Source organism: Centroberyx affinis, unplaced genomic scaffold (assembly GCF_046629955.1).
Source record: "Centroberyx affinis isolate AG114_WGS23_722 - 3 ecotype Tasmania unplaced genomic scaffold, CSIRO-AGI_Caff_v1 ptg000061l_1, whole genome shotgun sequence".
In the NCBI taxonomy this organism is placed as follows: Eukaryota; Metazoa; Chordata; class Actinopteri; order Beryciformes; family Berycidae; genus Centroberyx; species Centroberyx affinis.
In genome coordinates, this window is record NW_027278772.1 from 104,082 (window position 1) to 206,139 (window position 102,058).

A 102,058-nucleotide genomic window follows, 5' to 3' on the forward strand; every position below is an offset into this window, starting at 1 on the left:
CCCATTCCTCTTGTTGCATGAGGCTTCTTGTACTACGGATGATGTCATCTTTGACCGTGGAAGGGAGGAGGGGACCTGGGTGACTCCAGCGGCTGCAGCAGCGCCGTCAAGTTACCCAGAGGCAGCCAGAACACGACCGGACATAGGGGGATCTGATTTCAAAATAAAAGCGTGAACTTTGTCACATGGAAAACAGAAGACTAATCACGTATACAGCAACATAAAATCATATCAGATAACTGCTATGGATTGTGAGGCCCTTTTTTAAGATAGCAGACGTTATGTAGTTATGTGAGCCTCTGAGAATTTTTGGCAGCCTTACATATACAGTATATATTTTAAAGGCCTGATTGTGTGGGTTTCCTCCCACAGTCCAAAGACACGCAGGTCAGGTGGATTGGAGAGTCTAAATTGCCCATAGGTGTGAATGGGAGTGTGGTGGGAGTGTGAGTGTTTGTCTGTCTGTCCAAAGTCTGCCCAAGGTGTTTCCCTGTCCTCTGCCCAATGCATGCTGGGATAGGCTCCAGTGAACCTGAATAGGAATATGCGGGTAAAGAAAATGAATGAAAAATAAAATAATCATTATTATGACTATCATTATTATTATTGTTATAATAATTATTATTATTTTTAGTAGTAGTAGCAGTATAGACATTTGACAATAAATGAATAGACTTGGCAACACATATTCGCCAATAGAGGTTTTATTTTGAAAGTTGTAACCGGACGTGCTGTTGTTAACTCCGGCTAGCTTGACGCCGCTCTCGGTGGGAGGATCCTGTTCGCCTGCCCCGTTTCTCAGCACCCTCTCTGTAAAATTAGCGAATACTGCAGCAAGAAGTGAGTGTGTGTGTCACGATCAAGAGGAAAAAGCAAGTGGGGACTAAAATCTATAGGATCGACTCAGCTGGCTGGCGATAGGTAACTATGGAGCGAAGGTTTATTCTTAAAGTGCTGCGCGCTGTAGTTGCGCCAAATATCCTCTTTTTCTGACATACATAAATAGTCTAATTATAGCCTACTTACTTCGGTGGAAGAACTAGGTGGTGGCTTGTGCCCGCACTTAAACATGCGCCTTCTTTCTGCGTAGGTAATAGTTAAATCCTTGACGGTGTCTTGGTTATAATGTATACAGTGTGACTGTAGTTGGCAGGGTGTGTTTCCGTACAACTGTTGATACATTGTTGGTAGTTTGAAAGTGAAGCAGATCCTGTGGTATGTACAGTCTGTCCAACTGCCGCGACCTCATTAAACAGCAACTCCGCATGGCAAATCTCCCAATGTGTCACCTCGGATCCTCTGACTGCTCAATTTCCTCATTATCAGGGAAGAGGGCGTTGTTTGAACTGCCATTATCAATTTTCTCTGTGTTGACCGTGACAACAAAATATGTGGAGGATAAAATTGGGAAAACATGGGTTAAGTTAATTAGGGCAAAGTAAATGCCCCAGTTTACACAGCAGATGGTTTAATTATCTTGATGAAGACAAAGAAGCACTGCTGACTTAGGGCTGTTAATGTGGTTTGTAAAGGAAGGAAAATATATAGCTCACATATAGAATGTGTTTAGAAATATTGTAAAAATTGTCATGCGAAATATACATGTTGTCAGCAGCGCATGGGAAGAAAATGTATCTCCAGTGTCCAAAGTATATTTGGAATGAATATGATCTACATGTACAAATACACACTTTGGCTAGTTTTTCTCTATTTGGTAAGACGTCTAAACACATTCTGAAGTGCATGTGAAGTGTGTTTTTGCAGTGCAGAGCAGCTGGACCCGGTTACCTCTGCTCTCCAGGAGGGAGCACAGGGAGAGAGTCTGGTGGATCCTTCATCCAGCCAGTCTGCCATGTTGGACTGCTTCATGACCCGAGTTACTGAGCAGGAGTGACAGTCTTGCGAGTCATGAGGCGCCTATTCTTTCTCTCCCAGCCTCCTCCTCAGCCTCCATCTCTCCATGAGAGGCTGGCCAGTGTCTGGCATGCCTTCAGGGTCATCATGTCCCGGGCTGCGGCCAGCTGACTGACTCCTGTCTTGCCCTACTTTCTCTCAATAGGCTTTAACAGCGTGAGGAGCTGCAAGTGTCTGCCTTTTGGCGTGTTCGTGAATGTAGGCTGCTTGAAGGAAGCCATGAAGGTGACCAGGCTGTGGGCTATTAGGTTTAAAATGGCCAGTGGATGTGGCAATTCGACAGGCTCTAGTAAAGAACCATGAATATAGAGCAAAGCAAAATAGAGCTGCTTTGAAATACACTGTAATGTAATTAGCATTTCTGTTTAGCACCAATGATACCGTAACCTGCAGACATTAACATAAAACAATCTTTTCATGTTGAGCTTTTTTGACCTTTTGTACCTTCACTTTTTGTACTTCTACTTTATATTCACGGAATGACAATTTCAAACTTTTTTGTATCATAGCTCCTTTTACTTCCGCATGGGCTGAGTTTGACATTGATAATTTCCATGGGTGTACCATTAAACCCATGACTCAGTTAAAGTAAAGTGCCGGTGTGTTTGTAACATATGCCCAAAGAATGTGAGAGGCTGACTTGATCCGCAGTGTATATTTCTGCTATTGTGTAAGAGCAGGCAGCTTAGTGCTTACATGTCGCTTTTATGCCTCTTTGCATTTCAGTATTACACTGTTCATAGCACTTGAGTCCAGGGCTTATAGGCCTGCACTGAGTAAGGTTAAATTTTGTCTATAGCTGCACTGAAATGGAAAGGTATTCAAGACATGATGATTTGAACACCCCAAAGCTGTCTTGTAATGTAACTTTTTTTATTTGTACATCAAATATCTTATCCCCAAAGTGGTCTGTTGCTCGTGTTTGAGGCATGCTTCACAGTCAGATACCTTGATAAGCTGTTTCATGCTCTGGCTGACGTGTTACGGCGGTGCAGACGACCTGTGTCACAGACTGTCTGCTCTGCCTCAGCCACGGCTTCTGCAGCTTGTGAACTTTGGCCTATTTGTCAGATTGACTCATTAGAGGTGCCTTCAGCTGCCCCTATTTAATGCTTTTGGTTCTTTCAAAAAAAAAAAAAAAAACCAGCTTCTTTAACTCCTGAGATCTGGTCTGGTAAATTAACAAAGATGTGGTCAGGAACACAAAAACACCAAGAAAAAAGAAACAAAACAGTAATTTCCCATTAGAAATTAATGGGAACCCCAAAACAATCACCATATTAAAAGTTGTTTTTATTCTCTGGTAATGTAAGTTGTGTTCTGAGTTATACCACAGAGATCCAGGCTAGATCTCTGGATAAATGTTTTATCTGTTGCAGTGGCAGACTGTCAAAATCCAGCCTTGTTCTATTGTTGTTCTCTTAGTTATGAAACATGTATCTGCAACTAGAGTGTGACTGAGCTGCTTCATACTTCTGTACAATAGAAACACAGAAAATAACCTTTCAATATTGTTATCAGCCGACCTGCAACTCCTGGGCTTCTGAATGTAGTGAATAGCAAAAGAAGGGGGGAAAACGCAAAGTGCAACTCTAGGAAGCCTATTGGGAGAACTGAACGATTATATTTGGATTCATGTCCTGTATTATGTTTTGTTTGCAGAGCCACAGAACAAAAGGTCATCGTCTCAGAACAAAAGGCCTATCTTTTCTTGAAGATGTTGTCTCACGTGTGTGTGGCTTGTTGTTGATCTTATACCTATATATACTGTATGTGTATATATATGTTATGAGGGTTGAAAGGCAGCCATGTCCCCTCGGTCAGGGTCACACTCTGGTCTGCACTAACGCTGCTCAGCTTGTTGCATAACGCCTCTGGCCCCTAAGCCTCAGGAAACCTCTTGAGAGAGAGCGAGGTAGTGTGTTCATTAACCCGGGCCAGGGAGGCTCGCTCAGATAGTTGTAGGAAGTAGTGGTGCTTTGCTTTCCTATGCATTTTAATGGCTACTCTCCTCCATGCCATGTTGGTTTTGGATCCCTGGGTTTTTCCGCCGTTTTAGATAATGCTTTCCAGTGTCTGATAGTATTCACGTAACTCGTATAGCATGATGGGAGTCAGTGATGCGGTCTTTTTCATCGCTTAGCGGCTTGCCGCACAGTGAACTCACAGTGTGACGGTGAAATATGTAAGAATTGAGAAGGCTATGTTTAGATGTGGTTCACTCGCAATCTAAAAATGGTTTGGATGGGAATCTTAAGGAGACCAGGGGAGAAGAATGTAAACCCTTAGTGTGTTTTTCCCTCTGCGTATGTCTATTGACACCCGGCCAGTCGGCTGGAGAGAACTGACTCTGGCTCTACCGATGGATAATGAGAGACCGAATGATGATGTTCTTGGAAATGAAAAAAAGGTTGTGACAGAATTCTGAAAGGTCTTTGATTTCACCTAGAAAATTCATGTTTTTTTATGTCTAATTGAATATGACATGGTCCTGCCCTTGGGGATATTAGGCTATTCCAAGTTATTACTATGGTTAAATGAATAGAAAACAGAATATTACTCAAATATATCACAGTATCAAATCACATCACAAAATATTTGTTCCCCTACTTATTTAATTACTTGCAGTGATGAAACAATAAATGCATGCTGTTATTGCAATGATTATAACCTAATTAGGCTTACATAATTCTTATAATTTTGACCATATCAGACTGCAGTTAGCTGGGTTTTATTCTTTGCTTTAGTTGTGTCTATGTATCGTTGAAGCTTTAACCTGCAGGTAAGAGTTCCCACTATCTCAGTTATGACTGATCCTCAGTCAACACCAATGTGAATAAAGGCTTTTGAATATACTCTAGCATATCTGCCTGCACAGCTGGATAGATGAATACAGTAACAGTTACATGTGAATGAAAACATCTACACCCTGAACTGAGAGCTGTTTATATAGAGCCAGCAGAATGATGTTGAACTATTTCTGCTTTTGTCCCAGCTTTAATGGGGACAGTTATCTCCTGGCGACACCTTCGCTTTCATTCAATGGAGTTAGGGTCAGAAGTTAATCAGTTGATATGTTGCTGATAAGCGGCGGCCATTCAAATATTTTGATTAAATCGGATGAGCTCAGGCTTTGATATGAATGTGGAGAAGGGGAGTGTTGGTCTCACAGGCCAAACAATGACATATCAATAACAATAACAATTCAATAACAATCTGAAACATTTTCCACAATTATTACTGTCGTTAGTATCCATTAATTCCTAGATTGAGGGCATCTGTCATCGCTAGCCTGAGTATCCGGCATGGTTTGTGACTATATGGGACATTTTCATGCATAATTTCCTCTTGCCAGTGTGTCAAGATGTTCCTGAATAGGCCCCAGATATTACTGGCCACCCAGGACAAGTTATCATTGTTCAGTGCAAAAAGAGAAATGGTGTGTGTGTGTGTGTGTGTGTGTGTGTGTGTGTGTGTGTGTGTGTGTGTGTGTGTGTGTGTGTGTGTGTGTGTGTGTGTGTGTGTGTGTGTGTGTGTGTGTGTGTGTGTGTGTGTGTGTGTGTGTGTGTGTGTGTGTGTGTGTGTGTGTGTGTGTGTGTGTGTGTGTGTGTGTGTGTGTGTGTGTGTGTGTGTTGCGTCGCCTTTGGCAGCCCTCTCCTGGTCCAGGCTCCGCTGAGGCCTGTCCAAACAGAACTGCAGCCAAAAGCTCCTCCCAGGCTTCACAGAACAGGAAGTGGCTTGTTTTGTTTCACAGGGTGAGCCTCTGGGCCTCGGTGCTGCTGTCTCCCACTTGTTTGGCTTTGGACCCATCATCCAGTTCAGCCTGTCTCTTGTCCAGTTTGCCATCTCTTGAAAACAAACACTACTGCACAGTTCCTGTGGAACTGGTGTTCTTTCCAGCATCATTCTGAATACCCATTTCAAACCCATTTTGGCTAATTTTTGCTTATTTTTAATGCATTGGTCCCACTGTGCAGTCCAACCTAAAGATACGCACAGGGAAGATATACTTTTGGGGGAGAGCTATCAGCCTTGAAAAATATTGAAATCATAAACTAATGTAAAAAATGCAGATTGGTGCAGTTAGAATAAGGTGTGGGTCTATCAATTTTAGGAAGGAAAACATCTTCTGATTCAACTCACTGTCCTACCCATTGAACTGATATTTTGTAAATGATGAATATAAAATGAAAAGCAGATTGAATATTCAAATTTAAACATTTTGTACTTTGTTGATTAATATCTCATATAAATCATAGCTCATTATTTTGCAACTGGGTTTTCTTATTTAGAAGCATTATTGCAATATTTCCAAAATTAGATTCCTTCTGAAACTTAAATGGATGATCAATTGTGATGGTTGATTTATATTCATCTGCTTCATCTTTCAGGGGATTAGCTTACTTATTGGTTTTGAATACGTATTATAAAAGCACAAAGAGTGAGTGCACTTCCAGTGTTTGCTGCAGCAGTCTAAATTCAAACTGACATCTTTGACGCCTCCAGTCCTTGCGAAACCTGTGTAGTTGTAACAAAGTCTCTGTTGAAAGAACACAGCACCAAAAGGAATGGACTTTTTGGCAAGAAGCGGAAAATATGATCAATCCATGACCAGAATTTCCATAGGAGGGAGAAAGAAGCCAAGATGTTGAATGAAACCCTCAAACAAGCCGAGCGCACCCAAAATTCCCAGTATGCCCACAAGGTATGCGAAGTCTCAATATCCATGCAAGTCAGACTGGGCAGTAACTCAATATTATTATTTATCGTCTTACCAAGAATCATATCTAGATTAAATAATCATATTGAATTATTGTGATACATAACTCAATTGTCTAACGATAAAAAGAAAATACTAAAATCTCTCAAATTGAGATCTGAAACAAATTAAGGAATATAATTTTAAATTTACAGTTTTGTCATACTCACCATGCAATGCGATGAATATCAATTTGTTATGATTATTGTGATATTCATTTTGTTCATATCGCCCAGTCGTACATGGATCTGAAACAAGCCCTCTGCGATGGGCCTAGGTGGGTCTGTTATGGTACCAAACCAACAATAGGTTGACAGTTTGGTTCAATCTGTATTTGTGATAATTTTCGAATGGCCTGATGCTACTGTAGTATTGAGTTTTGTGCACAATCTACAAAAAGGCTCAGTGTTGCTATGCATCCGAGCAGAGGTGGGAAGCGGGTGTGGGGGCAGGCTCGACTCCAAAAGTTTTGCCCGGAGCACAGAAAGATGAATTTCCCCTGATAAGTGGGTGCCCTCGTGAAGAAGATTGCTGTCAAGACTGTCTGGCAGAAAGTGGATGAGGTGGGGAGCCAAATGACTATATGCACAGCTGCTCCCAGGCAGCAGGGCTCCGGCTCATCCATCAGCCGCTCTGCTAACTCATCCCCACGCAGCCCGCATGAGCTCTAGCTACAACCTGAATTCCCCTCCAGGGTTATTTGGAGAAGTGTTTGTTGGTTCGGTTCATGTAGCCGTTATAATGGCGGATTATAGTTTTGAGCAGAGGAAACCAGCAAAGCTTCAACCTTTCAGACCTAGAGCGTAGTTGTTAAAGTCGTGAACGATTGTTGATGAGAAGGCATCCATATTTGTCTGCTTGGATTTTGTTTGCTGGGGGAAATGCTTGTGTGGTATGTGCTGTTGCATCTTATACATATTACAGCATACACACATCTGTGCTTGCACACACACACACACACACACAAACACACACAAACACACACACACACAGCCCAACCCCCTTTGTCATCGGTCACCTGGGTGGTAATGCACCTCGCAGTACTGATTTTGTTATTAAGCCCCATTGCTGATATCTTGCTTGTTCCTTTAATTCATAAACAATAATTTTAGAGTAATGATATCTTATAGCCTTCTATCTAAATAGGACTGAAGAGAACAGAGATGGCATCTTGAGAGATCAAAAGCAGAATAGTGTTTTGTCTACTTCAGGACACCACCAACTACTTCACCAGCTGTTCTTATTTCCCGGACGCTTTTCCCTTCCGCACACATCGCAGAGGGAAACAAGCAGGGTGGAGCCGGAGAGAACGGCCTGATAGCACATTCCTCCATGTCCCAGCTTGTCTTCACCCCCCCCCTCTCTCTCTCCCTCACCCTACTATCTTCCTCCTCCGTTCCCTGTGTAGCTTTGTAATCTAGATTTGCCACTGGGGATTCAAGGTCTGCTACTGCAGCTGCCTCTCTCTCTCTCTCCCCTCTTGCAGATCAGAGATCCCCTCCTTTAGGTGCGATGTGATGCGGTGCTGTCAGTCAGAGATGTCAAATGTTTGCTTTCAGGTCGTGAGCAGAGAGAGCCCCAGAGTTTCTGTGTTACACTGTGTACTTGCTTCATCTTATGTCTCTGTGATCTCTACAAATCGATTTGGTGTCTAAAATACAGAATGCACAACCAGATGACAAAATACAACCGTGTTGCTGAGGAAAGCCTCCGTAACAACAAAAAAAGTTTGTCTTTTGCCTCTTGGCCTCCTTTGGTTCTGCTAATGATTTTGGCACTTTGGCAGTCTGTTTGAATGTCTGTATTTAAAAAAACCCATGTTAAGTCCTCTTCTTGTTTCCCAACAGAAATGGCAGCCATTCGGAAGAAGCTGGTGATTGTTGGGGATGGAGCATGCGGGAAAACCTGTCTTCTTATTGTGTTCAGTAAAGACCAGTTCCCCGAAGTCTACGTGCCTACGGTGTTCGAGAATTACATCGCAGATATCGAGGTTGACGGAAAACAGGTTTGTACACTCATGGGGAAATAAAAGCAGCATGTGCAATGCAAAAGTGATGCAATGTGTCTTAATGCAAATGGAAACTCGTTAAGTTTGTGCCGTAAGCCAACAGTGTTTTTAAAGTAATAAAAAACCCTGAACTGTACCACTAGAATTCGTAAAGAGGTCTATTTCTTTGAAACGTCCCATAGAAGACCTGTGCGTATGTGTGTGTGAAGTTTTTGTTTTGGAGTGTGTGACGTCTGCCTAGGATCTGAGTCATGGGGAGTTGGTCAGTGAGCGCCCGAGTCTGAGCAGCAGATGGCTTGTTATGTCAAAGGGCTTTGTTCTCTTGTGCTGACCGCCGCTGCAGGATCGCCACTTGGCAAAACAGGAAATGACTCTACTTCCCAGCTTCCTGTTCAGACGGGGAACAGCGATGTCTACTGGCAATCCCCCTGTCTCCCCTCAGGACCCTCCTCCTGTCCGATAAACGCCTCTCATTTCCTGTCCTGGTCCAGCTGGGGGGAAAGGGGGGGGTTAACTGTTGTGTTCTGGACAGGAAATATAAACTTAGGGATCCATGCCTGGATGGGGATGATTTCGGTGGAGATAAGAGTGTCAGCTCCTTCCCTCCATCTCTCTGGGGGACTGCAGCCCCATAAGAATTACCCCATTATAGAACCAGCTGGATTAGATTTGTGCTGTCTCTGCACAGCCCCCAAATTTGAATTATTTTCCCCCCTGAGGGAAAATAGCATTCTCTTTCTCTCACCTTCAGTGGATTGGGCAGACTCTAAAAATAGTGTTGTTTTTTTTCCCCGCTCACTTTTCCTCCCCAATGTCTGTAGCTTACAGTAAGTCCAGTGGGAACGCAACTGCTCTCATTGCTCACGCCAACAATACAGAGCCGCTTCCCACCCACTGCCTCTGCAAACCTCTATTTTGGGACCGTTGACTAATGCTCATGCTCTGTGGGTATACCATGATCTATTGTCATTCATATAAAGTTCCCTTCCTTCACACTTTGGAAAAGTTTTCCGCCTGAATAGTGAGTCAGCTAAAGAGCGGAAGTGACTGCAGCCTGGGAGTTAATGCTGCCGTAGGGACAGAAGGTATCTGGTTTGATGCTCACTAATCTGCCGATTTCCCTAATTGAATTAATCAGTGGTGTGATTGGATGAGGACAGTCTCCATGTTCATTTGCAGAACACTGACAACATAAAAGAGACTTATGATGATTGGTTCAGAGCTGCAGTGGTAACGAGAAGAGGAAGTGGATATTTTATCTTTTCTCTGCCCTGCTTTTGTACCCTGCACTCATAAGACTTACTGTATTCTTACTGTATTGTACATAAGACCTACTTGATAAAACGTACATATCACAAGTAGTTGTATAGCACTTAAAGACATTTCAGGACACAAAGCATGTGTGGCGAGAGACATTCAACACCATACACACACATTAGATTAGATTGCCCCGAGGTGAAGTTATCTTAATGTTATCTGGAAGGTAGAAGGAAGCACAGGCTCATTCACGTTGCCAATTACATTACTGCTCTCTGGAAATATGGAAATATGTATGTCTTTGTTTTGCTTCCTGGTTTCAGTGAGCTGGTGTCTATAGAATCAGCCTTCAGGGAAAAATGGGGAAAATCCAAACAGCAGTGGCATTACAATGACTGTAAAATACAATATGTGCTTCTGCAACACCCAGGCACGGCTCCCAGCCCTTACTGTGTGGGAATAGAAACTTTATTGTTATTAACGGTCTAGTGACCTGAGAAATGTCGACTTGTTTACTCACCAGGGACAGTGGGCAATATTACATCAACTCCCCAGAGTTAGCAAACTGCTAAATTTCATCTGTAGTCTAGACAGGTTCAAATGACAAAATTACAGATTTACAACAAAATGGAAACGTTCAATTTAGGATATGAATCGAATATGAATGAATGAATAGAATAATAGAAAAATCTGTTTGTTTACAGCAGTGGCTCTCAACCCTGGGGGTGGGGACCGCCCCAGGGGGTCACAAGATAATTTTGTGGGGTTGCAAGATTATTTATGGGATAGGAAAAAAAGCATATTTCTACTATATTTCTACTATATTATATTCTGATTTTTCTCCGGTGAAATACTGAATAGCTTTCAGCTTCTAGGCCTCCTCTGATAATGAATCAAATGAAACAACCTGAAAAGGGAAAATCTGTCTTTGGTCGAACTCTGCCGGAGTCCGGAGCCAAAAAGGTTGAGCACCACTGGTTTACAGCAGCAGGGACCTGTCTGCCTTTATATTGGTCCCTCTATATATTTGTGTACTTTCTGTGCTACTTCTTACATAAGAGTTTTAACCCCCAGTTTTTCTTTTGGTCTGTCCCAGGTGGAGCTGGCGCTGTGGGATACTGCAGGCCAAGAGGACTATGACAGGCTGAGGCCTCTCTCCTACCCCGACACAGATGTCATCCTCATGTGTTTCTCCATCGACAGCCCTGACAGTTTAGGTAAGGGACGATTTGTTAAACCTTTATTTTACCACATAAGTCACATAACACATTGAGATTAAACATTTCTTATTCAAGGCAGACCTGGCCAAGACGGCAGCAGCACAGAACGTTACAGGCAGACATGGCAGCACATAATCATTCAATATGACAAATATAACAAAGTATAAAATATGTGACACTCCCTTAAAGTAATCTTTTGCAACCATATTTATCTTTGAAGAATCAGGGCAGTTCATGTCAACTAAGCAAGCTGTTTGTTTGTTAAATGCCTTAATGGACTTGATGGGAAGTAGGATTAGTGCAGCTAAAAACATCTTTGCCTCGGGCTGAGCAATCCATCATGAGAAGCTCTGCGCAGTGACTCTACCCTCCCTGTCCCCTTTTTTTACTGCCTCTGGAGTACTTCAGCTCATTTTTGTCTCTCTCCGGACAGAAAATATCCCTGAGAAGTGGACGCCTGAGGTGAAACACTTCTGTCCCAATGTTCCAATCATCCTGGTGGGGAACAAGAAGGACCTGAGGAACGACGAGCACACGCGGAGAGAGCTGGCCAAGATGAAGCAGGTACTAAAGCCTCAGCAGGCCTTGAACTCAGTCCAGCCGGCATTGTGGTGCTGTGGATTTGGGTGTACAGGTATAAATGGACACCTTCCCAAACCTGAATCACTAAAGGCCGATATTTCAGTCCAGTTGAATTGTTGTTTCAATGTGTGTAAGGTCTAGACATTTACTGAATTTGGATAAAAGCCAAAAGGAATGGTCGTCTTCAGTTGAATTATGTGTGTCTCCCTCTCAGCCTTCATTATTGTCTCAGTAATGAGCAAACATATAATTTGGATAAGCTGCAACCTGTGTAACCAAATACAAAAGCCTAATACAGCGTACTGGTTACTTAAAACAATACATACTGCTCCTCCCACATTATTGTTAGCTGTTAATTTTTTTCATACAGCGTGAGAATACATTTATTAGTGACATACTGAGTTCATCGTAGTTATCATTAATGCAACTTTGGAATCAATAGATATAGACAATGAAAAAGAAAGAGGGAGGGGCTTAAATGAAATCACCAATCAATAGGATACTTACTCCCAACAATAAAGACAGTCAATAGACAATAAAAAAAACAGCCAATTAAGAAAAGAACACAAAACTGTCCTGTGTCCGACAAGCCGACTCTGTTGATCCCACAACTTTGGGATCAACAGATTTAAACGATTAAACATCTTAGTGTGATAGAGATATAGATTACCAAAATAAAGCCAATCAGGAAAGTGGGAGGGGCTTAAATGCCATCACCTATCGATAGGAAACTCTCTCCCAAGTCTGACAAGTCTGACAAATCACTCATGTCAGCCAGCACATTTTTTTTGGGGACTGACAGATCAACCTATACTAGCTGCTGGTTATGGCTAAAAGAATTTAGATATATGTATGTATATGTATAGAGTATTGGACTGCCCACTCCGTTTTTAAAAGATTTTTTTTCCCTGTCTGTGTCACTCGTCACTAGTCAGTGGACTTCCTCCGGGGAGCAAGCGGTGACAGCGCTGACAGAGAGGCTGTAACTGGCCTTTCTGTCACAGAATGACAGTAACATGTTGGTCTGTCTGTCTCACAGAGTGACACAACGTGCCTCTGTCACCCATTCTCTGTCTGTCTCCAGGTCCAGCTGGTCATGATAATAGGAATATGTTGACAAAGCTCTCTGACTCTTTCAGGGACCGCTGTCAGCTTTTCCTTTCTCTAGAGATCAGGAACTGTTTGACAAAGAGTAGCACAAAGTCATCAGTTCAAGTGTTATGGATTTACATGGTCAAACAGACATTGTTCTCCCAACATGTACAAGCTATAATGTGGTTGGCTGATATGTTGAAGCAATGTACTTCAGGCTGTAAAGTCCAAATCACAATCCGTATTTGACAGCTCCCTTCTAGGACCCACTCTAATCTACTTGGACAGTCATAAAGTGGTATAATATGATCGTGGTATAATATTTTATCAAACTACATTGGTTTGATTGCACTATATGTGTTTGTGTAGGAGCCAGTGAAGCCAGAGGAGGGCCGGGACATGGCAAACCGGATCAGTGCCTTCGGCTACTTGGAGTGCTCCGCCAAGACCAAGGACGGCGTGCGGGAGGTGTTTGAGATGGCCACCAGGGCGGCGCTGCAGGTCCGCAAGCGCAAGAAGAGGAGCGGCTGCCTGCTATTCTGAGCGCCGCACGCAACCGGGCCAGTGCAGACACCGCAAAACCAACTGACCAACAGGAAAAAAAAACAAAAATACACGCAAAGGACTGACCTTTACCAAATGGCATCTTTTGTACTGTATCTCACATTTCACGATAAGAGGCAGGCGGACAAACGAAGAAAAAAAAAAGCAGTGCTAAAACATACATAAAACAGGAAAAGGACTTTGTCTATATTACAACATTGGTTAGAAATTCATGTTTTAAGCTTGTGTTGATTTGTTTATTTTCCTTAAATGGCACAATCTGTCTTTACGTGTATTTTTTTTCCTACTTTCTTGTATTTGTCATTTAAGGAGGCCGTGATAGATGCACATATTTGTATGCAATATTGTTCTCCACAAGCTTGGGCTCCACAAGCAGCATCCCTCCTAGCTTGTATACACAGTCTTCTTGATTAGGGTCTTGTCCAAACTGTCCCGTTGATAGCGGTTTTATTCGTCATCATAGCAGTCGTGGTAAGAGGATGAAACTTCCTGGAGATTTGTTTTGGCCATAAGAGCTAGTGCCTTTTTTTTTTTTTAATCCTGTACACCTTGTACACACACCATCATGTACTTCTCATGTTTGTCAGATTGCTAACGTCACAGCTGAGGGCCTCTCCATTGTACTGTAGCTCATTTTACACAGTGTTGTCGTTGTGAAACTTGAGCATAGCCATAACTAAGGCTTTCAGTGCTGTTGACATCTCGTCAGCCCACAACAAACGGTTGCTTGTCTCATTTCGGTCTGTAAGAAACATCGGCATTCCCCTGACAGTACTCAATGTTCAGTCCGCTCACATTAAGGATAAGATCTGTTAGCTAGCTGCTTCTGTAATGTGATATATTTTTAAAAAAGGGTTAATCTTCCCATTCTATATGTGATCTGATTATTGACATACATCCCTCATAACTGTCCATAATCTGTGCAGTGGACCCAGACGGGGGTATCAGAACTGGCCAGTCGAGACACAAGCCCGTATGGCTGAACTATGCACAATGGCTGTTAGGACCAACAGGGAGATGACACAGCTGAAACAGAAACCACACGAAGGCCAAGGCCTGGCGAAACCTCCCTTGTTTGTTTACTGTGGGTGAGTGAGTTCACTTCATCCTCTGCTAGAATGAGAATGCCAGCGCGCTCGTCACACCCGCCATGACCTGCTGGGAGTCGGTTTGTTGGACGGGTTAGTCCAGTCTCAGAAATCTTGTCTTGTTAGAACTGCTGGATTTAGATGTTTCCTGTCAGGCGACATTCTTTGAGGCATGTTTGCGAGGAGCTAAGTTGTTTGCGAGGAGTTTGTTTTCCCCCAGTGCCTTCTCTGTTCTGGCAACCTGTGTGCCTTTGGAGTTCCCTCCCGGAGCAGACAGACCAGCTGCTTTATGCCAACCAGATAACCAACCAGATGATGTGGTCAAGACTGACCTCTGACATGTTTCACAAAGCTCAATTCTATCTGTGTTCTTTGAATGCCTGGGAGAAATAGACTTGATAAAGCAAGAGACGTGGTTTGTTTTCCCAAGTTTCTGTCCTCACTACATACATATTGAAGTTTTACCCAGAAATATAGTCTCGTCTTTAGCATCTTGGCAGTTTGGCTAGGTTATGCCACTGTACATTTTCAGTAAAGAATCATGGGAAAAATGACAAAACTCAAAACATTAAATGTTTTCTTAGCATCAAACATCTGGCCGCAGCCAAAAAGATCCTCTTTGAAGTTGTAGAGTTTTGTATTGCTGCCAAAATGTCATGGGTGCGCTATAACTGTAAGAGTATATTTTTCCCATCCATACAGTGGTAAGATGGGGATGAGGCTTCTTATGATATCCAGACATTCCTGTTCTTTATCTTGATCTATTTCCCTCCTTGGCACAAAACATTTGAGATTTTAGGTCTCATGTCAAAGGGGCTGTAGATCTTTAAGGCTGATGACTTCTGAACTGAATTGTACCATAGTCGTTTTTGGAGACACGCCACAGCGTCACTAAAACCTCTCCATCGGTCCTCGTTTTTGCTCATGTGTCCTCTCAGAATACTCCATTGTGAACTTGACCTGAAAATATAATGGCTTGAAATACAATGCTTGAAAGGCCCAGCGACTGTCCTCAGGCACAGACTCTTCACAGCATTCCTTTTCTCTGCCTCTGTTGCTCATCTCCCCATTGCATGTCGTCGTCGGTCCAAAGGAGGGTGGATGTTCAGATGTCCGTTGAAAACAGTATCTTAAGTGTTGCATGCGACCTCCTTGTATTCCATCATGCCAGCAAAGGAATACCGGCTGCCTGCTGGCTAAGTCGGTGCATTGTTTTGGTTCTTCATTCAGTATATAGTAGTGTCATCTGTAATGCAACTTTATACCCTCTACTGGCCAAGCAGATATGCTTTAACAGAATAATCCAGTGGAGAAGCTAGTATTTAAACACGCAGAGACTTTGTGTAACAAAACCTAGGTGTATTTTCCACAGCTCAGATTAGGTGTTCGTGTGGAACAGGAGATGTTTTTTTTGTTTTTTGGGACATAGTTTGCAATCACAGATACAAGCACCAGATTAATGCTGTTACCTCAAATAATCTTTATAGGGTGGATACTATGTTTTAACTCTGGACTGTGTGGATTAATGTCAACAACAAGCACACTAAGAAGGCAAGAATAAACAGATTATCCTTATCAATGAAAACATGTGGGCCTTCTGTTACCTGTTACATAGTTGTGTCATGTGGCATGATGTTCAAGGGTCTTGCCAAGCTGAATGCCAGGGACTTCTAGGGAACTAGAGGGCATTTAACCATATGATAGTTGAGTAACCTTCACAGCTTGTAGCACAGCTTAACAATGAAATCATTCCCTTAGAGCAGCAGAAGGTCTAGTGCTGAACATATCACTAAGAGCATGTATACTGCTGTTGTGTGTATGCAAATAATGTTGCGCTAAATCAACAATTGTCCTTATGATGTCAATGTATGCATGAGTAAACCATGGGTCTTTACACTACAGCGTGCACACACTAAATACACACGCACTGACACACACATATACACTACTTTGGGAACCGCTTCTGCTCAGTGTTGTGTAACTTTTCTCTCTCTTTCTCTGGAAGTATTTGAAATTATAAAGGATCCAGATTTATATAAAAGCTCATTGTAATAATGCTTTGTAAACAAAAAGTGTTGTAGTGAATGTTTGATTTTAAGTGAACATGAACATTGTTAATAAACTATTTTTGAGACAAGACTGACTTGCTTCCTTGGTCGATTCTTCCAGAAAATGATGCCATCGAATACGCTTTACTGTATATGTAAAGGTGATGATTAATTAAAGAGGAAGCCTAGTAAAGACAATGTGCAATACAATATGGTTCAAAACTCCAAAAGTGTTTATTTCTTTCTCTTTAAACAACCATTTGATTTGGCAAGGCAGTAAATGAGTGAGAAAAGAGACTATCCAACTTGTAAAGTGCAAAGAGTAGTAAGACATGTGGTGATGAATTCCTGAGAAATAGATGGGCTGCCGTTCATTTCCTTAAACTTTAACATATCTTATCCAATGCATCATAGGTGAATTGCTGGTTCGCTGTAAGCAGGAGTATTATTTCAAAAGAGACACTGAAGAGACAAAGCTATAAACCCAATAACAGAAGATTCACCGCTTCCTTTCGGCATTGTCATCGAAAACAGAGCACTGTTTATTGCGCAGATCTATGCAAATTATTCCTGAAAAAAGTTCATAATAGAATGTATTTTTAAATAATTGGTGCCAGTGTTGTCTTCCAAGTGCAATGACAGAATAAATGAAATACTGAGGCTTGCTGTTTATCTTTACGGATCTAATTATAATCCCTTAAGTTCGTAGCTACAAGCAGTTCCTTGTCCAGTGTTAGTTGTCTAAATGAGGCTGACTGTGTGTTACTGCTCACTTCTCCACTCTGGGTGCACACACTGCTGGAGGGCACTCTCCTCTGCCTGAGGACCTGCGACAAATACAGAAAGTTTAGTTTCTCACACAAGCACTGAATTTCATGACTACTTTGTGCATGTGATGTGGGCATGAATGAGTGTTTTGTTCAGATGCACACGTCACTATCAGTTTCAGCGATGTTACGGCTATACTAACTTTCAGAATCCACGTCGATCTTCAGGGATACCAATCTTGACACAATATCATCTTCGCCTTCTGCATCGGTAAAGTCAAACCCAGTGTACCCCTTCTCCTTCACACAGTAGCTGATGAACCTGCAAATGGAAAAGCACAAACTGATCAAATCACAAGTTTCAATACTAGCGATTTCACACAACAGCAGAGTCAGAAATTAACTTGACCTCAGGGCAAAAATGCCCTTGAAACTAGATAAAATGCCCGTGAAATTAAAATGGCAAAAAATGCCTGTGATAATTGCTTTTTTGCTTTTCACCTTGTTCACATTTTTTTAATTGAGTTATCACATATTCCTGCATGAATGGGAGGGGAAGTCTAAGGGAGTGAAGGGGAGTCTATGACCGGGGTTTCTTTCCAGTGTATTCAAGGAAAATGGAGCGGTTTTTGATCAGAAAACAACCGAGCACGCAGCCTAAAGCAATAGAAACTATTGGCACCACGCAACCAGCAGCAGAAAAAAACATGCTAATCTCACACAAACTAGGCCAACAAAAAAGTCAACAAGAACCAATATCATAAAAATCTCAATAATTGAGGGGTGGAAGATGGACTGGTTGGGGACAGAGAGAGGGGATAACGGCACCATCTCCTTCTGAAAGGCCCGCTGCGAGTTTCCAGCAGTGGGGAAACAAGTTCAAACAAATCTTAGTCATGCAAAATGAGTGTTAATTTGCCAATATGCAATGTAAATTTCATAGTATAGGGGACAAAAAATGGCAGCTGAAACGAAAAAAGCAAATTTCTTACTCACTGCTCAACAGTGGCCCTGTGTGTTTCAGAAGGAACGTGAAAGAACAAATTTGTGGTGTCTATGTACGCCCTGCTGTCTCCTAACGCTGCATTTGTTTATATAAAGAACTATACTTTTCTGAAACCTCTCCCCTTGCTGTAGCCTGCTTTCTCTTACTTCTCCCAGGTGGGGTCCTTGTTGAGGATTACAGGGTTTCCCACTACAATCAACAGGGACTTGGCTCTGGTGATGGCCACGTTGAATCTCTGTAGAGTAGATACACAGGCACAGAAAGGAAAGGGGGGTAAAAATAAATTAAGTCAACAAGCAGATTTAAAGGTAAACATATTAAACTTAGTCCTGGTTTTAATATCCATATATATAGTATGTCCACAGCACTCACACCTATGAATTCTGATCAGGCAGAGGGAAGGACTGTGACAGACCTTTTCATTTGACAGGAAGCCGATGTTGAAGTCTTGGTCCATCTTGACGTAGCTGGTGCTGCTGCGGACAGTAGAGACCATGATGACCTTCCTCTCTTGTCCCTGAAACTCCTCCACAGAACCCACCTGACACCGCAAAGAGAACATCTTTTAAATAAATAAACTTCAGTTCAATCAGTTCAGGAAGGACGTTTCCTCAACATTTCAAAAAATAGAAAACATGATGATCTAAAGGCATGATCTATAATTAAATACAACTGAATAGATTATCTCTACCCTCAACATTTAAACGACTCTCTGCAGAAAAGACTTTAAATGAACATCCCTGTATTTTGTTCAGGGCACCTCACAAGATCAATTGATAAATGAAGTAACGTTATTACAACAGCATTCTACTAACCTTGAGCTCTTTGATATCATTCCACCGATTCTGTGCCGAGACTGACTTGAGGGCTTTCTGGATTTTCTCAACCTGTTTGAAAAGTAAGCACGTTAACTGGTGACTAGTTAAAGTTCACTCTCCTACAAACTTGCTTCTCTCAGAGTATCTACAACAAATATAATTCACGTCTTGCGAGCTCACTTGTTTCCGATAGGGGGCGATTATGCCGATGTCTTTTGCGGAGAGTTTGGGAAGGCCCTTCTTTCCTTGGGTTTGCATCAGCTTGGTGAGGTAGTCAACCAGAACCTCAATCTCCGACACATTGAAGAAGGAAGGACTGTTGGCCTCTCTCTCATCCTTCCCCATCACCCCATGGAAGATCACTGGGAAGCCCTGTAGCAGACCGACAGAGACATTAGTGAGGCAGTTGTTTAGATGTTACTCGGTCTCCATTTAGCAAAAATATGAATAGCCAATTTAAGTGTAACTAATATAAGTAGAGATGAGATGATAGGCTTATCTCACGATACAATTCGATATGCGATACGGGGTTCATGATTCGATACGATGTAATGAATAAAAGTTGAATGACAATAAAGTCTGACAACTCTTTCTAGCAATGGCATTGGCCTGCTAGAATGTAAACAACAATTAAAAAATGTCATTACATTACATTACATTTTTGTATTGCGATATATTGAATTTCAATACATCGTCCCATCCCTAAATATAAGCCTATTAAGCCCCATTCACATCTAGAACGATAAATGTAAAGATAACTACAACTAGAAAAAGATTCAAATCGTTCTAAGTACATAGAATGCCTGAGTTCCCACTACAAAGAAAGAAGGGGGCGGAGAATCCGGTAGCTCACTGCAGTGATGCTTCGTTTAGAAATCAGAATCAGAATCAGAAATACTTTATTGATCCCAGAGGGGAAATTGGGTTACATTGCAGTTGCTCACATTGTAGAAGAGAATATATATAAGCATAGAGAAATTATAAGAAAATAGAAATAACAAAGTAAGAAATATGTAAAATATGTGCATTACACTACGATATATAACAATGATAATAATAATAATAATAATATTATTATCATTTACTTATTATCGTTTACTGAGGAACTGATCACAGATATCGTTGTAGTGTGAATACTTTTAAATTATAGTTTATAGTTATCTTATAGTTATCTTCATAGTTATTGTCTAGATGCGAACGGGCCTTTACACATTTATTTTTATCCATAGAACAATTTGCTGCTTATTAGGATAATATAGGCCTTGAGATAATTACAGAGAGCATAAGAAATTCTTTTGGATGGGGAGAGGCAATCACCGGTGGAAAAAAAAAAAAAAAAGAGGAGGAGGATGAAAAAATTCCTTGCCATCATACCTTTTTGGGGAGATGTTCCCAGTTGCAGTAAGCCTCGCGGTCCCACTGGTCCGCAAACACCTGCAGTTCATTCTCATAAAACAGCTCATTGGGGATTTTCAGAATGGCAGGATGGGACCTGAGGGAAGAAGGGCAGAAAGAAGAAAGCTGATGAGCTTTAATCAAAGCAACAGCATGACAAACAAGCAACTCTGGACAGCACAATGGAAGAGAAAACAGAAAGATGCACCTGTAGTTTCGCAGGAGTTTGGTAACAAAGCGGTTGTCAAAATGCCCAGAGTCTGTGCTCTTCTGATACAAAGGGTTCTCTCTCATCAGCCTCTCCAGCAGAGAAAGCCCTGGAGACACAAGTGTCACAAGGTTCCAATAAAATCATTTAATGGTGTAGTTAGGAACAGAATAAAACAGAACAGCAGAAGCAATCGTTGTTTCATCCTACAGGTGGGAAATCCCTTCATCACTGCGACACCACAAGTGATACAACACGACTTGCATAATGTGGAATAGCAAACATTAAGAATAGAAGAGAAAACATTAAGAGTAGAATAAAGCAGTCTCCCTGGTCTCACCGAGTCCGTACTGCAGGGCAAGAGGGGATCGAAGAATCGGCCCCAGCTGCTGGGGATCCCCTGCCAACACCAACTGACCTTTCTCTGGATGGAGCAGACCTGTGAAAAACAAGCAAACATGTTGTCCCCCATAACTGATGCAGGCCCAGGCACCCCCTGGGCCAATCAGTCCCAAGATGCATTATCTCTCCAAGTTTCATAAAAATCGGCCTGGTGGTGTAACAGTTTTTGACCTTTAATTATAGCGTCCCCATCAGGTGAATCAGTGTAATTTTTTTAACATCAAAATGCATCATTCATCCACGTTATGGTCAAACTGGTCCAGACCATATCACATGTGAGACAAACATTTTGACCATTAATTAAAGCACTCCAAAAAGTGTATTTTTTCATATATTGGAACACAGTCTGAAGATGAATCATCCCTCAAAGTTTTGTCAAAATTAGACCAGCGGTGCCTGAGATATTACCTGGGATATCATTCTGGGCAGGCGGACAGACAGATGTAAGATCCATGTAAGATCCAAAACATATAAAAACCAGCAGTAATGTTTATTTTGCCTTTTAATGAACCACTATCTGTAAAATATGCATCTCTTTATAGCTTCTCAAAAAATGAGGAATGAGATGTCAGATCTTATACAGAGTCTGCCATCCAAGTTTCACCAAAACTACAGACCTGGTATGTTGGATGAATCAAATATTCAACACTCACCTGCAACAGCGATGACACACTCAGGCTCCACTGCCTGGCCGCCTTCGTCCACAAACACATGGGTGAAGTGGCCGGATGGGATGCCTCCAGACACAAGCCTAAAAACAGAAACAGACAGCAGTAATGCAACTGTAGTATTAAGTGTAATATACAGCAATAAAGAAAAAAAAAACATGATGCAAAACACTGAAGAAGGATGAATCATGCAGAAAGACACAAGCGTCTTTCACAAGAAGATTTATATGCAATAATCAGCCTCACCTGCCAGCCGTGACCATAGTAGTAATTATGACCTTGTATTGCATCAAAATCTCTTTCTGAGGAAACACAAAGCTGTCCTGGCTCTCATCCCAGTTACAATATTTCTGAAATAGTCAAAAGATAACACAGCGAGTGAGAAAAAGTGTCAATTATTCTAACTGTCTGAATTTATTCCAACTGTCTGGTTGGAATAAATTGAACAAACTTTTTAATATCTGATAATAGCATTTGAATTTGAGAAATGTCTTTGTCTCTCCTCTCTCAAACTTTCTTTTATGACGTCAACACATTGTATGCTCTGGGACAGTTTTTTAGGACAGGGTTTTATGACAATGACTATGTTTACATCCACAGAGAATTACTTTCTTTACCCGGTTACTCAAGTAACCCAGTTTTGGGTCACACGACACATGTAAACTTCATAACTCATGTAGAACAACCCAGTGAGCTCATGCTCCGATTATGAGAAACCCAGTTAAGATGCCAGGCTTTACTCGCTTGGGTTACTGTGGCATGTAAACATCTTACTCCTTTCACTTTTGGTTTTCTCTGTCTGCATAAACTCACACAAGGTTATGGGTATATTTTGATATCAACAACAAAATGGTGGCTAGCTGTATGTACTTTTACTATTGAGAGCATCATTTCCTTCCCTTCTATCAGAAATAAACTACAATTTCTCAGTCCAAAAAACAAACAAAAAAAAGGTACATGCTACAGGTGGACAGGAATATTCTGATAACAGGCAACAGGGAGACACAATTTCAGGTGATCAAAGGTCCATATAAACAATTTAACACAAATAAGACCTTAACCGGAGAATGGCCAATAGCCAGGTTACTCCGTGAATGTAAACGTAGCTATTGGTGCTCACCAGTAGGTGCTTGGGAACAGTGTTGGGGTCTCGGCTGCTGGCGTACACACGGTAAACCCGGTGAGGATCCATGTGTACGATCAGTCTCTCACACAGCAGGTCACATGCGCTGTTTGAGGGGGCACAGGCAAGGATGCAGGCTGACGGCTCTGTCCTGTTGATCTGACAATGCAAGTAAAATTTTATTCGTTATCCATACTCATTAACAAATAAATGGTGTGCTTGACAATGTTTTTCATTAACAAGGGCATTGTAAAGATGCTTTTCAAGCCATGTTGCTCTGTTCAAAATGACCTCAGTAACATCCCCTTGCAAATACATAATCCTCTTGAAAAAGGACTCTCAGGACTTTCAGGTTCATTCTGATCGGTCCATTTTCCATTCATGCTTCCAAATTTCATTTAAAAAACATAATGGTTGTTATGGATAGCAACTTGTGCTTCTTGGTGTGAAGAGGAAGCAGTATTGAAATCATGCAGAATAAAACACATAGGCTGATTATTGACTTTGTTCAGTCCAATTATGGGCTGAATCTGAATGGCCAGTCATGGTCTGTTTTCAAGCACAAACCTATGAGCTCATTTTACAGGGCCATTACAGCCCATGATTCATTTCCAGCACAATGATGTTTGAAAATTGCATGGGTCATCTAGTTTTGAAAGAAGGAATGCCAACAAAATGGAAGCTATTTTATGCAATCATTTTAGTAGCCTAGTATTTAATATGTTTATATGTATTTTTACTGTTTGGCTGCCTTTCCATTCATCAATGACCAGCTTCCTCTTGCAAACCCCACAAATGAAATGTACGCACTTAGGGTTAACCTCCACCAATGAAGAAAGTCACAATGCATACTAACCATACTCATACATCTTCTGAGGATTTGTGACTATATTACGTTTCACAGGGGTCTGAGACAATGTGCAGACTGACTAATAACTCTCTGCTGACCAGAAACTTGTTCGTTTTGACCAAGTGTGGACTCATACTAAATACCTGATTCATCGCTTCAACCAGAGTAATGGTTTTTCCAGTTCCAGGAGGCCCAAATACAAGATAAGGAGCAGGCTTGGATGATCCAGCTACGATGCGCTGGATAGCAGCATGTTGCTCTGGGTTGCTTTCCAGCTGGCGGTTAAACATCCTGTGGAGCAACATGAGAATGGATTTGTCACACCTTTCGCACTGGAGGAAAGACACAAATTAGGTCCTCGCACGGCATTACTGCTCCACAACATTACAGATAGACAAACCACCTATTCGGGTGAGGCTAATCAACTGGCAAATGGAGCAAAATATTTAAAATGTTTACATGAAAGCCTTGCATTTTTATCTTCTGTATAAGTGGTTGAGTTAAAAGTATAGGGAATGGGGAAAGAAACTGTGTATTTTACATTCATGTCTAAGCAAACAATAGTGAACTTTGCCTGGCATGTGTTGCAAGAACCTAGTATTTGCATTTGTAACCAACATAATCCCTCATATTTTACCATATATATATATATATATATATAATTGAGGCAAGCTTATGGCATTCTACCAAAGAACAGTGACACCTTCTGTCTGTACGATATGGTGGGCGGGCGCCCAGAGTTGGCTCAGCAAAGGCAGTCAGGTGAAGACTGCTGAGCACAGACACTGACCATGAGGAGTTCATATGTTCAATACACCAATCATATTAGATGTCGTAAGTCTGGTAGCCTTAAGCTGATCAGTACTAATCTTTGGTGGTGTGGTTAGTTTGTGTGTTTGTGTAGAAGATGCTGCATGTATGTACTGCGTATGTATGTGCAAGTGTGTATCTGTGTGTGCATGAATGCAAGTGCAAATGGAGGCACCAGACCTGAGTTTAGACAGGGAGACGCTGGTTTTCGCTGAACCCGAAGGGAACAGCACATCCCCGAGCTCATGTTTCACTGCCAGTTCCAATGCACGATGCTGCATCTTCAAGGGGAAGCGGTTTATGGTGAACTCCACATCAAACTTCATGTTACTGATAAAAAGCTGCACCAACCTGACAGAGAAAAATAGGGAGAGGGAGAGAGAGAGAGGAGAGAGAGAGAGAGAGAGAGAGAGAGAGAGAGAGAGAGAGAGAGAGAGAGAGAGAGATTGGGGTCAAGACCTTTATCAATCATCTGACATTTATACCAAGTACTGAGCAGTCCACCTCTTACCTCTTTGAGAAGCCCAGCTTCACCCTATCCAGTTCTACTCTGTGAACATAACCTGTGTACACAGTGATCGGCTGGACCTTGTCTTCAGACTTGGACACCTTCAGACAATCTCCTCGAAGTACAGAAGGCCTGTTCTCAGCAACACCAGGAACCTGTTGGACAACATCAACTTCGGTCTATCAGCAACCATTTAGAGGACAACTGCAATATGCAGAAACAATACAACTTGTTGGTCTTTCCCTTTGTCCTTCTTTAAATTATGCTTTATAATTGTATGTAACTTTGTTATTTTCTTCCTTTTTTTTCTTTTTCTTCTCTTTTAAATAGAAGCCTAACTTGGGACAGAGTTGGAAACTGGCAATAGCTGTTATCTCTGTATGCAGAACATGCATCAACTTGTTTATAACCAGCTGAAGCAGCACAATGCTAATTTGCATTGTCCCCATCAAATAAATAAATAAAACTTCATAGTCAAATGAAAGAAACATGGCAATTTCCGTTGGATTACCCATCATGGACTCACGAGACACCAGGTTTTGGTTGCTGTTAGTTACACACACAGTGGGTCAGTAGGTGGGGTAATGTATTCTAATGGGGATTTCCTCACACTAAGAATGAGTAGCTTTCTGTTGCCTTGGTCTTGGGTCATGGTTTGGTCGCGGAGGTCATACTTCCTGATGTCCACCTCCATCTGTATCTCTTCCAGGTGCAGCAGGAGGTGAAATTGGTGAGCGTAGTTCTTCATTTTCAGGGGACAGTTGAGGAGGCTCCTGGAAAGACAGAACATTATAATTTTCGGAGGGATTAAGCAGAGAAAATACTTAATCATCATACTATGGTTTCGTCTCTGACTAGGTTATGGTTGATAGAGAAGAGAAGCCAAGAGAAGTCATATTTTTTTCCTTACAAAACTGTCCATAAAAATGATTTAAAAAATAAATAAATAAATAAAAATAAAAATTGTAATTAATTAAGTTATTCTCTCACTTCACTGATGCAAGTTTCTGTCTGGCGATTGGAGAGAGGTACTCAGAGTCCTCGAGTCTTCCTTTAGCCAGTTCCTTTAGGTAAACAGGGTATTTGTAGTCTCCTAATTTCACAGTCAATTTAAGATGTTGGACAACAGAACTGTAGGGAGGAACAAAGAAAAAAAAAACATTTAATGATTGTAATCAGAATGATTGAAACACAATTTCAGTAACATTTATGGGACCATATATCATTAATTTCGATTACAAATGAATTCCTGACTATTGGTGAGCCACAACTGCTTTAACCAGTTCCCTAATCCATGCTGCTCCAAATAAAATACTGCACTGCATTCTGTTTCTAGACAGTAAAAATGAATTATGCTGCCATCCTGAAATCAGACTTAGTGACCGGTGCACTGCATTCATCCGCTATACTCTGTACACCTTGATTTTTTACACTCTGGGTGAGGCAGCAAATATTTTAATGCTTCTTTAATGACCAGGGCAAGAAACTGCATTTCTCATTTGAAAAAGAACACCTGGTATACAAAGCGTAGCAACTTTTTAATCAAAATTACCTCTCCGGAGGCACTCCCTCCACTATCACGGTGCTGACAGGCTTGTATGTGGCCACCTGATATGGCTTGTAGGGAGCCGAGGGCCCCAGCTCCACAGCCAGCGGGGTCCTGGCTGCGGCTTCCATCTCCCTCACAATGCAGAAGGGCTTGGAGCCTGGAAGCTCCGGGCAGAACTCAAAGTACATTGTGGCGGGGAAGTGTCCATAGTGGTTCAGGCTGTACTGGACCACGACTTCATAGCTTTCGCCTGTGGAAGAAAAGTCCAGGGTGAAAAAAAGAGGGTGCGGAAGGGGATATGACCACTCAACACTAGGGATGGGACGATATGCTTATCTCACGATTTGATACGCGATATGGGGTTCACGATTCGATACAACCGCAATGCGATGTAATAAATAGAAGTTCAATAACAACAAAGTACGACTGTGCAGAATTATGTTTATTTCGGAGCCACGAGTCTTTCTAGCAACGGCATTGGCTTGCTAGAATGTAAACAACAATTTAAAAATGTCATCATTACAAAGTGTAAATAATATAATTTTGATGGAGAGCTTGTGAAATTGTGATGGGCAAGCCGTCTCATTTGTGATTACTACAGCAGAGTAAAATTGAGCTGATTTCACGATTCATTTTTCTGCCCCACGATACATATTGTCACATTTTTGTATTGCGATATATTGAATTTCAATATATCGTCCCATCCCTACTCATTACATGTGTTTGTTTGTGTTTTTCCAGGGGGGGAGAGGAGCAACGCTGCTTCTCTCACCAGGACAGAGGAAGAGTGGGCAGGCCCTGGTCACTCTCCTTTCATCCAGCAGGGTGAAACATCGAATCCTGTGCAGGGCAGTGTAGTATGTGAAGTGGACGCAGTTTGCCCCGTTGTTCAGGATGTGGAACCTGACGAGGAACAGCTCCCTCAGACGAGCCACAGTGAACTGAACCTTCCCACTGGCCGCCTCTGGGTCTGAAGTGATCTCAATGCCGCCCTTGTCAGCTGTCAGCTCTTTCCTGTGAGAGGGAGAAGTGATAAAGCTATAAAACTCTTATATTTATTGCAATGACTATGACACAGACCCACTATGTCCAACTTCCTTGTATTAGTGTGTCACATGCTTGTACCATATGACACAGAAAAACTTAGCAAGTCATTTTCTTCCCTGTTTCAAGATTTAGCATCCTACAATCAATTTTTAGTATCCTACAATCAAGAATTCAAACTGGATCCAATGTGAATCCCCCCCACAACTGGTCATCATAGATCTGACTAATTGTAAGATAATGACAGTTGTTTCTAGAAAATACCTGAAAAAAGTTAAAGTGCATTGAAGACGAGAGGAACTATCTCACTCCACTGTCGACATTTCTCACTTGATGTAAGAAAAATAAGACTTAAGGACTACACAAGGCTAAATGAAGGATGTTTGTTGCAACAGACCAATGCCCCCATATCCTGTAGGATCTACTCAAAAAAACACTCACCTGTTCACCTTTAGTCTGCGAAGGATTTCTTTAGCTAGCTTTTTCTTAGGGGTCAGCACAGGGGTCGAGGGGACAGAGGAGGGTTCAGGCTTCTCAGCCATTTTCTGAGAATCACGCGGCCGTCTCCACTGGTCACCGTAGTATACTCGAACCTGCAACCCGGACACAAATGATGCAGTTCATTTTGATGCACACATTAGAAATGACGTTTTCTGTTTTGTTCATTTGTGTTCTTAAACTCCACTGTTAAATGAAATATATCCAGTCTGATTTCTCCACAGCAGAAGCCAGCAGCTGATATTGTGGCTCATCACAAAAGTGTCAGAGCAATTATAGAGCTCAGTTTACCTGAGGTTTGACATTTATGTAGATTTTCCCCTGTCTCATGGAGGCTTTGTTGAATTTCAGGAGGGCATAGATAACATTGGAAAAGTTAGGGTCTTTTATTCCTTCTCTGTGAAACAAATACAAGAGAGAGAGGGAGGAGAGAGAGAGAGAGAGAGAGAGAGAGAGAGAGAGAGAGAGAGAGAGAGAGAGAGAGAGAGAGAGAGAGAGAGAGAGAGATGTATTATTCATAGCCTAATCTGAACTGCATGTGCAACACGTAGCCCATTGCAGCCTACCTGCCCTTAAATTCAGAGTTGTAAATGTCACGAAGTTCCTTCCTGTTAGTGTTGGATATTCTCTCTCCCAGGAATTCAATGAAGTCCAGTCCAGATTCAAGCGAGTCCATAAGCGACGGCATGTTTACGTGTTACAGGTCTCTAACATTGACGATCGACTGACTGAACTGAGGGCGTTCATGGGCCAGGCCAGCCCATTAAACACATTCCCTGGTGTGTTAATGGACGGTGTTTCCGATCTACTGGTGATTTGACTTATCTGGTGATTTGCGCGTTCATGAAGCAGATGTCGCTCACCGCTGTTGTAGGCGTGGTGTGCGAGGACCCATGTCGGCAAACCAGGAAATACTAATTCAGCTGACTTCGTCACTGCCTCGTCATCATATTATTTTGTATGTGTTTTTCGTAAATATTTCGCACAAACAAACTTCCCAGTCATTTCAAAACAAAATTTTTTGATCAGTAAAAATCACACGATAAGTGACCCTCGTCAATTCGTTACATAAGCGAGAAGAAGTCTTATACCGTCCGGTTACCAACCGGCGCCACCCAGGGTGCGTTTGCCGCAGGTGAGCAAAAAAACTTCAGTCAGAGCAAAAACTTAACGAATAACAGCTTTACCACGACTGCATATGGGCTACGTACACACTGCAGAATTCGGTACAAGTGGCAACCGAATTTATGAATGAGAGTGAATTTGCATGTACGGTACACACTGGAGCAGAGCGGAGTAAAATTGTGTCAAACTGGTGTGTATTAATACAGCCGTGGTATGTACGGGTAACAAGGATCACGCCCACTCCGATCTCGCGATGGTTGTTAATAATGTCTGTAACCATAGTAACGTTTACTTCAGTCCAATATGGCGGCTACCATTGCCTGTATTTTTTAGTTTAGTTTACTTGACACAAACTTGGTAACACCAGCAACCAGAGGCGTCAGTGTATCCATAAGGGCCGGGCCAAGACCGTAGAACTGGTAGGAACAACCGCAATGTGGAGGAAACAGACTGGATAGGAAATTTGAGAATGTCTCTCAGCACTTACCTCCGTCTCTTTCAAATTAATTGTGATAATGTTGTGTTGTGTTGTGTTACGTCACGTAACAACCAGTTGTCCAGTCCGGTTCTGGTACACACTACTCGGACTAACCGAATCCGCATTCACATTTGGTTGTCAGTACATTTCCAGGTAGTGAGTTCGGTTGTAGACTGCGGTTGTCACTCTCCTAACCGAACTGTGTGTGTGAACGTAACAAGCATTGCAATGAGGAGTGACAACCGTCTTTAGTTGCGGCAATTTTGTCTTTAATAGCATAGGCCCAAGGTTTCATTTTCCCTCCTGGCCTTATGAAGACTCCACAGATATCCTCTAACATGGTCCTTGTCGATACACTCATTACATATTCCCTGAAACAAGTAGAAAAAGTATTTTCCACTTCCTTTCACAGAATATAATTCAGTTACCAAAGCTACAACATGGTTTAATTGAGCTGATAAAAATCACCTTTGATAACTTTGATGCTGACTTGATCATCAGAGCTTAAATTGAATGGTATTAAAGCCTGCAGCAATAAACATGTTTCACTCAAGGAAAAAGATTAGCCTACCCTATTAGTCCTATTGGAAGTATTTTATCCCCCATATAGATGGTCTTGTAATCCGAATAAGTTTTAAGTGCATTTCCAAATTGTACAAATCTACCCCCGTAACTCTATGTTCTCCAAATCTACAGTATATGTCTATTGTGAAAATATTAATGAAGACCTATGTTATAGTTACTTTGAATTTGAACTCATTGCTGCTTTTTGGAAAAAGAAAAACTCAGTATGCACTTCTTTAGCTTTTTAAATGTAACTCATGATTATACTTTGAAAGACACTGGTTGTGGTTATGAAAATAAATCAGTTGAAATGTGTATACATTTTATTATACTCCTAGCTACTCTACATTTCTAAAGAAGATATCAAAACCAAAGGTATGCTATTCCTATCTGATCTTGAATTTATTGCAATCATTAAGAATGACTGAAAACACAAATAACTTGTCTCTTTTGAAATACTATGATGCACTGCTCCCTGTAGTGTTTTAATTAATTTCTTGCAATTGTATTTGTATATAATTGTGTACCATCTAAACTTGAATGCATTTTCTTCTTTATTAGTTCTTGTTGGCCTTATCCTATATATTTTTTAAATTGTGTTTCCCTTCCTTTTTTTCTTCTATTTGTTTTCTTCTGTGTTTTATATCCTTCCTTGATATGTTGGAAGTCTTATCACAAAAAATGTACATTTATTCTGTACTGATACGTTTTTAGTTAAAAAAGCAAGGTCTATCCTGATATGGCATGTGGAATCATAACATACCTAAGCCGATTTGACATTTACAAGTATATTTGTGCATATACTGATTGGATTACTTTCAATGGAACTGACATTTTGTGACCTTGGAACTATAAGCTTCCATCATACCAGCTTGCAAAACTGTTATGTACTTTGTTTCAATATGTAAACCCAAAAGTAGCCTATATATTTTGTAAAATAACACCACACAAGCATAAAGAAACATTCAAAGAGCACGAATACGCGGATAAAAGTCAGATATAACCTTTATAATTCCCAGCTCTCGATATGAACTAAATGTTGACACAAAAACTCCAGAGCGCACACAGAGAAATGGCAGAATAAGGTATATTATTCATTGACATAGTTGGTTATGGACATTGTTGGACACAAAAAATGTATAACCAATACAGGTGAAATATTATACAAATGCACAATATTCAGTTGCATCCCTATGTGTGCTTCATTAAAAAGCCATTTTTTCCAATTGGTTTTCCTCAAGTTAGTCTGCATGGTACAGCTGAATTCTCTATTTTGATAATATGTCACTGCAAAGCATAACACATTTGCAAAACAAATCAATGCAGCCACCCAACAACATACACATTTGGCACCCAGGCTCTTTTAAAACCAAACTCCACACATGATGTAAAACACCAATGATCACAATAGTTAAAAGATAATATTTGGTGCAACTTTTTATTCCTTTTGAATAATAAATGTCTGTACTTACATTTTGTATAAAAAATATAGCAAAAGCTAAAGGCAAACAGCAGGCAGGGGGATACCTATACTTTTCAAGTCCAGGGGGTGTAGAGAGGGCGTATCGACTCACCACAGTAACTCTCTACGACAGAGAGAAACAAACCAACTGTAACTCCCAATTCAAGGAGGAGGAAGGCAAAATCTAGTCAGTGAATGGGAAAAGAGAGGACATTTATGCTTTTTCAGTCCTGCTGGCTTACATCCCTGCAGCCGGAGTGACACATACACATAAAGAGGGAATCTCTCAACTCAATTAGAAGCCAAATAATTTAGTGCTGTCAAGTCTCCTTCCAGTCAGATAAGATATCAAGTTGCATATTTGCCCATTTTGATAAAAAAAGAAACAAAAAAACAATTGATTCAATGGAAGCTCTTGAAGGGTACGAGAGTCATGTTTTATAGAGAGAGTAAAATATTTGCTACATGAAAGTCATGGGGGTTGAGGGAGGGGGGGCATTTCAAGCATTGAGGGGTCAGAACAGTGTGTGTATATAAAATGTGTGTGTCTGTGAGAATGTGTATGGCAGGGAATGACCCAAACTTTCACAGTGTCACTAAAGGCATTATTTGTTTAAAATAATATGTTTGCAAATGAGCTACAGTTACACTGCTCAAAGTCCTTTTTAAATGAAGGCATCACCTCTTAGTGCTCAACGGAAGCAGTCATTCCCTGGCAAGAAAAAAAAAAAAAAAAAAAATGTATGTCTTTCTTTAGAAAGAGATAACAGACACATTATATCACACATCTTTGCGCGAGCATCAGCTTAGTTATGCCTCCATTTCTTATATCCCCCAATCAGTTTGTCTTTGCAAAAAGTAACACTGACAGACTCTGTCCTCTAAGCATTCTGCATCTCCTTGCCAATCTTGTAGCTAAGGATCTTGTTCCAGTCAATCTTGGTGCGGGTGACCGGGAGCTGTCTGCGCAAGGCCTTGAACGTGGTGTCCGACATGGTCTGATAGTTCTCACTGATGGCCGTCTGAAAAGTGAAGAAGAGAAACATCTCAGTCATGCTCCCTACTACAACTATGAACAAGTTGAACCATGAACTTAGAATTATATGGAGTCAAGTCCTGTGATTCATAACTCATTCATACCTGGTATTCATTCTCTGCATCTTCAATAATTTTCACAAACTCCTTTGCAGTTTGGCTCTCATTCTGCCAAAAAAAAACCCAAAAAAACACGTGACTCGAGTCAAACAATTTTGTCTGTCAAAAGTTGACCAATTTGAACACACATAAATAAAATCTTAAACTTACTCATAAAATGCACAAATTTGTCCATCTAATTATAATAATACTAATTTCCGCTTGGTTCTTGGATTATTTATAAACATCAATAATCTTTCCTTTAAAACTCCCATCTTGAGAAAATGCAAATATAGAGAATGGTTTAGTAGGAATCTGTGTCTCCCCTCTGTACCACTTAAGAGGTACAAAAAAAATAAAAAAAAATAAAAAAAAACATACTTACAGACACTGTCAGTGCTTCCTGTATATCTTTATGGCTGACCAGCTGGACATTTCCATCCTCATAATAATGTACCTGGGATTTAAAAAAAGAAAAAAAAAAACATGCAGGAGAGATGCACTCTATATTAAAACAAGACTCCACAGCTAGGCCCTTAAACCTGATAATCACTTCAGTTCAATATACCTGTATTTTCAGGACTCCAACCACCTGCGCTGTAGACTGGGAGATGCTAAACTTCCATTCAGACCGGCAGCGACCATTCCTGGGAACAGAAAATGTAGAACAGTACACTCCACATGTGCACTCAATAAAGCTGACGCAACAATACATCATAAACTCTAGGCTAGACCGACATAATTGTCTGTGTCAGATCGATCATCAAGATTACAATGAGATCAATATCCTGTATCAACTTACCAGAAGTTTTTAGGTTGAAATTGATGACCCTCAATACAAGCGATAATGGTCTGCTGGCCGTCAATTGTCTTCCCATAAACCTGAGACAGATAAGAAGATGATAGGTGGGTGATCAGTCGTTTTGGGTTAACGCCCCAGATGTCGACGGCCAGACAGGAAGAGTGATCTTACAGTGCAGACTCCGCTGGGGTAGTGCTCCTTGACGTAGGCCCTGAGCGCAGAGTCACAGGCGTCTCTCCAGGACTTGAGGCCTGCCTCACCCTCATGGGGCTGGGGGTCGCTGGCCTCCTTCCTCAGGTGGTCGAACTTGAAGGACACCTTGTTGTGAGGATCAAAGAAGCGGCCATTACCCAGGTCTCCATGCTCCGTTATCAGGACCTACAGGAGAAGACAGAGGGACGGAGAGAGACACTTTCTTTACACAACTGATGCTTACAATATATACCAATGATTACATTTTAATAGGTTAAAAAGGAAAGAAAATGATCTAAATAAATCTTTAGAAAAGGTTTACCTGATCTTCATATCCATCGATTTTGGCAAGGGTGAACTGATCCATGTTGTACTGGGCAAAGGCACTGTATTCAAAGAGAGAGGAAAACAACACACACACATACAAACACACTCAAGTTGCATGCCCATCCAATGCATCATTATTTTGCTATATTAAAAAAAAAGAAACAAATTAAACTCACTGAGCCGCGCCCTCTCTGAGAAGATTATCATTGTTGAGCAGTAGTCGCACATCTGAAAACAAGAATGCACGGTAAGCATTAGCCTAACAATTTCACTTATACAGACATTTAACTGCAGGTAATGCTAAAAATGGTACTGATAGTTTAAAAAGTGCTTCAATCACAAAGAAGGCTCACCATTGAAGACTTCGTTAAACTCTCCTGGAGGAGCATGGATCACAAAATTAGCCGCAATTCGGACCTTAAAACAAATAAAATATTGTCTATTGTCATTATAAAAATAAAGCTGACACAATGGTACGATACGAAGAGGCTTACAATATGAAGAGGCTTATCACTCTATCTAGTGGTCTGTTTATCTATGTTTTGTGATACTCTATTGATCCCTGAAGCCCCCCCCCCCCCCCCTCCCCTCCCCACACACACACACACACACACACACACACACACACACACACACACACACACATACACACATACACACACAGTCAGAGGTCAAAGCTCAGGTTCAGCTACAGCACTCCTGGAGCTGGTAGGGATTCAGTGTCTTGCTCAAGGACACTCTGGCAGGGCAGAATAATGACAGTCTCCCTTATCACTATGCCACTCTGCTATCTGTTTTTGGGAAATCTAGCCAATTCCCTTTTGGGATATAGGTGATACCTATGAGAAGTGAGAAAGCAGCACATAGCCGCTAGAGTGAAGCAGAGAGCTGTCAGCTAACTTTCTTGGCAGCAGGCTTGTTAGCTCTATTTTGGCCACTCCTTAGATGGCAGGCTGGATCTGTTGCCCAAGGGCTTTTCTTAGCAGCCAGTATGCATGTGTAAGCATGTGGTGTCAAAGCCACAGAGTGGAGAAGATATGGGAAGGGAGGGGGCTCCATATTATGTTAACCTAGGCAGGTACTAGTGCTAGTACTGGTAGTCAGCAGCAGGGTATTGGTATCGGTTACCTAATAATAAAGCAGCCCATACTTGAATGGAAGCAAACTTTACTGTCCACAAGTAGGTAATACCCCCTCTCTTTTCATCAATCATTTCTTTAGCCAATCCTACATCCTTTTACAGCATACCATTGTTGTCACTGCTGGCACATCGTAGGATGAATGTGCCAATGATGCAGTTTGTCAGACAGACAAGGTTATTTAGCCTTGAGGCTGCAGCTGGCAATGACCTACATATGGGCTGAGTTACTGTCCAGCTGAAAGTGCAGAATGGTATCACAATGAGTAACCTAGATTTATTGTGTTCCTGAATAGTCACTGTTCCATTCAGTGACACTGAAATTTTTCTTCAGATGTCTGCACAACTAGGCTAAACGTCAATGCTCATCTTGCCCGGAAAGCATTCTCGGGCTCGGGACAAGCCACTCCACTGTACAGTTCATATTATTAGCCTACATCTCATGTACTTAGTATCTTAAATAGATAGCAGAGGAACATTCTAAAGATGTATTTTAATCTTTTCATTATAGCGAGTTACTTATCCCACAAAGGTTTCTTGTAGTTATGTGATGTGAACTCCTGGTCGCACCATTAGGGCGGCCAATAATTTAGGGTTTAGGAATGCAAAGCGTTATTTTACAACATGTAGCTGCATGATGTAGGCAACCACACCGGTCCCTGCAAGCCCACTAATAACACCCATACCAGGGGGAATGAATGTCAGAAGTCAAACGAAGTTGACGATACAAGATAACTGCAAGCGAAAGAAACATAGGTGATTTTGACTTTAACTTCTGAGGTTATCAATATCACTTTAGGTAAACTGGGTGTGGGGCGTGTTTTGCTGCCTGTGCAATGTCATTATACTGTCAATGCAGGAAGTAGCTCGACTTCCTTTGATTTAGCATTAGCTAACCAGTTATAACTTAACTATTATAAATTAATAGTCACACTAAAACGGACATCAATCTCAGCCGCACTGATAACAACCTAAATTTGCTATCGATCGAAGATAGCCATAGATTACATATACTGTGTTTGTGCACAACAAAATGACACAACTCTGAACTGTCAAATCTAACACTGTCTGGCTGATTAGCTTAACCAGACAGGCTTGCTTGCTAGCCCTGCCGATAGACAGCTACTGTGCTATGTTTGGCAGTTCATGCTATCTGCTAAAGTTTCCACAGCGCTGCTGTCTTCAAGAATAAAGGAATCGGACACAGAATGTCAGAATATGAATCGATAAGGTAATACCTTCTCTTCATCGGTGAGCTGATCTTCGAAATCTGCCATCTTGGCTCATTGAACTGTTAACAAAGCGGCCGTCAGTGTTGCCAGGTATGTTAGACTCCTCCCAGCACAACGAGAGCCCAAACCGGAAAAACTTGGCTATCTCGGGATGGGATCTGTTTACTCCATTTCTACTGAATATAAATAAATATGATCAGTTGATAGTTTAATTAACTAACGAATTAATTCATGCTATGACAGCACACTGCTGACCAAAATAAAGAATATACATTATGACAAAATACCTGGAGACAGTAGACAATATATATTTAAGTTTAAGCACGGCAATTTTGTAAATAAACCTTAACGTTGCCTTCATTTTTCTGCAGAATTAAACTGGATGATGATCGTACATTAAATTAATATAAAAGCTGAAGTTTATTTCCCAATCTGGCAACCCTCAGTCCTTAAACAGGAAGAAGTCAGTCGTCACGTGACAATGGGCCATCACAGGAGCAACAAACCAACAAATTCACCCGTGGCGTGACTGGATAGTGGAAACGTTCACGATTTTGACAACACGTGTTTCATAAATCTCGGTGTCTGGTTAGAAAGCCAGTGACCTGCAGGTGTATCTGTGTGGCTGCTGCCAGATCAAGGCGGAACAGTCGTTTGACAGTTGGAAGAAAAGTGACTCGCGTGTGTTAGCTCCGAGTCAGATAGAAGTGAGGGATTGTCAACATGGGAGGCTGTTCGGCTACAGGCTGTTCTAGCCGCAACGAGAAGGGGAAGAAATTACACTGTTTCCCCCGTGATCCCGTAAGAAGAGAAATCTGGGAGAAAATGGTTGGAAGGCGCAACTGGAAAGCACACGACAGGTCGAGGCTGTGCGAGGTGATCCGCCTTCTCCAGATTTCCTTGATCTCGCCCCACAAACCTCAGTACTTCATGTGAGAGTGCAGTGACCACCGAAGTTGAATTTATAGAATCAGAATCATTCAAATCAGCGTTGGCTATTTGGCTGATTCACTAAGATGGCTGCCATAGAAGATTTTGATAATGTTGTCATGGAAATAAGCGTTGGAATTGTGCGTTCGATTCAGAGCGCTGGCTGTGTTGCCATGGCAAAGACATCGTTTGACTGAATGTTCCAAACAGTGGCAGTTGTCCATAAATAACAGCCACAGAGAGTTTGACCAGGCTGTACTGTGGACGTCTTGTTGTGACACTTTTCTCTTGAAACAAGACGTGTTGGCTACAAAACATGTAGAAATGTCTCCCACATCATCAGTATGCTGAGATGTCAAGCATTCTAAAGACTAGTTGCCATAGAATCACTGGTTACATAGCAACGGCCATCAAGCAAGATGGTGGAACTAGCATTGATGTCACTGAAAACTGCAAAAGCATAAATGGCTCTTTTAATCACTGGCTCTGCCGCAAATTAAATAATATTAATTTCCATGACAACGTTGTTAAAATTCTGTATTCACCATGCCATGACAGTCAAAGAATATTTCTCATGTAGTCAGTATTTACAGAAACAATTAAAAACTGCCACATTCCCATTACAGAGTAGAGAATTGCATTTGCTTAGAAATTAGATATTTCCTTGGTTTATTTCACAGGTTTGTCCAGAGCCACTGGTTAAGCGAGTTTAAACTTTGCTGTTTTCAGTGGCAGCCATGTTATTCTGCTCCATGGCTGTTGCTTTATCAGCAGATCTTTACTATGTTGGTCGTCCCACCTTGCCAAATTTATGGAAGACATTTCTACAAAGGCAGCCAACGCTAATTGGGTCCAGAGAAGTGGTGGCAACATGGTGCTCAAATTTGTACAGTTTGGTCAAACTCTGTCAGTATCTTTGAGTTTAATCTAAGCATGGATGTTGCTGGCAGTGAAACATAACTAAATCATGTATTCTCCTATGCTTAGGACCACTTTGAGGAGTCACAGTATGAATCAAGACGCATGGACAACCTGCGGAAGTTGAAGCCCAATGCTATACCAACCAAGTTCACCCACTTCAAGAAAAATAAGACTTTACGGCAGATAGTGGAGAATTTGACCAAAACGCTGGTCCAGTCTCCTCTGCCAGAGAGACACAGTGTTGAACACTCCTACAGCCAGAGCTCTGAGAAGGGGCCATCAGAAAAGGAAGACAGTGGTGAGAACAAAGGTTGCTTAACATCCTAAACAAGACTAAGGAAAAAGAAAACCAGAGAAAGTAACTTTTGAAACAGATAATCTTAATAGGACTACCTGGTTAAATCAATGCTAAATAAAAGATACCATATTAACTAAACATAAGCTACTTTCTCATTTGTATTTATGATGTTAGAATGATAATTCTGTATTTCAATATCATTTCACAATAAAGTTTGCTCTCATTGCAGGAGACCTCCTCTTCAATATGGACGACAGCCCAGGAGAGAACATACTGAAACCTGAATCCTTCGGACTCCCTCTACATTGTGTTTTTCTGTGTCCACTGGACGACGAGGATCTTGCGACGGCTCGATGTGAAACGTCAATAGAACCGCAGGTGAAAGAGACTGAAGAGCAGTGCGAGTCTGGAGGGCCTGTGGTGCAAGAGCCTACACCTGCGGAAAACACTAACTTGGCGGATTGCGAGATAGCGCATCTGAAGGACATAATCCGAAAGAAGGATGAGAGAATAGCGATGCTGCTCAAAGCTGTTGTGAACGAAAGGCGAGAGAAACACAAACTGGAGCGAGAGAAACAAAACCTCATCCAGAACATTGAGAAAGTGTTCAACGGCAATCAGCTCGCGAGACTCGGGCGAAAGAGCGGCCGGGGGGTCAAGTGGTCCGGTGAGACCATGGAGAAGGCGAGGCAAATACGGGCCTCATGTGGAGTTAAGGGGTACATGCTGCTGAGGGCGCAGAATCAACCACTGCCGTCATTAAGATGTCTGAGAAAGATGACCCCTATGAAGAAAAAAAGACTCGAGCAGGACGCTGCAGCGGTGGGACAGGCGGCCGTGGCAGCAGTAGATTGTTTACAAGCCACCATTGGTGTAGATGGGGCCTATGTAGATATGGTGACGCCGTAGACTAGAGCAGTTTAAGTGTCACAGGTGTCATTCATAATATCAGTGACTGCAGCTGACCCTCGGCACGAGTCTGTCCATAGCCTCGAAAGCTCGAGTCCTGTGCCTGACAGCATGATAGATGTCCACGCTACCAGTCAGTCCAACTTTGAGCGTGTTCCTGAGTTAGCCGAAAGGATAGTATTTTTTACCAGCGGCGTGAGTTTAACCAATTTCCTCAACTGCTTTACAGGAGGACAAACTAATCAAAGTGGGAGAAACTGGTGACAGATATGCATTGTATACAATGTTGGATGTGTTTTTTTTTTTTTGCCTTAGAATAAATTTTGCAAATTTGTGTCCAGTAAATCTTATGTGTGTGCCTGTGTAGCATTTACTACTAATGTCTGCATCAATACTGAGTTGTATTTATAAAAACAGCCATAGTATAAAGCTTAATCACAGTTTTAGCTGTACTTAACGTTAGACATGCCATCAAATTCAACATGCAATTTGATGAGGGACGAAAGGAAATGCCATCCCCCTGGTTTGCACAAATACTGGGTGTATTCCTTTACCTGACTGACATAACCTTGATTGTTCATGGAGAGTGGAGGATGTAACCCACAGTGTTGCCTTACTACTGACCACTAGGTGGCAGTAGGTAGCCAGTAGTGTATTTAATAGTAGCCGTATATAACCATAGAAGAAGATCATTGTGAGGAGGAGACAAGCTTGAGTGAGGAAGCGGTGTGGCGGCTATTCCGTGGCCTTGAGCAAGTCAAAACAGCGACAGAAAAATACACATTGAAGGTAACTGCAAAATCGCTGAGGTGCCCACACTATAGTAGAATGCGAGATGAAGGCTTGTAGCTCACATTAGCTTGTAGCTAACTACACCGACGAAGGCAGGCCGCTAGGTTGTGTAAACGGCTAATCTGGCTAACGTTAGCTAGCCACTGTAAGCCGAAACTAACGTAAGATAACGTTACCAGGGTCCATTTTATCCTACACCACAGAATGCAAAAATGAAGCAAGGACCTGAAGTCAAGCATTTAACGTTACTATTTTTCTTAAGCGAATAATGGAAATATCCAAGATTCATAACTTGTGTGATTAACGTTAACCATGTGGCTCGCCATTTGCAGTACTGCTGGCGCGCTTGATGTAGTAGGTTGACTCCATTATGAAGTGACTAAAACCTAATATTCAGAGTTATGAGTTAGATAGTATTCATGCTGTATGATTTATTTAAGGGAGGTCGATCCTCAAAGACACCACAGACAGAAAAAAATAAACGTGTAAAACGCAGTTAACTTACACAAGTCAATTTCTCTGCTTGTACACTTCTGGCGGTATGAGTCGTTTAAGACCCAACTAGACCCTGTTAGCTAGGTTAAGGTTAGTATAATGTTTAGGTGTAACATAACATTAGTCCATCCCATGTGCCGCATAATATGAATTGCATGCATTTAACTACACACTTGCTAGAGATATCCCAGACAGAAAGTAGCCTACACAAAAAGACAGGATGTCATCAGAATTTGTCCATAACAAATCGTGCAAATGTAAGAAACTTTATTGTTCCGAAGGAAATTTGAAATTTGTCTTGGACAAACAATGTCAAAATTCCTGGATTGCAGTGAGCCCAGAAGAACCAGGCACACCAGAAAGTAGCTTAGCTCCTCTTGGGAATAGACAATGACTGAATCTACTGTATTTTTTTTTTTACCTTTCTTTCATAATAAATTAGATAAGATTTAATTTAGTTGCTAACTCAAATCACCTTCACCAGTGCAAGTATCACTCAAGTCAATAAAATCAAATCAGTTATTTGTGTTCATTGAGCTGTAATTTTGAATACCATTCAGTCTAACAGTTTGCAATTTTTTGTCAGGGAATGGGGCAGACAACCAGTATTTATGGTCCATAACAACTGTCTTCTTGAGCTAGAAACAGTAGCTCTAAGATTGTCGACAATCCTTAATGTCACGCAACTGAACTATCCCAAAGAGAATTAAGTGGTGGTGCGGCAGGGAGGTTGACTGAGACAGCATCCATGGTCTTCATTGCAAAAGGGTTTAATTAAAAATGTACTTTAAAATCCAGACCATTTTATGTGTTCACAAAGTCATATCAATTATTGTGAATGGTGAAGTTGTAGGTTGCACACAATTGTATCATGGACTACCGGATCATGGCTGACACTTCTTTTAGTTTTGGTTATGAGAGGCAATACTCTGTATGAATCTGTATCTGTAATCTGTATGAATATGAATGCTACTTCAGCTGTTTTAGCACATCCGAGTAACACCTTTCCAAGCTGATTCACTGTGGTTCACCCCTTTAATCCACACTGACATGTATTTTTCTTTTTCTTTTTCTTTTTTTTAACAGAGTTATTGAGACCCTTTTAGAGACTTCAGATCGTGAATTATGTGGACACAGAATCCAGGACACCCAGGCTCAAGTTAAGGTATGTATGGGGTTGCGCCCTGAACAGCATGATGTAGATTATGCTATTAGCAGTTCTCTATGGACATGAAAAACAGCCTAAATCCAGCCTAAAGCCTTTGACTTCTAAGTGGCATTTGTTTGGTATGTATCTGCGTCCAGACTGAAAACCTCTAGGATTCCTTTGTGCTGTAATCATTTGATGTTATGACGTCCATCTTATTCGAAAAGAACACAAATATTCCAAAATACTCTGAAGAACTGCTAAAGAATGTTTGTTTCTTTGACCAAAGCAAATGTTTAAATTTTGTCATTTTCAACGTGACTATGAGCACATGATTTCATTTCATCAATGCGATTTTCGTACAGACATTTACATTTTACCATTTTGAGGGAAGAGGAAGACTTGAACAATACCGCACTTTCCTGTTTCAATTTTGGGATGACGACATCTTTGGGAGACGTCCGTACAGTTTTTTTTTTAGTAAAAGCTTATAGGTCCAACTGACCATCGTTTTCCCGATGAAATGGTGCATGCTCACCAAACTGAACTTGATTAGGTGCACCGAGATGCTCCAACAATAATGTTACAGTTTATTTATTTGCAAAATACTGTCAGGACAAAGTTCTCAGAATGGAAATCATTTCAGCATTGTGCGTTGGGCTCTTCTGTTTATTCAGACACATTGCCTCACATCTCTGCGTGAGAGAAAATTGCACAGAAGCGTAATAAATCGACTACCTTTCGTACTAAGTTTTTATTTGCAATTTCCTTTGTTATACTCAAAATACAGAATACAACTTCTCGGCTGTTTTTTATTTTATATCGGTTTTCAGAATCTGAGCTTCAGGAGGAATTTGCGATTTAGCCGTGCATCGAGAGCGCATCAAATAACATTTGATAATGAATTTGGCTCAGCATTTTAATTTATGATGTCAGAGTCTGAATTTTAATGTCTGATTTTTGGTCACACTTGTACCTGGTACTTTTGCTCCACTGAAACATTTTATCCATCCATGGAATTTATCTTTTCTGTTGCCTCACTGACATTTTTCAGGACCGTGGACGACGATTTAAAGACGCACATAAACAAACAAAACAAACTTTTTCAAGCATTTAAGACGTACGAAGAAGGAAACCAGACCGCTTTGGGATCTAGTCATGTCTCGCAGAAGAAGCCGCAGCGCATCACCTGGCCGTTATTCACGCTCATGCAGCAGCAATGATCCCAGAGATTTGGAGAGAAGGATTTTTGTCGGGAATTTGCCGACCTCAGACATGGAAAAGAAGGATTTGGAAGACCTGTTCAACCCGTATGGGAAAATAGTCGGTCAGTAATCAACACAACATCCTTAAGGGATTGATAAGTTGTCAATTTTAATTCTTGACAATAATTTACATCAAGGAAACTGTCCCCGATTGTTACAAATGTTATGGTATTTTCCAACCTAATGGTTAAGCAAGAAAAATTTGAAGAGTGCATGTAAATCTGTAGTATCATCCGAGTAACCATTAATCCTGTTTTTCCTGAAATGCCAGCATGTAGTGATGATTTGCTGGATGATCCAAAGTATTCTTTAAAAAGTATCACAAGTCTGTACCACTGAAATGTTCCTTTTTCAGGCTTGTCCATGTTCCGTGGGTTTGGATTTGTACAATTTGAGCGCGTTGAGGAAGCCGAAGCTGCAAAGGCGGGCCAAAAGGGTCGAATATATAAAGGTTATAAAATAGGTAAGCCTTAACCGCAATAGATGTGACTGCCCAGCCCAAGAAGATAAACTTTTTTTATTTGTGTTATCTCTAAGGAAAGGCAAGCAAGCAGCACGCATACCTAAAAGCAAACGAACAAAGTAAACAAACAAAGTAAACAAAGAATAGAGCCTGACGGATATTAGTGCAAAGTTAACAATAGTTATGTGGTTGTGTGTAGTGTTAACATTTTAGTGGTTGCGTATTAGAGAGAGAGAGAGAGATGCCTGTGGAAAGAATCCCCCGTATTTAGTTCTGAATAAATGCAGCCCTCAACTGTGTTTTTAACAATAAATGTTCTGTAAAGCTCGTGTGTAAATGCGATGATCTTTACTGTAAGGAAGATGGAGGGATGGATAGATACATAGATGGATAGATAGTTAGATGGATAATTGTTCTCCAAGGAGGAAAATTATTTCCACAGCCAGTGCTCATCACATATAGTATAGCCTAAACATCACAAATGAACATGTAGGCATCCATCTCATAAAAAAGGCTTGAGTGCAGGGGTTGGCGAGTGACAAAAATCAGACCGGTGTCGTACAGGACCACGTGCATTATTACAGACGCAGATTTCTACTTCAACTTTTTGTTGTTGTAGGTTGTAGACACATTGCATTATTATTGGCATGCAAAGCAAATAAACAAATTCAATATTAAATTGTGGCAAAGCTTTTTGAATCTGATTTTCTGGTTTTGTATTGTTTGTTTAGTGGATGAACTTTTTTTTTTGTTACAAAGGTGGTGTGGTGTAGTAGCTTCCGGAGGTCGTCTAAATTTGCAATATTTATTTATTTTTTTGAATGTTGAATAAAATGCGTTCCAAGGTTTGCAGTTAACATTGAGCCAATTTTGAGAGGAAAAAAGGAATTCATTTTGTTTTTGTCCTTCTCAAACTCAGTCCGGCAGAATTGACATGCAGCATTTTGACACCTCGTCCAATTTGGATTTTCATGCTTGGAAATATGAAGCTCTGTTTCATTTGGATCGTGGAAGTGTTTACGCCGCCAGTCCATTCTACATGAACACATACGCTGAGTTACATGTCACTGTTATGTTCAACGTTTGGATTGGTTTATTTTCAGATGTAAATATGGCAGTGGAGCGACGGCAAGCTAAACCTCAATCCCAGCAGAGCCCTCCACGAAGGTAAAGTAACGCGACATGGGTGTGAAGAACTACCAACGCCTCAGGGGGTCGGGTAAAAAAATAAAGCGCATTTCATTTTTTTCAGCTGTCATTTCCACCAGTGGTGCAAGCAATTTGACGGAAACTGAAGTACTATTAGATGGGTTCGCGATTCCGTTTGGGTCAGAGTCCATATTTCGCCTCTTTGCTTTTATTTCAACAGACCTGGAAATTTAAAATAAAGAGCCATACGAATGTAATTTTCAAGTGTCTTTGTCTCTCAAAGATTTTTACCTAATGGCTTTTCTACCTAATGGCTTTTCTACTACAATACGCAACTTTTCGCCTCAAGGAAGCAAAGTGTAATGCTAGGCCTGCCAATCAGTTCAGCAGGCTCACGCCCCAAAACTTAGCCTTTATCTTGATGAGCTGTCTACTGTGAAACTTTATCTAGCCTGTGGCTGAGGGAATGGCATCTGCCCACCACAGGCATTCACAAAGCAGGCTGTGAATGCAGGAAATCTGCAATAAAAACAAACCATCATCGACGTGAACGGGTCTTTCTGCCGCGTGTTTAGCTCCTTGTGTTTAGCAACTTTCGTTGCTTACTGCTTTCCGCCCTTGTTGTTGCTGCTATGACTCCCTGGGATGTGGCCGCAAGCCTCACCTTGATAGTCACAACCCATCTCACTGCTGACCACCGCCACATGATACTTGCCCGCAGGAAATGCTATACGCCCCAAAACGTCCCGCACATCATTGAAAAGCCAATTTCAGGGAAACTGGGGGGGATTTAGGCATGTACACGTAGGAAAACACACTGTATTTGAATGTATATCCTTAGTAACGTTCATGTGGAACAGTTGCATATTGCAGCTTTAAATCTTAAATTTTTTGTTGTGCACTATATTATACTCTGTGATTTTGCAGTAGACAGCAACAGATTGGTTTGTGGTAATTGCATTCCAATGCACAGCCTCTTTATACAATGTTAGAAAGATTTTATTTGCAATTTATTCATTCTTGTTTGTCTTTTGTAATTTGAATTTTGTAAATTAGTTGGATTAATTTTTGCGACATGTAATTGGAATATGTTGACTTTCAATTTAAGGAGAAAATGTTAAGTTTGTGAAAAATTACTTCAAATGTTTTGCTGAAAGATGAAAGACATTGGAACCAAATATCATTGGCAGCTTTACAAGTAGCAGATCCTTTTGATTATGCAGTCCAAATATTGAATGTAATCCTTTTTTATTATCCTTTTGAGTCAAACTTAGAAAATTCTGCAAGGTGAGGTTAGTAACTTGACATAGTAACTATGACACAAGGTGTCTAGAATTTTTATAAATTTCTTGCGCAAAATTCAAGCATGTATTTTAACCTCAAATTTATTTTAAATACAGCATGGGAATGTTGTTCGCTGACTTCGGACAAAATGCAAATCATTTCTTCATGCAAATTTTGCTGATTTCTTGTGCAAAAAAAACTTTTGACAAGGTCAAAACAAAGGTGAAACGGTGTAAAATGGTTGGCAACTTGACATTTTGCGCACATGGATCACTGGACACTTTCAAGATTTATTTTGAATGGGACCGTATTGTCGGAACCACCTCTTTCCTGGGATCGAATTGGTAGCATTTATCGATCTGCTGCGCTAGTCCCACATGCGAACACTAGACCTGCTATCTGTTGCGCTCAAATACAATTCCGCTACTTTTTCAAATCAAAAGGAGCATAGATTAATTTCATCACGTTTGGAATACCAAATATAGCCACTGTCCTCCCAATCACGTGGACAGAAGTTCATATCATACTACCTTGTGTGTTGCAAAAGTCCAACTCTTTTTCTTTTCCCCAGTAGTGTTTTGTAATTCTTTAATTAGCAGCCTAAACTCTACCCTTGCACTAATTTTGCTTTTTCTTCCTAGGGCTCCGTACAGCAGTTATGGGGACAGCCGGGACAGCCGGCCCCGTTCACGCTCGCCCCTATATGGCCGTGATGCACGTGAGCCCCGGGACAGCCGTGATGGGAGGGAGCCGGGTCGGGAACCGGGTCGGGAGCCGGGTCGGGAACCGGGTCGGGAGCCGGGTCGGGAGCCGGGTCGGGAGCCAGGTCGGGAGCAAGGTCGGGAGCCGGGTCGGGAGCCCAGGCCAGGCGGCCACCCCCGTGACCATGATTCCCGTTACCGTGGCTCTGAGAGCAGAGAGAAGGACTCTAGGCCCGACCCGCGGGATCCTGCATACAGGTGAATCATGAAATTTGGTCTGTTAGCACAATGAAGAGACAAAGCCCCGTTAGTGGTGAAGTGGTTACATACTTAATTGAACCTGAAATGTCTATGTATTGCAGAGATGAGTATGATCGATACTACCGCAGCGGGAGCGGTGCAGAAGACTATTACCGGAAGAAGGAGGATCCCTACAGGGACCCGTACAGAGATCCATGGAACGGACGCCGTGAGCCAGAAGGCATGGGTTACGTTTTAACTTTTAAGCTTTGTCTTTAGGAGCCAGGAGAAAGTGTTTGAGTTCTTATACTACCCATTATATTGCAGGTATTTGAGTTAATCAACATAGAATGTTGTTGTAGTTTAATACAGTTAAATAGTACATTTTTTCCACATTACTCACATTATTTCCCTAAAAATTATGATGTTGGATTAGATGGTGGGGTTTATGTGTTTTAATTAGGTGCTGGTTGGTTGGGTTTGTTTGTGTGTAACTCTTTTCAATGTGCATTGCTTAGGGGTTACATTATGTGCTCTTTAGGCCATGCAGGGCTCTGAGGGAAATACAGGGTGCACTCGTACACCAGGCAGTATGGTACAAGTTACACAATAATGAGCCAGCTCTATGGTGTTGCACGGTACATTCACATACCAGGAAGTAGCTTGGTGATTTTCTAACTCGTAGATTTTCTAACTGTAGTCAACGTGTAAATTTTGATCAATGATTCTCTTAGTTACAACAGCACTATGCTACCACAGCGCATAAATGTTAACAGTTTTTAAAGTCAACATAGTTTCACTCACTTCAATCATGCATACTTTGGTTTTGTTGTATTAAATTGATAGGCTAATGTAAGCTATATCAAGTGACAGGATGGTACATGATATACACCCATGCGTATTTTTCTTTATTGTGATTGTGACGTGGTTGTAACCTTGTAGTAACAAGAAAAGGCTATATGTTTCCATCGTTCATTCACCCACATGGCGGGAAAAAATGGACTTCAAAACGTCCATCACAAATGCCTAATGTAGATTGCAGCACAGAATAACTGTTTTTTTAACTGGTTTAACTAAATGCCAGCGGAGACTCTCATGACCTGTTTTTGTTTTCTGCCTATCATGTGTGATATTACTAATCTTTCCCTTGATGTGATGGGAAGGTGTTTTTGAATTGTCAAATGAAGCAAATATAGTTACATGTGATTTTCCACCCCCAACTCCAGATGATCGTAGTCGTCCAGAGGAACGCCGGCGTAACGAACTGTATCGACAGTACTACGAAGAACTCCAGCGGCGTTACGACACCGACCGTCCTGTTGACTGCTCCGTAATTGTTGTCAACAAAGCGCAGAAGTATGTCCACTCTCTGTCCTTTGTGGGCCGTTACAACACAGCACTTGGACCAAAGGGGCCTCTGTGCAAATTATTCGACAACTACATAGCATGTTTTCATTTCATATTGCTCCTGTGTGTGTGTGTGTGTGTGTGTGTCTGTGCTTGTGCTTCAAAAACAACTGTAGGGAGTATGCAGAGACGGTCGGGCGGAAGGTCCGTGATCTGGGCATGGTGGTGGACCTCATCTTCCTCAACACAGAAGTATCACTAACCCAGGCCCTGGAGGATGTTGGCCGTGCCCGCACCCCCTTTGCCATCATCATTACCCAGCAGCATCAGGTCCACCGATCCTGCACAGTTAACATCCTGTTTGGTACACCACAAGGTAAGACAAGACAGGACAGCACAACACAACAGTATGTGCTTATTTGTTAGTGGGACATTTGTTGAAACTTGCAGAAGAGGATTAGGGTGAAAAATATTTTTGAGTTCTGAGATTAATCTGAAATTCTGACATTACTCTCAGAATCTCTGAAAGTGAAGTTGAAATTCAGAGATTAATCTCAGAACTCAAAATTTTCATGTGGCCCTCTTCTGTAGAAACTTCAGTAGAAACTTGTAAATTAGTGGTAATTCTATGTGGAATGACCAAATATAAAATAAGTTGGTCAGTCCTTTTTTCCTCTCACTTTTTGTATTCTAACACTGTTGTGTACTCGCTGCCTTAGAGCATCGAAACATGCCGATGCAGGATGCCATGATGCTGGTGGCCCACAACTATGACGCCTACAAAGTGGAACATCGCGACAAAGAGCGGGAGGAGATTGCCAGGAAGGCTGCCAAGATGGCGGACGATGTGCTACTCAGGGAGCCGGACAGAGAGAGCCATCCCATCTCCCTGCTGACCACCATCACATTGCTGTCTGAGAGCAGGTACCTGGTTTAATGTCTGTGTATTTGTGAAGAAACATTATGTAGTTTCTTGGATTAACTAGTAAAAATGGGAACTATGGTATTTAAAGTGTAATGGTTGAAACATCATTAACAGCAAGTAGATTTTTAAAAAGGAGGATTTCAGTCAGCCTTTAATTTTTGCTTTGCAGTTTTATAGTAGTCCTCAATTTGATGTGTTGTAGAATAACGGTCTTCTCTGTTGGGTAGATTTGTAACCCCAGAGGAACTGGATAGTCTTGTTGCATACCTGAAGGACAAAAGAACACGCATGGTACGAAGCAGTGCAGACCCTCATGCAGGTAAGCACTCCTTACTGAATAGGTATCATAATGTTCTGCCAAGGTAGAATTTCAAGGGAATTATTGCCATGCAGGGGGATTCAATACTCACTTGTTGGAAGATTTTTTTTAGTCCTTCCATTGAATGCAATATACTTGTCTGCAGAGCAGCAAATCTTAGTAATTGTTCTCTGATGAACCCACAGCTGCAGTCTCGTCCGCATCTTCTCACCACGAAGGTCAGCCCCAGTCCACAGTGCTGCCGCCTCCATCCCATTCCGCTCACGCTCCCACCCAGTCCAGCCACATCGGCTTGCCGCCGATCTCAAACGCCCCACCCAACCCCAGCCATCAGCAGGAGCTGCAGGCTAAAATCCTCAGCCTGTTCAACAGCGGTGCCGGTGCGTCAGCAGGCGGCGGTGCGCCCCCCTCGGCCGGCTCCTCCATGTCCTCCCAGTCCCAGGGCTACGGCTCCATGGGCCAGCACCAGGCTGCAGGCATGTCCCACTCCTCGGCCCTCCCTGTCCCTTCCCAGAGCCCTCAGATGTTAGGGGCTCGCCCCTCCATGCCCCAGACCGGCCCTCCTCCAGGTGGGTCCCAGGGGTACGGCATCCCGCCGGGCCGCATGCCGGCCGCGCCGGGCGGACAGAGACCCCCTAGCTCCGCTTCAGGCATCAATTTTGACAACCCGAGTGTCCAGAAAGCCCTGGACACCCTCATTCAGAGCGGACCGTCAATCAACCACCTGGTGGGTTCCGGGTCCTCGCAACCGCCGCCTCCCAGGCCGGGACCTGGCATGGGCCAGGCCCCGCCCATGTCCATGTATCCCCGACATTACTGATGGTTTTGTAGTGAATGAATCCCGCCTCCTAATGTGAGGCCCACCGCTCCCTCTGATCCAAACAGACCACACATCAATTTCCGTTCAGTGAATTCACCAGCTGTGTGTATAGGTCGAATGTAGACAGATGTTTCAGTCTTCGTATTTGTAAATGCTTTTAATGAACATTTTTTATTCTGGATATTGTGCTCAATTGTTTAAATTTAGTGACTTATTGAGACTATTTGATGGTCTGGCATTTTCAGTTATAATTAATCAGAGATTATTATTCAGTCTTCGTAGTTGTGAGTTCAACTATTAGGCAGCATTGCATGTGTACAGGATCTTTTGGTTCATGATGGACTCCTGAGTTCTTTCCCATCCATGATCTCTGTTGATACCGTGTTGTTGTGATGTAGTTTTTTTTTTTTTTAAATTGTTATGCAAACTTTTTTTTTTTTTTTTTTTTTTTAAATTTGAAACATTGTTTTCATTGTTAAACAAGACATCATTGAAGACTCAAACACATTTACTGTAATAAAATGGTATTGGTTTATTGCATTTTGTGCTGACAAATCTATAAAATGGAACGGGTATCGCCAGAAGCCATAGAGATATAAGCATTTGAAATGTAAGATAAAACTACTTTTTCCTCTTTTTAATGTACCATGAAACACAATAGAGAATAATACATTTTTTTTATTTCTTTAGAATATTTAACTTACACTGACACAAAAAATAAACACCTCCACACTAACTGTATTTTATTTATTTACACATAACCCCCTCCCACCGTTGCCCACACCACCCCTGCCCCCAGCAGTTACAAGTGCACATGTACACACATACACACCCCCACAGAACTGAAAGGAACACACTACGGCTTTACCATAAGACTAGGTACAGTATCAAGGAAGAGTAATGAAAGGTTCTGAATGAAAAACATTTTCATATTAGTGAATTTGATACTTGTGTGTGTATACTGTATATATCATCTATATCTACATCCATTCCACTTCAAGCATTCGTACAAAATGTTTCCCACAACTCCAGTGAATTAAACACAAACCGTAATTAGGCTCCTCTGGAGCGGAGGCATTGTTTATTAAATTAAATGTCATGTTTTTAAAAGCTAGAAAGCACTAATGGCTCTCTGGATGCCTACAGAAAGACCCATTGAGGTGATTGGAAATGGATAAATTTAATAGACTCAGTAGAACTACAATTGAGCTAGTGACTTCTTATGTGAGAAAAGAACGGAATGTCCTCAACGCTTGACAGTGAGCGGACATTGCTGCCTTTCTACTTTTGTCTGGTTCCTGTTAAAATTTTGGATGTGCAGGCATATTTAAGCACTAACAATTTTCTATTTTTTAAACCCCTTTGAAACAAATTTAATAGGATATTTTTTTATATTAACTGAAAATAGCAAAAAGGTTATTCAAAGAACAGATGAGGCATTTTTGCATGAAGGCAAAAGGAAGTACTTTCTAAAGAGTTTGTGTCTAATTCACTAGAGTACACATTTTCACACCTATCATATGTGTAGTTAACTGAAATATACTTTGGTAATCAGTTTATCTGCAGATATATATGACACAATTGACACAACAATGTGAGAGGACCTTTTCAACAAAAATCTACCATTAAAAAATAGAATCTTGTACTTTTAACTAATAATATTCATTCATCTTGGATACACTGATTGGCCAGTCAAAAAGAAAAGATAGCAAACAATTCATACTACTGAAAAGAAAAGTGTCTTAAATAAACCGATATGAACAAAATACTTTTTATACCACAAACACCCAATATATTTTCAATACTACACCTTGTTCAGGGTAATTGCATGCATGCATTGAGTTACACAACATAACTGGAATATGGCTCTGCTTGCACTGCATGGATAGCATCTTCAATTTTTCTCATCAGACTCCCAGAGAGATCGTTATGTAAATGCAGCTGTTGTATCACCTCCAAAATCACAGATTTGCTGCTTGTATGAGGATACTGATGGGGATGACATTGTGTATCTTATCTCAGCTACAGCCTAAGTATCTACATCTCAGCTTTCTCTGATTAACAAAAGCTAGTGTGAGGCACTGCATACCAATTTGTGATTTCTTGTGTTTTCTCTGTTGGTGTCTTGAAAGGATAGCCTCCTCAACCCGGTAACAGATGTGTTTCAGAGCCCTTAATATCCATTTGAGGATGGAGACTTTGTAATGATCACCGGCAGGTTTGTCTCATGCTACAGTTGTGCAGGCGAAGGATCTGATCTATTTCATGGATCAGCTGGGAATGAGGAACATGCTGGTTTCGTTTTGACTATCTCGTGTCGTCCAAGCAGAGCCAGTACCAGAATTGGAAGCGCTTGTTTTATATTCTTTGATCATTTTTCAGAATTATACTGCAATCACATATAAGTACAGAGCTGGGGTGGATTTGTGAGTGGGAGGGGGAGGCCAGGGGTTTGGGGGTGGGGGGCGGATGTTGGGAAGGCTCACCTCACAGATTGAGTGACAAGCACTAAATTTAACAGTTACTATGATTCTTTTAAGTTTGGCAAGAGAAAGGAAAGAAAATGTGATACATGCCAAAATGTCCTAGAATATACTTAAGTGATAATATGTAAACAAAATCAACAGGTAGGTAGTTTATTGCAGTTTAAAACTGCAGTGAGATGATGGAATATTCTTATACTTGATAGTATATGCGGTCTCAGACCTCCACAGCTGGCTGTAATACACACCCATGCCACCAGAGATCACTGTGGGATAGTCTGTACAGAGCAGGTTGGCTCCTGCAGACTGTCCTCTGATCACAGAGAGCCCCCTCAGTGTAAAGTGCTTCGCTGTCTCAGCCACAATTGGGATGAACACTTTAGATCTTTATGGTCCGTAAGACCTGGTGACAAACATTCGGATGAAATAATTGACAGCTGACACTGCCAGTCGTATAAATGAAAAAAAAAAGAAGAGGAAATAACAATAACATAGCTGTGACAAAATGAAATCAAAATACCCATGTGAGAACAATATTGCACATAATCTTACAAAACTCTAAGACTTTGTCCACAGTGATAGAACAGTGTACAACAAAAAACAACACTATAGTAGGTTACAGTGTCTCTGACTGCAGTGATATATATTTACAAAGGTGAAATGACCATTCCTAAGGCCCATCCATTCGCAAACTCAAAGTCTCCTATTACATTACATAACACTACTTGAGCAAGATTGAAATATGACAAGTAACAATATAGTGAACTCATACTTTTTTCTTATTTTTTTGCAAAAGACTTGTTTTCAAGGTCTAGCCATATTGCCGTAAGGCAAACATTCCCAGGTTCTCATATGTGTAACTGAAGCAACATTTCATGCTGCTCGAAAGAGAACATCCCTTCCCCAACTCTGCACCTTGAACATGTAAGTCATCACACTATAGAAACCACTAAAACAAATATTGCCACATAGGACCATGCAAACAGTAATTATAAAACATTTATAATTCAATAAATAAATTCAGTTCCAATAAACTTTTCCAATAAACATCAGATATCTTTTCTTTTGAATAGATTTAAAAGGCTCAGTCGATGCAGGCAATGTTCTAGTGACAATCCCAAAATAGCCATGTTATTCAAAACCTGATGTGAATTTTGTACTTCTACTTTGTCATAATTAAGTGTGATATCAAAGCATATTAAGGAAAAGGTTTATGACTTGGCATCCCAATCACTGAAAAAAACTAGGTGTGGCTGCTTGTTGAATACCACACGTCTGTGCCACAGGTAGGTGTGTTCAAAATCTGCAACCTGTAACATTTAACATGTAACAACTCAGAAATGTTCATGTCCAAAACATATTTTTGTAATTCCTGTCAGTCTATTTCAGTAGACTCTTAAAATTGGTTCATTTTACTCATGAGATTAAAGATGGTAATAATCAAGAGAACAATTTTTAAAAAGAGAAAAAAAGGTTGGAGGATTTGCCCCCAGACCCCCCAAACAAATCGCACCCTAGTGACCTTATAATATTGCGTCAAGGTATTCAATATAGTTCTCTAATAAAACAGAAAGCTCACCCTGTCCAGAGATCGCAGGCCAATAGTTTATAGGTAAAGCCTTGTCTCCGTAGACAACCACCAGCACTGATATGTATGTCTATTAAGCCTATACCCTTTTTCACTTTATCTTTTATGTTCCTTTAGTCATCTCTATTTACAGTACAAATAAATCTATTGATACTAGCAGCATTCACAACATATGGTCTGACATTCAAACAACACTAAAAACATTTAATACTGTTTTTAATAGTTCTATAAACTAATTTAATTTTGTTTTGCTTCCTTCTATTGTATATATGTATTAATTTATATTCATAGATCTACTACAAGTGCAAATGACCAAAAACAGTTTCTTTGAGAAAAGAAACAAAACAAAACAAAAATGATCAAAGCATAGTGACAGCTGTCCTTGGTCAGAGTGAGATGGTTCTGAATTCGCAAGACTTATGAAATCTACATATACAAAATATATGTGTAAAAAAATAAATAACATGATTATGTGAGTCCGGATTTCAACTATTGCACATTCCTTTCAAGATGCACTTTTAAATTTAAATATGATTCACTAACAATTCATTCCTATGGTCAGGGACATGTTTGGCTCAAATCTTAACCAATCTAGAGGATATAAAATCTCATAGGAGAGTCTACTGCATAGAGTTCAGTCTCATGGACAAAGTGAGATTCCTAGCTACAGAAGCCATTGTCCATTCCATTTATTTAGATTATACCCTATAAACAATCAATCAATAGATGCTCAAAACCTCAACTCCATATTACTGATATGCGTATTTCAGTGGGTGGGTGTTGGTAGTTTCATGGAGGTCTGGGTAATTTGTTGAACATCTATTTCTTGATCATGTATAAGGTGACTTTCCGACTATAGCGTTAACACCATACTAATTCCATGTAGACACCTCAGCTTTAAGCACACTTTGTTCTCTCTAATTTGATCAAATAGAATTTTGTTTACTATTTCTCTTTGAAAAATACTTTGATATGGCACATATAACATATCTAAATTTGGCAAAACAACAATATATCTTTGAGTGATAATCTAAATGATATATACCTATTTCATAAATATGTATAATCTCTGTCTATAAACATAACAAATACATATTTTGTATTCTAGATGAAAAAATAACACATTTAATATTCATTTAATGAACTTGATGAATTCATTAAAATGTCACTTGTTGCACAGTGGCGGACAGTGCAGGTGCAGTACTTGTCAAGGTTACAGTGACAGTTACCATAGTGATAGGAGCCTAAGCCATCCAAAAAAGCATTTTTGAGCTGACCCTCTGAGCGAAGGAACATTTTCTCCACTAGAAGCTTTTAGTATGTCACAAAAATACTACACTCATACTGAACAACGCGTCAGAGCTTTTACATTATTTACAGTGATCCACACTAGGGTCGAGGGGTGCTGGCATCTGACAATGATGATCTCCCAGGGCGTACTCTCTCCCCACTCCTCTGTCAGACCACCCTCCTGCTAGGAAACACACTATTCACAGTTTAATTACGCGTCAATCTCTAAAAACCAAGCTAGCCTTGTTGTTTTTTGGCACTAACAGTGGCCACAGGGATAAATAGCCACTAAGAAGGGAGTAAAAGGGGGATGAGTAGAAAGACAATTACGGAACAAGGGGAAAAACAAACACACAATTATAAGGATGTCATGCTAAGGAGTGCTAAAGATTAGGTTGAAGAGTGTGATATACTGTAGGTTGTCATGGACGACGATCCACATACCATCTGAGTCTTCTTTGAATATCACTGTGAATTTCACAGTCCGTAACGATGACCATGCTCTCCTCCTTCCAACCATTGGTCTTGACCGTGGGTAGCAGTCTCTTTTTCAGTTGAAAGATAATTCACATCAAAAACAACAGGCTGGAATGCTGTGGGAGGCGTCCGTTCTCCACCACGGATTGAACATACAATCCTACACTGAGCTGGTTTCAGCTGGATAGAAGTCTACTCCGTGCTCAGAGGTAGTAGCCGCTTCTATGCCACGCTGGCGAAAACTCAACCTTCAAATAATCTGCAGTGATTAAAACAAAGACAGACACAGACATGCATGTGCGCTCACACCTCAGCTAACAACCCGCGCCCACCACACCTCCCTACTGAGTGACCCTTTGACTCAATGCAGGTTACTAGATTATAGACTAGCAAAGAAAAAGCTCAGAGTAGAAACATCTTCGCCTAAGGAACTAATCTAGATAGCAACTAAATGAGTCTAGAGCCTACAATAGTTACGATAGCTTATTGGACTAGAATGATGGGTTTACTAGCTGAACCTGTGATGACTGTTCATCGGTATACTGGGGGAGGAGCTAAGGGAAAGGTGCTGAAGCTGAGCTGGGCTATTGGTTGGGTGTGAGTGGACTATCTTACATAAATAAATGGTAAGGGTGACATGATTACTAAGCAATATGGTTGGATAAGAGGGTTGGAGTACAGGTGACACAGGGATAGGGGGTTAGGGATGGGGAAGAGGAGGGGGGGGGGTTGCTCTCTCAAGAGTAGATGGTGATAACCTCGCGGCCGCCTCCGCGGACCAGGAGGACCCGGTTGAGACCCTCAGTGAGGACCTCAAGGAACTCCATGTCTGGGAGAGAAGGGTTAAAGAAACAGCAACTACAACACACATCTGTCACACTATACTGTACTATCACCTGCAAATCATTCTTAGCGCTTGATTTAAACTGCTTTGAATACCAGATGGGCAGATTTCCCATGTAGGACAACAAAATTTGGACAATCTCAGGATTGTATTTTATAGTCAGTTTAGATAGATAGAAATTGATTAGAAATTATTGCCAAATACTATCTGACCCAGGTCTGACTACTGCCTGTAATGTTATTATCTGTTTATATATTTCTATCACAAGTTCTTTGCCTCTGTTGCTTTGTTGCTTTGTATTGTAATATAAGAGTTAATTATGAGTAATTTTTTGACAACACACCATTGTACTAACTTTATCCCTGCAAACATGCCGATTAACTTACCAACTACTGCTTAAATACTAAAGCCAAGTTTATTCCTAGGAAACAAATTATTCACTTTCCATAATTAAGATTACAGCAGAAGTGACCATCACAACAGGGCCATAGTTTATTATCCATGTTTTGGAGTGAAGCTAGCATTGTCTCACAATAAGCCTAACACTGTTCAGGTGAAGGATACAGTTCTCGTCGCCTGTCCGGTTCTTGGGCGGCCCGGGCATGTTGAGCAGGACCAGCTTGGCCTCTGACGACTTCTTGATGATGACTTCATTCAGCCGGAGCGCCGTGTGCATGCGCCGCACATTGGACTGGTTCCTGAGCGAGGACACGGCAACAGATATAAAAGGTCAAACTGATTCACACACAGCCACTGATAATGGCTTGGAGAACAGAATCGACCATGTATTTGTGATACTATATGTGATATTTCTCCAGGTTTCAAAGCATTTCCAGAAACTAAGAGATGATAGAGATGACAGCTGCTAATTCACACAATGATTTCTTCATCCTCATCCGCTCATGTGACTGGCCGACTTGGTCCATATGAGATGTGAATGGATAAGCTTAAATGAGCTTTATAGGAACTTCAGTACTTACAGGTTCTCCCACTCACTGCAGCATGGCAAGAAGAGAAACACATTGTTCAGTCAGTGCTAAGCTATATTTTGAATATTCCTACTTGGAAGTACACTAGAACAGTGTTATCACATGTTCAACTCCACATAACGCATAGACATTACTCGTGAAATGGGACTTCCAAGCCCTGCTATTTATTGTGAATCCCCTTTCTAACAGTCCTCACAAATCCTGTGGGAACATACATGGTATAAAAAAGAAGCACAAAGACCCAAAGGCACTCTTTTTGTCAGAAACGAAAAGGAAATTCACCTTTACAAGACAGATAAGTTCAATGAGCATTTGAAATCACTCACGGCTTCATGTTGAAGATGTCTTTGATGCCCTCCGGTGTGGCAGCGCCGGGCGGCTTGGCCGGTTCCCCGTCACACTTCTCAGTCCAGGTCATCTGGACCTGCTCCCCAGGGCTCTGGGCCCCCTCTGTGGCCGGGGTGAGCGGGGTGGCCGGGGTGGCGGGGCTGGTGGGGGTGGTGTTGTCGTGGATGAGCTGGACCTGGGCAGGGGGGGAGACAGGGGAAGAGGCCGACTTTGACTATGAGACGAGGGGAAGAGACAACAGACGTGATACGAGGCCAGGTGGAGTCACATGTAAAGTGGAAGGTTGAAAGAATCACAGTTGAGGTGGAAATGTAGGAATGCAGGTAAAGTCACAAGAGCCACAGTGTGTGAGAGGAGAAGGAAAGGAAAGAGAGTTGTGATTAAGGGGGCTTCGTGTTGTGCAGTCGGTATATTATTTGGTTTCTACGGCGGTAACAAGAGCCGTGTCTGAGGCAAGAGAAGTGCAGAGCGTGCATGTGTCATATTAACAATGTACAACTTAAACTTGACTGTGCTGTTAGTGCGTATGAGGCAAGCCAATCAGTGAGGAGGATGGCTTTGGTCCACCTCATGACAGCCATCAGGCTTCATACAGTCACTTCAAAAGAAAACTGTCATTTGATGCCTGAAAGGCGACTATTCATTCTCAACTCCACTGAAATCAAGAATCATTTTAGCCCATGTCGAATATTTTCATATTTTCCGCTGTAGAGAACTGAGCGAACTGATACCAACTCAATTTTCTTTTTTTTGGTTCCCATTTATGCATTTTGTTACACCGTTACACTCCTTGTTTAGCTTGTGATGCCTTCTGTTCTGTTATCCAGCTCAATTGCATTTTCGTTTATCGTCTTGATTCTTTTCTTTGTTTTGAACTAGATGTTTTTCCCCCGGGTGTTCGGTCTTATCTCACCTGCTCAATCTGTAATTTTTCCAGTGTTTTATCACTTGTATATGTGCATGTAAACAAACTCTAAACTTCAAACCGAGATCGCGGTGCTCTGCTAACGGAGCTGGCCCTATACCTCTTCCTCAGGCTTCTCCTCCTTGCTGCCGCCCGGCTGGTCCTCGGTCACACTCAGCTGGGTGGTCACAGCGGCCGGGTTCTTGCGGCGGATAGACCCGCGGGACGAGTCAGTGATGCTCTGGATCTGTGAACACACACATGAAGGACAGGGAGGATTAAGTGATATGAAAGGAGAGATTTTTGAGAGATAGAGAGTTATTTTTCTTTGAATGTCTATTAAAAGCAAAGCGGGTCATAACAGTGTTAACGGTTAAAATGAAGATAATTCCATTGCGCTTATTACATTTATTGACTTGGAGGACCAGCTAATCTTAAAGTTCAATGAAGCATTTAAGGCAATAATGGTATAACATGGAAATCAATATATTTTTTCTGCCTTTGTAAAAACACCAGCCATTCAAAGACACTGTTGCTGCTGTGGTTGTAGTTAACACTGGAAGAGTGGGTAAATGTGGTATCCCACTGCTCCAACCTATCTGTAGATGTGCTTTTGTCCAGAGGGGCATGAGTGTCATGTTAAGTTAAGTCAAGTCTGGTCAAGTCAAGTTTATACGAGCATGCTTGAGTGCATTTCACAAAAGAATTGACACAAAAGTTGACATAAACAAATGGAGAGAGAAACCAAAAAGCATGTCTCCCTCTTACCTCTCTCTCGCGCTCGTTCTTGGTCAGGTTAATCTGTTTGAGGATCTGCGACCGTTGCTCCATTACCAGGGTCTTCTCATAAGTGTAGGCTGAGATATCGCTGTCATGCTGAGGTGAGACAAACAGACAGTTGAGTCTTAACTCAGCTAACCAGGAAAGCTGCACTGAGATTAACAACGTTTTGTGAAAGAAGGCTCATATAGTTGGATACAGTACATCTACTGGCAATTACAGAAATTAATAAGAAAAAAGCTTTAAATCTATATTTTTTACAGGCATAGTTATATATAGCTGTGCTTTGGCTACTGCAATAGTGTAGTATATCAAGATGCTGAGGAGTCTCACCATTTCTACGACTTCCACCATAGCGTCGATTCGGAGGTGATAGAGGAAAGTGGTCAGGTCCTTCTTCATCTGGATGCTGTTGTCGTCCATCTGGGCCACAGTGAAGATGCGCATCTTGCACTTCCTCCAAACCTGAGGAGCAAAAACAACATAACCTGATTTTTCAATTGTTCTGTGCCTCTGTAGCTTGTCTCTTGGTAAACCTTATTTTATCTGGCGTGTTTGGAATTGGTAAATCTACTTGTCTACCTGTTGAGAAACACTCACCTGCAGCAGAAGAAGATATTATATAGGAAAAGCTTTGGAATATTTCCCACAATGTTCTTACCTAGAAACTGTTTCTGAGCTACATCTGAGGCTAACACAAAGCTAACTTAGCTAACGTAAAAGAACATTACAAGTACAACACTACAAGTATTGTGAGTAAGTAGGAATGAGAAAATGCATGAGATGACAGGGCTCAAGAGACTATTCTATTCTATTCTAGTATTATGAATAAATGCGGTACAGCACCTTGTGCTGGCGGAGCAGGAAGGGCAGCAGCATCAGCATGCCTCCATCGTGGACGATCCACCAGACGTCGATGTGTCCCTCAGTGAAACGCTCTCCGTTGGACGGGAAGGCAGAGATGTTCTTGGGCACAAGCAAAGCCAGGTGAGCAGCCGTCGTCTCCCTGACCAACTCTGCAGAGCAGAAAGAGAGGAAACACAGAGAGAGGAGATGAAAGGAGGAGGAGGAGGAGGAAGAGAGAGACATTTTAACCCCAATAGACTGTGGTGGGTAGGTATCTCCATTATAGAAACTGTTTGAGAGAAAATATTAACAACACAGGTGTTCGAACCTTATCTACTGTCTGTAATGATTCCCTACATGACCAAAAACACACACAAGCAGAGGTGTGCATGAGCACACATTCACTAAACATGAAGATTAAAAGCAAAGCTAGCCAGGAGTGGTAACGCAGCTCGTATGCTAACAAGCCGACAACAGAGGCAGCTTGCTGTGTTAAATGAGGAATCTTTGACCCGGCCACTTGAGAAACTATAAGAGATCCTTTGTTCCTATCTGCCTCTTCAATACATCCAGATGAAACTGAGCTATATACAGTACAGGGGTGGAAAGAATACCAAAATATCATATTTAACTTTAACCTGTTAAGCCCTAGCCCTAGGAAAAAACCCCTAAAATAGCATACCCAAAATGAATCAGGAATAGCTCCTCAACCAGGAGCCTATATGCATATTTCTGGTCTCCTTTGATAGGTAAGAAGCTAACGAATATGAATCCATTTTAAGTAAACCTATCTATTACCATTCCAGAGTAAATGGAGATGCAGTAAAGGAAAAAATTAGATTTTTATCCTTGCCTAGTATATAATCTAAATTTCAAAGGCAATATCACCATTATAACCAAGATCCCATGGATAATGATACAACTGAATGTCTTCTCCTACTCTTTGACTACAACTGTAACTGTAAATTTGATGAAAATACACTAAAATACAACATTTATGATACAATTTATAAAGATATACTCAGGCGGTCTCCATGCTTTGGCCATGTTTACTGTTTACATGTTGACTGTTTACTAGGAGTTTTACTTCAAAACACGATTTATTTCCATATAGCCATGTTACAAATAACATAAATTTCCCAAAAACATTGAAATAGTAATAAACACAATGAATATTGATCAATATTCATATATGACTGAAGAGCTCCATGCTATACAGGCAGATTAATGGAGAATGCAAGGGTCCTCAGTGCCAAGTAACCTATCCTCAGTTTCGTCTCAGTCAGAGGAATCAAATGGTATAAGGCTCATTGGTGTCAGTACTTTGGCACAGCCACCAGATGGCGACAAAGAGCCAGAGCTCCCACCATAGAGCTCCAGTCTGTCTGGACTGAAATGGCTGGGGAATCCCCCCTGACGATCTCTATGACTTTCCATTGGTCCAAAGTTACGGTAGAAACGTAAGTAACTAAAATCTGCCATTTTTGGCGAAAATAACATAAGCATTGGGGAAATATTTTGGTAAGAACATAGATTTTTGTCAGTGTGAGTGTAAAATGTTTGACTGCTACGTTTCCCCGGAAATAGCGGAAGTTGTATCATTCCAATCATGGTGCGTTTAGGGTCATTGGAAAGCTTGGAATTTCTAGTTTCCAGCGATACCAAGCATGTTATTGTAGACTGACGAGAAAATTATCCCAGTGCTTTTGATCGCAACTTGCTCTTATATTTACAAAGTTTATATCTGTACGACTTTATTGTTAAAATACTTCGTAATAAGACATAGTTTGGACAACATACAATTGGTTTACGGATTCTGAAAGCTCAAGAACCCATGTTTTCAAAACAGTATAACATTCATATCTTCTATAAATAGACCATCTTCCATCGCGATTTTTCGTAACTACGCCACGGGGGTGGACCCGGTACCGGGTCCGTTGGGCTTAACATTAAGTACTGTTACTTTGCTGAGATTTGAGAAGTCAAATTACGGGTGAAGTGAAAATAAAAAGTAGCTAATTAAAAATGTATGAGTTATGTCCAAAAAAAACCCCAAAACAAAACAACAGAAAAAAAAAATTTACATAATGTATTGCCCATGCAATGTAAAAAGGACGAGAGGATAGAAATCAAAATGGATTCTTCCAATTTAAAAAAAATACAAACTAAAGTGTATCAACAAACAGAGCATGCATCAACATAATTAATGGTTGTGTTTGGCAGGTTATTTGTTTTGCTATGGAGAGCATGAATCTCTCCTCCCACAACTGCACTATTAACCTCCATTATTGTTTACTCTCTATGAATGCATTTTCATAGGATTTGTTGACGGTAAGCAATGCATTAAAAAACTCCAGCCTTATCCTTTAAGCTCTCCAAAAGTAGGATTCTGAAATTTGTGTTATTATTTGATCTGTGATTGCAAAAAATGAAAATGTCCATCCCCACTATTCAATAACATTGCTACATTGATGTTTCATTGATGTTAACTAAGCTATTATCATGATAAATTTGAGCATTTAATGTTACAGTTTCACGAACTGTGTTGTTCATATGTGGTTTTAATTATCAACAATGATAATAATAATGTGATAATTTATGTGTGAAATTCTCTTTTCACTTTCCCCCTCCACAGGGAGACCGAAGAGCAGGATCAGCTACAGAAACGCACCGCTGGAGCTGGGAGGGATTTTGTGTCTGGCTGAAAGACGCTTCAGCAGGACGGACGCTTGACGGCACAGGAGCTTAAACTCTGGGGTTCTCGCTTGAAGGAAAGTCTCTCTGAGCATTATGCCACCCTGCTGCCCCAAAATCTGCCTTAGGTGAAAGCCAAAGACATTTTTTTTTCAACCTGGTGGGAATCAACCTGATCTCACACAAATACGTAAAATGAACACGACTTAACACCAAATAACAACTATAAACAAGAAGTAGTCTCACTTAGTGGTCAGGGTGGCGGATAGCCGTGAGTTAAATTTGAATTTTTAGCTAAAGTTTTTCTTATTTAACCATGACCAAAGCCTTTCCCTAATGTTAAGCAAGTTGTCTTAGTTGCCTAACCATAACCGTAACCCAAACCTTAACCAAAATTGTTTTACTTGCCTAAAATTAACTGTTAGCCAACAAGCCAACATTTAGCTGAAAATGGCGTGTCCAATTCATGCTGTTGCCACAGAATCTAATTTGTGTTACTGTCACAGAATCCAGTTTGTGGTGGAAGAACCTAATTTTTGTGCTCATCTCACGACTTTCTTTGAGATCGTGTTGGGTTGGATGGTGATGTTGGTTTCTGTTCCATCCCAGTGACCCACCAATGAAGTTCCTCCAAGTCTGGTGCTCGTCGGCCTGTTTCCAGTTGCGCGGCCAGCTGACCAGCACAGCGTTGTGCTTCAGGCCTCCCAGCCCGCTGGCCTGGAGCAGGTGGGAGGTGGCGTCACGCAGGTTGGAGGACACCGTCACCTGACAGAAGCCCTTCACCTTCTCAGTCTCCATCAGTTTATGCAGCGCCTAGAGGGGGATGGGGAGAGTGTCACTGTTACCGAGGTGCACAGAACAAAAAACACAATGTAGAAGTTTCATTAGGGAATCGCATCTGAATTTGTGAACAAACAACATGAAAACAAAAGTCTAAAAGTATACTGTATAATAACAGGAAAAGATCTCATAACAAGGAAATAACTCGTAATTACTAGAAAACCTGGCAATTTTTTTTTTATTTCAAGAGGAATGGAACATACTTCCCTACAATCTTGACACAATATCTGCCATTTTTAAGTGATTATTATTCAAGTGAACCAACATTTGGTGCTCTGGCTCCAATCAATGACCACATTTTTCAGTTAAAGCTCTAAGGTTTTGTTTTTTGTTCTTTTAATTCAAAATTATCTTCTTACCTTACTAAATAGATCTCCTCAAGAGCTTTTATTTAATATATACAGTAGATAATTTTCACCCAAAATGCCAGTTATACCCTTCTGGTGCCCTCGATACAAGCAAAAAAGTAGTTGAACATGTTTTAAATATTTGAAATAAAGCTTTAGTTAGCTTTTCTCTCACACTTTTGACACTGATTTGATATAATATGATATGATTAGAGTTGAGTTGAGTTAATTTAATGTGATGTGATTTGATATTAAAGCCCAGGTCCAGTCACCCTCTCACTATTCACGCTGTGCTCTCCTGAATGAGGTAGGAATTGATTTGGAGGAACAGCTAGGAATTAATTGTTAATCCCATTTTGCCCTTTAAAGGTGATTTGCTCATATTGTTTTGAGGTCACTGCGGGGGGACGTTATAAAGTGGAAAGTGGAAAGTACAAAACAAGCACACCTCTCAAGTTTATTCAAGTTTGAAATCATTTCTATACCGATTTATGTCATGCAGTCAGCACATTGATATAACATTTGACAGTCAGGACCCCTACCTGCTCTGCACGCTGGGCCTGGTCGCAGTTCTCCAGGTAGGTGCCCTCCAGCGCTGTGCCAACAATGGTTAGACCTTTGCCTGCCTTGAGCTGGTTGGTCAGAGAAAGCAGACGTGGCTGTTCCACGTTTTGCTCTGCATCTGTACTAACCAGCACCAGCAACTGGGGCCTGAAGAGAGGGGGGGAAGCGGAGGGAGGGAAAGAAAGAAAGTGAGGAGAAAGTGCAGAGAAAGGTAGAGGGAGGAAAAAAAGAGGGAGGAGGGCAGGGAGAGCAATGAAGAGTCAAATAAAGGCGTGAAGAAGAAATGGCTGGGCGAGCCGAGTAAAAGTACTAGTTGGGAAAGAGAAAACGAAGCAGTGAGAGACAGAGAAAAACAGCATGAAAGGTTCATGTGTTAACGTGAATTCACAAACACTGCTAGTAACCTGACAGCTCCGATGAGGAGAATCACGTTAACTGAAAGAATAGCTGAACGTGCTCAGACATGTTGTTCATTTCTATGTTAATTAGAACCGTGACAACAAAACACAGCGTGTGTTAGGTTTGACTTTGTGTGGAGGACATATGTATTTAGGGGTTCACTTTTTTTTTTTTCTCCGCTGTTTGGTCCAATAACTTGGCCACACATTGGTAACTTTTTTCCTAATTTGGCACATATAGTGACTCACTACTTGGACTCAAAGAATGGTAGGCTACTGATTGGCCCATAGGGGGCACTACAATAAGCCCTCAAAATCGGAGGCTCAGCCCCACTGCGCCGTTAGTGTTAGAGATGTGAAACTTGGTGCAGATATGTATCTGGACAAACTTTTTGCCTCTAGGACCCATAATGTCCACCATCAATTTTTGTTGTCATTTTGGTTTATTTGAAACACGTTTAAAACTCTGAACCGCAGAGCCATTAACAGGTAAGTTAAAAAATGGTGAAGTTATCAACCTATCATATTTTTTTACTACTGCACTAAAACTTGAAATGACTAGTCCACTTGAAATTCTACAAAATGGTCTGAAAAATAATAGATCTACCAAGCTAAATGTTGATATATTGAGATTTGAACAAAAAAACTTTGATTTTGTATGTGTCAATCTAACATCATGATATGTGCAGTGAATGATTAAATCGACAGTATTTAATCTACAGCATTTTCCCTTTCGCTCAGTGCATTGTGAGCAACTCTGTCTCAATCAACTATAACTAGCCACATATTCTATACAAATATATATTCTTGTGTGAAATCAAAGACCCATGCACTAATACTTCACCACCTTTTAAATATGAACAAACACTATGGATCTCTGCCCAAGCAATAACAGGCTGCTTTTCAATGGAAATATGCAACACCTGCACTTCTCAATCTCACCTAGAAGATATCTTACATGAAAAACAGATTATTAGTCAATACTTATCATGTCAACATTCACCTAACACGAGTGTTAGTGAAATTGCTCTGCACAACTGCATAACTGTAGCTCCATATGCTCCATATTTCCCAACAGCAACCAGGTCATTCCCATCTCTTGTCCTCATGTAGTTATTGTGTTTGTGTGTGTGTGTGTGTGTCTGTGAGTGAGTGTGTCATACCTCCAATTCTTGGTGTGCGGTGGCCCTTCCTCGAGCCTCATGAGAGCGAAACGCGCAGCGCTGAGAGACAGACCTCGTATCCCGTCGCCCCACTCCTTCTCCGCCCTGTGACAAATCAATATCGGTCGGTCAAAACATCAGCAATAGTTTTGCGGCTTTATTTAAAAGTCAAAAAGTGACAGTGATACAGTCAACACATTGTAACAGATCTACTTGCAAATGCCAGGGTGACATAATGCAATGTGATTAAGGATTAGGCGTCACTGTTAAATGTCAAGCTAACATGATGTCACTCACCACAGGGAATCACAGAATCTAGCATTGCAACACTCAGTGTGCATGGCTCTGTAATATTCCATGATAAGAAGCATATTATGTGGTGCAGGTAAGTGTTGCACTGCTGGAATCTCCACATTTCCCTTACTTCAAAGTGGCTTGTGTGGAAATCCAAACCCTGACATAACAGCAAATGACAAGAGCCCAAACAAACAGTGGAACCCTAAACCCCAGTTTCCCTTTAACTGCCTGTACAACACTGATGGATGGTGTGGACTTTCAAACCCCAAACCCTTAAGACACACACACACACACATACACACACACACACACGAATGCAGAGCCAGCCAGTGAATCCAATCTCTCCCTGGGGTTGCGCTCCACTCACCCTGCGAACTCGATATACTTGTAGATAGAGCCGGCGATTACCATGGCGACGATGGCGTAGTACCAGGAGCAGAGGAACATGAGAGTGAGACACAAACTCATCCCCAGGAAGGACAGAGCCCTGGAGAAAGAAAAAAGAAAGAAAGAAAGAAAGAAAGAAAGAATAGATAGATAGATAGATAGATAGATAGATAGATAGATAGATTGAGTGAGAGTCAAACAGACATAGTGAAAGACAGAGAGACAGAAAGTGTTAAAAAAAGAGGCTTTTCAGCTGCTAAAAAGACTATCATTAGTAATTAGTTTACCCCTGATATTTGCATGAAAATGATACGGATACACTCTTTTCAAAACATTGTAAAACTTGAATGTATGGCTGCTAGGTTAAACAAAGCAAAACCTTCAACTGTGGATGCATGGAAATTTATTAGATCTAATATTTCTGACTTTATTGTATCTTCTAGGCGATAGCACAACATCTGTGATATGTCATTGTCTGTTGTCCCCCTTCCCACCCTTTTCTTATTTTCACACTGCAGCCAAATTCAACTCATTCTACCGCCTTCCACATCCCACAGTTAAACTTCTATCTGAACTGACCAGTGGTAGAACTTGAAGCGCGGCCTCCAGTTGGGAGTCCTCAGCAGGGTCTGCAAGGCACAGGCCAGGTTCACAAACATGTAGCACATCAGGAAGAACCTGCAGGACAAACACACACAAGCACACAAACTCATTTATGGAACAAAGCGCTTCATACAGTATATCCTGTGACAAAACTGAGCGAATCTGCTCTGAATGCAGTCCAAACGTATGTTGTCTTGAACTCTGTCGCATTTAAACACTGATATTAATCTTGTGATACTGATGTCATTCCCACATGGCTTTGGCTGACAGATCTTATATGCACTATGACAGCAGAAAGGAGGGCTGCCCTTCTGTGCGATGAACTGAATCCTGAGCCTATTATGTTTGGCATTTGCATCGTTCAGGAAATAGCAGGAGTTTGGCCGCTCTGAAACCCCCCGCTGCTGGTTCCGAAAGATGGCAGCGAAATAGACGGGTAGCTACAGTTCTCACATGGAGAGGATGGGGGCCACTGCGTCCAGGGAGGCAATGAGGATGCCGCTCTCACAGATACAGGCAGTCAGCAGGAGGGACCATGTGGGCTCCCCATTGGCCTTCCCATGGCCAAAGATCTGGAGGGACAACACAGAAAACACAGTCAGTAACCCCTCTGCTTTTGACGAGTATATCAGCCTGGTGTTTGCTGTATTGTTTGTCCCAATATGTAAAGTTGTTAATAATAAACAGTTTGAAAGGAAAGGAGTAGTAGTGGGGGTGGTAACTGAACGAGCAGTTGGGCAGAGAGGCGGACTGACCCGAAGGGCGGGCACGATGCTGTCCTTGGCGATAGCCTGCAGGAGGCGGGGAGCTCCTGTCAGACTCTGGAGGCCCGCCCCGCAGGTGGAGAAGAAGGAGCCAATCACGATTACCCATGGTGACGGCCAAGCCAATGTGCCAATCACAAGGTTCCCGTTGACTCCCTCCCCAAACCTAAAAGAGATTGACAGAGCGGCTGGCCATTTACAAATTGCAAGAGACCTAAGTTTACCTTTAGTGTAGGATTGATATCAAGCATACAATGAAAGAAATAATTAATTCTTTGCTCTTTGTTTGAACTTACTTGTCTCTGAGGACCACTCCCTCGATGCAGGCACCAAACAGAAACACACTGGACATGTCTTAGCAGTTCTGGATCAGGAAAATACATGTATTTTGTAAGGGTAGGTGTCACTTTTATTCAAATGGTGGATATCTGATTTTGGAAATGCCAACAGAAAGCTGGTGCCAATTTCTCAGAAAATGTGTGAAGACTGTTTGGATGCTCTAAGGTGACACCTGATTAGTGACTGACAGGACAGGCTTCTAAACATTATAAACTTGAGATGTAGTTAATGATCTGATTAACCAGTTAAATGCATTTGCAGAGAAAAAACAATCAATTTTGTTTAGGCTAATATCTCAGAGATCAATGACATTGTAACTAATATCCCATTGCTTTATTAGCTTGTGATTGAATAGGCAGCACAATGATGTGATTAGAAGTCCTAATCAAATCTGTTTTGACCACAAGCTGATTGCTCTGAGTTACTGGAAGACACACCCTGTTCAACATGACTGCTTCAGCGGTACAAGCCTATAATAGCACTGGCCTTGTATGTTGAGGTGTATGTGTAGGAGCCAAATAATCTTTCAGTTGATAATTTAGAACATGAATTTCCTTAGTTTAAAACCTTCCTATATTTTAAGTTACAGTAAAGTGACTGTCCCACCCAGGATAGGTGTATTGGAAGTGGATAAGAATGGGAGTTCAGAAGGACAGCGAGGAAAAACAGTTTCTCAACCACATTACACATCACACCACATTCATCACACTCACTACACTTTTGTTTTACATTCCCATTTGCTTCACACCACGTCTGCATTTAGTTTGTTATTAGAACAGAAGGAAAATACAATTTTAAGCTGATCAACATCAATCTATGAGATGAAATGTCATAGATTCACATGAAAGAACGGGTTCAACAATTTTCTACTCATTCTGGGGCAGTGGCTGCAGTTTGATTCAGAAGCCATGACAGAATGAATTAGGAAAAAAAAAAAAGATAAACATGTTACCCCCCACGAATGATGCAGGCACCCTTTGGGCCAATCAGAAATAAGATGCATCATGGGACTGGTGGTGGTGGTGCAGCAGTTATGGCCTTTCAACATTTGACATTTTACCTTTAATTACAGCTTCCCCATCAGCCCAATTAGTGCATTTAAAAAAACAAAAAGCCAGAAAACAGTGCCAGAATGCATCACCCTCCAAGTTCCATCAAATTTTCAGTTAAAAAAATTGACCTTTAAATATAGCACCCTCATTGGCCCAATCAGTGTGTTTGTTGTATTTTTTAAACACCACAACACAGAGCCAAAACGTACCATACCTCCAAATCGGACCAGTGAAGTCTGAGATTTTAACGAGTTATAAATATCTCATTTTTAAGAACGGTCGGTGCATTAACCCTTGGTGCCCTCCAGGGGGCAGCAGTGGGAGGATACAGACAGTGGAGGTGGTGGTGATGGCTGCAATGGTTCCAATGGGGATGGACTTCTGGGCGTCACGCAGATCCCCAGAGCGGTTGGAACCAGCCATGATACCTAAACAGATAGACAAAAAAGATGGATAGATAGACAGATATTAATTATTATTATATATTAATTAAGGGAAATGAGCAAGACAGCAAGACATCAGCTAATCCCTGTCAGAAATGCTCGCAGTTGTGGACAATGACGGGGATATTTTGTAAGACAATTCGGATTTATTCTGTGACTCCGTTTTGTTCAAATTCTTGTCTTGTGGTTCTTTATAGGGATGGGACGATATATCGAAATTCAATATATCGCAATACAAAAATGTGACAATACGTATCGTGGGGCAGAAAAACGAATCGTGATATTAGCTACATTTTATTCTGCTGCAGTAATCAAAAATGAGATGACTTGCCCGTCAAAATTTCACAATTTCTCCATCGAAATGATATTATTTTCACTTTGTAATGACATTTTTTTAATTGTTGTTTACATTCTACCAAGCTAGTGCCATTTCTAGAAAGATCTGTGGCTCAGAAATAAACAGATTTCTGCACAGTCACACTTTGTTGTCTACACATACACTTTGTTGTTTCACTGAACTTTTATTTATTACATCATATCGTGGTTGTATCGAATCGTGAACCCGATATCGTGTATCGAATCGTATCGTGAGATGAGCATATCTTCCCATCCCTAGTTTTTCTTCATATCACTTAGTCCTGTGATAAGCATCTGAAGCTCTAGCAATGCCCCAACGTAATTTTTTTCCCAATAAGTAAACGACAAAGAAATGAAAACGGCTGAAGGTTTTCACCTGTTACAGAGGGGAAGTAGATGCCGACCAGCAAGGTGAAGAAGCTGGTGATGTCGGCCAGGACGTAGTGGTTAGCGTTGGTCAGAGGGTCGTCCACTCCTTCCTCTGACACCATGTCCTTCCTGGCCACCAGGTCGCCCTTCTCATAGTAGTTCCCAAACAGGTTCTCTGGATGGGCAAGAGGGAAGTGGGGAAGAATAGAGGAGAGTGGGTGAATGATTAGATATAAAGGAGAAACAAACAAACAACTATCAGAATATAACCAGGACATAAACATGCTCCTATCCTAGATTCCCATCCAATCCATATATTTTTAGATTGTCATAGGAATTAGGCAGGAATTACTTCAATTAAGGAATTATTAAAATTAAGTGCCTCCTGCACCTGTTGGCAAGCAGAAACAAATGAACAAAAAAAAAAAAAAAATTGTATGGTTACAATGGCTCATGCTGCCTGTGCCTCTGTGAATGACAGGCATATTATTGCTGTTTGTGCACTATTTAATTGGTTTGGCTACACGGATACCATAAAATTTTCCAATTCAAGAGTCTCAATAAACAGCTGGTCTCTAATACACATGGGGGGACGTGTTTGTCATCTTTCAGCAATTACCCCAAACGCTGATCTCCAAAAATGGTCGTCACAGATATAACCACTACCATGACCGGTTAAAAACCTGGATGTTGAAAATGTAGGCTTTCACACAAACAAATTGGAATGTAAACCATGTATAATGAAAACATATTTCATAAAATACAATGCAAAACAGTTAAACAAATTTTGATTAATACCGTGAAAATTTGATACTGTCCCATTCCTAGTAAATAGCCAATAGCTGTTTTTAACTGTGTTTAAGTGTTTTATGGTGGTCTGCAACACATGGAAATTAGTGTCTCAGTAACAAAGAAAGAGGGTGTATGTATGTGTGTGCATGTGTGCATGTGCGTATATATTTGTGTATGTACTATGGAAGTGATGCATTGACACTGAGTTGCATGAGAATCCTAACAGGATTAGCTGACCTGCCAGGATCCCGCTGGTGATCCCTGGGATGCCCTGGACCTGGGACACGTTGTTGGCTACAAAGTACTTGTCACAGGTAGCGTTGAGGAAGGGTGAATCACAGAACATGCGCCACAGCTGGGTGGTGACTGTCCCATTAGCTGTTTCAATGGTCTTGGCACACACATCAAATTTCTTCGACACCAAGGTGCGGTTCCCCAAGAGACACACTCTGGAGAAAAGAAACACACAAAATATCTGTCAGAGGAACAAACATCTCAGAGTATTCTTCTAGTGTGTGTTTGGAGTGTATGCCTATGTGTGTATTATGTGTGCATAGGCCTGTCTGTGTATGTAGTTTAGCTTTTAGTCTGTTGGACTCCCTTTGTGCAGGAAGTGTGTGGCGGTCCGTCCTTACGGGAAGTCAGGAGGATCGATGCCGGTCTTGATGACCCCGGCGTAGACAGCCAGGATGGAGAGGATGACGCAGGCCAGGAATACCAGGGCCAGCTTGTTGACGTACTTCACCCCGACAAACACCACCGTGGCCATAGAGGTCAGCAGAATGGTCCCATACACACGCATGTTGTTCAGCAGGGCGGCCTCCGCCTCGGCTCCCTCCAGGCCCTCCAGGGGAAAGATGGCCGCCTTGGGCACTATGTAGATCTGGAGCAAAACAAAAGTAAAGTTTTTTTGTTTTTTTTAACCATTATTTATCCAGGGAAAGTTAACTGAGCATGCTCTTTTCCTGATTCACATTCACACAATTCAATAAATTTTAAAATTGGCTTGAAAAAGAAAAAAAAAATGTAGAGAGGTGAGAAAGGGAGAGAGAGAGAGAGGAGGACAACTTTGTGAAGTGTGAAAACACGTAATGTGACGCTCACATTAACAGTCTTCAAATGGAGCTTGAAGCAGCACACATAATCATGGCAGCTATTTTAATTCAGTGAAATTGAACAACTCAAGCATGGCATTAATATTCCAAACGAATTGCCATTACTACACTTTTATTACGGGTCAATCTAAGAATAGTACCATCATTTATAAAATCGTAAAACCCCTAATTACCCCATCAGTATCTGTCATCCGCTTTACATGTAGGCTGATTCATGGCGAGGCTATTACATAAGCACTGAAAATAATTTTTTGAAAACGCTCATTTGGTTTCCCCCCAAACAATTTAATCAACATAAAAACCATAGGAAATTGAGAAGAACAAGTGGAGGGTCATGACTCAGTTGGTCATTTGGCTGGAGAAACTGAGCCGATGCTAAGAACAGCATATCACTAGGCAAACAAATCTCCTGCTTCAATGTGAACTGTTCATGCTTCCTAAAATAGCATCGGTTTGTGTTCCTGGCTTGTGTGGAAGGATAAAACATATTCAAATCAGCCTTCTCCAGATCCGCTCCTTACAATTCTGCAGGGATTGTTATTTCACAATGGAAACTAAGCCAGCTTTGACCCAGAAGACAGAATTAACCTCCAGGCATGATCAAACTCTGCATATCCAATAGAGGGATCCAGAAGGAGAATAAGGGAGGGGGGAAAAAAAAAAACTCTGGTATGCTGATAACAGTGGACCAAAGTGATGAGAGCAGTTCAAGGAATGGTCTTGTTACTCAGCCAGTGTCTTGATCTCTCCCTAATGCAGAATTTGCATAATTACCCAATACTCCACACAGCATGAGGGACGGCAGTGGAAGAAGTGTGGAATAAAAGGCAGAGGAGGAGGAGGAGGAGGAGAGGAACGGAGACCGAGATGAAAGATCCCCGTGTTTCATCAACAATTGATCTGAATACACGTTGAAGAATAGACAGATTGAGAAAATAGCTTCAAAGCGCAGTGAGGAGAAAGAAAAAACTGGGAGGGAGAAAGAGCGAGTCAGACAGAAAGACAGACAGATGATGATACAGATACGCTGACGGTGACAGAGAGGGAGAAACAAACAGAGAGACAGAGACAGTAAAGGCAGAGCATGTTTCTCACCAGGAGGAGCTCGATGGCCCCCAGGATGTACATGGCTCCAGCGAAGGTGGTCCCCAGGTAGAAACAGATCCCCACCGCACCCCCGAACTCAGGGCCCAGCGAACGGGAGATCATGTAGTAGGAGCCTCCGGCTGAACACAACCACAACAACGTGAACATGGACACTTGCGTGGTGCGTGCTTAGGTGTCAGTGTGTGTTTGTGTGTATGTACGGGACTAAAATACCACAAAACCACTCTTTTGATCCAGTCCATCCAACTGTATGTTACTTTTCACTCAACATACTACTCACTGTAAATATCATTTCGCTGTTGCCATGTGAAAACCTTGTAACTCCAATTTTAACTTCAGTTCAAGCATTACATTGATTCTGTACCTCCCATGGTCTTATGAAATCCTTTCAAATTCCAACTGGATAAATTCAAAATGCATGGTGGTCAAGCCAAAAATATGGCTGTTCTTCTTAGTTCCTGAAATGATGACATTTTGGAGATATTTTGGTTTTCACTGGGCAGCGACGATTTATACAAGCTCAGGCTCAGGAGTTTGGTAATTCTAATGTTCATGAAACATGAAGTGAGTTTTAATTCAGTTTGAAGTAAGTTACCATTACTGCACTTTATTGTCCATTATTTAAAAGAGATGCACACAAATTCAGATGTTGTCATTTTGATTTTGTGGTTGTTCATTTACTAATTTTGTTTGTATACTATATTGCCATTGTGTTTTATCACTGTGCTTCTATGTTTTATCACTGTGCAAATAAATTAACTTAACAAATATAAAGACCTTAATCAGCACTTTGCAGCAGAATAGAGACTGTTATAGCAGAGACAGTTATAATTGGCGCGCAGTGCTCCCAGTTCCACACTTCTCTACAAGCCTGTAATTTGCTCTGACCCCTGCTGCACACGGATCAGCTGGCGAGAGACAGGCCATCATTACTATGTATAACAACATTATTATATAAATACAGCTATACGATGTACACATTCATGTACATGCACACACATACAAACATGCACACACACACATACACACACAAAAACACACACATATTTTACATTTTAGGCATTTAGCCGATGTTCTTATTCAGAGCGAATCAAGAGGAGTGAAAGTAGGATTGGCTCATGGATGACAAGTTACAGTGCACAACATCCTACTACTGTTACTGTTGCTGGGGATATCACAGTGAGTTTGGTATACTGTGCCAAAAGCAATCAGTGGAAAGAGAAATTTAGAAGCGGACAGCCTCAAACAGTGATGACTGTGTGGTGCCAGCGTCTGCTCACCCACCTGGCACTACTCCATTGGTGGCGATGGCACTCATCGAGATGGCAGTCAGCATGGTCTGCAGAGAAGAGGGAGCGGGAGAGGAGGAGAAATAACAAGAAAATTAGATCATGTGTATTTACCCATATACTGTATATATACAGTAGATTTACGAAGAGCTGATTGATGAAGAGTTGATTTCCAAATTCTATCCATTTTGGGAATATAAAATCAGTAGCAGAAGTGCATCATTCAATAGCTCTAAAATATAAAAGATCTAGTCTGTAAACGTGTTATCATTTTACCTGCGGTCATTTAAAAAGCTCCATAAATTGTTTCAGTTTTATGTTATCAATCATTTTGCAAGAGTCAGTTTCACTTTTTTGTCAAATAATTGATCGATAGCTCATTTTGGAATGAAACTGTTCATATTTTCACTTTCTGCCATAGTCGTCCATTATAAGGGTCTCAGGATCGTGGTGTGTAACATCTTAACACCTTGGGTTGGGGTGGAGGGGTAGAGGGGTTACGGGGGGGTTAGGGGGGGTACATAGGGAATGATAACAACAACAACAACAACAATGCACTGCAATGCAAAAATGCTAAAGTTGAGTGCTTGTGGGTTAGATAAATAATAACGCCACCAGGCTTGTCAGCAGCTGCCAGGGCGCATTCAGACAGGTCGAATCTCCTGCCAAGCATGTCAATCTCTCTGTGTGAATGTAACTCCATTATTGAATGAAAAAAAAAAAAACGACCGCAGGAAATGTAAGGACATGCTACAATGGAAATCACTGGATGCCTTTAACACAAAAAGCTAGCCTTCGCTCCCCTGGAGAGAAAGACAGAGAGAGAGACGCAGGCAGGAAGTGGAAGAGTGGACTAGAAAAAACAGAATATGAAAAAGTGAGAAATGGAGAGGGTGAATGAGAAAGAGAGAAGGATGGTGTGTGTGTGTGTGTGTGTGTGTGTGTGTGTATGTGTGACAGTACAAAGACAGCATTAAGATTTCATCATTCTTTCAAACGCTATTGTTGAATTTCTAGTGAGCTTTTTTGCATTGTCTGCACATGAAAGAGAGCGACGCAGACAGAAAGAGAAACATGGAGAGATGCGAGGAGAGCTGGCCAACAGAATCAGCACCTTGTTTTAGAACAGTTCCTGCTTTTCCACTGTGTGAATTGTGTCCAGTCACTGTAAGAATATTACTTTTTAAATTTTTTTCTCATGGCATTTCTAGCTTGCTCATTTACCGTTTTAGTCATTGTTTTTAAAGTGATAATCCACAACATTTTCATATGAATTACTGTTTGTTTTTACTACTCTGTATCACCGACTGATACACACAATAATGATTCAACCTATACTCAGTTCATGAAAGCTTTTACATTTGTAACATTTGCTTTTGTAAACACCCGGTGTCTGGTAGGTGTTTCCCGGGAAAAATCCTCCGACATACAGGAAGTGATGGATTTTACATTCTCAGCAGCAGCAACAACAGCGGTTTGTTTGAATAAACAGAAGAAGAACTGGGTAGTTAGCATGAGCAGTGATAGCCACCATGCTGACCAGGCAGAGAAAAATACCTTGCCTACAGAAACTCAGACTTCATTGACAGAAAATCCTAGTAAAGGTGTCACTATACTGGACACAGTGTATGACTGACAAGTGATTTCTGGGAAGTGCAGTGCAACAAACAGCAAAAAACAAACAAAAAAAACTCTGATCTCACAGATTACTTTTTGCTTTCCTAATTGCGAAGTGCATTGCTTTGAAAAGTCCTATACCATTAAAGTGTATAATAATAATAATAGTTTAAAATAATTTGACAATATTATTATTCATAAAAAATGTTATTATTCATTCATAAAAAAATGTATTATACAGCAGCCATTTTTTTTCACTGGATTTCCCAGAGATCACATCACAATCGAACAGCGTGGCGATGACAAACATCAATATTATCATGTTTTATTATTACAAGGTTATTATTATCATCATCATGAAGTACAGTATATTAGGACCGCAAGACAGAAATACAATGGAAGAAAGGCTGGTGACTCACAGCGACAGGACGAAATGCCAGTAACGGCCAGCTGTTGTTGTGTCTGTCTCTATGAAGACTGTAATGTGGTTAGTGTCACCTGCGGGCCCGGCGGACCCACTATCAGAGTGAAGAGTGAGTGGGACTGGGCTCTATTCCTCGCTCTAATCTGGTCATAATGAGGCCACAAGCCCTTCTCCCACCGCAGCAGATAAGACAGTAATTGTTTAAGTGTTTTATCTGATGTGGGCAGCAGCCATGCAGAGGTAGTTTAAGGCACACTGAGTCACCGCACATCTGTATGGGGAAGCCACCACTGGAGAGAGTCCATTGTCTTGTGATTTATACTGACTGGTATAGTCAAATAGGATAATAATAATAAATAATATGCATTAGGAGTGATGGATGAGTCTGGTTTAAGTATATTTCAGTCATCATATGGCAAACAACCACCAATATGGAAATAAAGCAATCATATTTCGACGAAAGTGTTAATTTATCCTTCACTCCCTTAAAAAGACCTTATCACAAAACATACATCAGTTTAATACTACATACAATGTCTATAGTATATGTATATAGGCAAGGCAAGGCAAACTTTATTTAAATAGCACATTTCATACACAAGGCAAAATTATAAAACAGAAAAAATAGAAAAAAATACAGAAAATGACATTAAAAAGAAAGAAAGAAAGAAAGATAAAAAAGGTAAAACATAAATAAAAGAAAGAAATAATAATACAAATGATAACACCTGTTACATCTAAATACAGATGATTTAGCAGAAGGCCACAGAGAAAAGGAAAGTTTTGAGCAAACTTTTAGAAGAGGCGACAGTGGGAAATACAATTAATTCATCTCATACAGATTTCTGTCATCCTAAAATACTAGGTGAACTCTATTCTGCAAATAAAAAGGTGGGTAAACTGAGATTAGATGGGTTTATCCTCCACTACACCCCTGTATTTAATAAGTATTTATCAGAATTTCAATGTTGTGTAATGTTTACAAGTCGGACACATAGTTTACGAACCGACTGGCTCCAGTGTGACAGCATACAGTAACAACCACGACCTCAAAACTCTCCATTTCATCGCTGGTGAGAAACCGCTTCAGTCTGTAGATGAATTAGATAGTTTCCAGCCTCTGGTCGCTGCGTGATCCTGCCTGTCGTCTTGTTTTGAGCGGAGTGCCAGAAGTGACACACGGCTAGGAGACGAGATTTTCTGTGTCACCCCGTTTGGTCACTTTACCTAACCGTGTGCTAGTTTTATTTCACATGACCCTCTGGGCGTCACTGTGGACAGTAACATTAACAAACGTCATGAATCAGCTGCAGTGGATCTCTCCGTCCCTCCTGTGAGCTTTGCATGGAGCTCAAAATGTCATGCTTTCATCACGGCTAAAACCCTAAATGCGTCAGAATGCTGCATATGCTTTCAAAATCAGCTGATCCAATATCTGAATTTAAGATTGCCATCTTTTTTTTACCCCTGTTTTTTGTTTCTTGGTCGGCCGGTTGATGAGAGCCAGCCATTGGCCATAGCCCAACTAACCGATGACCTCATGTCTGAATCAGCACCTGATTGGAGGACTGGCACAGAAGGGAAACAGTGTCCTGCTATAGTAGGTAGCATGTGCAGCATCCTTTTTTCCCACTGACCCAGAGCCTGTGGCCTGTTTTATCGTCCCACTTTCAGCGAGTGCAGGTAACCTCAAACTGGAATGGAGAGTTTGTGCGATAGAGTCCAGACTCTGGCAGGCTAACAGCATCTCTCTCTCCGTGAAGCCTGAATTCAACGCCGTCTCCGAATGCCCGTACCTCCAAACCCACATTTCCACACACGCCCTCTGGCCTCCCTGCATGCCAGTAAAAGACCTCAGATTATGCCGCCTCGCCATCTGTCTAGTCCATATGAGGCACAACAGCAGACAGCTTACAGATCAGACAAAAGAGACTCTCTCTTTCCAAGGCAGTCGGAACGCTAGCGAGGCCTGAATAATTGCTAAGCCAGCAATTGGGTAGCGATTATGACTGAGCCTGAGGAATTATGCTCCAACCTACAATATTTTATATTTGGCTAAAAAGCTCATTTTCAGCGAGATGATACACCCCCAGACTCTGACTGCAAAGGACACTTTAGGTTTGTTTCTTCCCAAAGCTACAGTCAAACTCTGCGTCGGCCTTTGGTCGACCTCGGAGCTGAGCAGAAATTGGTTTTGACAGGAATGGAGTTTTTTCTCCCTGCCCCGAGAGCATGCTTCATTAGCAGGCTTCATTACATAAACGCACAACGGTTTTGTCAAATGCAACTTCATCAATTCACATACAATGATGCGGTATAAGTCTATTCTGAGTGTGCTGTTTATCATTCTAAATCCCTGTGGACTCTATATTGTAGGAGGCAAAAGTGTCAGATGAAGGGGATGGAGGTGATCTTTACTTTCAGACAATGTGAAAATACATCGGGGATAGAGACTGAACAGTGGAGGAGGAGATGCAGTTTGAATGAGAGAGAGGTGGCAAAGCAGGGCAAGAAAACGGATGATAGATGAAGAGAGAGAAAGGCAGAGACAGTGAAAGAGAGAGGATATAATGAGATCGTAAAAGGGAAAGAGGATGGAGAAATTGAGAAAGCGACAGAGATGAGGAAAAAATGAGGGAGATGAAGGGGCGGAAAGCATCTTTAGCATTTAAATGAGTCACGGCAGAGGGCAGACCACCCGTCCCCTCGCAGCGTTTGGATTCAAGACCTGGAAGTAATGAGGAAGGCCAAACAACAGATGACTTTCCATCTAGAATATTAAACCTCATTTTAGCTTGGTGACAAGCCTGCATTCATTATCTGGGCTAAAAATACACACACACACACACACACACACACACACACACACACAGAGCGCATGTTTCACTGTTTGAATATGCCAGCTTGGAGCTTAACGCAGAGTTACAGAGCATGCTCTCTCTACAGTATAGTATACTGACTTAAAATGGTTGGTTGTTTGTATAATTTCATGTTTAACGGCATAATGCATCAGACTTGTGCCACATGGAAGCACAATTCTTCATATAATAATGATTCTCAGAATGTACGAGGGTAGAGCGGCTCGTTAATGTTCTGTCAAAATGTTCCATCAGGGAAAAATAACGGTTGTGGAGAACGGCTACAAATGTGTGGTGCTATGATTGAGCATCCCATGAATACTACTCCGTCAATGATAATCTATGCATGAGCATAGCTTGCGCAGATGTGAATAAAACATGGGCTAATGCTTACACTGTATATTATCTAGCACTATGCGTGATTCCTTGCCTCTTGTAGTCCTGTGGATTCCACTAAGGTAGGGATGACTTCTTCTCAAGTCTCACACATGCATGCACACACACACACACACACACACACACACACACACACACACACACACATATATACACACTCCCTGCGGTGTGGTGGTGGCAAACCCTGGAGGGCTGGGTGGTTATGTGTTATGTAAGAAGCTCAGGAGGAGAGAGGAGGGGGTTTCTCACACACCGATCACACTCAAGCCTATCGCCCCAGGGCTCTGCAATGAGCTCACTGTGACTGATAGGAAATGTGTGTGTACGTGTGTGTGTGTGTGTGTGTGTGAGTGAGAGAGCGAGAGAGAGAGAGAGACAGAGAGAGAGAGAGGAGGAGGAGAGAGAATACAAATATCCAAGATTTTAAACATTCACCAGTGTAGGCATGTAAGGAAATTTTCACTGTATGTATGTATGTGTATGCGTGTGTGTGTGTGTTTGTGTGTGTGTGTGTATGCATGTGTGTGTCTGTGTGTGTGCGCGCTGATTCTGAACCACCTTTGATCTCAGAGGCTTTTTTTTTCTCGTACCATTCTACTTGGTAGCTTCTTTTTTTTTTTTACACTGTACAATTTATGACAGTCATTTCAGCTTAAAGCTGGGTGCAATATTTTTTCTTAAGCTTGCATCGAATATTTTCTCTTTTAGAAAATGAATATGCCAATGATTAACTTGGAGTAGAATTAGAGCGCTTTCATTCATCAAGATATAGATGGAGAGTTGTTCCAAAATGAGATATTCACCCATTGAAAATTGTCACATTTTAATGCATTTAAAACAAATCATTGCACTTTTAAAAGAACAATTGGAAACTTAAGTCCTTGAATAATAATAGCAATTTTAAATATTGGATCATCTATATTTTAGAGATATTGAATGATAAACTTAAGTGGATGATTTTTTTTTTTTTTTTACAAAATGGACATACAGTATTCATAGATTATATTCCATTTATAGTCATCCATTTCCAAAATGGGTATACTGCCACATATAATGGTTTTATTTTGGAAAAGAACTCTTAATGTGGTAGCTTCATGTCCTTGGGGAGAATAAAAAAATAAAAAACATTCAGTCTTCCCTTACATGGTCAGTATCCTTTTTCAAAGCCCTCTATACACTGTCACCGAGAAACATGATTGGGAAGCATATTGCCTGTGTGTCTGTGCAGCCAAGTTTGCTACGGTTAGGATTTGAGGGGGTTGTTCTATAAATAAACTCTCTGCTAGAGGAGAATCTAGGCTGCACAAACACACACACACACATGCAAACATACATGCCTGCCCCGATGCATAACACAAACCACAAAGAAGACATACAGGCAAACGGCACAAAAACCTGAGAGCTCATGACAGCAGAGTCTGAATTAAATAAGGTAGCATACGCCGATATGGCCCAAACAATCACATCCAGGCTTCATTGAACTACCTGCTGAAAAGCTAAATTCAAATTTAATGAGTCTCTTAATGCATGAGAGAAAGCTTCGCCGCTGACATACGGTGCGTTGACGTGTTTTCAATAGAATGGCGTCTACAGGGAAATGTAAGTGCCCCTCCTTTCTACTGAGCAGATAGCATGTTAGGCAACTGGAAGGAGAGGCACAGTGTATGTTCCCTGACAATCAGACACATCAGACAAGTCAAACACAATCACACTGTAACAGCCACTCAGATCCTTGACACCGGTGCTGAGAGGGTGGGGCGGGGTGGAGGGGGGGTGGGGGGTCTCGGTCCTGTGGGGCAGTGTCTGTTGTGTTTTGGCTGCGACAGCGTGTCAGTCCAACACCTAAGTCACCATGACACAGAACTACACCTCCTTGGCATCGCCACTAATGTGAAGACAGGAGTGTCACAGTGTGCCATCATCATTTAATTGTGTTCATTTTTATAGACGGAATGCGTCGTGTCTGTACAGAACAACTGGAGCAGTGGGAGAGGGAATATCATTATCACCTATTTAATGAGAAAATAAAAAACATATTATATCTCACAGGCAATAAAACTCCATATACAGCTTGTGAAAGAGGCTCAGATTTGGAGTAACTGAACTACTGAATTTATGTAGGTAAAGATATTATTGCTTTTGGGGAGTTGCACTTACAAGCCTGAATGGACAACAGAACTTATTCCCACATCAGGAAGAACATTTTTGATCTTAACGTCATACTCAAGGTGGGAAACTGTGTACCAAGATGCACATCATACAAACATCGGGCATGTATCATTTAACAGATTCCCCACTGAAAAACATTAGAAATTAATGGGACTCAAGAATTCAGAGATATAGGTTCACATTTTAATTTATAGATACTTACCAGAGTCTAACCTAGGTAGCTAGCTAACTAACTAGCTAGTAAATTATCTAACTTCTCTGCTAAATTCAAGTAGTTGTTGTTTCCGAGATTGCTAGCTAATTTGATTATTGTTAGGCTATCCGAAGTCCTCGTGTTGAAGTAATGCTACTTTTATCAAAATGGTTGCCATGGGAATACAGTCAACAATGATTCATCTCTACTGATTTTCTGTTATCAGTAAATACAACAAAATAGGTATTGACCCATTAAGCTAAATGTTTCACCAGCATTGCTCATTTAAGAAATCAGATCAAATCTTAGGGCTTGAAAATAAACTATAACAACATACTGAAGTCAAGTGACAAAGTGCCATTTTGGTTATTACTTACTTATTACTTTGGATAATTAGCAATGTGAGGTTCAATGTAAAATCTTGCTAATGTAACAAAGAAATATTAAAAGATATTAAATCCTGCAGGCAGTGAATGTCCCTGTAAAGCTATTAGTCTAGGCATTCCATTAACATAATAACATAAAGAAAGAAAGTAGTGCTTCGCAAACAAAATTTGCATGATCCTCTTTATGCGATCTTTGATCTTCATCTAAGCGCACAAGTAAGTCCTACGCACGTGTAAATGGCCGTACCTGCTGGAGCAGCATGATTAAGACTGACTCACTGATTTTGATGCTTTGATGGAATGACAGGGTAGAAATTATGTGCACTTCAATCACAACTGAAACGTAATTTGGATTTTGTTTCTTAGCTCAGAGGGATCTCTGAGACACACACACAGACACAGACACACACGCACACACACACACACGCACACACACGCATTTCACCACAGCGTATGAAAGGCTGGTGTGGTGATTAAAGGTGCAATAAGTTTTTTCTGTAGTACAAAATGACCATAATAGTGTATATCTGTGGGAACTTGGTTGTTGATCAATACCACTGACTCAAAGATTACTAAGCTTATGTTTTGGAATTAAAACTTCCTGCCTATTGTAATTTAGAGACACAACCAATCTTCTCCCCCCTACCTACTTGCATTTCCAACTGCCCAAAGATAGAGGATGGTGCTATGAGTGAGTGACCAGCATCATGAGACATTTCAGCTACGAAGGCTAAAAAAACCTTGTTCTCAAGCCCAAAAAAACTAATGACAAAGCAGTATTGTTATTATAGTGTCTTACATCATGATATATTACCTCTTGACTAGACATTTCTGTTGGATCTCTACTCTAATTAGCTAGCTTACTCTTCTCTTTTGTCAAAATGTGACAATGCCAGGCCACCGTAAACTGCACCGAAGAACTGCTGATGTAATTCCTCAGTCACCGATAGAGATAGATAAACATTTATTACTTAATGCCCCTTTAAATGTGTGAACTTCAGGCTGCAGGATGAACCAGGCCTACCTGCTGCCCCCCAGTATGCTTCAACACAAGGGATACGATTAGGTAAAAGAGGGGTTTAGTAACTGTTTGGGGGCACTCACTGTGGTACAGCACATGAAGACGATGACGAAGGTGCCGATGACGCCTCCAATGCCCACCAGCCAGGTCATCCTGAGGAAGAGGATCACGCCGAAGATGTTCTGGATGCACGGCAGGTAGACGCCCATCAGAGTACCGAGCTGGGGGGCCTGGATGAGAGGAAGAGAGAGAGAGAGAAAGAGAGAGAGAGAGACAGAGAGAGAGAGAAGGAAAGGGAAATAGTCACACACTTTAAATAGAATATTTCATTTTGATAATAGTAATTAGTTATTGTTCAGTTACTGTGACAATTCACACTAACTGCCCTTCCAAAACGGTTTGAAGATTCATGGAACAATAGCTCTTTATTTATTCTTGAATCAAAGAGTCCTGTGAAGAGACGAGGCGGCCAGATGGAGAGATGCGGTCTTGTGTTCTGTCTTAAAGTAATAATCCTCCAGTTTCTATTTTTTTTTTTTTATTTGGCAGCGTCTCTGGTGCCAAGCGCTTATTGCTGTATTTCTGCACCGCACTTCCCAGAGATCACTTGGCAATCAAACAGTGTGTCCATCACTGTGACGAAGTTTGAGTTTCTGCAGGTGGCGTCTGTTCAGCCATGGTGGCTATCGCTGCTCATGCCAACTACTGAGTTCTTCTTCTATTTATTAAAAAAAACAAAAAAACGCTGCTGCTATTGCCAGAGATGTGACACATACCACTTTCACTTTCATGAACTGTCGATAGGTGGAATCACTACTGTGTTACATCAATCGGTGAAAGAGAGCAGCAAAATGGACGTTTATTTATAAATATGAAGATGCGGCAGATTATTTCTTTAAAGGGCCTGTCTGTAATTGCAATATTGTGTCCACTGTTGAAATACTGCTGCCACTTTGTTTACTTATTTTGATGTATTGAAGACATTTGTTTTCCAGGATGGCATTAATTGAGGGTTGTTGCTTTTTCTTCTATTGTTGTAGCTTAACGTGTGTGCAGAGGCTGTGATGGTTTCTTACATTTGCAGTATTTTTAAATACAACAGACTTGTATTTTGCATCTACACGTCAAACTACCCAAAATTTAGATGGTTAAATAAATCCCTGATTGTATCTTTTTTAATTACACACTCACATATATGTATACATATATATTTATATATGTATTTTAATGTAAAGGTTTCCCACATTGCTTGTATCCTATGTTGATTCTCAGAACAATAATTACATTGAGTCTGGGAAACAGTGAAAACTTTAAAATCAGGAGGCAGCCGGGGGACCAAACTCCTCCATCCTTTCTTTTTAATTTGTTTTCTTTACTGTGTGCTGTCTTTGCAGTGGATTTGTTCATAGTTGGTTTCCCTGCGAAGCTGTCTCTGGTGTGGATCGGTAGACAAAGAGCTGCTCTGTATGTCCTTATATCCGTTTCAAGGCCGTTCCATTGAAAGCAATTACTGACACTTGCAGACTGAAGATGCATTTTGTTGCACTCCAGATTGATTAATGGGAGGTTTCTCTTCCTGAAGGTTTTTTGGGATGTTCTTTGTGTGCATTTGTGTGTTTGTGTGTCTGTCCGTATGCGTGCATGCGCTTGTGTGTGTGTGTGTGAGAGTGCGTGTGTACCGACATGACGGTGTGTATTAAAGTTGAAGGACACATCAGTTGACCCTGCGCATAATAGAGACGTATTCATCGCCTGGCCAAGGACAGCTTGGCCAATAAAGGGTAATTGTGCCGATATTCAGCCGTGATCCATTTTACCAAGTGAGAGAGCGGACCTTAGCTGTCACATCATTACATCACAGAAAACACTCTGGAGAAAACTTTACTGCTGCATCTTTATGCTTGAAAACAAGGCTGATCGGAGCCTGGAAAATTTGCTCAGACAGGGTGTAACTGAATTATAATGTTTATGTAGGTGAAGATATTATTACATTTGAGGACTGGTCTAAAATAGGTGTATATTCCACAGATAAGAAGAAATCGAAAGTTGGATGATAATGATTCATCTCACTTGAGCAATTTCAGCAAAACAGGCATTAGAAACTCTTATCACATTGCACACACTCGTCGACCTTATTGAATCACCGCTGCTTATTGGAGTTGTTTATTGGATCGATTACCTTTGCCTAATCTTTTTAGGGTGAAATCATCTATACTGTTGAACTGTTGGGTGATGAATTTTGAGTTGTTTTGACTTGTGTCTAAAAATGGACATACAGGATTTTGGAACGAGACCCAACAGGCTGCAGATAGGCATCGATGATGGTCACTATCAAATGTCTTCAGCAGTGGTTATTACATCCGCTGTAACAGGATGGATGCTGTACAGGACTGAGTACTAAAAGAACAGTCATGCGCCGTGAAGTGAGAGCAGATGCTGATTTCATAAACCAGACTTTTAATCAAATCATCCTGACAAGTGGCTGACATCAAATGAATAATATTGTGTCTGAGAAATTCAAGAGTCTGATGCAATATGATTTGGTTGGAAAGCCTTGCCTTCCAATATTAATAATGTTTGCAGAGAGGGGTAGAGAGAGAGAGAGAGAGAGAGAGAGAGAGAGAGAGAGAGAGAGAGAGAGAGAGAACAAGTCCAAACAGGTCTCACAAACATAATTATATTCTAATTTCCTTTGGATAAACAACAGGCCAAGAGCTCACACACAGAGCTTTAATTAGCAAGTTTATCACTTCGCAAATCCCTGGGTCTACTGCGAAGACCACTAAGTGGCTTATTAGCATGTCATAACATGTCACATCATTGCAGCATATATATCATATCACATTTTGTCATGTCAATCTCATGTCATCATGTCATGTAATATCATATAATGTATTATATACTATCACATCACTTCACATTGTAGCACCATGATGTCACATTACATAACACATGGCAACAGATGTCATGAGTCAACACAACATGACATGACATGATCTGACACAACATGACATGACAACACATGTCAATACTTGGTTATTTATTCTACTGACAATTGATCATGAACATTTATTTCTCACCATCTATGTTGTGATGATAAATAAGAATGGATCAGGCCCCATACCTAATTTTCAAATAGAAAATTAAATATTTTCATTGTATGTTTCTACTCTCTGGCTGTCGGCTTGACTCCATGCACACTGCACTTTATCTCTGCATTAGTAAGCTCATTCCAACATCTAAACTACATTTCTAATGTCTACCACACTGCTGTATTGTACATGTAATATTCTATGTATGCTATATTTAGTTGTTGTTGTTTGTTTTATGTAGCATTGAATACCAGCTGTATTTTCTGTCCAAGTGATCTTGGCCTATGGACATTGCACTTACTTTCTCTTACATTTTCTATACTGATGGTACAGTACTGTTTTCTGGTTGTTGTTTTTTTATGGCGCTCTGGTTTTGTTCTGTGTGTGTGTGTGGGTGTGTGAACAGTTTGTCCCCCCCCTAGAGTTGAAATGTAACCTACAACCTTGCCTCTTCTACAACTCAATCTCCACAGTAGGGAATTTTTCAACCTTCAGCCTTGTTGTGCCTTAATCAAAGATCAAAACAAGCGCTCCACAGGTTGCCTATGGGAGCAGAAGAGAACAAACCTCGTCCATCTCTGTCACCTCTCCCACTATATGATAATGATTTGCACAGTTTGCCTGTTGTCTAAGCTATGCAAATCAGATCGTGACTCATTGTGGTTGTGCCCTTCAGTGTGGGGCAGAGAGGATTTTTCATCATCTGCTTGTCAAGGGTCTCAATAAAGTTTAGTATGGATACTCAAACCCTAAATGGGCTCCTGTATGAAATATGTGTCACCTTGTAAGAATGGAAAACAGTTCCAGGCAGAATTTGGCTTTCCTAATTAACTTGGTATTATTAAAGTGATATTTCAATTTGTTGGGATATTTTTGCAGTTTTTGCACACATGCTTCCATGTGAAACAGCAGGGTGGGCTAGTGGTTAGACAGACTGTCCAGTAACTGAAACATCTCAGGTTTAATTCCTGCAGTGTCCATCAACAGCTGTGTTCCTGTCGTTTTGTCCTTGAGCAAGTCTGCTCACTCCCAAACAGCAGAGACCCCAAACCTGTGTAGCCACTAGCGCTGAAAGGATTAGTCGATTAATCAAAACAACAGAAAATTAATCAATTATAATTTTGATAATCGATTAATTGTTTTTGTAAAATACCAAACATTTGCTGGTTATAGCTTCCGAAATAGTAAGATTTACTTGCTTTTCTCCGTTTCATATCATTATCAACTGAATATTTTAGTGTTTTTTTGGCTGCTAGTCAGACTAAGTAAGAAATTTTAAGACGTCACTCTGGGCTCTGGTAACTTGTGATGGGCATTTGTGATTATTTTTGACATTTTGTAGACTAAATGATTAATTGATTAATCGACAAAATAATCAGTAGATTAATCAATAATGAAAATAATTGTTAGTTGCAGCCACCATTGGCATCCAGGGTTTCTTTCAGTCTTTCAGTCTCCATTCACTTGCAGTTATTTTGAAAACCTACTGCAGTCTAAAAATCAGAACCTAACACAAAAACTATCATGTGTGTTAAAAATGAAAATGCTCGACCAAAGTGATGTATCGCTTTAAGTCTGCCTATCTGAAATACACTACTTCAGTCATAAAGAGAAGTAGCGATTAGATAAGTGACATTCAGGATGGTTAGTTTACGTCCTTTATAATCGGAGCAGCAAATGCAAGGAAGAAAGTGAGACAGATCTGAATCTATGTTTGAATTATTACAACATATTTGGAACATTAATAACTTGTTGAGCTGTAAAAAAAAAAAAAAAATACTGCATGCATGATTTCATTAAGATGAAAGCCAGAGAGTGCAGTAGTGGATTTCAATCATCACTGCTTATGAAAATTGACCAAACAAGACACGTCATCTACAAGGGGTCAACTTTCCACCCCTATATTTCATCCCTTTCATCGCTCTCCCACCCAGTAGCAATGCTGTAATTAAGAACACTGAGTTTCCATTAACTTCTATAGGAGTGGCAGGTCCTTGAGGGACTTGGTGTGTAATGTACATTAGCAGTCAGGTGTTGCAGGCAGAAAGGTACCCCTGCCATCAGCACTTTGGTGTTACACCCAAAACTGCTGCTGTTGCAGAAAGTGGAAGCTGGCACTGGGGTCAGATTGTAATAACAGGTACCTTATTAGACGCAACACCTCCGTGCATTTACATAACATACAATAGCAGACATAACACCTTGAAGAGGAGGCTTTGTAATGAAAAGTCCTTTCAAGGTGGGCGCTTCTGATTAAAAATGATTTCTAAAACTTCAATGACTTCTGGAGACTTTGAAGTTGAAAGGAAGAGTATATAAATGTTATAGCCTCTTTTATTAGGGCACAGTCCTTTGCAGTTTCCACTTCAAAATAGATCAAGAGAGAGAAAGATTTGTCTGAAAAATTGTTGCAACCTCCATCCCAACTTCCCAGGCTGTTGATTTTTATCAAAAAATAGATAAGAAAAGAAAGTATACCTCTGTAAAATCAAATGGCATATTAGGTCAGGCTGTAGAATCCAAATAAAGATAACATCTTGGCAGAATAGTTTGTCACAAAACCTGAGACAGTTCTGGAAATAAATTAAATGACTGATTAAAATAACTGATGGTTTTCATCCAGATCTGTAGACTCAGCGGAAGACAGGTTGAAAAGCATAGAGCAACTGAAAATAATGATTACAGATTACACTAATCTACCCTAAAAGGTGTGTAAATGCTATTCAGTATTACAACAAAAGGTGTTTATGCCCCACAACATCCGTGAGTAGCACTCCTCAGGAGAGCAACGAACCAAAGTGTGCAATAACCCTCTTTAGACTGCAAAATGACATTTTCCCTGCCTGCTGCCCCACACAATGGAGAATGACAATCGAGCAGGCCTTGTGTGTCAGCTCGCTGTACGAGTGTCTGCAGTAGCTCACAGCTGAGTGATAAATTATAATCCAGATTCAACAATAGGCGGGTTTTGAAAACCAGAATTTGTATGCTAAAAACCCTGGTTGTTACATAAGATGTACAGACGTAGATAACAGAGGTTGAGTGCTTACAGGATTGTCGAAGGCTGAGTCTGAGAGCGCACTTGTAAATGACAAAACGCCTCGCGGGATTTGGTACCAGCCATCGAAACGCAAAATCTGGATACTCCTAATGAGTTTAGATTGAGAAATAGCCAGAAACAGATGGAATGCTTGTGCATGTATTGAATCAATGACCCTGTGGGAGATAGGCTCGATGTTTATTGAAAGCGCCACTTTTCTATTCTCATTCAATTGGCGTTTCATTTGTTCATTTGTGGACTGGGATTGCAGTCACCACCAGCCTCTGCTCTGACAGACACAGAATGAGGGGGAGGTAGAGAGAGGTAGAGAGAGGGAGAGAGAGAGGGAGAGAGAGAGAGAGGTAGAGAGCGAGAGAAAGAGAGAGCGAGAGAGAGAGAGAGGGGTAGAGAGAGAGAGAGAGAGAGACCCTGCGTAATGGGCTGGGAGCCAGCGGTGTGATGATTTCCCCAGAGAACGGGCCACCGTGAGCAAAGGGAACACACTGACTGCTGCACAGCCACAGGTAGGCCAGCATGGCACCACTGAGGTAGGGAGGAACAGCTGCCCAACGGCCCCCTGGGAAGTGTAGTCAACCCACCGAGTGGATGGCTCAGGTGTGCTCGACGCACAACAGGACCCTTCAATACAGCTGCCATAGGACCTACAACACAGATTCACGGCCTCCTGCTGCCCTACCACTTACCACTAGCTTCTCACCAGACTAGACCAGACCACACTCCATAAGCCTCTCTCTCTCTCTCTCTCTCTCTCTCTCTCTCTCTCTCAATCCATCAGGAGCACTTTGTTCACATGATCCACTCAGCTCTGAAGCCCACTGCACTCTTCTCCTTTCAAGCAATATCCAAGCACCATGTCATTGGACATAAAATCTCCTGAAGCCACTCTTAAAACTCCTTCCTTCCCTTCTTCATTCCTCAACCTTTCCTTCATTCCGTTCTTAATTACTCCCTCGACAACTATTTTTTCCCCCATTTCATCTATTCTATTGCACTTTTGCACATATATTCGTTTGCATATATTTCTCATTATTTCCCTTACATCCTCTTTACCCCCCTCCCCCTTCTTCTTATTTCCATCCTCCTACGGACAGCTCCTGAACTTGCTGAGAACAGCAAAGGTAGCAATTTCTCTCTAATATATAGAGAGTTTTGAGGGGAGAAGAGTAAAAAAAGGGAGGGTGGAAGCTAGTTCATACCCTTGGCTAGCTGCAGGGAAAAGAAAATGAAAGAGAAAGAGGGCAGAGGAGTAGGGGAGGAATGTGGGGGGACTACATACATTTGACTAGAGTTGCAGGAGAGAGAAAAGGAAACGTCCAGGCCCTGAGGCTTTGGGACACACTGCCAACCTGCTTAGGCTGACAAAACCAGTGTCATCTTTTAAATCACTTCTTAGAAGAATTTTTTATGCTTGCCAGCAGGGCAAGCATCTACATCTAAATCCCTCTGGATCTGCTGAAGTCGCTAAGTGACTGTGGGATTTTTTATTAAGTGCATGTTGAACTGGGCATGTCTGAAATGCCTGCCTAACCTTTATAGGCCAGCTGACAGCGCTCATGTAAGATCATGTAAGACGCAATACTGTGTGACAAGCACTGTTTTAAAATCATTCAAAACTATCGCTTAACACATAAAACTAACCGGCTTTACAACCTTGCCAATGTACGAAACTCACTGTAGGCCTACACTGGCCCCCATCCCATAAAAGCTTAATGGATTACCACTGTAATTACAATCAATGCTTACAATGAATAACTCATCTAGACAAATGTTTGACACATGTAATGATACATGTGTATATGACATGTATATGATATGGTATGTAAAGCCCTTTGAGACATGCTTGTGATAAAGGGCTATATATATATATATGAACTTGACTACATCAAAGTAATACATTACTTTCTTCATCATGAAAGCCTTAATGATTTAGAAAAACATAAAGAAAATAGAATTCTATGTTATTCAAAACAATAACAAACTACTCTAAAGTGTTACAATCTCATCAAATATGCTCACCTTATATAGACAATCAGCTATTAAAATTATTTATTTATACTGAAGATTGACCCACACAACACTTTATTTTCACTTTATTTTTACTTTATTGACACACTTTTAATTAAACCTATCTACAATAATCACTACATTTCAGCTGCATCATAATAAATTAGATTATCAATACGTTCCGTGGTTCTCTATGGCCAACCTATTGATCTTGTCACTCAGTAGCCTGCTGTTATCTAAGACTGTAAACAAATGACTTGTAACATCTTTCTACTCCAAACCCTTCCTTATCTTAGTAAGTGGTGTTACTAAAAGATTAGAGGTGTTGTCTTTATCCATGACTGTCACAGAAAAAAACACTTGTTACCTTATTTGTCAAGACGCTCACAGCTGCCAAGCATGTAACAGGCGCCAAGCTAGTTTTCACTTACTTGCATGCAGGCTTTTATTTAATTTGTTTTACTTTATTTTATTCTTGTTGTATTTGCCTATTTTTCTTTTCCAACCCTGCTTTTGTAATTCAAACCAGAAATGTTTATTGTTTATGCTCTTGGCTTTCATTTATTATCATTTAAATATATGTAAAGTGCTTTGTAACTTTGTTTCAAAAAGTGCTCTGCAAATAAAGCTTATTATTTTTTACTTTAATATAATGAACGGAACAGTGGAGAGGAGAGGAGAGGAGGAGCGGAGAGGAGACAAAAGGAGAGATGAGAGGGGAGGAGAAGAGAGGAGACAAAAGGAGAGGAGAAAAGACAAAAGGAGAGGGGAGGAGAAGAGAGGAGAGGAGAGGAGAGGAGAGGAGAAAAAAGGAGAGGAGAAGAGAGAGGTGGAGAGGAGAGGAGAGGAGAAGAGAGGAGAGGAGAGGAGACAAAAGGAGAGGAGAGGAGAGAGGTGGAGAGGAGAGGAGAGGAGAGGAGTCCAGGCCTGAAGTTTTATTACTATGGAGGCAGAGACAGAGGAGTGAGGCGGAGGAGAGGACTAACAACAGAGGGGGAGGTGGACTGGGAGCTTGTAATGCCATCTCCACGCTCCGGTGGCCAAACAGGAGCTGATAGGGCAAATGTGTTTCTGCTCAGGTGTGCTGAATTATTAAATAGACAGAGAGAGGAGAGGCCAGTGAACATCAGCCTCCCTGGCCGGCTGTGGATTAACCAGTCACTCAGCGGTCAACACATTGTGTGTGTGTGTGTGTGTGTGTGTGTGTGTGTGTGTATCCATCAGTTATCTGCAGCCAAATGTGTCCTCTGTGGCGCTGAAGGCTCACCACCTCAAAATAGCCAGTACATGTGTTACTAGAATATTCTAGGATAAAAGACTCCACAAAGCCTGATGCGTTACCACCGGTTGTGAAAATCTCGTTTTAGCTCCACTCTCAAATTCTAGGCTAAAAGTCTCCCTATCCACCGATGCACACGATCTGATGTACAGTAGCGCTATTAAATTCGGGTGAGCAGAGCGACTGGCTTTGGATATTAGGGGAATGAGAGTGAGTGTGTCACTGGGGTGATGAAGTCAAAAATCTATTTAGGTCCACTACCAAATTCTAGGCTAAAAGTCTCCACTAGGCCTGCTAGCCTGTTGTCTTAGCTAAGTGGGCAATATGTGAGCTGTGAAATCTCCATTTAGCTCCACTATGAACACTGTCAAGCGCACACGCCGCTGTAATATATAACATGAATTGACATTAATCAGGATACAACCTCCAGGAGGCTGCTGCTGAGAATACTGATTTGATGCACCGTTCTAATGAGAACGGGAGGAAGCGAGGGAGCAAGGAGGGGAGGGGGGGGGGAGGAAGTGAGGGGGAGGGATCATAAAACACCTGGAAGGGAAACGACATTACAGCGGGGGGGAACATTACACTGTAAAAATAAGGGGGTGGAAAGTGTACTGAATAATTTTCCTCAAGAAAAAAGTGCCACTGCTTCAGTTAAATCCGAGTAATTCTGGGCAAGAGCGCTCATCTAGAAAACTAATAGAAAAAAAAAATAAAAAAAAGTAATTCACTACTCAAGAGCAGAAAAGTGTGCATTGTCCTGTATTGTGTTTTGTTTGGTCATTGCACAAATCATTATGTGACACACACTATATATTGCATTGGATTTTTTTGGGGGGGGAAAGAACATAAAAAGCTACTGCAAACTGCTCCGTCATTTTCTGGCTGACCAAAGTTAGCGCTTTGGTCGGCCATCAGTTTTCTCGTGGTGTCATTTACCGAGCCGCTATGAAAGGCCTCTCATGGGGAAAATCAGAGAGGAGAAAATCGCCTGCAGATTAGCTCTGACTGGTTTCCATCTTAACCTGGGCGACCTCCAGACTGCTCCCTCATGTCTCACGCCACCGAAATCTCTAATCTTGGCTTTCACACTGCGACAAAGAAAGCCTGCTCCTTCGCTCACACACACACACACACACTCAAGGGACCGATGATGAAGGAGAAGGAACGGCGAGGGAGAGGGAGAGGGAGAGGGAGGAGAGCGAGAAATAGAGAGAGAGACAGATATGGCGGGGGAGAGAGAGAGAGAGAGAGAGAGAGAGAGAGAGGGATCATTGTCGGAGCGATAAAACGCCACAGGCTGCCTTAATGAAAAGCCTCTCGTGGCGATGGAGAGATTGCCTGTGGAATGGGCTGCTGATTGGAGAAGCAGCAGCTTGGTGTAGCGTGCAGACTAATTAAAGTATTGAAGGGGTCGGGGTGACACGGGGAAGATTAGACCTGCTCCCAGGGTTAGCAGCACTGCGGAGAGCCAGGCAGATACGCTTTACATCGGGGACAGCGGGGGAACGCTGGGATCATCTGGGAATACAACACCAGCAAACATTTTGACAGTGAAGAGACGCTGAGACGACGGGCCGCACCAGTGTTCATATAGCGGCAAAATGACATCCGTTAGCTGTCCATAGCTGCTGCCTGCCTCGTTTCGTGAAAGCAGGACAGAAATATCTCTCTCATGTCAGTTCAAAACAGTTTCCAAAGCTGTTTAATTATGGATTTTTACAGTGCAGTAACATCCTATTGTGAAATTTGATGTTCATTTGGGTTGATGTTGAACGTGCATGTCATGTAAACCAAAGGGGTTGGACTTGGCCACCTCCTTTCCACCTGCCAAATGCTTCCTTCGAGCCATTTATAGGTTCTATTCTATTCTATTCTATTCTATTCTACTGTATTCTATTGTATTCTGTTCTCTTTTGTTATGTTATGTTCTGTTCTGTTCTGATATGGTATGGTATGGTATGGTATGTTAGAATTTTAATTTATAATAATTTATAAATTATTTTTATGCTTTCATTCATGCCTTTTTTATCACTCTGTTCTCTGTAAGAGAAAGGCATACGGGTAGTAATCAAACGCCAGTGTCATTTGTACCTATAATGATTATCTCCACTGCCAGTTTAGAAATGGCTTCACACTCAGGATATACTGTATATTCACAGGACCCATCTGGATTCATACTTGAAACATACAGTATATCAGATGGTACACCGGCATCCAAGGTTGTCAGTATTTTGCATTAGTGTTAGAAAGGAGAGGGAACGGAGAACCTGACTGACTAAAAGTGGAAGACATATATGAGGAGCAAAGAAAATATGGGGGTGGAAAAAAATGTCAGGCCTCCTCTGATTGGAGAGCCAGGGAGACAGACTTGGTCAAAGGTCAGACAAAAGCTGTCAGCTGTCACAGCTCCAACAGCCACTCTGTCAAAACAGTGTTTTACTTTGTATCGTCTGAGTTTGCAGAGTTATTGAGAGAGTTTTTATTTTTAAAAGTCAATGTGAAATATGTTAATATGTGAATCAATCAATTTTCCCGAAGTTTGTCACTCTATTTATTGCTTCTTTGTAATTTTTGCATTGCTTCTTAAATTATTTGCATTATCATCTCTTCTCATTTCACCTTTACTATGCTGCATTTTATTATGCTGCTAACACCCCAATTCCCCACAGGATTTATAATGTATCTGCCTGTCTGTCTATCAAATGCTGTGAAAAAGCCTGAAAAGTATTCTCTCTCCTGCTGGCATCCAACTGCAGAAACTATCAGGGGATTCTGTGGAAGGTACTCATTAGTGAGTGGCATTTAAGATGCAATCCAGTAACATGAACGGGAGATTTGTAATATAAACAGAAAAAGTATGATTGATTGGTGGAGTTTTGCTAGCTCTCCAGTGACAACAAAACAAGCCAAAACTGAACATTTATTAAGTATCCATGACATAATCTAATATAAAGTACATATATAACATAACAGCTATTCCTTGGCAACGTGAATAACAACCTTTCCCAGGTGAACAAGCTGTCCAGGATACACAATATGCAATATTACAACAACAAAAGTAAATCCACCGCACACTGCGTCACACTGAGCCAGTCTGAGTTAGGAGTTAGACTGGTGAAACAGATCCTTTTTTATCAAAGATAATTCATGTATAACTGCTTTTATGAAGAATAACCTTCCATTGCCAGAAATCAACCTAATGTATTTTGTGCGTGTGGACAGCTAAAACTATAATTTATGATGTGATCACCATTTATATTGTGGCCAGTAATGTCATCTCTTACCTTAAGTTGTATTAAATTGGTACTGCAGAGACATTAAAACTCTTCTGGCAAGCAGCAGCATAAATAGCCGATAGCAGTGTGTGTACTGTATGCTGTTTTTAGTCAAACTTGAAGTAAACTGCGAGGCATCATACGCACATTTAAGCATATTTTAAGTGTTTACACATTCTTCTTAGAATATAAACACTTCAAAAGACATGCATTACAATGAAATATGGCATGCATCGTAATTTACTATGAATTTACAATGTTATGAGCTTGTTCTTACGTATACAAGGATGCCAGAAAGCATTTAGCCTCTTAGCGCTTTTGTGTTCACTGCAGCATATTATGTTGTGCTCTGATTAAAATAATTATAATGCACTTGTAATGTGCATTTACTGTGCTTATGATGGCATTTAATGCCTAATAAGGACTATCTCAAGGACAGCTTTACCTTGTTCATTTATCCATTGGTTGTCCATGCTATACCAAAAAAATAAAAAATAAAATAAAAAATATCACTGACCCAACTGTATGAGGAGTGTAATCTAAACACACAGAGTTGGGGAGGTTTAATCTGTTACAAATGACTGATTTCCTGTTTAAAATCCCCATCAGTCATGTAATCTACTGCACTATAATTTGAATATAATTTGAATGCTATTTCCACCATATAAAACCATGCTGATATACTTATTTATTTTATGTAATACCTTGACAGGTTTCTTGCGTGATGACTCAGCCTCGTTGTTCTCGGCCTCCTCGTGCTCCTTGCTGCCTTGGGGCAGGTTGGAGTAGTTGGCCAGGCTGCTGAGCAGAGACGATACCATGGGGCTGGTGTCCATCTCCTCCTGCACACATACAAACACACACACACACACAGGAAGACTGGAGTCAGTACCTTCACTATGTTTTTAAAGGCATTTTCTGCAGGGGAAAATGGGGAGGGAAAAGAGTCGAGAGACTCCAAAGGCTGTGAGCCGAACCCGAGTACAAGTATGCATTTTAACCCGCTGTACTTGATAACATTGAGTGTATTTAGTGTGTGTGAGTGTTGCCTTGGATTACAGCATGTATTTAACTTTATTGGGTAGTGTGCTACATCCTTGTAGAACTTCCCATCCATCTGGAACAAAAACCACAAGAATATGCACTTTACAGATTGGAACTTTTTTTTGTTTGTTTTTTGTTTCAACTGGAAGGCCCTTTGAGAACACAATGTAAATACCTTTGCTCTGGGCTAAGGTAAATGGCTTCGTTGAAGCCCTTTCCTGTAGTAGTTTGAGATTTGCTTGTATTAACCTGAGGTTCCCACTTGCCCTTCACACAGTAATTACCCTCATTAATCGATGTCAGAGCCCCTATTCAATCACTGAATTGTGAGAGTGTGTGCATCTGTGTGTGAGAGCGTTTGTGTGAAATAGTCCTGCTTCTTACTATCAGCAACATTTGCACAATCATGACTGTGTGTGTGTGTGTGTGTGTATATGTGCACTGTATTACTGTAATGTACTGTATAATTATTACTGTACCTCAAACAAGGCCATGTTCTTGCCGTCATACTGCTGGCTCTTCTCTGCGGCAGCATCACTGCTGTTGATGAAGGGACTGCTCTCCTTGGGGTTATTGTCACCTGGAAGAAACAAACACACACCTCCAAGGTCAGACTGGAAGAAATAAAGTATAGCATGAAAGCACAGTAGCAGTGAGCGTAATGCACAAGCCAGAGAAGAGGATTTTCATGTGTGGGATAACGGCAACTCCCAAGAACAAACTGCAACCTTTTTAATGAATGGTGGTCCTTTATTTTTTGTTTAATCAAAGAAAAACAAGCTTGACACACTGACAGATGGCTCAAACACGAGGATGTCTGCAAGGAAAGTAAGTGACGTTTGCAGTCAGAAATGCAGAGATACAGAACTACAACTAATGGTGTGTGCATTCACAATATGTGCAGTGCTATACGTCCCATATGTCAAAGGAACAAAGGCAAACTGGAACTTCCCATTCAGCAAATGACTGTGACAAGTTTGAACAATACTGTAACACAGAGGAATATATAACAGTGTTCACATGCTCCAACACTCAGCAGCTTTTTGCCCTCAAAACACAGAGTGGTAGAAAAAGTGTGATGTTATTTAGGTGACAGCCTGCTGTAGGCTTCAAGACTCCATCGAAAAACATCTGTCCACAAGTTTGCAGTTCCTGGTGCAAGGCAAATCTTCAAAACAAACAATATCAATATAGTGTATGTGGGCCAGCTCCCATAAGACTCTAGGCAGACTCATTGATTTGGCGTTGTTTCTAATTCCATATTATCTTTCAAGCCAATGGCAATGGCTATTGACAAACTCGATTGATTTTCATTTTGGGTTTAAAATTTTCAAAAAACATCAGATGTAGATCTATTTTGCACATAAAAGTGTTGAAACCCAGTGTGAATAGCCCACTTATATCACTCATGTGCATCACTCCGGTTCCTCCAAATCAACTTCTCTGTGATTCTTTTTTTGCATCTCACTGCTGACAGACATAACCTGTCTAAGTAGATCTAGTGCTTGACCTCTTTCCTGGCCAGACACTGTGGTCTAGAAAAGTGAAATTAGAACCAGAATCAGTACATTAAAGGTACGGAAATGTTGTGTTGGTGGCGACAGCAACACACTGTAAGCTGTCTTGTTTGTGCCTTGCCTCCACCCCCCCCCAAGCATTCCTTCAGGGAGACAGCAGATTGCTCTCCCTCTGGCCCTTGGTCTTGTCTTGGACTGAACACTGCGAGACCAAGTTATTTATAGCCAGGGTGCCGCAGCCATGTGCCATGACGCTAGGGCATCGCTAACCGCCTGCCCCTCTGCACATACTACAGACACAAGAGAGATAGGGGGGAACTGAGAAAGCGAAATTGGGTGTGTGCATTCAGGGCACGAAATGAGCACAGAAGGAGAAAGAGGGAGAGAGAGCGGAGGTTAATACAAAGAGAAAGAAGGCAAGAGAATGAGGGTGCAGATGAGAAGATGGAGACAGGCACAGATAGATGGGGCAAGAGCAAATAGTGACAGGGAGAGAGATATGGGTGCAGACAGGCAAAGATGAGGCGGCCAGACTTGAAATGGGAACCGGAGGGGTGGGGGGGGGGGGAGGGGAGGAGCAGAGGGGAGGGGGGGGGGCACACTTATGTCTCTGGCTGCAAAATGTAAAAGCTTCTGCTGCACTTAAGGTTCAGCTCACTTTGACCAGCCAGGTTAAAACATACACCCTGGTTAAAAGGGAGGCCAGGGCACCACACAGAGAGCTTCCAGAACATGCGGCTTGTTTATTTATTTATTTATTTTTCTTTTACTATTTTTACCCTTTCAGACCAAGCAGGGATGATCCATAATGTGTCACTACGATAGAAGAGTGCTACACGCTTCGCTGGAGGCTAATACCAGACTTGTTTTACACCGCAGCGTTGAGATAAACATCTGCGAACACAGACGAACAGGCGAACAGAGCGAAACGTATGTACTGACGCATTTAAACACACACACACACACACACACACACACAAGCAAGCCCCCCCCTCTCCACAGTTCTTCTTAAAGGATCAAAGCACATACACACATCAACATGGTTACACACACACACACACACACACACACACACAGACACAGAGCACTTCTTAAAGGATCAAAGGGACAAGTGATCTCAAACACACATATACACTGTGTTGTATATCTGAAGGGCTAATGCCCCAAAGACGACTTTTCTATCCTATCACTTATCTCTCCATGGCCCATTTCTCCTGAAAGCCTAGTAATTAAAACTCCATCATCAAAGGAATGATGAATACCCCTTTTTAGAAAAATGACAGTGCCCAGAAGAGTTTTGCTCTGACCGCATCCCCCAAGCAGCTTATCCTCCTTCAATCTGATGGGATCCGTCCAACAATGGCTCTCGCTATCAAAGCCTCTCACTATCTACGGTCAAAATCCACAGCTTTACTGTTCACTGAGCATGCGATCTTCTTCCAAATCCTCAGCATGACAACATACAATCTATGCTATGCTCTTGGTCTCCTCCAGTGCAAGCATCAGCTGCAGCTTACTGTACAGTGCATGCACTGGGACATGTACGTAAACTCATACTGGACATGCATTGTATATGAAATACAAACCTTCTAGCATGGAAAGCTGTCAATATG

The 102,058-nt window shown here is 41.2% G+C and overlaps 6 protein-coding genes across 12 annotated transcripts; 3 read left to right on the top strand and 3 right to left on the bottom strand.

Annotated features, from left to right (window-relative positions):
* Nucleotides 1-819: 819 nt before the first annotated feature.
* LOC139644489 (rho-related GTP-binding protein RhoA-D) lies at nucleotides 820-16,059 on the top strand. The gene is made up of 5 exons (XM_071519861.1): nucleotides 820-921; nucleotides 8,521-8,678; nucleotides 11,035-11,155; nucleotides 11,592-11,722; nucleotides 13,202-16,059. Exons 2-5 carry the CDS (start codon nucleotides 8,523-8,525, stop codon nucleotides 13,373-13,375), a joined length of 582 nt encoding a protein of 193 aa, XP_071375962.1. The 5' UTR covers nucleotides 820-921; nucleotides 8,521-8,522; the 3' UTR covers nucleotides 13,376-16,059.
* A 691-nt stretch (nucleotides 16,060-16,750) lies between these two features.
* Nucleotides 16,751-29,047, bottom strand: mov10a (Mov10 RNA helicase a). 2 transcript variants are annotated; one of them, XM_071519873.1, is made up of 22 exons: nucleotides 28,745-29,047; nucleotides 28,470-28,575; nucleotides 28,122-28,273; nucleotides 27,409-27,650; nucleotides 26,640-26,886; nucleotides 26,078-26,218; nucleotides 25,698-25,860; nucleotides 25,091-25,242; nucleotides 24,760-24,930; nucleotides 23,913-24,060; nucleotides 22,917-23,078; nucleotides 22,043-22,146; nucleotides 21,782-21,879; nucleotides 21,067-21,165; nucleotides 20,727-20,835; nucleotides 20,498-20,615; nucleotides 19,304-19,495; nucleotides 19,121-19,192; nucleotides 18,721-18,846; nucleotides 18,452-18,540; nucleotides 17,503-17,621; nucleotides 16,751-17,359 (listed from the first exon to the last, which is right to left on the bottom strand). In XM_071519873.1, the coding sequence occupies exons 1-22, from the start codon at nucleotides 28,864-28,866 to the stop codon at nucleotides 17,295-17,297; spliced, it is 2,997 nt and encodes a 998-aa protein (XP_071375974.1). In that variant the 5' UTR covers nucleotides 28,867-29,047; the 3' UTR covers nucleotides 16,751-17,294. The 2 variants fall into 2 exon arrangements, with proteins under 2 accessions (XP_071375974.1, XP_071375982.1); XM_071519881.1 differs by lacking the exon at nucleotides 25,091-25,242 and having other exon boundaries at nucleotides 24,760-24,920.
* Nucleotides 29,048-31,343: 2,296 nt separating this feature from the next.
* LOC139644467 (F-actin-capping protein subunit alpha-1) lies at nucleotides 31,344-36,739 on the bottom strand. The gene is made up of 10 exons (XM_071519840.1): nucleotides 36,639-36,739; nucleotides 34,616-34,679; nucleotides 34,439-34,490; nucleotides 34,258-34,321; nucleotides 33,915-34,121; nucleotides 33,744-33,823; nucleotides 33,510-33,588; nucleotides 33,327-33,398; nucleotides 32,948-33,010; nucleotides 31,344-32,829 (listed from the first exon to the last, which is right to left on the bottom strand). The coding sequence occupies exons 1-10, from the start codon at nucleotides 36,675-36,677 to the stop codon at nucleotides 32,689-32,691; spliced, it is 861 nt and encodes a 286-aa protein (XP_071375941.1). The 5' UTR covers nucleotides 36,678-36,739; the 3' UTR covers nucleotides 31,344-32,688.
* Nucleotides 35,986-40,024, top strand: LOC139644454 (uncharacterized). 2 transcript variants are annotated; one of them, XM_071519828.1, is made up of 3 exons: nucleotides 35,986-36,156; nucleotides 38,550-38,781; nucleotides 39,011-40,024. In XM_071519828.1, exons 2-3 carry the CDS (start codon nucleotides 38,586-38,588, stop codon nucleotides 39,688-39,690), a joined length of 876 nt encoding a protein of 291 aa, XP_071375929.1. In that variant the 5' UTR covers nucleotides 35,986-36,156; nucleotides 38,550-38,585; the 3' UTR covers nucleotides 39,691-40,024. The 2 variants fall into 2 exon arrangements, with proteins under 2 accessions (XP_071375929.1, XP_071375921.1); XM_071519820.1 differs by lacking the exon at nucleotides 35,986-36,156 and adding an exon at nucleotides 37,211-37,508.
* A 356-nt stretch (nucleotides 40,025-40,380) lies between these two features.
* ncoa5 (nuclear receptor coactivator 5) lies at nucleotides 40,381-51,177 on the top strand. Of its 5 annotated transcripts, none has more exons than XM_071519892.1 (12): nucleotides 40,381-40,479; nucleotides 42,064-42,142; nucleotides 43,179-43,451; nucleotides 43,745-43,852; nucleotides 44,956-45,019; nucleotides 46,927-47,244; nucleotides 47,349-47,473; nucleotides 48,453-48,582; nucleotides 48,747-48,949; nucleotides 49,293-49,497; nucleotides 49,726-49,817; nucleotides 50,003-51,177. In XM_071519892.1, the coding sequence occupies exons 3-12, from the start codon at nucleotides 43,283-43,285 to the stop codon at nucleotides 50,635-50,637; spliced, it is 2,049 nt and encodes a 682-aa protein (XP_071375993.1). In that variant the 5' UTR covers nucleotides 40,381-40,479; nucleotides 42,064-42,142; nucleotides 43,179-43,282; the 3' UTR covers nucleotides 50,638-51,177. The 5 variants fall into 5 exon arrangements, with proteins under 5 accessions (XP_071375993.1, XP_071376000.1, XP_071376008.1 ...); XM_071519899.1 differs by having other exon boundaries at nucleotides 48,750-48,949; XM_071519907.1 differs by having other exon boundaries at nucleotides 47,349-47,467.
* Nucleotides 51,178-57,212: 6,035 nt separating this feature from the next.
* slc12a5a (solute carrier family 12 member 5a) lies at nucleotides 57,213-100,695 on the bottom strand. Its single transcript, XM_071519809.1, has 26 exons — nucleotides 100,611-100,695; nucleotides 99,408-99,508; nucleotides 98,589-98,726; nucleotides 85,254-85,400; nucleotides 76,102-76,156; nucleotides 74,806-74,936; nucleotides 73,231-73,478; nucleotides 72,833-73,044; nucleotides 71,811-71,978; nucleotides 70,964-71,062; nucleotides 69,540-69,597; nucleotides 69,235-69,409; nucleotides 68,933-69,051; nucleotides 68,456-68,554; nucleotides 67,857-67,976; nucleotides 67,193-67,297; nucleotides 65,610-65,778; nucleotides 64,498-64,693; nucleotides 61,187-61,356; nucleotides 60,674-60,805; nucleotides 60,329-60,436; nucleotides 59,682-59,807; nucleotides 58,635-58,870; nucleotides 58,300-58,314; nucleotides 57,884-58,017; nucleotides 57,213-57,304 (listed from the first exon to the last, which is right to left on the bottom strand). Exons 1-26 carry the CDS (start codon nucleotides 100,693-100,695, stop codon nucleotides 57,213-57,215), a joined length of 3,438 nt encoding a protein of 1,145 aa, XP_071375910.1.
* Between the last annotated feature and the right edge of the window lie 1,363 nt (nucleotides 100,696-102,058).

Coding starts and splice junctions, on each gene's coding strand:
- LOC139644489 (XM_071519861.1), top strand. CDS start 8,523: ATGGCAGCCATTCGGAAGAAGCTGGTGATTGTTGGGGATGGAGCATGC. Junction 8,679..11,034: donor TCGAGGTTGACGGAAAACAG/GTTTGTACACTC, acceptor GGTCTGTCCCAG/GTGGAGCTGGCGCTGTGGGA. Junction 11,723..13,201: donor AGCTGGCCAAGATGAAGCAG/GTACTAAAGCCT, acceptor GTGTTTGTGTAG/GAGCCAGTGAAGCCAGAGGA.
- mov10a (XM_071519873.1), bottom strand. CDS start 28,866: ATGCCGTCGCTTATGGACTCGCTTGAATCTGGACTGGACTTCATTGAA. Junction 24,061..24,759: donor GTCTCCCTGTCTAAACTCAG/GTCTGGTGCCTC, acceptor GTTGCTCCACAG/GATGTTTAACCGCCAGCTGG. Junction 22,147..22,916: donor CTGTTCCCAAGCACCTACTG/GTGAGCACCAAT, acceptor TGACTATTTCAG/AAATATTGTAACTGGGATGA.
- LOC139644467 (XM_071519840.1), bottom strand. CDS start 36,677: ATGGCAGATTTCGAAGATCAGCTCACCGATGAAGAGAAG. Junction 34,322..34,438: donor CTCAGAGAGGGCGCGGCTCA/GTGAGTTTAATT, acceptor CTTTGAATACAG/TGCCTTTGCCCAGTACAACA. Junction 33,824..33,914: donor ACCCCAGCGGAGTCTGCACT/GTAAGATCACTC, acceptor TATCTGTCTCAG/GTTTATGGGAAGACAATTGA.
- LOC139644454 (XM_071519820.1), top strand. CDS start 37,356: ATGGGAGGCTGTTCGGCTACAGGCTGTTCTAGCCGCAACGAGAAGGGG. Junction 37,509..38,549: donor ACAGGTCGAGGCTGTGCGAG/GTGATCCGCCTT, acceptor TCCTATGCTTAG/GACCACTTTGAGGAGTCACA. Junction 38,782..39,010: donor ATCAGAAAAGGAAGACAGTG/GTGAGAACAAAG, acceptor CTCTCATTGCAG/GAGACCTCCTCTTCAATATG.
- ncoa5 (XM_071519892.1), top strand. CDS start 43,283: ATGTCTCGCAGAAGAAGCCGCAGCGCATCACCTGGCCGTTATTCACGC. Junction 47,245..47,348: donor CCGCGGGATCCTGCATACAG/GTGAATCATGAA, acceptor TATGTATTGCAG/AGATGAGTATGATCGATACT. Junction 48,583..48,746: donor GTTGTCAACAAAGCGCAGAA/GTATGTCCACTC, acceptor CAAAAACAACTG/TAGGGAGTATGCAGAGACGG.
- slc12a5a (XM_071519809.1), bottom strand. CDS start 100,695: ATGGCACATGGCTGCGGCACCCTGGCTATAAATAACTTGGTCTCGCAG. Junction 71,063..71,810: donor CTACTTCCCCTCTGTAACAG/GTGAAAACCTTC, acceptor CTATCTGTTTAG/GTATCATGGCTGGTTCCAAC. Junction 60,806..61,186: donor TCCTGCTCCGCCAGCACAAG/GTGCTGTACCGC, acceptor TTTGCTCCTCAG/GTTTGGAGGAAGTGCAAGAT.